The sequence below is a fragment of the Gymnodraco acuticeps genome, unplaced genomic scaffold (genome assembly GCF_902827175.1).
Source record: "Gymnodraco acuticeps unplaced genomic scaffold, fGymAcu1.1, whole genome shotgun sequence".
Classification (NCBI taxonomy): domain Eukaryota; kingdom Metazoa; phylum Chordata; class Actinopteri; order Perciformes; family Bathydraconidae; genus Gymnodraco; species Gymnodraco acuticeps.
The window spans coordinates 2324644-2447807 of record NW_022990270.1 but is presented as its reverse complement, the minus strand read 5'-3'; the positions used below and the strand labels follow the sequence as shown (position 1 = coordinate 2447807).

The following is a 123164-nucleotide window of genomic DNA, read 5'->3' as shown; positions in this document are numbered from 1 at the left end:
AAGAATGATGTGATTGGTGGTTTGCTGTGCATGCAGAGCCTGCATGTCACTCACTCAAGTACCCTGACATGAGAGCCGCGCAAGTTTTCCTTTTGTAGCAAGCAGCAAAATAATTGTAACATGACATGTTTGAGTTAATTTGCCTACTTAATATCGCACGTCTTGCGATGTGAATATCGCGCATGCGCATAACGCGATTATCGTCACGACACGATATATCGTACAACCCTACTTGAAGGTGAGTATATTTTCCTTTTTAATCAACATTTGAATAACCTATGCTTATGTTATTGTAAACCATAAGCATTGCAATCTATATAATGACTTATGTTTCAAAACATATATTTAATGCAAACCCTTAAATAAAAAGGTTTTTTTGTATTTGTTGTTCTTCTTTTACTCAAAAGGGAAGGAAGCACAATCCAAATTAATCAGAAAGACAAAAAGACTCTACAGTGAATTACTATAACTGCAATCACCAATGAAATTAGACAAAATGTACCGTATAAAAATACAATCTAGAGTTACAGAAAGCTGTGAATAAATACAACTAACCTCAAAGATAAAGCAAAACGATCTATCTTGGGTCTGGATATAAACATACAGTCAGAGAGGCCCAACCTTCAGGTATTGTGTGTATATCATAATGCATGGAAACAGAAAACAAAAACAGAATCCTAAATCTAGGCACAGTGTTCCTACCAGGCTTTCCTGTCCTTGGGAAATCAGCAAGTGTCCAGATGCCGTGATTGTCATGAACATTTCAGGTTTATCACAATTTGTATCGAACAGCTGTTGAAAAAAAGGAGAATATTAGGGCAAAATGTGTATTCCTAACTCATGATGGATCTTTCTATACATTTGAGAGGTTTTTTGTCAAGAAGAAATAAATGGTAGGCTATAAGAGACAGTTCATCAGCATTGAATTATACATTTCTATCTGCTCCTTGAGGTGTTTTATAAGATCCCGAGTGTCTAGAATAATTACTTTTATTTAATATCAGCCAGATACAATCTTGTAATCCTAGACTCACAAATTGAGTTGAACTGTATATTACATCTTGCAATGTGGTAGAGTCTTGTGGGTGGAGTGTAATGGCGCATTTCCACTGCAGGGCCTCGCAGGGCTTAGTACGGTATAGGTAGGCCTTGGTAGGCCAGGCTCACTTTATGCTGCGTTTCCATTACAGTTTAGGAACTGGGGCAGTAACTATAGTAACGCAGTGTAGGCGGAGCCGTGACGTCATCTTCAATGCGAACCACAAAACCAACATCAGCCGTTAGCTGTTAGCACACAGAGCTCACAGCTCCTCATATCTGTTCAGAAACTAGATAAAAGTTAAACGAGTCCAAACCACAGACTGCCTGTGTCATGGCGAATACAGTCGCTGGTTTATTTATGTCTGTAGGCCGTTGTTGTGAGTGTGGACGGTCGGAGCATATACTGCGTTAGCTTAGCCGATCTCCATTCAGAAAAACACGCATTTTAAAAGGTTTTTCGCCTGCCGTCTGTCTGCAGACTTGTCAAAGCATTAATTCATGGTTTTTACTAACCGGTATCAGTATGTTGTTACTTCTGCATCATTTTGAAACGTGTATTACAATTAAATCACAGTAAAATATGTTCATTTTGTTGTTGTTTGTCCAGTGATTCTCTCACTAGTTTAGCATACTCAGCCCGGTTGTTGGCCCGGAAAGAACCTCGATTTTGGAGAGCTAGAAAAACTGTGAAAAAGTACCCGCTAGCCTGAACTACCCCTAGTGGAAACGCAACCAAAAACGGGCCGGGCACGACACGACACGCTTAGACCTGTAGTGGAAATGCGCCATAAATGTACCTCAACTAATTTGGCACAAATACTTAGGAATGTTTCATATTACTGCATTTCTGTACCAAGAGTCGACATGATGTAGGCAGATATTGTTTTTCGCAGCCATCTATCTCTGTGTTCTCACCACACATATTGCTCCATTTAGAGTCAGATGCAGTCAATGAAACAAACTCCTTAAGCTACAGTTCTTACACTTGTTCAACTTTCAGCAACACAAAAACATCCCCAAATCTCTTTATTCCCAGCTCACGGCTAAAGACTCAAAACAGATGGACGGCAAGTAGAAGATGAACAACAAAGTCTTTAACACAGTAAAGTAGTTGCCAAATTAATGTGTAGGCAACAGTGAATATTATATTTTACTTTGTCATATATGTATTTTGATATATTTAGGAATGTGTAGCTGTATACTTTAGCTGTAGCTGTAATATACAGGGTTCTTACACCTTTTCCAAAGTCAAATTCAAGCACTTTTCAAGCATTTTCAAGCATCTTACAGCTGTTGTAAATTACATATTTATATACACATACTCAAATGATTATTTCACTATCTCACATTAAATCAGATGTTCTTTATGCTATAAACAACCAAATGTGTGTTTCGTGATAGCATTCTACATGAGGATGAAAAATTAAAGAAAAGAAAACTAAGTTTAATATTTAAAAATGAGTGATCTGTACGTAGATTAGGCATCCCATATAACCTGTCTGAGCCAAATAACTTTTCAATACATTATTGATTACTATTTTTGAGGTACTTTTAGGTTGGCAGTGAACATAAGTCAGAGGTAAAAGGTGTACTTTTCCTCCACTACATGTATTTAATCCCTTTAGTTACTTTACAGATGTGGATGAATGATGTGAAAGTGTTAAATCAGACTTTAGTTCCACCTGGAGTAAATCCACAAGCTACCCTGCAGTATACAAAGTCATTCAAACTAGCTGCACCTTCACCAGCTTTGAGAACACTTTCATGATCAATCATTATAAAACATATAATATTATTCTGAAATGGACCAATCTGCACAACGACTACTTTTACTGTCTTTAACTATATTTTGATGAGAATACTTTTCTACTTTCACTTGAGGAACATTTTGAATGCAGGACTTTTACTGTAACAGAGTATTCCTACACTCTGGTACTTCTACTTTTACTAAAGTACACGATCTGAGTACTTATAACTTCACTACAATATCTGAGTACTTATTCCACCTCTGGTAGCGTATTAGTCTGAATTGTAGCCCAAAATCACGCAGAGCTGCATAAAAATAGCCTCACAATGGTAACAAGTGGAAATAATATTTACAAATGTGTACAATGATTTGTAGGTAATTTTGACTACTTAAAGCAAAATGTGTTTACTTGTATAATACTTCAATTGTACATAAAAGACAGTTTGTTTTCATGTTTTCAAATAAACAAAGTATTGGCTTTCAGAATATTAAACTCGTTTCGGCAAATTCAGATGATAAATACAGCTTTGAAGCTTCGGCATAATTACAAGCGGAGAACGGACTAATGTAACATCACAGCAAGCATAACAACAGCCGGTGTTTCTTGTGAGTGTTTCCCCGGTACACACACACACACACACACACACCAGGGTTTCCGCTAGGATTTTTTCTCGCCGGTCAAATGTCCGGGCAGAATTTATTTTACCGGACACATTTGAAAATTACCGGTCATATTTCAATAATAATAATAAGAGTTGTGTAGCAGAGTTTCCGTTAGCAGGTTACCGGACTATGAGCAGATATGCTTCAGTTTAAAACTCAGTTCACGGGGCTCATTTTTATATTGCTTCAGTTTATAATCGTAACAGATCGAAAAATTCAGATTCATTTTTCAATAAATTATTCCACAAACAACAAACAACATAATTATTACATTCAAACAAACTACTTGTAGTAGATGAAGTACATTATTCAAAAGTTTACATTAACTTTGAATAATAACACGGGAGAAACGGATGCTCTCTTTTCCCCTCTCCCTCCCTCTCTCTCTGACAGCCCGTCAGTTTCTCATGCAGCTCCTGCAGCTCGCTAAACAGAGGGCGGGGCTTCAGGTGATTATTCAGAGCTGCGTGTCTCGGTCAGACTCAGCAGCTGATCTGATCTCTCTCGCGTGTCTGGTTATACTTCACTCGCGTTTATGTCCATATCGATCAGATCCAGCTCTCCTGATCGGCCTTTATATAGAGCACCGATCAAACTATTAAGAGTGAATATCGGCCGATAATGACCGGCGGCCGATCTATCGGAGCCTCCCTAATTATTACCAGACATTTTGACCGGCAGGTTTTGAATTTACCGGTTTTTAATACATTTTACCAGCTAAAAACCGGTAATTACCGGCTAACGGAAACCCTGACACACACACACTCGCGAGCTTCCCCCAGACCAGTAATACAAACGAAAATGTGTCTTCGGGTCAATGTGACTGATTTCGATAGAGCAAGTCACATTTGGTTTAGGCACGAAACATACTGCCAGTAGAAATACATTGCTTTCAAAATCGCTCTGTGTCGATCAATAGATTATATTTCCTGACTATAACACGAAATGCCGTGAGTGCTTCATCCTCTGAACACCACAGGATGGCGACTGTAACGTACATAACATAGGTACGCTCCTCTGAAATGATTGTCCCCTGCAATTATTATTAGCCCTCAATCGAGTTCGCTATTCAGTTCGCTAACGTTAGCTTAAACAAACGTAACATGCAACGTTAGCCTAATCTAAAATGCTCTACTCCGGCATACCTTTCATGTGGCTCGTCAGCGCAGACTCTCGCATCGTTATTTTTGCAAACTTTGCAGGAGGCTACTCGTGGGCTTGACCCTCGTCTTAGCCATGGCTTGTATTTGTCTTCTGCTAGCCAACGCTCGTTGACACTGCAACCTCCTGGCACACAGTCATCTATCACTCATCAGAATGCCCAGGTCACACGTAACACAAACACTTGCAGGTCGCGCGCATGTTTTATGTGGAAGCGAAGCAATTATTTTCTTTTAATCTAAAAAGCGAACTATTCAGTCAGACAGCAATTTATTGTAAAAGTAAAGCATTTACATTTTCAAGCACTTTATCTCAATTTCAAGCACCATTCCCAAAATGCAAGCACTTTCCCAACCTTGAAAACACCACGTCAAATTTCAAGCATTTTCAAGGATTTCAAGCACCCGTACGAACCCTGAATATACTTTAAATTATATTCAGCTAATGTTTTTTGCTCCAAATTGATGATCTATATTTTTTATAGGCTAACATTTACCTTTAATACATGTGAAACTTTTCATGTGGTTTGGACCAAGAGATCTGCACTTTCATAAGGAATGCAGCTAATAGAGCTGTTAACTTATAAGTATTGAACAAGTATTAATTTGTTTAATGCTAGTGAAGAAAATGTCATCAATAGTAACTATTTCAATAAAAAAAACTGCAGACATTTTTAGAACAAAACAGGTCTTGTGAAAAATAACAAGAACTAAAATCAAATGGAAATATGTGTGTCTTATCTGTCAAGGGTAATACAATATTGGTATGGATTTGGAGTCAATGGGCTTCAACATCAACGAAAGTGCCTCGATATATGCTGTATTGAACCAATAAACTAACACAAACCTAACTGTATCACTATAACTAGGGATGCTCCGATCGATCGGTCACCGATCGATATCGGCCGATACTCAGTCTCTACCGATCTGATCGGTGCTCTCTAAACATGCCGATCGCGAGAGCCGATCGCATGACGTAAATACATGACACTTTTCTCTGTGTGCGGCAAAACAAGCTCGCCAAAATGGCTTCACCTGTCTGGCATTATTTAAGGTGTCCGAAAAAGACAGTAAAATAGCGGTATGCAACGTGTGTGTGAAGCAGAAATCCTGCAGCTCCGCCCGCCGGACAGGTAAGCGCAGCGAAACACACACACAGGGAGAACCAGACCGCAGTTCATTTCCTCATATTCCAAACGAGAAATTACGGTAGCAATTCACCCGGTTCTTTACGACCAGAACTATTAACGGGATACAAACCGGAGGAACCAGGCATGGAGGGAAGTGGCAGAGACAGTGGGTGAAACTGGTAAGTTTTCGCCTGTTTGGGGAGTTTATATATATATATATTGCTCGCATAAAATCCCCGGGGTTTTTTGCTTTGTATGTCGGGGGCGGGAGATTCATGTGATTGGTTGTTGGTCGCATTGCTCGCAAAAAATCCCCAAGCTTTCAGACGCGCCCAGCTCCAAGATTTTTGAAAAGCTGTCGTGTGGACGTACCGTAAGAGTTAGACCTAACACACTTAGCTATTTATCTACCTCTGGAACAAGCTAAACTAGTTATTATAAATATATTTATTCTTCATTGTTGGGTCACACATTACTGGATCAGGAGCTGCATGAGATACTGACAGGCTGTCAGGAGAGGGAGAGAGGGGGGGAGAGAGAGAGGGAGGGAAAAGAGAGCGCTTCCGCTAATTTCTCCCCGTGTTATTATCAAAGTGAATGTAAACTTGAATAATGTACATCATTTGAATGTAATAATTAAGTTGATTGTTGTTTGTGGAAGCTCCAGTGAATGAGCCCCATTAACTGAGTTTTAAACATCATTTAAATGGAAGATTTAAAGTGATGTTTAAATCTTCCATTTAGGCCCCGCCCACCTCGATCGGATCGGCGATCGGTATCGGCCGATACTGATTCTGGCGATCGGTGATCGGCCCCGAAATTGGCGATCGGAGCATCCCTAACTATAACATGATGATGATGGTGATAAGAATGCAATCTAAGGTTCCGCTGTTATTATAATAAAATAACAGAGCATTAAAACAAACCATCATGCTCTTACTTTGAAATCATGCGGAAATGTCGTCATCAGCGGGCCATCACGTGGTTTCGAAAATAACCGAGTGACACGAGTAGATTTTAGAAGAGACCGGCGGAAAATATGTCTCAAAATTCCGTGTGTGTAAAAAATGATCCACAAGCAGAAATGTGAGATCCACGAGCAGAGATTTGAGATATATATATATATATATGTAAAGTACCATGTGTACAAACAATATAACTGATTCTCTTCTGTTGAACATGTTGGATTGTGTATTGTCCGAGTCAGGGGCCTTTTTATTTTACTGTAACTTTGGAAGTTGTGTTACCAATGCTTACTGTTTATTTGATACCCATTTGGTAATGCAATTAATAAAAACAACAAGGTTTGGGTTCGTTCTGCAGATGACTGTGACGTTAATGTGTAAGCTCAATAATGAACTCCAGCTCAACCAACCATATTGTAATATCTAAGTAATCATCTTGAAATATGACATTAATAATTGTAATATAATATAACCTCACATCTTATTGTGAGGTTGATTTCACATACACTACTTCGACATTAGCTTGTCTACATACTTGAGCATAGCCAATTTAAATTAACCTTAGATGCATACAGTTCTACCTACATAATAAAATATCTCTAAGTTACAAGGATGTAACCTTATTTTATCAACCTCAAACAGAAGCCGTTTGTTCAACAGTATTATCCCACTTAACACTTGTCTATTTCGTTTTAACCTTTATACATACAGTCTATGATTTTAACTTGGAGGCTACGATTACAATCGTTAGCACCGATGTAGCTACCACTAGCTTACATGCTAACCCAAGCCTTACCATTCATACGTACTGATTAAATCATTAACACATAAATAAAGCACTAGAATTTCACTTACCGCAAAACCGCATTCATGCACCGTCTGTTTTAACCGCAGAGCGAGTCACAATAGTCTGATATATAAGCATGAAGAACAAACAACCACGGCCGGCTACAAGATGTGTTTCCTGGATGAGCTGAGCAGGCAGAGTCCATGTAGCTTCACGGAGCAGCTAGCAGAGAGACAAGAAGCTAACAGCGGCAGGCACTTGACAGAGCCGTCACTCAATGTGACCACGCCCTAATTTATGCACAGACTTTAAGACCTAATATAAATAAAAGGGTCACGTTAGAAACAATTCACTCCAGATCCATAATCATGAAGGTGGAATCTAACTATATCGATAATAAAAATGTATGGAGGACAGGGGTAGAAACATGTTTTTTTCTGCTGTAAAGTTGGGCATTTAAACATGGGGGTCTATGGAAATTGCTCCTTTCCTGCAGCCATCGCCTATCGGCCAATATCTGAACTGCAGTGTGTGGCACTTCCGTATTGGCTTCCCGGCTCTAACCCCACAGTTGTGCCGCTTGATCTATGCCCCTAACCAACCCTCCCGATTTTCGCGGGAAACTCCCGATTTCATTGCCCTCTCCAGCTACACCATTGTTTTCTGAGAGGGTGTTCAAGATAGTCACAAAAAACAGAACAAGAATAGACAACTCTACCCTCAGCTCAATCCTTTCCGTTTACAACTACAATAAGGAGCATGTTCATGTTAATCTTTATCAACGATTTAAGCATTGAGTCTGAATTCATGTGTGCACACAATACTGTTTAATAGCAAACACTGATAGCTGCAGAATATGGTTAATTGTTGTGACTAAAAGACCAGCTAATATCGGCCTTTGAAGAGATGCTAACGTTAGCATAATCGGAAAACTAGCTAAGTAACTAACTAGTGAGCTAGCATAAATCATGTTAATAACAAGCTAACTAAAAAGCCTTACCTTCAAAGGCGTTTCCAACTCTAGATCCCGGAATATAGCGCCCATAGCGTTTTAACGTCCATATATGACTGGTGCCCATTTCAGTAGGCCTATGTTTTGCGTATTTTCTGGCTAACTGAACAACAGCACCTTGACTGCCTGGCCCTGTTCACGAAATGGCGCGCCACGCACTCCGCGCAGCGTGAGGACACCGCCCACTTTAACCAAATGCGTAACACATGTTTTACTTTGACTGACCAAAGACTGTCTTTACTCTCTATTTGTATTATTTCAGGAATGACAACACTTGTATGCAGTGGTGTAAAGTAACTAAGTAGATTTACTCAAGTACTGTAGTTAAGTACAATGTTTTTGCTGGCGTTGTACTTCTACTCCCATTACAATTCAGAGGTAAATAGTGTGGTGTAGTGCCGAAATATAGGGAGTCAGAGGCGGTGCAATGAAGGTGCAAAAGGGAACTTTATTTTGAGAGCAAGTCCTAACATGTCTAACAGAAGTTACATTCATTTCTCACTTATTCTGACAATGTACTTAACACCCAAATAAAAGAACCCATAAAAAGAGTTTGTTAAATAATAGTGAAGTCACGTTGTAATAACAATAACCTCATCTCTCTCTCGTTTTATTTTTGAGCTTTGCTAAAAGCCACGGTGTCAAGTGTCCATCTTGGGCTGCCGTCCGGAGTTGTCCAATACTCACCATTGTTGTCCATCTCGCACATGCGCACTGCAGATCGGGCAGAGCTGCAGATCGGGTAGTGACAGTGACAATGGCAAAAAAAAATCCTCGCGTCCCGTGAAGGAAGCACCAAGGGGCCGAGGCGGGGTCGCAGGTGAGCCAGCCACGGACGATTCCAAATTCCCCGCATTTCGAGAAAAAAACTTGAGTTTATTTTTGCCGTGTTCGGGTCCGTCTCGAGACGTTGTCAGGGTCACCAGTGTAGTGCCGAGAGATAGGGAGTCAGAGGCGGTGCAATGAAGGTGCAAAAGGGAACTTTATTTGAGAGCAGCTAAGGTCATGTTGTCCGGTTGCAGTCCGGGAAGAAGAGAGAGGAAGTAGTGATGTGTCGGTCGCGAACGAGCCGGCTCAAAGAGCTGGCTCTTTTAAGTGAACGACGGGAGCCGGCATCGCGCCCGCGAACGAGCCGGTTTTTTTTTGTTTTGCGGAGGGATCTAGATCGGCATGAAGGCACATTATGCAATGTGCACATTATCCCGCTTATTACAATGGCCACATTCTCAACAAATTAACGACATGACTCCCAATATTAAATTTGAAATTCTTTTATGGATTTAGAAAATGATTTATTGATTTATTGAGTTGTATGTATTAAATTGACAATGCATCCGCTAAGAAAAATAGTCCGTTGTTACTGTTGAACTAACGTAGGCAACGGCAGGAACTGCTTCGATAGTGTTTTTGAGGAGCTTTTTGTTTACAGATTTGAAAACATCGTTGCTTGCTTTAAAAGTAGCACAATTCATTATGTCAAACTTTGGAAAAGTATCTAGATATCCCTGCCCTAATGCCAAAGTAACTGCACACTGAATATGTGTCGCCAGTTTGATGTCTATGTCTGACCCGCTGCGTAAAAAGGAGGGTTTCTGCCCCATTACTTCTCTTCTTACTTCAATAAGAATAAAACACGGAGGAGGGAGATCTCTTTTCTCTCCCCCTCTTCTGACAGCCCAGCAGCTGATCTCAGAGCACGCTGCCCTCTCCTGCAGGGGGGCGTGGGTCAGCTGCAGCTCACAGAAATCATATATACTTATATAGATATGGCCCTACAATATATTGTTCAAATATAGCATGATAGGTCCACTTTAAGTAATACAAGACAGAATGATGATGATGATCTCCGCGCTACAGCTGCTCCGTGCATGCATGCAGTGACATGTAATATCCAAAGATTAGAGACAGTTGGATGCTGCTGTTTTGAGCATTGCAATATATTTATTTTCACTATGTTATTTATTTATGATTATCCTTAGGCTCAGCAATATTTGATGTCAGCTGTTGCTGTCCTTTTTTCTATAGCTAATAGTTACTGAAATAGAGCCCTGCTGTTTTGTCAGGGCCTTTTCTTTAAATATAATTTTAAAATGTCGATACAGTAGCCCCTTTTTTTAAATAGTGTTTATAGGTGTTGCTAGCTGTTTTATGTAGCGTGGTTCGACAAGCAGTCAGTGCATTCATTGGGGTGGTATCAGAGAGTTACACGGGTCTGTAAATGCAATGAAAAACATTTGGCCACAGCAAATCATTTATATTAAACATGTCATTTTTACTTTTGAATACTTCAGTACAAAGGATGTATTAAATAATTTAAGTGATTTATATGTGTACACACATATAAATCATTAGTCAAAACAGGGCTACATTTGATTTAATTAAAAGGTATAATATGTGGTAAACTGAAGAGCCGTTTGGGAGCCGAAAGAGCCGGCTCTTCTTGGTGAGCCGAGCCAAATGATCCGGCTCACCAAGAAGAGCTGGAATTCCCATCACTAGAGAGAAGACAGGAGGGCACACAATATATAGCAAACACATACATGTCCGTGGTGGGAAACAATACCCCCAACTGTAGTTCCATGTACGAATTATGTAACCCAGTGTATTAATAGGTGGTCACCACAGTAGCCTACTTTTACTCCACTACACGAATTGAATATTGAATACCTATAGTTACTTAGCATATTTGGATTAATGATGTGAAATATAATAAATAACCTACCTTTACCAGCTTTGATAACACTAATGTCATCAATATTTATAATCAAAACATATGATTTAAATGATTCTGCAATGGGCCAATCTGCATAATGAATACTTTACTTTAAGTATATATTGATGCTAATACTTTTGTGTTTTTCTTGAGTACAAGATCTGGGTACTTTTTCCACCGTCATGCTTGGATGTTCTTTCACCACCATAGTCATATAATATATATATATATAGTATATATATATATACATATGTTAGTAAGTAAGAAGTACTCAGATCCTCTCCTTGAGTAGAAGTACAAATACTATGATCTTAAAAATACTCCAGCTACAAGTAGAAAGTCCTGATTCAAAATTAAGTTAAAGTGCAAAATTACTAGATTACATTAAAATGACCTATTTTAGAATAATATAAATTAAATAAGTATTAACTGCTAAATGTACTTCAAGTATCAGAAGTGAAAGTACTTGTCATTTGTCAATGTGGGACACAATTATATAAAGTAAATAGCTGAGTGTTATACAAAATTTAGTGGAGTAATGAGTAACATTTTTGCCACTGAAATGTAGCAGAGTAAAAGTATAAAAGTAGCTTTAAATGAAATGAAGTACAAATATGTCAAAAAAGTACATAGGCCTATGCTATGCTTAGATCCACATGTATTGCTTTGTGACTCCAAAGTTGGCCAACGGGGAAAGTGTCCATGAAAACATATGATTACATATAAAAAAGAAGCACATAAAGATTTTATGTACAAACAAATCTTATTTGGGATTGATACTCTGTAGCTTTTCTACTTTTCCCGTAGACTTATATTTGTATTATGACCAAGGACTAAGTGAGTGGTACATTTGCTCTACTGTTCACAAGGTGACACGGTTTATAAAATTGCCTCACATCAGTTTTGTTGTCGAACATTGCTATATATATTCTTGTGTTTGTTATGTTCAAGCTATTTTTTGGCTTTCTCTGCTTTATTGGATAGTGATATCTTGGAGAGAGAAAAGGATGACAAGCAGCAAATGGCCCAGGCTGGACTGGACAAACAGCCTTGATACAATGGCAATATACGTAGAAGGTGAGATACGAGGATTCCTATCTGTCCTTATGATTCAGGTATATATATCCTACAATTCGTATTGTTGTAATTGGACTGATTCTATGTCAAAACATTCCGTAATGGTGTTGTTCCTGCTAATTAAAGAGCACCTTGTTATACTGTTTGATAAAGATTATTATTATATCGGCAATAAAGTTTCAGCAGTTTAAATCAGCTCAATTAGATGTCTACCTTGTCTGGCTCACAAATAGTTTGCTTGTAAACATCCAGGCTGATCCCCACTCTGTAATTTATTTTTCTTTCAATGTCCAGCTGCTAATATGACTAACAAGAGACTCAGCACAGGTAAAGGCCCTGACACACCAAGCAGTCACCAGAGGACTCGCCGACACCGACGTCGGCTGTTGCGTCTCGGTGTTCTCCTGCGTCTTGGCCATGTGTCGCACGGGAACACACCGCAAAGACTTCAGTGCGTGAGTGGCAAATAACTCTCCTTACCAGCAGGCGGCGGTAGTGTGTATTCGTCATTAAAAATAGGCAACAACCGGAAGACAGAAAAGAAGAACAGACTGCGTGATATAAACAACAACAGACTGCGTGATATAAACAACAACAAATAGCGTGTGCAAACTGCAGCCTGGTTATGATCCACTGCTGTCTGCCCGCCTTTGGTGCTCCACAACTACCCGAAGGAGCAAGTCTCCTGTACCGGGTGTACTGGGTTCGCAGAGAATCCCACTTCTTCTTCCTCAGCTCTTTCTCTGAAGCACACAAATAAACGATGTAAGCATTGGTGGCTAGTTAGCATGTCCAATTCATATCTATATGCAGTGCCAAACTGCACAGCTAGCAACAAGATAACAACAAAACACAAGGTTGAAATAACAAATTACATTTCACGTTAACGTCACTGTACGCTGGCAAACAATAAAAAGCCAACAATATCTGCTAAAGAGCTCAATTGATGAAAAAGATAATCTTACCCGAGAAACCAAGTTGCGTTTCAATCTCTCGCCAGAGTCCGGTTTTCACTACTCGGTTCGAGTACCTTTTCTCTGTGATGTCGTACAGAGCTGGCCTCTCCTGGATCAATGTGATGAGCAGGTCTACGTTTGCGTCATTCCAGATCGCCATGATGAGATGAAAATGAATATCAGTCTGTGTGTGCCTTCTTAAATCGTTTGTTTACGTCCCTCACTTCCGTTTCGCTTCTCATGCACTGATTCGCTAGCTGAACAGCCAATCAGAGTGATTGTTTGGTCCGACTGCCAGACCCGATGCATGGCCGATTCAACATGTTGAATCGGCCATGCATCGGGTCTGGCAGTCCAAATAAGGCGTGTCACGGTCGACGGTGCGGGACACACCAAATTGAGTTTGGGCAACAGGACACGCTTCGTCTCCCGACTTACGAAAACAGCCGAAATCGGCCTGGTGTGTCAGGGCCTTAAGGCGTGTCACGGTCGACGGTGCGGGACACAACCAAATTGAGTTTGGGCGACAGGACACGCTTCGTCTCCCGACTTACGAAAACAGCCGAAATCGGCCTGATGTGTCAGGGGCCTTAAGACATGGACAGAAGATGGTAAGAAAAGGGATGATGGCTCTCAAAGAATTTCAAAACAATCTGAGCAAAGTAAAGTTGTGATCACACATACTGGCCTTGATAATCCCTGATATTAAATATGATGATATGTTTCTTTTCAAAAGTGCTTTGTATAATACAGAAGTTGGGTATTTTAATTGTTTTAAGAATCTTATAGATAGTATGGCGTTAAAGGCCCTGTCACACTGTCCCGAAATTGACACCCGATGGACACACGATAAAGGAAATGTTCAAATTCGGCTGTGATCGTAGCAACATCGGGCCATTCGTGAGGGCATCTAAGCCATCGTATGACCGTCGGTGGAGTTTCTCAGGCTCCGGCAGCAACTTTGTGAGCGGCAACTTCGTAAGGCACTCGTGAGGGCATCTTGTCAAATCGTGTCATCTTCGTGTTATCATCGGTGCATTCACCCTCACTCTGATCGGGGCGAATGCCCGATGGCACCGATGATAACACGATGCCCTCACGATGGCCTTACGAAGGGCACAATTGACACACGAATTCAACACGAAAATGAACCTTCGCAAGGTCCTTCGGCTATTTTTTGGCATGCCAAAGATTTGCCACTGCTCACGAAGTTGCTGCCGGAGCCTGAGAAACTCCACCGGCGGTCAGACAAAGGCTTAAGATGCCCTCACGAATGGCCCGATGTTGCTACGATCACAGCCGAATTTGAACATTTCCTTTATCGTGTGTCCATCGGGTTGTTTTATTGCACAACAAAATCATGTAAATATATTATGTAAATAACCCAATTTGTGTTCTGTGAAACTAAAAAGGATATAATATATTATTTTGAAGGACAGTTGACAGGAAGTTGTTGTTGTTATGGAAACAACATTACGGAGAAAACTTAATATCTTCTACATATAACGACGGATAAAGTAAAGAACAAAGTCTGAAGATATCAGTACAGTATCATAGTACTGTAACATAATTGTTTTTGGTACTTTCATTGCAGTTGTACTTCTTAAATGTAATGTAAATGTTGCCTTCGTGTGTGGTTCGGGGCCATCATCGTGCGAAATTCACAATTCCATATTCGTGTGTCCATCGGGTGTCAATTTCGGGACAGTGTGACAGGGCCTTAATGAAACGTCATGTCCACCTTCCTTCTTGAACACATAACACATATTTTGAACATCCTTAGGATCCTCAGGTAAAGACAGATTCTCTCTGTCTGTACCTGTGTATTCTCATGTTCTGAATAACCCAGCTTCCCCCAAATTTCTTTTGGTGTCTATCTACGCTGGGATCCTGAGTCGTGGCTGAACCTGAGTGAGTCTTGATCTGAGTCCTGGAATTCGAGTCGTGGCTGAACCTGTCACTGTGGTCCTGTCTGACTCTCATACTTCTCTGATGGCTCCCACAGGATTGTTGACATCCTCATGGATTTGGTCTATGTTATAAATGTATTATCTCTTCGATTTACACACAGCATCTATTGCACGTCTGTCCGTCCTGGGAGAGGGATCCCTCCTCTTGCTCTCCCGGAGGTTTCTCCCATGTTCCCCTTTAAACTGTGGGGTTTTTCTCTGGAAGTTTTTCCTTGTACGATGTGAGGGTCTAAGGACAGAGGGTGTCGTATTGTGATATTCTGTGCAAACTGTGAAGTCCACTGAGACAAATGTAACATTTGTGATATTGGGCTATATAAATAAACATGAATTCATATACCTTTTATAATAATTGTATATATTATCATGTTTTACCAGAGACTCATCTTTCTAATTTAAATGTTGTGCTACAATATATGTAATTTTTTGCAAGGCAAATGATGGCCATTACAATTAATTTATGTTTATATTACACAATTGGGGTCAAATATGGCGTTATTTAAGTCGTACTTTCAGGGAAATCAAACAAACTAAATATTTGCAGGATTTATCATTGAATAGTTTTTGTGTTTGTTGAGAAGAACAATATTTAAAAATGTCTGAATATATTACTTTATATATTTTGTTGTTAAATGTTAAATAAATGTAAAAGATACTCAATGGGTTAATAAAATAACAGTTAAATGTATACATGTAGCTTTGATATACATTGCCATTTGAAAAGGGACTTGGCAGTTCTGTATGGGAGCCAGTCGATAAAACACCGTTTGCCAAATTGAGCCTATTCCAGCTCCAACTGTATTTGTGTGCGCAATTTACGCAGTGAATCAGACTGAAAATAGTGCTGGGAAAACGGGCTACTTCCAAGTGAAGTCCACAGCATGGCTGAACAATGGCTTTGCACTGCATACAGCCTTAACTTAAGAGAGCGTTTTAAAGAATGGGAAGAGCATTCCCCTTTAAACAAGGTGGGCTGAGCTTATTTGCAGTTCTCGCTCCTATGGCAACCCAATAGATCAGCATCATGAATATTCACAATTTGCCAAAAACGCACCATGACTATGGATCAGTGATGTCAGCGGTCCCTGGAATGCTCTACTGTATTTTGCATGATTGTGTCACGTTGTTTGATGTCAGCTGGAGAAAGACGTCTGGTGAAAAGAGCATCCTTCGTCGTGCATGACCTTTCCCTCGTCTCCATATCACCGTCCGTCTGCACGTCCCTCACATGTCACGCTAAGGTGACTTTCAAGCAGTTTTTTTCACTTTTGCGCACAATGTCGGAACGGCACAAAGATCGGGGACGCAGTGGCCAAGCGGACCGCCCAGGTTGTGCGTGAGGACATATGCAAACTGTCTGGTAGTCTTATTATGATAAAGTGTGTCCCTCATCTGTTTCAGTAGAGCCACGGCGGTCCATGTCATGTGTAGCAGGCTTTCAGGGATACAGATTAGCTCCAGACTGATCGCTCTCACAAACAGATAGGGAGCGCGGAGGCTGGTGGAAACAACCGTTACTATACAGCCTAACAACCTGGATTTATTTCATTTTCTCCACTTAGTCTCAATGTCATAATGGAAAGGCTGCACTCCTCCATGCGTAAAAGGCTCTATAGTTTGCCACAGCACATTGGACAAAAAGCATCTATAATGGGGGAAGGAGAAGACGCAGACAAGGACACCCGGAGGAAGAGTCTCAGGATGAAGCCTCTGCTGTCACCGTCGCCGACCTCTGGAGGAAGCTGCAAAGGCATCGGGGAGACCAAAAGTGGGGAGACTGTGATCATGGAGACGGACATAGGGAGACCGATGAAGACCAGCTCAAATGGAGATTGTCGGAGATTTCGAGGCAGCCTCTCTTCCATCACAAGTCGCCATGTGCACGACTCTGACTCGGCGGAGGAGAGGCGCCTCATCACCGAGGGGGATGTCACCCCGAGCGAGGAGAGCCCCCCCGGAGCCATCGGTGATGGGCCGCCGGATCAAGGCGCGCAAGGGGCCAGCGGTGGCGGCGGCGGTGGCGGTGGTGGTACGCAAAAAGATCCACCAGAACAGCAGTCAGGGTTTATAAAGTTGGATGGCATTGATCAAATTCTGCCGGACGACGAGAGATTATTTCAAGCAGGGTTCATGCACAGACAGTTAGGGGCAATGCTTCAACCAGGGGTCAACAAGTTCTCCCTGAGGATGTTTGGAAGTGAGAAGGCGGTGGAACGAGAACAAGAGCGGGTTAAATCCGCCGGATTTTGGATAATTCACCCATACAGTGATTTCAGGTAAAGCACATACACTCCCCAAACAACACAAGGTTTAAATTGAAGCATCACGTTAAAATCATTGTCTTTCCCACTCAAAGTATTTTTCTCACAGTGTATATCTTTTATAAAGGCAGAGCAGCCTATTCATTGTTTTATTCAGTTTCATGGCACTTTCATTACTTATTTACCCCATTTATTTTAAAAATAATTATGACATTTGACCAAAGCCATATTTATAATTCATTTGCTTTACTGCTATTTAAATATACTTACAATTTAATAAGGATATTCATAAGCAGTAAACAAATTACATTAGCTTCAGGATATGGTCCTATTATTCAGGAGGCCTGTATACAATGTGTTTTGTTAAAGAACAACACACAGAAAACACAACCTTTTCTTATTAGGCCAATTTACCTATCTGGGCAGATGCTATCCAAATGGATGCATAATTGAAGCCCGTTAGTGGTTTCTTATTTATTTGAGGAAGCTTGTGCACAGGAAACATTATTCATCATTGATTAGAGTTATCTAGGCCTCCACTTAACATTGTTTTCTCAGGCTTACATTGATTTTATTATTCTTCTTATGCATTGTATTATAATATATATCCGTTTAGCCTTAATTATGAGTAATTGTTAAAGTTTTGAGCAGTTTTGGAAAGAACAACACATTGTAAGTCTGCATTGTTGCCAACTGAAAGTCCACATGTCCTCTTTTGTTGGCATACAGATTCCTCTCTGTATGTGCCCTTGAGTTTGTTATTGGCCATATGCATTTGATTTATGGCCACATGCATGTCTCTTAACAGCGAAGCCCTTGTTTTGGCTTTAAAAATTATTACGATATGCTTTTAAACAATTGGTGAAATTCATTTTGTTTGATTAAAGTGTTCTCAGAAGATTAATTTCTAAGAAGTTCTAGTGAGCTGTTTGTGCACACCTTGCCAAACAGTAGCTTGAACTACAAAGTTTACATATACTATTACACAAGTGAGTATATAATCTTATTAGATGGGCTTCATATAATATGATTTGAATAAAAAGTGCTCACTCAATTTGCTTCCTTTAATCTATCGAATTAAATTAGGTTTGAAAAAATACATCTATTTTGTATTGTATAGGTAATGGAGCTTCTCTTTTGTTTTAATTGAACTAATTTGCTCTGGTTTAATAATTCAGGTGAAACACTTTCATTTCAAGCTGTGTCAGCCTTCGCATTTAGTTCATGCACCTCTCATATAAATCATGTTGAGACATCTGTGTTGCTGTAAAATGATATTGAGCAAGACTGTCACCGTTCCACTTACTGTACTGTATTTCTCCTTGTCTGTGACATTGAATGTTGTCTAGTCTGGTGTTTGATTGGCTAGGATGGCGTAATGGCATGTTATATAGAAACTAAATTTACACCACAGTGTGAATAACAAGATATCTGACTTTGAGAGAAATGTGAGTTTTGAGTGTGAGTTGCTTACACACTCGGCGTCAGAGAAAAAACCCAAGACTTCTAGAGTAAAAAAGAGACACATTTTTCTGCCAGTTCAGTAAAGAAAGACCTGCAGTGGCTAACATATCTTGATGTGTTATTAAGAATGTTATATTAATGGCTGATTCCTCCGTCAGATGTCATGATGTAGTTTTTCTTGTGCATTTGAGAAGAAAATGCTATTTTGGATCAAATGTAAGCCACCTTAGATCTTTGATTTAGATGGACCTCAGAATTTGACCCAGGTGGCCAACACTGTTGTTAAAGTGTTGCCAGTGGTGATTGTGATTTTGCATTTCGAAATCTAGTGTCTGCTTACGCCAAACCGTTAAACAAGGGGTTTCTTAAGCATACTGTTCTCTGGGAACTATTTACAGATTTACTATCACACTACACTGATTAAGACAGGTCATCATCAGGAAGTGAGACATGGATAAGACAGTTTGCCATTTGTGTTGTGCTCCTCCCAGCTGGTTGTGTTTCCACTGACCCCCTCTGCTCTCTTACTCACTGTGTTAAATGTCATGAGGAAGGGTGATTTGGGGCTTGGGGAGACTGTCCTGAAACTGAAAGGTCAGAGATTTGGCACCAGTCATCAGTTTTGAGCAAGATGCTGAAACAGAGGTGATATATACTAGTGAAATAGATGGACATGTGACTCTCTCTCTCTCTCTGTGAGAGTGTCCAAAATAAATAGATAAATGAAAATGCAATGAGACAGAAGTGCTCTAAAAAATGAGGTTAGCCACCCACTTGTTCGGGGTCTGAGGGTAGATACTATATCTTACCATAATTAAACATTGTGCTGGTCTGAGATCAGTTTGCGTGTTCTTCAATCACTCAGAGCTATGATTACATAATCACTCAACACTACAATTAAAACCACAGATGTGTCAATCAGCAGAGAAAAAGCTTTGTGCTTCGGCTAATTGTGTATGGAATGATGATTCTTTATCTGTGACTCACTTTGAATCACCAATGGATTAAAGGTTAATAAGTGAAGGAACATCAACCATTTCATCAGTATTGGTCTGCTTCAAATTATATTTGAAGCCCATTTACTCAGAAAAGAAGTACACCATGTCATTGAGTTAAGACGGCGTGTTGAGATGAGTTAGTGTTTTATTTTTAATGAACTCAGGAGAAACATGATAGTTGGATGCCTAATTCCGCCAATATCAGGATCAGAGACAGGACAAGATGGCTATAATTAAAGTACATGGAGATGAGGGGGACCTTTTAATGGGTCCGGAGAAGAGAAGGGTCTCTGTGACTAAAAGTTTTTTTTCCCATGTCTGCATCAAAGCCTGGCCCTATAATCTCAAATTAGAGTGTCACAAGGAATCACATAGTCATCACTGCATCCGAATTGAGCAAAATCTCCTCTTGTCAAGTGTTGTATAACGCTAAGAAGCAAGGGAGGAGCAATATCTTGCAAGGGAAAAAGATGGATTAAAAATGGCATCATAATCCAATCTACAGCCTCATTTCCAGATCCAAAACTGAACAGCCTTCTTCCACTCTGAACAAGCGACTCCCAGTGTGCAGATGTGGTCACCAGAGAGTGACATCCTCAACTGGAAAAAAAGAGACAAGTAGTCCAACAGAATCAATTATAAGAAGTATTTTAAATTAGAAAGATTGTGTAGCCCTTGAGCACATGCTGACCATAACATATCTATGGGGGTTTGAAAGGACTGTTACTGCCTCTCATCCTGCTCCTCTCTGGATGCTTCTTTTGTATATCTGCTTTGCTACCTACTTGTCACCGTCTTGAAAATGTGACTTTGTTGTTTGAATGCTGTGGTATCTTACTATGCGGAGACCTTTTGATGTTGCATGCTCTTGGTCGTAAATAGAGATTGAGATTAAAGTCATACAATGCTTATTGCCCCTTTTGAAGATAATAGAATATTCCAGTGCTTCATTGACAAAATGATACCTTTCTCACACAATGGGTCCTCTTTCTGTGCGTGATGAAAACCAGGTGATCATTTATTTTCCTAACTGTTTGCATAGGGCCCTTTTGAGTGGATTCTATCAATGCAGCAGCATTGTGCAGAGTTCTAGACAGATGATGCGGCGCAATATCACAACGCAGCCCTCTGCTCGTCAAGAGCCTTTTAATTATCTTGTGATTCAGAGCCCAGAGGACACATCTGTTTGAAGTCTTCCATATTTTCCTGGAGAGATGGAAAACAAGGTGTCGCACATGAGAACTTTTGCACTTATGGATCTAATAATCCCCCATCTTTCCCCTTTGGAACCACATTGTCAACACTATCAAAGAGAGGGGGGGGGGGTCAACTGTCCTGCAGTTTCTGTCAATCAGTTCAATCCCTTTGCAACCGTCGGGCGAATCCCTCCATCCCCTCTCCACTTTTTCAACAGACTTTTATTACTCCAGTTCTGTTTCCCAGAAGACACTTACCTAGACAGTGGCAAAAATAGATCCTCAGAAAAGACAAGTTACAACTTCAGTTATTTTTTGCAGACAATATACCAAAGAAAAGTAGAGCAGATGTAGTCACTGATGTGCACATTAAGGCTGTGATATCGTTAAAGGAAAGTACACTTTAGGCAAATTGATGACTACATGAATTTGTGCAATGTGTTTCTGAAAGTGTTTGGTGCCTATTGAAATCATTTACCAGTCTCTTACTTCCTTGCTACAGTTACTCATAGCCCTTTTAATGTCCTCCATTAGTGCAAATAGAAAAACTAAATATGACAGCTTCTCATAGTGTTGACACGTTTGCACGTATGTATGTCTCCAAAGACTTAAATGAAAAGCCCAGTGTACTTGAAAAGAACAACTAGAAGCCAATCTGGATATATATATATACTGCATACATTGTGCCATTGTATCCTTACTGCTTACTATTAAGCATTAGCAGCCATTACCATTTGTAGGCTTTGTGTTGAGTTTACAGTACTCTTACTGTACCAGAGTAAGGGCGTGTCTGGCTGTGTCTATTATGTTTGTAGCGTATTGGATCAGATTAAATAACAGCATTCTCTATTTCAGTCAGGATGATACGGTTGATTTGAGAGTATGTTTTCCTATTGATTTGTTTGGGTCTCGTGGGACCTCCAGGTTGCGTTCAGTGGATTTATTGAAAAATGAGATGGAGAAACATGCACGGCTACAATGAACGGTGATACCCGTTTTGCGGCGGTGAAAGAAGTAATGGTCTGGGTGAGAGTTGTACAAAGGTCAAGGTGAGGTTGTGGCGATGCAGCCAGCAGAGGAATGTAAAGCCTGGATATTTAGAGCCTTTCTAAACCGTTTTGACAGGCTTTCAGTGAAGATAGACCTCATGATGAAATTGCAAGATTAAAAACGTTTAACGTACGGAAGCATGAAGTGAGTTCAGACTGCCCTTATTGAGTATTGCTGTGTCTCAGTTTGGATACTGCCCTTAGTACACTGCATGTTCACTGTGAACACTTATGCATTGTTTGCATTTTGACTGTTTAAAACAACAAGTCCTCCAACTCATACGACCAAATGGGCCGATTGTTCAGGCCCTTATTACGACCAAATATGTCGTTTGTTCAAGCGCTTAATACGTCCTATAATTACGTTTGAAAGTGTTCGCCCTCTAGTGCTCCCGTTGAATGCAAACATTACAGATGGTCGTTTATTCACAAATAACCCTCTCTGTAAAATCCTAAATTGTAGGATAGTTTGGCCATTAAAACGCTTTATGATTAGATTTCTAGCGAGAAGTATATATTGTACTTTTAGAATCCACGTCCAGTCGATATGTAGGATCTATAGTTTGATAGATATTACGAAGATGATTTGAGGTATGCGGCAGCCTCCATGTAAAGTTACGGGTTGAAAACAGTATTTCCGGTCTCGACGTTTTCATAATAAAACCAATGATCAAATGATTTAACAGTGATATCTGCAGTACTCATCAACTAAAAAACATCAGTTTATCCTTGTTAATTATACGACATTTATTGGTTTAAATTGTGTACAATGCGTTTGTGTTTTTCCCATAGGTTTTTCTCTTTCGATTCTGAGAGACACCTTTCTTTTTTCAGAGGTTTTGATAGGCTAACACATCGATTGTTTTAGCCTCAATGCATGTCGGGATATGGTGTTTATGTGATATGAAATAGGAAAAACATTTTTTTTAAATAAAATAATACTTTATTCCGAGTGTTCTTGCTTTTCTCTTTGGAAGTCATCACATAACGGCATTGTAATACACGGTTCGGCTGCATTAAATATTACATATCTGCCGTAGATATTGATTTATAGAGCCCTGATCAGAAGACCTTTTGACAAACTGTAAGAAATGCCGCCAAAACTGAATACGTGACGTGGATCATAAATATATTAGCAATTAAACAACATCTTCCATTTCTTTTCACACAATACGTCTCCTTGCAGTATCAACACTAATTCGGCTGACTTTTATATTTCATCCAATTGGTAGATAGGCTATATTTACACCATAACGGTGCACAGCTGATAAAAAGGGATTTTTTTTGTAGTTTTTAAAGACATTATTTACTGAACTACCTTTCCAACTCCTCATGCAGTTGACTGTTACAGGTCTATACAGGTTCATGGTACAATGCATAAGCTTCAAATCGAGAAACTGAAACTGTATTTTCCTTTACCGTTCTGTTTTAATTTCACAATAAAGTTAATAGTCATATTATGTTTGATATTATTATGATTTTTAACTATTTATTCCCCCGTATAATTGTATGTTGTCTGTCCTATTGCCGTGTTTTTTAGTGTTATGTATTTGTTTGTATTTTTTGCACACCGGGACAGAGTTGCACTCTGAATCTCGTTATACTCTGTGTGTAATGACAATAAAAGGCTTTAACTTAACTTTAACTTTTATTAATTACACCACTGTTTTTTTAACCCGCACCGCCTAGTGGTTAAAGCACGTTATTGAATTTTGTTGTTGAATACGTTTTATTTGTTGAAAACATTTAAATATTAAGAGTAGCCTACATACAAAATTGGGGGAAAGTAGAAGGCATGATAGAAATATAGAATAGAAAATATTAAGAAGATACTGTAGTGATCTCTACAATAAAACAGTTTAGTGCAGGACGTCCAAATATATTAGCAGGAGGATGTGCAAAACAGACAAACTGATAAGGCTTTATTTAAACATTAAAGAACACTTTAAGTTAAGGTCTTCTTTTGAATAAGAAAAAAACGTTGGGGTTATCCACAGATAAATATGAAGTCTGACAAAGTACTTAACGTCCAATATTGCATAGTTTATTTTGGCACTTGACACCTTCCCTAAATTTGACTCAGGTGTAACTAAAGTCTGATTTAAGGGTTGTTTATATTTCACATCATTAATCAGAATCTGCAAAGTAACTAAAATACATGTAGTGCAGTAAAAATACCAGGTTAACCTCTGAATTGTAGTGGTGTAGAACAAAGTATGCTGCTGTAACAAAAACATTTCCCAACTTGGGATCAATAAAGTATATCTTATCTTATCTTAAGATGATCGATGGCTACTGCCATATTTGCAAAAGTTGCCTCTGAACCTTGACAAGTGCATGTTTCAGGCTTATCAAATAACAACAAGAGGGGTCACAGACATAAGACCAGCTGTTAAATAAAGCTCTTCTGACCTTAGGTGTCATGTGGGTATATTAATTCACCCATGTATTAATTATATGTTTTAAATTTGATAACACCACTGTGTTTCGTATCCCCTAAACCTCCAGGGTGTACACAGTTTAATACTGGCAACTTCTAATTGTGGGAAATACGAAAACGTGTTATAAAGAGACGTGCCATAGAACATGTTGCGAAACACACAGTAGCCAGCATGTGTAGTTCTGGGGGGGGGGGGGGGGGGGGGGGGGGGGGGGGGGGGGGGGCTGGACCCGTCCAATTCCAGTGTTGGATAGTCTGCCGTGGTTCCATTCCATTTCATAGAGCTGTTCGACGCTCAGCGTAGCCTTGTCGCACTGCTACTCCAACATCCAATCACAGGGCTTGATGACTAATCACAGGGTTTGTAAAGCAAGGCGGATGTTGTAGTCCCAAACGATAGCTGGGGATTCTAGTGTCTAAACTTAAAAGCATTGTACACAATTCAAACCAATCAATATTGTGTAATTAACAAGGGTAAACTGATGTTTTTTAGTGGATGAGTAATGCAGATATCACTGTGTAATCATTTGACAGTGAGGGGAATATATCCAGTTTTATTATGAAAACTTCGAGACCGGAAAAAATGTTTTCACCCACGCTAACTTTACATGGAAGCTGCATACACGTTATCCTGGCGAGACCTCAAATCATCTTCGTAATATCTATCAAACTATAGATCCTACACATCGACTGGACGTGGATTCTAAGAGTACAATATACACTTCTCGCCAGAAATCGAATCAAAAAGCATTTTAATGGCCAAACTATTCCACAATTTAGAATTTTCCAGAGAGGGTTATTTGTGAATAAACATCCCTCCGGAGCGTTTGCAATGAATGAGCCGGGAGCGTGTTGTTTCTTACACGACCACTAGAGCACCTCTAGTGGTCGTGTAAGAAACAACATACACTTTCAAACGTGTCTCTGGGTCGTAATAAGGGCATGAACAATCGGCCTATATGGTGGTTTTTTGTAGGAGGACAGGCTGATTCTGAAATTGTCTCTAATTGCACTTTGCTGACGATCGCCAATGTTTGTCAACTTTATAGCGCGATGTTTGCCAAAAAGATTCTAGCAACGTATTTGTGGTACGAAATTAATAGAGATGGCTCAATAAGCCTTATCATTATTAAGTCTAATGGCACGTTACATATATAGTGAAACAAATATATGCCGTTCGTTGAGTGCGAGAAATATCCCGCACTCAACTCTTTGATCATAATGAGTGCACCATCCCAGTTCTCAACATGTTGCCATGCTTTGCATCGGGACCCACTTATGCACTCAAAACAACAAGTACGTAAAGTACACCTTTTGAGACATAGCATTTGTTCTTATTATACCGCTAATATGCATGGGAAGCAGGAGAAAAAAAGCTTTTTGACACTACATAGGATGAATGACACTCTTTTCATTTCGGTCTGCATTAAATAACTCCTCCTTTAATTTAGTGAGGGTAAAACATGGGGATTACAGACGGTTTTGGCTGTGCCTGAAAGTGGGGTAATCAAAATAGGCCGCTGTGCTCACCATGAATATTAGGAGCTAAGAGATTATTACAGCACAATTTATTTAATGGAGGGAGCCGAGGGATGATGTGCGTGGCCGGTGGGTGGAAGGTGGCCTGTCGTAGTGGCAGAATGATTGAACGGTGCTGCGTGACCTCGCCAGGCACACTTGTGTGGGAGTGTGAAATCAGGACACGAGATAACAACTGTAAGAGAATGGCTTTTTTTTTTGCATGTCAGTGTTTTTCCCCCTTCCTGAAATGTCATATAATTCAGCTTTATGTATTAGGTAGAGGGCTGAGGTTAACCTTGGCAAAGTGACGGTAATCTCGAGGTGAGATTATATTGATTGATTGGACATCATATACATTTTGAAAATGGGAAAGCCTGCTGGAAGCATTTTCTGTTAAGTGCCGTCACCCTGCTGGCATGATGTATTTTAGTCACCTGACAAATGTAATGTCGCGTGTCCTTCCCGCACCACCATCCTCCGCACTGCAACATCAATTTATAATCTCTCCAGGTGGATACACAGCACTAGTCAGCCCAGAGTTTTTTTCCTCTTTTAACACATTTCAGGGTCCAATTTATATCTCTTGCCACTGGACAGATGTGATTGTTGTCCCAGTGACCAGAGATACACATGTCAGTTTCACTTATCTCAACACTTCAAGGTGTAGGATGAGCGAAGAAATGAATATATTTAAACAAATTATCACCATTAAGTAAAGTCAAGCCCTGTTTGTGACATTCAAATGACCTTTTTGTATTCTTGTTCATACATTAAGCTACTGGTAATGCTATTGCATTATTTAAGCAATGGAATAGAAAAGAGATATTGGTAAAAAAGCGCCAACTTTTTTTTCTCCATACAATGGACTGATACGTCCTTGTTGACTTCCTCTGTCTGTTTGGTTCATGCATGGGAGGAAACCGGTTACAGTTAGATGTGTGGGCATTGTGACACCTAATACACTTAATATATAAATAGTGCAAAAAGGCTTACGGCTAATTGTAACTCTGTAGAATTAAACACTGAAATTCCCTGTAATGCTTCTTGGCCTGTGGCACAGTGACAATTGCATTTCCATCCATATAGTAGCTGTGGTTATAAATCTAATTTTACATATTTAGTTTTAATTTAAATCTGACATTTGACAAGTAATCAGCGCTGGTCGAAAAGCAATCAACATCAACACAGATTATATAGGTGTAATCTACCAATGATACCCAAGAGGGCATTATTTACTCTGATTACGGGCATGATTCAGCCTTCTGCATCATAACCTCATTGAGACTAATTCATTTTAAAACTGATGTGTAATTACAAGTGTATTGATATTGCACAGAAAAAATAAAAACTTATAAGGAAGATATCATTTGGTTCACAGCCATCAAGAAAGTACAGCACATTGTATTTTATAGGAATTGTCCCCAAGTGAATAATTAAGATTGGCTTATTTGAATTTTAACAATGCAATGGGGGGCTCAAACACTCACAGTATAATAAATAGATAGATGATATATAGATAGACAGATTGATATATATATATATAGATAGACAGATGTACTGAATACACACTATACACGGTAAGAAAAGGAAGATTTCTCTATTATGTCAAACTACTAAAATCTAATATATGAAAGTCCATCCTTTTGTCCCACATGCAGGTTAAAATAAATTAAAGTATCAATTGAAAACTTCATTTTGAGCCTGATTTGTCCTTCAGATGACGAGAAGCGGTATGCTCAGAAGCTGCTTACTGTTTAATCCCCCCACCTCAAAAAATACGCTGCGTTTGTATGCATAGATTGTATAGTAGAGTAACCAAATGTAAACCTCCCTCGGGGTGACCTCTGCATGCACGCTGCAGCACCCGCCCGGTCGTTCCTCCTCACACAGTTTCTGCTATATCTAGTACATACAGGTTGACCTTTTCAGTCTGCCTGTGTCCCAGGTGCATTCCCACACCCCCTGTCTCTCTGAAATTGGATTGCTTTTTTTCCTATCAGCCTAGATAGGAAATGACCAAGATGTCAAAAGGCTGCTCCAGTGGGTGGACACAATGTGAGAAAAAACACATTAGAAATTACTTTACATTAAGATGTACTTACTATTACAAAATCAGTTTACACAGACACTTGTTATTAAATTCAGATTAGCAGAAAGTGTGAGAAACAATATTCCTTCTCAACAAAACTGTCAATAACACTTCATTCTTCTACATCTCCTATTATTATTCTATTGCTATTACCACTCTCTCCAATCATTCCTTACACAGCCTCTCCAGGTGTAAGAATGTATAGAAAGCGAAAGCACTTTTGAAACAGTGGGGTTTCCACTCAGAGAGGACCAGAGTCCAGTGCGCTGAATAAAGAACTCTGTGTGTGGCTGGCGTGATTCACAAGAAATACTTTCCTGGATCAATGTGTTTGGCCTGTCTCTGCCACATGCTGAGGGTCTAGATCAGTGGTTCCCAACCTTTTTCCCAAATGACTCCTATTGGAAGTTGCGCCCCCCCCCCCCACACACACACACACACACACACACACACACACACACACACACACACACACACACACACACACACACACACACACACACACACACACACACACACACACACACACACACACACACACACACACACACACACACACACAAGGGGGGGGGCGCAACAGTGGTTATTAAAGTTTAAAAGTCTCAAAAATGCAACAACTACTGTCACAAACTGGATGAATGTGAAGTATTTTGTTAAAGGAGGATGAAAGCGTAATTAAGGAGCACTATTGGAGTGACTTTGATGGTTATTGGACTCAGGATTAATTTATTTGGATTCCCGCTCTATGAAGAAATTAAAGGACCGCGCGGAAGTGGAAACAATTCAGAAAGGGAAACTGTTTAAAACACACGCTCAAAGTAAGCCGGATTTTGCCGATGTGTTTATGTGGATTCAAAAGTCGTAAATAATCTAAAAAATGGAGGAGACCGATCTGATCGGAGCAACTGTGACAAATAATCCAACTGAAACCGGCATGGACAATGACTATGTTTTAAAAATGCGCTTATCCAGACAAGCCCGGTTTGGACACTTTACGGGCAGAAGAAACATTTCTATTAAAGAAATAATTATACATTTCTGTCTTTTTATGCCTTTAGCTACTAACTTGAATTTGTATTCAAATTAATTAATCAATTATTTTTTATATTTGATTGTAATGTAGAGACAAGGCTTTTAGTGACAATCATGTATTGCGTTACAATTATATGTAAAAAAAAAAAAAAAGATTCTAAATGTGATATTTGGCCTCAAATCATCTGAGGCCTGGCGCCCCCCCAGGTTGGGAACCACTGGTCTAGAAGACTCAGACAAATGCCTGGAGTATGAGACATGCAGTAGTGAGAGACAGATTGTTCGGTCTTCTCTGCTAAAGCTTGGACTCCTGATTTATCTTCATCATCTCCATCGTCGATTGCATGTTCTCTTTTTCCCACACTAGTTGTGGTTGTACCAAGTTACTCAGTGTTTGATTGAATAGGGAATGCAGCCGCAAAGCTGTTGTGTATAAATCCAACCCTGACCCTGTTTATCATGTACAATCAAGAAATTATAGAGCTAACAAATACACATGATAAATCCTGCCCCGTTTGGTTTAACAGTCAGATAAGCCTCCGCGTTTGCTTACTCACGCAGACCAGCAAAAATCAGCTAAACTGCATCTCCTCTCCAATTTGATTTGATTTCATGCTCCGAGTGTCTTCTTAGTGAGGCTTTCCCATCAGCTTTTAAGCTGTATTTATGTTGGTCCTATTCACCTCTCATTTTTGTTTTAATATTGCTCTAAACAACAGTAAGGAAGGAATAATAATGACCACTGTTTCCAGAACTGACTTGGATCTCTCTACCCTGTCCTCTGTTGGTTGTCCCTGTCCTTTTGTCCATGTATTTCAGAGTCTAATTTTCTCACACTATTTCCACATTTTCTCTCCCCTTATTTTTTTTCTTCTTTGGTGACTCTTTTCTCCTTGTCACCTTTTGACCTCAGTTTGCCGTTTTGGAGATGGGTGGATAAGGCTTTCAATGTGGCTGCTCCATTTGCTGATTGCAGCAGCTGAAGTGGTGAAGATAATGGCACAGTACTAGTGCAGCTCAGAGCAAGGGCGGGAGGTGATGGTGTGCATTGTGACCAGCCCCTGGTATTATAGACATCACATTATCTTAGCTCTTCATCTATGTTAAGAGAAAGCCTGTTGCTCTCTCTCTTTCTGGCTCGTGCTAGTGGGGGGAAGGGGGGGTTTGTGTTCAGCCGAGAGGAACTGGCCGGTGTTTCCTCTGACACACTCTGTGGCTGACAGGGGACCCCTTTGACATGACCCTACGGACCTTGTGGGAGATAACACGGCATCATGATAAAACACTGATGCAATTAGTGGCAGAATGATAGTCCAGCAGATACTGGCACATAAGTTGGATAAGTGCATGCTGATGGAAGCGGCTGGAGAGCTTTGTGTCCTCCTCGTGTGATCTACATTAAGGCCCTGCTACTCACTGTCTCTCGCTGTATTCCCCACAGAGATCTTTTTTATTTTCTGACTGCAGACTACTACAGTTGTTGTTCCTCTGTGCAGATAGTGAACAGGTTGCATTCTGGAGAGGTGTGAGGGACTATGCAGGGCTGAAAGACAAGGATACTGGAAAACCACAAGGCGCCTCTTTTCATTAACATGTAAAATGTATTATCTCTTCGATTTACACACGGCATCTATTGCACGTCTGTCCGTCCTGGGAGAGGGATCCCTCCTCTGTTGCTCTCCCTGAGGTTTCTCCCATGTTCCCTTTAAACTGTGAGTTTTCTCTGGAAGTTTTTCCTTGTACGATGTGAGGGTCTAAGGACAGAGGGTGTCGTTTTTCTCATACTGATATTCTGAACAATCTGTGCTGTTGTATTTGCTGTAAAGTGTCTCTACTGTAGGCTATTTTTATTATATGTACAGCACTTTGGCTCGACCAAAAATCGTTATAAATGTGCTATATAAATAAAACTTGATTTGATTTGATTTGATGTATTTTTTTAATAACATTTTTTATATAGTTATTTTATTTTCACAGGGGAACAAAATCAAGGAGTATGATACCCTTCCCCCCCCCCACGTATCCCAAACACAGAACACATTCTCCACACATGCAATCAAATAATAATAATCATTTAATAATCATTTATAAATAAATAAATGACGTAAAAATAAATAATAAAAAAATAAGTCAAGATAAACATCTCTTTAACATTGCATTTAGCTGACGCTTTTATCCAAAGCGACTTACAATAAGTGCATTCGACCAGGAAGATACAAACTAGAAAAAATAAACAGAATCATATAAGTACATCAGGTTTCATAGAGCCAAAACATTTCAAGTGCTACTCCACTAGCTTTAGATAAGCCAGTCGTTTATTAGTATATAAGTGCTTTGTTAGTAATTCTATTGATCGAAGTGGAGTCGAAAGAGATGAGTTTTCAGTCTGCGCCGGAAGAAGCTTTCTGCTGTCCTGATGTCAATGGGGAACTCATTCCACAATTTTGGAGCCAGGATAGCAAACCCACGTGTTTTTGCTGATGGGAACTTGGGTCCCCCTCGCAGTGCGGGTGCAGCGAGCCGTTTGGCCGATGGGTGTATGGTTTAACCATGTCCTGGATGTAGGAAGGGCCAGATCCATTCGCAGCATGGTACGCTAGTAAAAAAACAAAAGTCCCACCTGTATGAAAAAGGGACAGACTTTACTTCAAAGTCTCAGTGGGCTTCCTGATTACATCATGGTCAGTTTGCAAAGTTTGGTGGTTTCATGATTTTAAATTACACGTCCAAGCTGTTCAAACATAAGAGCAGGTTTATGCTGACATAATTTAAATAGGTGGAAATTGGGCATTTCGTGGATTGTGTGGGACAGACACTGTGGCATTCGAGAGTTTTCTCAAGATGGTTAGCTTGTTCAAGACCTCTGAAAGACAAGCATTTCAGTGATGATGATACCACATAATGGTTTGAATTCCCTTCAAACTAATAATATCAATTCACCATTAAAGACATTTGCCGTATTTTTTTGCAAATAAACCCTGTGATCAAATTAGATGAAGGCAATAACAAGAACACCTGAAAGGCTTCTCAATTCTCTAATTTCCCCTCCTCGACTCCTATCCTCGTCACTTAGTCCCGCCCACAGGAGATGCGAGCGGAGGAGTCGAGGAGGGGAACCGAGGAGAGAGGGGAAGCAGCAGGCGGTTAGAGAAATGAGATGTCCTTCAACATGGCGTGCTGAAATCCATTTCCGGGTCACTACCGGAGGACCGAGGAGTCGAGGAGGGGAAATTAGAGAATTGAGAAGCCTTCCTGGTGTGGGAGACCCTGCGTCAGCAAACGCTCCAAAGCGTGTAGTCAGAAAATATGACCCTGAATACATTAAACTTGGATAAATAATCAAAGACAGTGAAGTGTGAGGGTAAGCAGGATATTTGTCTTGGTCATTACAGCTGACATCTTTACTGCCCAGTTTATTTTTATAATAGAAATAAAGGTAATGTTATATACCAAAGCCAACTGTACAGTGATCATACTGTAGCCTACACATTGTGGCATTAAATGATGAGCAATATCCAAACAATTATTGACCCACAGAGAGTGAGAACAGGAAGATTTATTTTTCTAAATGAAAGTATATATATTTTTTTTTCCAGATGACCACACATAACTAATGATCAATACATTCTGCTTTCCCTGCTGTGTTTCTATCTAATCTATAATTCGGTAGTTGTCAAGTGTTCATCTGTGAGTCAAAAGACCTGTCAATCAATTCCAGATTGATCCCAGGCTTGTGTGTTTGGGCGCCTTCTTCTGTGTCAGTGCTTACCTTTAAGGGGTCAGACCTCTATCTATTGGAAAATGTTCTACTGCAGCAGATGTGACATTGCCTTTCTCTTGGCTGTGTTGAATAACAGTCCTAGACAGAGCTTTAGAGGTGAATGAAAAAATCATATGCTTTACCCTCACCTTCATGTCCTACCATAAATCTACTTGTAATCTTATTTCTGGATCTCTTTTAGCGGCGTTAGGTAAGGTGGACTCCTTTCAGTTGATTTTACCTCTCCCCTCTGTAGGTATATGGTAAATCCCTCTGTTTCCCCTTAGCCTAAGGTTGGGAAGATTTGCCTCTTCCTCTGATGAAATCTGCCTGGGTTTGATAAAACAGCGTGACTCACCTAAATATAGCATCCTGCGACTGCACAGCCCCAGTGTCAGTGATGTGCTTGCAGTATGCCTGCTGGCTGTGCTTGGCAAAGACAGCGCCGTTATGACAATAAAAATAGGATTAACCCTTTAAAACTGTTTTTTTTGTTCTCCTAGACAGTTAAATCTAGATGTGTTTGCAACTGGCTTGTTTAAAACAATGGCCCGCTCGTATATGGTAAATACACCAGCTTTCTTTGTTGTTGTAACAGATGTTGTTGTCCTGTTAGTGTGACAGGCGTAATCATAGATAAGCCTACCTCTTCCTCTGACTAAGTGTAGCCGAAGATACATTTGTTTTCTTTCTCACAAGAGACTTTGATGCTGAATTTTGGATGATGTCCTTCTCGTTTATTCATTCAAGAATGGTGGTGGACTTTATAATGCTGTTGATCTTTCAGTTGTCATTTAGGTTTAGCTGCCATTTAGAGTAGGTTTATTTAAAATGGTGCTACTACAGCTAACTGCAGCTACTAAAGAAAGTAGCTCCAAAGAGTAAAGTGAACAGTAAAGTAAAAGAAGCTTCTGCAGCTTAAGAAACTGATTTTATAGACAAGGGGTCATCACAAAGAAAAATAAGAAGACTGCTGGGGTCATTCAAATTAGTCAATTTTAGCAATCGGTGTTGACTGAGAAGTCACTTCTTGGGGTAATGCAAAGCACAACTTTGTTTTATCGCCATCAAATAACATGATTCATCATGTCCTGTCTCCCACTAACAGTCAATGTCTTTCAAAAGAGACATCGCCCAAAATGTATTCAAGTTGGGTTGGCTGACCGAATTTGACCAAACTGGAGTTGGAAAGATCACGTTTTTGGGGGAAATCATATGGGTTTTTTCACAATTGCTAGGGAAGGCCTGATTTGTTGTTAGGTATGACAACATGTTGGTCTGTATCTGCAACTAAGCTAAAACAAAAAAAAGAAACTGTTCAAATGGCATTGCAGATATTTAAACAATGACACAGCAATATATCTGAGATCAGGCAGTTATATTAGTTGTGATGCACCACTCCAATAAAACAGACTTCACTTAACAGATTGGTTATTCGCGAATGATGATGATTGACTTTATACATTATTTCTTGATCATGACATCTGCACACAAGCCTCAAATAAGTGTTGGTGTATCAACTTTAATTCCCTGAAGTCACTTCAGTTATTAAATCCTGATAGTTTGTTAGAGAAAAAGAGAGTACTGGTGGCATTAGGGACTTGGTATAAGCCAAAAGCTTAAGTTGATGTATACAAATCCATTGTTGGGTATAAAACATGAGAACTGCATCCCAGCATGTGATGGTCAAAAATAAAATGGGGTCTTTGTGCTATTAACGTCACATGATTCTCAGGACTCATGATAATGCAACCACACAGTGAAAATGAAACCACAAACGTGTTAATAATTCTAAAGGGTAACAACTTTCTCTTGCAAAAAAAAGGCACAATCCAATCATGTCACAGGAGCAAATGACATTTAAAGTGCACACAAAGTTGGCTTGTGCCCTAATAGAAGTGCAGTGTTGGATCCCTGCTCTTCTGCTGTTCCCATTCAGTCAGTGTGCTGCATAATAAAGGGGGGCACCTTTAAATATTGTCTGCCACTTGTACCTGACATGACAGGTGATCTGTGTGCATGCAGCCGACAGATAGACATCTCAACAAGCGAAATGTGACCAAGTCTACACAAGCATGTAGGAAAAAATGCTAAGATATACCCCCTGTTAATGCCTGTCACAGTGTAGGGAGAACTGTATATGCACCTCATGTTTGTATCCTATTTACCAACTCATTTAAATATAGGCTATTCTGAAGTGTGTGTCCATCTCAGGATGTTTGTGGTGGCTCTCACAATGCCTTTCAGGTAGCCTGGCTAGCAGGGTGAGGAGAAAGAGAGAGGCTTATCGTGTAGTCCAATGCACTCTGAGGGTGACAACATGTTCCTGCTGTCCCTGGTCACCCCACCGGAGAGTGAGCTGTGGCTCTGTCCCTACAGGCAGCCAAATGTCAGGGCTCCCTTCATCAAAACACTGAACTCTCAGCACAATAACAGGTTAGGTGTGAGCTGTTCTGCTGCCTCTTCTTCTCAATGTTTCCAGTGTTTCTCTGCTGTGTTGGGCCTCGTTTCAAAGTCTACTTACTTGTGGGGAGGAAAGATGATGTTCCCCACATAATTGGACAAAATACCAAGCTTTTCTATTCCAGATATCGTGGTTATAATTGATTTGTTGTCAAATGAATTAATCTTAATAATTGTTTTTTTTCACCAAGCACTTTGTTACTTGTCTATTTTATTTGTATGCTGTTTGTTTCCAAACAAAGGCAACCAATAATATTAATGACTGTAGAAAATGTAAGATATAGTCAAGGCATCAGCGGTTCCTTTCTTTTTTGGTCAATAATTGTTATACATGGAATAAGTATTAACTGCATAGCTTTGATTAAAACAAATTGGACTTATCCCCACACATTTAGGTTTGGTTTGGTTTGACATATTATCAGTTTGGTATTTTTCGTGCATGTATCTCATACAAAGATCTATATTAAAATGAGATGTTTCTCTCTCCGCTAACACCTAGGAATATCACCTTCACATCCCCACTGCTAGGTTGCTGTCAGGCAGGTGGTATAGCACCACAAAGTGTGAGTCATTGATTTGGGAAGCACACAGAGATCCCGCACTCTCACAACTGTATTTATAGAACAATGTTCTTCCATGTCAGGGTCCCAGTGAATAATAAAACACAGTAAATGGATCCCTGCTATGTTTAGGTGACCTGACCTCCATTAGACCACAGGAGTGAAAAGGAGAAATACACACACACACACACACACACACACACACACACACACACACACACACAAACATGTGCATGTATAGCGAGTCTACACTCACACATAAAATCACTTAAAGTCTACAAGGATTCCTACACAGCTCTCTGAAATTCTGCTTACTGAGCGATTCCCTTATCGTTGCAACTTTGTTGGAGGTCACTCACAATATTTGTTTAATGGATGTGTTTAACTCGATCTGACTAATGTCAAGATGTCTTCCATCAGTAGATTGATATATTTCCACATAAAAGGACCATGCTCTGATTGCTTTTTCTCTTTTTTATGTTTGAACATGTGGACATAGCCCTCATATATAAAAAATAAAAAACGTATTTTCACAAAGAGCATACAGCAGCTGCTCTTAATCTTACCAGCAATCCCAACACTCCTAAAACAAGTGAGGGGCTTAATAAAACAGGTGGCAGTGGTAGCTGTTAGCTGTGTGTCGCTCCAGTCAGAGTGATGTACTCTTAAACAGCGTTCTGTCTTGCTATTCTTTAGGTGTTAAGGAATTCTCAAATCTTCCTTTTTCTATTTCTTTCACCCTGTTTCTCCTTCATGGTAGTGACATTTAACTGAAGCCAGATATATTTGTGTTGCCCTTCGTCTGTCTTGTTCTTTTCTGGTGACAAAAGACACCAAGTTCTTGATACCCAGTGCATTTGTTTTTATTTGCCAGGTAGTGTTGTAGCTCGATTGATGGGGGAGTGTTGGTCTAAGGACAAAGTCCATTTCTCCAAATGACTTTTAACGACATCCCCATCAGATTCAGCTGCACTTTATGTTTAGTAGTAATTAGCAAATATTAGTATTGTCCCCGTAGGAATTGATGTGATGCTGATGTTAGCATTTATCTTGAAGCACTAATAGCAGCCCTTCAGAACCAGTGTGGCTGTAGACAGTCGCGTTGTGATAATGTAACGTGTCTGCACATGTGTGCACGTGCCATCCATGAAATAAAACATACTTTTTTGATAAGGAATATTAGAGTAAAAACTCTACTTTTTTATTCCATTTTATGTTTAAGAAGCATTGTAATGGCTTTATTTGTTATTTGTTGTGGTAATGCTTTGCAATATGCAGTTGCCTCATGATTAAAGTTACAACACAATTCAAGAACAATTACAAGTCTCACTCACGTTTGGGTCATCACAGTTAAGGAAAATGGCAAAACCAAAACCGACGCAGTTACTGAAAGAAACAAATACTCTTAATTCCTCGCTGCTACCTGTCTAGTGCTGCAAGCGAATAGTAAGCTGTGTAGCTGGGGGGGATGACAACACAGGCAAAGGCTATCTAGCATTTATAATATTAGAGAACATGGCAATGTGAAGAACAAATGTCATTACCTATATTTGCATTTCTTCCTATGAAGTTGTTCTTATCCTCTTGGGCTTTCACTCTTAACATGAGCAAACACAGTGGTGGCAAGGTCTGTCTAAAAATAACTCCACTTGACAACAAGCTGGAACAGTACCCTTTTACTTTGAAGAATTCCAATTACTGTCACCGTATCTCCAGTGTGTGTGCGTGTGTGTCTCTGTGTGTGCAATAGACATGAAACTGAGATGTTTGTGTGTACACTATGTGTATGTACACACGCGTAAGTGTGAAATGCTCTTGTAAACTGTAACTCAAGCACATTACCACTCAATCGTCTGCTACTGCCAAAACGTATTTCACAGGTATTATTTATTCAGAGTGAATTGGTCCACAGATTAATGTGTTAGTGGGAATGAGATCCTTGAATTTGAATGCAACCGTGACAAACAAACATGAAGAATACAGTGCTGGCCATCATTGATGTATTTTATTTCCCCTCCATAATCCATCAATAATGCTGTTCAGAGAAAATAGAACATTGTAAGAGAAAACAAATCAAAGTGTTATTCTGCACCAATTAAACGATAGCTGTTAACAGAACAGTATAGGAAAACCCTGATTGCATCATTTACAGGCCCCGTGTCATGGACATTTCTACTGATCATATTTCCATTGTTGAGGTCTACTAGAATACATTTAAATTGTGCTATTTTCCAAAATCACATTGGTTTCTCATACAGCATATGTGTATTCACTCTCTGTCCTAAACGGCTTGTTGGAGCTCCTGCCCCCCCCCCTGTGAGCCCAGTGTGCTCTGATTGGTCGGGACGTTGCGATGCTCGTTGCTGCTCGTTGCTGCTCGCCGCTGCAACTGCTGCGAGGAGCGGACAGGTTTCCGGGTCGGCGATACAGCGAGAACAAGTGAAACTCATCCTGAGCACACACAAACACTCACAACCGAAGTAAAAACAATAAGTGTGGCTTGATATCGAGTAAGAAAGAGGTTTATAACGCTGTGAGAATGGGTCTGCGGAGAGCATTTCTTCGCGATCCCAACTCGTCTATTACCAGCGTTCAGGGAGCTCTATGCAAGTCAATGGGGACTCCCTGTTAGTTAGCCAAGGGATCCTGGTGTGCGAGGTGCTCCGCGGATTGGTCCATTTAAGCCAATCCGGTCATTTGTTGTTGATTCGGGTGTTCACACGTCACAGACCCCAGGAAGCAAACAATGGAAAATGAGGAATCTCCAACGAGGCGTTCTGGGGCAGCATAGACAGGTATTTTCTGTATTAGAGTTTTACTCGCTACAGGGTGTACTTTGAGGGTTTGTGACTCTGCAGACCGTTTACATGATGAAAAAGCTTCATAACACACAAGGGGACGGGTAATAACCGTAAAAGCAGGACATGGGACCTTTAAATTAAGTAAAGTTTAAAATCCAGTCTTACAGTAGTTTAAATTCCAAGGAAATGCTCTGATGATAAAAATGTAGGGACTCAATACTCATAGAACAATAATTGCAGAAAAATGATAATAATTTATAACTTTATTTGTACATCTTTTTAAATGATATGCATGAATAAATGATGTATGTGACCAAGTATTCACCATTTGAATTATAACGTTTATTACAGCAGTGTAGGAAAATAATCATTTCAGAAGCATTACTAGTAGTATCAAGGTGTAAGGATAAAACCACCTCAAGTTGTTCCGCTTTATCACAAACGTGTCTCAAAGGACTTTAAAGAGATAAGGCCTTTTAATATCTAACTTATCGTCAATAAAATGATCAATCGTACACATCCAGCAAAGCACACTTCAAAGAACAAGAAGATCTCATGAGAAACAAATTGGAAGACAGGTTTTGCTTTTGCTCTGCGAGGCAGACCGTACCTGTACTGATAACCACATTTTTCCTTAACTTGACGCGACATGGGCCAGAGGACGTTTTGGATCTGGCTGTGTCATCCCGCAGTGCAGCTGTTCATTGTAAAGCCGCGAGTTACTTACTTCAACAATCAAGCATGAAATCAATAGACATCAGCTGCAACAAGGACGTGAAAGAGCAGTAATTACTTGCGATAGACTTGCTAGCTTGCAGTAAAAATGCATATCCTACACTGGTTATGTTTTATGGTATCCTTTCTGCCTTCATTTTTATGGCCCTGCTCTTGAAATTGGTTTTGCGCAGAGACAGATCTTGTTGGCCCGGTCGGAGGCAGGTGGATAAATCATCCCACTCCTCCATGCAGAACCCCCTTCATGGTGCGATCTATAGAGCTACCAGGATATATCGCCCTCAACACAAAAGAGCCAATCTGGATTAAATTACCAAGCCAGCGGAGAGAACAATTTATATCCAAACTCTCCGGCCTGGAAGACAGACGCGTTCACAGTACAGTTTGTAATGAACAGTTAACCCTCTTTGACCTTTAAGTTAGGATTTACAGTAAAAACACAAATAGTTTATTATGTCAAGTTGCCGTCTGACACGCTGGGGAGGTAACATATCATGTAAAGGTTATTACATTGTTTACGGTGTATACGCTCGCTCCCAACACACATGCACAACAAGGTATCTAAGGTCAGAACAAACTCGTGATGAGTGACAGTGAGTTTCATCCCTTGTTGCTCAAGCAGAGATCTTCAGTATGTAAATGATTATTATTATTATAACAATTTGTAAACTTCTGTAAAATTGCAAAGCAGTTAAAGCATGGTGGTGTTTTGTGGTTATGGCATTTAAAACATGTTTTAATCGTGATGATATGTTAAATGTCTGTTTCCTTGTTTCTTCCCTTTACTTCTGTCCTTGTTGATGTTGCAAATGGAGCTGCTGTGATACAAGAACAGTTTCAGACTTGATCTGAGAAATTATTATCGTATCGTAATCAAATTATACATGATAATAACTTGCAGGATAATTATTTGAACATGTATATAATCCAAGTGTTAGGGAATAATTTGCTTACTGTAGGTATTCAACCTTCGACACAGTTCATAGTTTTCTCTTCTCATTGTCTCCTTTCTCATGGCATAGTTCTACGGCCTTGGGTATTGTTGCTATCTCTCTTAAGGAGGAGCAGCTTGGGCGCATTGTTGTTGCCAGTCTATGACAGAGCACAAGCCGCCATGAGGTAGTTCACTGTTCAGGGACGAAGGTTCCCTGGCGCACATTATTTCCTATGGACGAGAGCGCTAGTTAGATTCAGGGTCCATAATTGTTTAGTCTCGCTGATGAAGAATGTTGATTATTACACTCCGAACTAGTTAAAACCTCGAGCTGCAGAAGAGTTATTCAGAATTGGTTTGGCAACCGCTGTGTCAACTCGTGACACACCACCTGTCTTGTCAATTCTCCGGCCGAAGCTCCAAATAAACCGTCAGTGTTTGCCATCAAAGCTCCAGCTCTCCTCGTGCCTCTCTGAGTCCTGTTTCCAATTGCTTCAGAAGTTTCCCCCACACCAAGTACGCCAGGAATTCAACCATCCTTAATGTACTTATTACACTTTTCGTAAAGGTCAGTGTCTTCAGTAAAAAAAAAAAAACCATACTATACAGGAAATATAATATCACAATAATAAGACATTACCCTCTAATAACACTTGCAAATTAGTCTTTGGTATCTTTGACTTGTGCCATTAGTTTACTGCCTTCACTTGATAGGATTTGTTATCTTCATTCGTTGTGAGGTTAGCGGTTAGCGCAGAGCCTCCTATTGAAGGCAGCTAGGCAGTTTTGTTTCTGTAGTTACTGCCCAATTTGTTGTCTCTTCTGGCTTTGCACTTACAACTGTTTTCTTATTGGCTGCGCTGTAAGGGTCAAATTTGAAATTATTTGAGGGCAGCAATCTGTAGCAATTTCGAGCAATACGCCATGCCAAGAATAGCGTTTCCACCTTGTTTGGTGTTGCCAATCTCTCCATAGGTTAGCAATTGCACAGACAGCGCCGAGCAGTTTCACCACTTTTCATGTGAATGCATCTTAAGAGTATGAGTTATACAAAAAATAAATATCCCTACCTTTTTCAATTTGTTGGAAAGCAATGAGAGACTTATATAGTGAAGGCTTTAGACAAAGTAACTTGTATCGTTCCCGTTGCATCTTGTGTTTTATTTGTTAATAGCATTTGGAATAAGTGTTGCAATACAGTATACAATGTGTGATTCAAAGGGATGCACATACAGTGTATCATACATCATACAGTCCCTATCAAATTACTTTTTGCACAGAAGTTTAGCATTACCTAGTCGCTTACTAAACAGGATGCTGCCAATAGTGATTGGAGAATTGTACTTGGTTCTCACAGCATTTCCTCTTCTTCCAATTTCTCTCCCTCATAAGGTTTTACTGGGACTTGACCATGCTGCTGCTGATGGTGGGCAACCTCATCATCATCCCTGTGGGCATCACGTTCTTCAAAGACGAGCACACGCCACCCTGGATCGTGTTCAACGTGGTTTCCGACACCTTCTTCCTCATGGACCTGGTCCTCAACTTCCGGACGGGCATCGTCAAGGAGGACAACACAGAGATCATTCTAGATCCGCAACAGATCAAAATCAAGTACTTGCGGAGTTGGTTTGTGGTGGACTTCATCTCCTCCATTCCTGTGGACTATATCTTCCTCATCGTGGAGACGCGCATCGATTCTGATTTCTACAAGACGGCACGCGCCTTGCGGATTGTCCGATTCACAAAGATCCTCAGCTTGCTGCGGCTCCTGCGACTCTCCAGACTAATTCGCTACATCCACCAATGGGAAGAGGTAGGAAGTGCACTTCATTGTGTTTGATGTATGTGTATGGTTGTGCTGTATGTCGGGCCACTTTTTTGTTTGATAGGTTGCTATTTTGAGTTGGCTTTGACAAACTGGATTCCCTGGATGTGGATAAGTGGACTCACAGAGAGAGAGAAAGACAGAGATTCTGGGAAAATACCGGGGAAATCACAATGATTGACAATCATACACGCATACTATTTGATGAAGCCAATCAAACACATAGGGCTTCACTTCTTATATCCAATTATAATCCAAATGGTATTCCCATGCAGGGGAGTTACATCAAGCATTTTTGCACAAGCTCTGTACTTTCCCCATTCCCCCGGGTAGAAAATATGGATAGATGCTGCTTCTGATTACATCCACCCTTGAAAGGAGTGGAGAGGCTCCTTTGCTTTACCCCAGTCACCAATAAGTTGATGAGGCCGGAAGTTGATTAGCATTTTCCCACCGTGGGCCCGTTCAGCGAGCAATGGGACCACAGAGCCCGGAGAGGCGTTGCTGTGACACAAGCATGATTATAATTGCCGCAATAATTAGAAAAGTTCTCATTGCTCTCACTGGATGGATCCTGTTGTTTAGTCTCAGAGGTAAACATGCAAAACGCAGCATCAGAGTCTCAGCGTGGGATTAACAAGAAAACACAGCACTAGAAGATAATATTGGACAGTCAAGGCTGCTTTGGTCAGTCACAAAATAAATAACACACTGGGTTATTTAATAAATGCTATAGGACTGCTTCTTGGAGCCCTTGATAATAAACTGCTGTTCCACATATCCTCCCTAAAAATAATCAAGCCCCCTACAAGCTTATAGTTCTTTGAGGCGTTGGACAGTGCCGTGTGGGGGCTTTAGTTCAGGGTTTAGTTTCTCGATGTAGTATACTTTGACACAAGAAGTTGCAGATTACAATATTCAGCTTTGCGGTTGTTGATCTCAGAGATCAAAGCAACAGTAGTCACTTTGTGTAACAAATGGGTTGTGCACTTCATGCACTGTAAGTAGTCCATACATCTAATTTATTACCCAATACCACTTTCTGTACTCGGATACGTTTTCAACAATGACGAAAATACCAAGTTATTTTTGGTGTTGTTTCTTTCACTTTTTAGACAGTTTTTTCTAAATAAAACTTGTTCATTTCTGTTTACTTATAATGTCTTATTCTATCTCCGTTTTGCTAGTTATAGTATGTTATCACAAGTTATACAATATTACTACAAAACATTCAGAAAGTTCAGTTTCAGTTTGCACAAAAACTAAGCACTGTAGAACAAACCCACTCCAGGAATAGGGTACGTATTCATTTGCTTCATTTGGCTGCAGCACACCTGAAGGAAAGGACTGTTTCTTTCATTAAAATAATCACAGTCAACAAAACAATCATTTAAATTTGGGTTTAGCTATGCATGTGTCTTTGTGGCAGAACTGATTGGATGATGACCCCTTTGATTTTTTTATAGAAAGGCACACAATAGAGATCCGTTCTCTACCACATACAAGCAAAGTTAAAAATGATCATTGAACCAATGAAATACATACATACAAAATAAATTATTGCCTCGTCTGTGTGGAAGACTTTTCCCCTAATTACACATTCATATTGGCCCTTCTTACAACACTGTATTGATATCCATTAATTAGCCATTCAGTCTGTAAACTGTTGTCAAAATGCAGTGGCTGTGTCCATCACCTGAGTGTATGACCTTACATGGACAATTGTAAAGGTTGAATAGCGAGCTGATTGCCAATCAAACCACAATAACCCCAGACCTGCCCACGGCCATTTTGAACCGCTCCTGGTTTTCAAATATTGAGCTGGCTCTCTCTGTAGAACAGCGTATATAAGTGTGGCGACATTAATCATCCAATAGCTCTGTGATGCCATTTCAAAGAGAGGAAAAGTTCAAATGAATCGCTGGAAGAAAATCCCTTTGCCACCCTTTGGGCCTCCATGCATGTCTGCTGCTGTACTTCTGAGCCCAGAATGAAGGGAAGGAAGCATGCAGTGGAGGTCAGCCTGCATTTGAATAGGGAGGACACACTGACAGTGAGCGGTCACATGGTCAGCTGTGCAATGAAGCAACAATGGAAGGACGAAGAGAGTAGGAAAGGACTGAAGTAGTTACAATGAAGGAAAAGACAGAAGAAGCAGAATCAACTGCGGAACTAGCTTATGGACTTAAGCTAGTGTTTTCTTGTATTTGACAATCTCCTTTTTGAAGGAAATGAAAGAAGAAAAAGGGAGAGCAAACATTCCTATTCATTCATTAATAAACTTGCAAAGACTCTGCAGACAGTGAAGACTGTAGTAAAAACCACCAAACCAATACCTTGAAGAGAGTTTCAGCTGCCATTTAGAAGTCTTATGTCTGTGTGGGTGATGTGTGTGTTTGCATGAGTGTGTGAGGTTTCCTGATGAATGCTAGTTAGACAGTCAGAGTGAAAGGCCAGCTTTGCCTCAGCGCCAGAGTACTCCAGATGCAACCTCACAGAAATGTCATCCGTCACCGCAGAATAACTTGTCGCAGAGATCTCACCACCTGACTGACTTTTTGACTTGTTCCTATTGATAGCTACAATTCAGACAGCGTGTTTGTATCTCCTCTCCATTTGAATAGTCCTGTAACACTTTACACTGACCTAACATTGGTCTATTCATCCGCATATTCACTCTTTATGCTGTCCTACACGTTTTATTCACGTGTTCATTGATAAATACAGAGTTATTCACTGTGATGAGTTATTATTTCACCTTGGTTTCACAGAATGAGGCAGGATTCATGTGATCCATGACACTCTGCCATTTTTAGCCCCTGTATCATCACAGAATGCCACTCAGCATTACTCGCCACACTAAATATAACGGCGCGATGAGCAGCATCTCTCTGACAGGGCAGAAGCTGCATGCTGTGATGTCCTCCAAAAGACAAAGCTGATTTATTTAACTCATATTTCACAAGCAAGCTATAAATAGTCCCGCACAAATTCATTTGGAGTGTTATTGTTTGAGTTTCATTTCCTCCTCAAGAAGTCACTCAGAGGACACTTCTTCCGGGAGGGTTGCATACAGCTCAGTGAACTGCTTTGCATGGTTTAATACCTCGTAGATGGATACCGTTGGGAACAAACATTACAAATAGAATCTTTTCATATGTACTGTCTGTGGTGAATAAAGATTTTAAGGAATTAAGCACATGGGAATGGAAATACAAGGAAACACAACATTTTCAAACATTCTGAAGCGATGAAGAAGCAATGTTTACACAAACCAGGGATAAAACTGAGCTCATACGCAGATGCATTACCAGTAAAGTGCTTAAAGAATAGACAAAGACTGTCTGTTTTGAGGTTGCTCAAAAAATAAACCTTAAAATCAATAGCATCTTCAGAGGAGACCATAGAAAAAGAGTGACAAAGCTAATTGTAGGAGCCACATGTAAAGTATTTTTCTGTGTTTGTTAAGTCACATTTTTTAGTCACTATAGGTGGTGGGCGTGTCTATTGGATTTGGGCGGTGACGTTTGAGGTTATATCCGGTTGCTCTTACCTACTAATCATTTGCTTCACATCCTCACTCAAGAAATTGCACCAGTGTGACTGGTCCCTGGACCTTTACAGCAATAGGCCGGTCCAACATGTCATAACTCTGTTTCATAATCTTCTGGGGTTTGTTGACTACTTTCCCCCCGTAGTATCATCCTCTCATAACATCAGGAATCTTTAGTGAAACAGCAAGTTGCTGAAACACCTGATGCTTTCTTAGAGCGAAACTACAATTATTTTTAGAGTTCCCTTAGCTTGCAAGCTGGTTTCATAAAAAACATCGATCAGTGAAGGCATCATTATCATACGTACTACATATTAATGCTTAATTGCAAATTCAAAGATTCAAAGGTTTTATTGTCATACATGCACAAAGCTACAGTGTAGGAATGGCAATGAAATTCTTCCGACCTGAGCTTCTCCAACAATGCAACATATATAATAAAATACAAAAATACAAAATAAAAAGTAGCACAAATGTCAATAGAATATGGGATATGTACAAGAACAGAATATGAAATTAAATAATGTAAATTAAAGTGGACCTATCACGCTATATTTAAATAATATATTGTAGGGCCATACCTATATTGTCAGGGTTGAGTGAAGCAGGCAGGACCCAAATGCAGATTTCAACGAAAAATACCTTTATTCCAAGGCCAAAGCGTCAAAAACAGAACACTACCCCGTGACACAGTCAAAGACAAACAAGGAACCAACAGACAGAAAAACCAGAACTTAAATACACACAAGACTAATCACACAAACAAGACACAGGTGAGGAGGGTGGAGAAAACACAGGGGCACCAGGTGAACACAATCGGGTAATTAGGTAGGAGGGAAAACAGACAGAAAGCAACAGGCAAGACAGGGGGTGAAGACTCTTCAAAATAAAACATGAAACCAAAGACAGAAAAAGACAAAACACAACACAGACAGATCGTGACATATATGTCTGTGAAGTTTTTTTTTCAAAATACCTGATCATGCATTTTAGCCATGCCTCATTTCGCTCTATTTGCTCTTTTTTAGCCCTGTTTTTGCAAGGGCTGAATCTGTGAGAAGTCTTCTTCGCTGCGTTTGTGGCAGACTACAGCGACACCTACAGGCCTGGCATATGTACTACAGCGTCTCCAGCGCTTTCGAACGGCAATGGCCGTGGCTGTCTCCTCCTGATAGGTGGAGAGTTGCCCATATAGGCGGAGCTCCTCGTTCCTGACGTCAGAGAATTTTAAAATCTGTCTCAGTCTGAATCAGATCCGTTGCAGCCCTGTTTTTAGAGATTTGGGTATGGAGGAAAAGAGAGAGGGTTGTGTTTTCTGACACTTGGTGAGTTCCCTGACACACCGGGGACACATATTCATGTATAAAAGACGTACAAAAGTGCATTTTGCATGATAGGTCCCCTTTAAGACAAAATTAAATACGGTTTATTTCGGTGATAACTATTTATATAAATTAGTATATTGCAAGAGTGCATTCCCATCAATATACAGGTCAAATCATTGTAATAGACGGTATGGTATGTATGTCAAGTGTTTCTCCTTTGTGTGAGTGTGTGTATCCTTTCCCTGTTTATTTGACATGGACTATAATACTGTGCTTCAGCCTGGAGCTCAGACATGTTGGCACATTACACATTTTGAAGTGTCCTTGAGCGTGATGCTTGACCCCCAGACTGCTCCAGTGGTGCTTCCCAGCAGACCACAGAGGCCAGTTCAGGTCAAAGAAGAGCTACATGCTCTCATCAAAAACACAAAGCTATAATTTTTAAATATGAAGAGAACTTTACATTTGAGAAAAAAGTACTTTTAATTCCAATGTTTGAATTATGGTCTATCATTATATAAATTATACCTAGCAGTAGTACCCAAGTAGTTATTCCCCTATTGGATTAAGGTATATTGGTACTAAAGAAAATACATATTCTACATCGTGGATATCTCAAGTTATCCCCAGTTGATGTTTTATATTACTTTAATTGATTTGCCTTTAGCCTACTTTGCATTTCCAGTTGTTCTTGACTTACTCTGCAGTTTGGGATGCAACATTCACTATGTTTGAACAGTAGAAGGCTCGTTAATTAAATAATGTAAAATCTGTTGCACCAGTGTGTTTTGACAACATATTAACTCTCTTACAATTTGAGACATGCTATTAAATTAAATACTAAGCACAAATGCTCCTAGGACATTTTAGCAATTAAAGGGATGTCTGAAACTGCAATCATCATCTTTGCCTCTTACAGACTCTAATCTGAACACCACTAACACCAGCAGTATCTTTTTGCATAACTGAAGCAATGCCCCGATTCTCTACCAGCTCATAAATCTCCATCCTTCTTGTTGTTTTTTCTAATTAAAGTTCCAGTTTCCTGTCTAAACGTTCCATATTTAAGCTTATTATTTGTTACAAGCGCCATGTTGACAGAAGTTTCGGTGGTGGTGGCTATAGGCCAGTGATACAATTGCCATGAATAATGGCGGCCAACATGGCGTGCAGATATCCATCACACACACACACACACACACACACACACACACACACACACACACACACACACACACACACACACACACACACACACACACACACACACACTCACACACACACAGCAGACTGCGGGTATGGTGTCTCCCGTGTCTCCTTCTTGTCAGCTTCCTCTTGTCACTTGTCATCGGGATAAAAATACGACTGTAACCGGATATTCTCCTCATTGCAGTTGTCTCCTGTTGACGAACCAGTGACTTGAATGAGATTAGTCATCCTGTTAAATCAGATTCAATGCACTGCACTAATGACTAAGCTCTGAGGGCTTCCTCCCATCGTGACCAGTTCCTACAACATTGCCGTCTCGACTGGATGACCCAGTAAACGTTGCTTTAAGCGTGGATGGAGAACAATGTATGAGACAAGAGCTAGAGCCGTTACTGAAGGGGAATATTTGATGGTAAGGTGTGGATTCAAATGACTTGAGGTGCAAGAAGCTATGTTGCGCCACCTGTTTATTTATTAGAAGGTGTCAGGACGTCTATCTCTATTAATATTGGCATCTTGGATTGTTAAGATTAATGACTGTGTGCTCCAGTTAGCTGGAAACAAAGCGATGTGTCAGTGAAAATGGCTTTGATGGAAGTGAGCCACGTGGCTGCCCTGTGGGTCCAGAGAAGGAGTGAGACGCCTTTTCATTTCCACCCAGTAAATCTATTCAAAATATTTAAATACGGTAAATCAACTAATCAGCCCCCCACTCACTGACCCAAACCTTTGCCAAGGACTGGTCTTTCAGAGATAAGGAAAGCAGAAAGAATAGATTTAATGGGCTATTATTGAGTGCACAATGAGGCTTGCCAGCAACAGTGACAGGTCCTCAACATTTTTGAATGAGCCTGTGTGATATCAATACCCACAGTGGATTTGCCTAAAAAACTATTACACAAAAAATGTGTAATCCTGCACAAACCCAATAGCGCAGATTGGCAGGGAGCAGAGTGAGAGTGTTTTTTGTGATGGGAGCCCTCCAGGCCTGTTTAGACAGATGATGGAAGGGTGCTCCCGGCGGTCCACTCCCAGGCCTACTTCTCATTCTCCACGTGTGCTTCATCCACCCAGGACAGCATGCATGAACATGACATTTTGGTCGAGGCATTTAAAGTGAGAAATCCAACCCCTGCTCCCCAAATCTGCCATCATCGAGGATGATTAAAGATAACACTGATACATCCGTGGATTGGTTAGGCTGGGACACATTATCACTCATCATGTCCTGTTCGAAAAGGACAAAGCAGCAAGTGGCAATTGTCACAGTATATATAATGAATATAATACATATGCATCGCAGTAAAATAATTACTATTTCAAGAGAAGAGCCATTAAAATAACTAGCATATCCATTAAAACCTTTAAATCAGATCTTCAAATGAAAAAGTGAAATGTACATTTAAAAGCAACACACTGAGCTCTACTGTTCGTCACTGCCGAATATTTAAATCTCAGAAATCACTAAAATTGCATAATTTATCAGCACATTAAACGCATAAATAATAATATAATTATAAAACCATCACAAAGTTAATTAATTGGAGAGATTTCTTATTAGATTAGGTTCAATCATCATAGGAGTATAGGAACCGAGACAGTGAAATGCTTTTTAGTTATGCACAGTGTGTATACATAATAACTTAAAAAACTGATAAAATACATTTTCACTGTGTTGTTAAGTATTACATACTCGCTGTTGCTGTAGAAATGTAGCTCTTACAATATGTTTAAATAAGTTATGCAAAACCAAATGAAGTGAAACTACTTTAATAATGGTATGGGGGTTAGGTGGAGTGTTGAGTTACAGGACATTCGGTCAGCATAATGGCATCAGAAAAACAATGTGTCGGGAAGCCATCACGCCCAAACATTCATCATCATTAGCAGCGTGAGCAGCAAACACCAGATGCCCGGGTATAGTGCTACATCAAATGTGTCTGGGCAGCTACCATCAGCACCGTGGGACATATGCATCTATTCTCTCACCTGATCACGCTCTTTTCTCCATCTGTCAGAGATGACTCGGCAGCTGCCTTCGCTCATGTGCCTGTGTGGGCTCTCACAAGGAAAACGATTAGTTTCTGACTTCAGCTCGTAACTCTGTTATTTACCTCTTTCCTGTGTTCTGGTCTTTAGTTGAAACAGTGTGAATATCTTTGATTTATCTTCCCTTTTAGTAGTAGAATACATTTTCTGTGTAACGTGGTTTAGTTGAATTTATATGTAGATCTGAGTACATTAGGACCAGTGGCGGATTTAGGATTGTAGGAGATCTGGTGCTTAGCCCAGGAGTTGTTGGGGGGAGGGAAGATATTTTTTTTTATATTGAAGTTAAAAGCATCAATCTGGTGCACTTTGAGAGCAACATTAACCCTACCTTAATAATACCTTAAAGCGGACAAAAGGCACTGGAGAACACTTATTCATTAACACCCTTTAATGAAGCAAACTAATGCCTTAACTCACTCAAGTCGTTTACTTATTTCGGTGAAACGAATGTGCGTAGAGTTTTAAAGGATGCGGATAGTCTCATCTTGATTCTGGCGCATTGCTTATCGTTGTATAGATCTATTCTCATCCACCATCTTTGTTTGTGACGTAAAGAGTGTAAGAGTCACGTTTCTGAATCGGACACTCTGAGTGGATGCAGTCACAGCCAACCGGAGTCTGATTCAGAGGGTTGCCTGTCAGTTCCGTTGCTATGGTTCCGCTCTTATGTGTACTGAAACGAGAGCCGGTATAATTCCACGTGCGAAAACAAAATAAAAATTGGAATACGTTATTTTAGTGTTTTAAAAGTAGACTGAGGTATGAAGGGTTAAAGTTACATCTTAGAATAATTTGTAGTCATGTTCTGTATACATACTAACATATAAGGGTATACTTAGTGTGGTTACTCCATGTTTACTAGCTATAACATTAACGTTACATCACTCTTTTAAACTTCTTACTCAGTCAGCCAGAGTGCAGATATCACCATTAGATTAACAAACCTGAAACATCATCCATTTCTTCACTGCTGGTGATGACATTGTTGTCAGCTGCTGATACTGCTGCTGCTGTAGCTTGTGGCGCCTGCTTCGATGAAAATAACTTTCTAATACTCCTAACTTTATAGGCTATTAGCTTAAATCTCGTCAGGCACTAGGAAGGATCACTTCTTCTTCGGGGCAGGGAAGGCTACGCAGTACGCAGGCTAATGTCCTGCAGCGGCTGCCTCTCTGGTGGACTCCGGTACTGCACATTACTCAAGAGATTTATTTGTAATTTTTTTAAGTGAAACATCTGGGGCTTTTCAGAAAACATCCGGGGCTTGAGCCCAAGTAGCCACCCCCTAGTGCCGCCACTGATTAGGACACGTGTTTTTAGTATTAGTAGAGTAGTTTGACCCAGTAGGAATGTACCCATATCCCAAAATGTTTTTTGTAAACACCAAAATTGACATATCTAAGTGTCCGTTATATTCAAATATTTGTATATCAGTGTTTATGACCACAAGATAAATAAATTGTAAACAAATTGTTCACAACATAGTTTTTTCATTTGAAAAGATACATTTTAGATAACTACTTGTCTTTTACACCTCTAGTAGACAGCAATGGTACACAGCAGGGTTTAAAGTTGTAGTTATTGCAGTAGTCATAGTGCTAACATTATCACCAGGTTTCATTTCCATTTCACATGTTTCGTTAAATTAGCTTTTCCTACACGATTAATGATCAAAAAACACATCCTCCATCTCATTAGCTGCATTTACGAAACATTGCCTTTGACGGCCTATAGGTTACGTGATGTGACCCGTGTTTTTGATTAAAAAAAGCAAGTGGATTTGAGCATGGCCTCTCATATGTGGAGCCTAATGAGGGTAGTGAGAGTAACAACAAGCTGTTGTGTTGCGTCTCCATACCCTCATCAATCAAAGCTCTCCTGTTTATGCTGATGCTGATACTGCCAGGCTCACTTTGAGTCCCTATCAATTAAAAGAAAGTGGTTAGCAATCCATCATCCTCCATATAACACGCCATGTTATGGAATGCAAACAGTGCATGCATTTGTGTGTTGCTGTTACATGTTCTGCACGTGTACATTTTTTACAGAACAGTGCATGTTAAATTCGCTGAGCACTTTCGTCCTGATGTCTGTAGCTGTTTTTTTAATTCACAAGAGGCGACGGAAATAAAAGGAGAGGGGGAGATATACCGACACCTCATTTCCCTGCCTCAGCGTAATGATCCTTTAACAACCTTCTAACAGAGCCAATCTCGGGAACAATTTTTCGTAAACTGCAAAGTCTGTTCCTGCTTGGCCGGGGTGTATTTGAATTGATTACAGCTGTGGAGAGAGATAGGGGAATCACCTTCCTCTGGTGACAGCACACTTTGGGTTACAAACTGGAGATTTGCATGGCATTACCCGTGACAGTTCTCATAGGCTTTACCCTCCACACAGTGGTGAAGTGCCAGAGGCCTTTCGAGGGCAAATCTACAGACGAAATGCTACTGTTGGACAGTAGTAACCCCCACCAGATATTGTAAGGAATTGAACCTGCTTCAGAAATATCCTGACTCTGTATTGAGTCCAGTAGTATTCCGTTTATTGACAGATTCAGGGACACAAAGCAATGGGACGGACACACTGAAAACAGTCATCCCATGCTCCTAAGCAGTGTTGGGAGGGTTATTTTAAACACATTTGAATACAATTAATTATAATCTGTTAAGAAATGGTATTCAGAAACCTAATCCAAGAATCACAATAATAAAAAAATACAGTAAGTCTCCATTTTGTTCCTGTTACTTTCACATTACCACAATAAAAAGTATGCAACATAGAATGAGATTAAAATAATATTAACTTTTTTTAAACCTTTTTATTTCTTTTTTTAAAGCTGCAGTGTCTATCAGACTCAGTTCATGTTCATTCTCGGTCAAAGCAAGCGGGAAATTCAACAGAAATCTAATCCACTAAAACGTGAGAATGTGATATGTTGTATCTCCCCCTTACATCTAAATATCCCCATCTACAAAGCACCAATCATAAAGAGATCAAATGTGCAAACAGCCTGAGGATAAATGTAAAACGTCTATGCTAATTACGTCAGAATCTCACAACATATGCTTACTATCTTTGTCAGCCCTTAATGTCCCAGTAATTGCTCTATTTAAATTCACGTCTGGCTTAAGTCGTTTTTAAAGATTTAAAATCAATGTTTTTTTATAGCTTCCTTTTCCTGTCTGGAAATACGATTTCACAAAGGAAAAATATGTCAAGCTCAAAGTAGGAAGTGGAGAGGGGCGCCTCGTGATTTATTCATCAGCCACAGAGTGAATTTAACACTTTAATGTTATGGAATGCCATTAGGACTCTGGCAGGAAATTTGACGTTATAACATAAAGTATTTACCACAGTTTAAGGAAAATACACAAACATTAGCTCAGAATTGCGGTGAACAGAAATGTAGAAAATTAAGGGATTTGGTGGGTTGAGAGAGAAAAGGTGCAGCTGAGCGAATGATTCAGCTTAGGTGATGTAAAACGCCTCAGGCTAAACATTTTGAACAAAAGCCCAAAGAAGGAAGGAAAGGGACAGTGTGTTGAGTTTCAGTGTGTGTTTGTGAGGACGTTCAAAGAGTGTGTAAGGGGGGGGGTGATGTCTCCGTCCACTCCAACAGATCCCGGTTTCCCATCCCTGCACAGACACATGTTCCCGGGCATACCTCTGGTTTCATGCTGGCCTGTTGACGGAGCTAAACTGATGTGATTTGATCATGCAGCCGTACTCGCACTGTCCTGAAAAAACACCATCCTGATCCCTGCCTCCTTCTTGACACGCACAGAGAAAACACACACAGATGCATTCATGCTCACATTTGTATGCTTTCGGATAGAAACCGAACAAAATAAAACCTTTAGGAAGATTTAACTTTGGGTGAGAAATATGTAGATGTTTGTGTTCTGCATTACATCTCGCCAAACAACAAAGCAAGATTTGAAATATCGCCTCTCAGTCACAAGCGCTTAAAAGGCGCTGAGTGGATTTTAATAAGGAGCGGTTAGCAGTGCACACCGTGGTCTTCAATGGGATTAAGAGGCTTTGAATGGTTGAGGCCATTAAAAATCTACACAGGCCCACAAGTCCTGGAGCGCCTTATGAGTATATTTATCATTAGGATTAACAAACTCAGCCTGTGAACGCTTTCACCCCAGGAGCACAGCAACCTCTACCCTTGTAGCATTATTGTGTTTGTCTGAGTGGCTGATGATAAGAGCGAGTCAGCAGCAGGGGACACAAAGCTCTGCTCCCAGCCTGCCGACCATCCCCAGTGGACCGCTCTCAAATGCAACATCTGCATCCACCAGCTCATCTGTGTGCACTGTGAGAAAGCCATGGTTTCTGCATGCTACGTACATTGTTTTTTGATTCCTGAAGCGCACACGCTAAGCATGAAGTGATGAAAGAATAAACCCAGAAATCGTGCTTGTGGAGGAGGAAAATCTCCCTTGTGTGTGCTTTGTAATCTAGCAAGATTGAGGGATGTCACTGTTGAATCATCCTATCCTAACCCGTTTCCTGGTTCCTTCCTTTCCCACCCCTCAGATCTTCCACATGACCTATGACCTCGCCAGCGCCATGGTGAGGATCGTCAACCTGATCGGCATGATGCTGCTGCTGTGTCACTGGGACGGCTGCCTGCAGTTCCTGGTGCCCATGCTGCAGGACTTCCCCGCCGACTGCTGGGTGTCCAAAAATAAGATGGTGGTAAGTGTCTCTCCTGCACAGAGTCCTCCTGCCTGTTGGAATCAGATTATGTCCTGTTTTATCTCATCTGTCAGCTTCAGTAATTACTGTACTAAAACCCTTTAGCATCCTGGGAAAGATCGCATCGCATATCTGTCATTTTAAGCCGTAAATCAAATATATTTATCTGCTGCGTTTGCCCACATTTATTCAATTTGCGGATTATTTTTTATTTATTTGGAGCTCCTGACATCTGTCCATATTGTGAGGGGAGAGACACATAGGCTGTGTGGGGCACATTGATTTTCTAAGGAGGACAAATAGCCTCATTCAATATTGGTAGAATATTGACGGTTTCCAGTGAGCGCTCATGCTGTGCTTTAATTTAGCGTTATTGTTAAAACAGCTGCTGGAGTCTCTTTTAAAGCCTGACTCATAATATAGTTCTTTTTTATTTGCTTATGGAGGCGCACTGTGTCACACCTGATGTGCGACTCTGAATAACCCGCAGCTGATGGCTCTCGTGTTAAATAAGCAAGAGTGCAGCACCAAAGGAATCTGAGTTATTGTCAGGTTTTGTGGTTGGGGCCTTATTAGCGATTGATCTGACATCAGTGACTGCTTCTCTCTTCAGTTCAACCAACCAATACATCCACAGATAGTTGACCCTTAAGCAACGCCTCCGAGAACAGTTGTTCCCTAACTGATAGCTTATCAATATACTGTACGAGTCGATGGAAGTGCCAACAGGGCAGAGTTGGGCTTCAGTGAGGTCAGCAACTCATTTTGGTAAACAATTGAAAGACATCCACACGGTTGAATTGAAGCTTCCTGGATTGTATAGTTTTATTGGTGACATTTCAAACCAAGGTTTTCCTCAATGAATTGCATTTAGAGGTTCAGTGTCCATAATGATCAGATCCTACTCTGTCACAATTCTCTTTGCAGAGAAATAAACAAATTGTTTCTACAACTTAATTTGATACAGGCTTATGACTCTTTGTTCGTGATAATTTAAATCACACACAAAATACTAAATGTTTTATAAAAAAGATGACAGATTAAGTTTAGGCAGCAAAACAACAATTCAAGGATTCTGAGTTTCACACGAAGCAGCTTCTCGTCAGCTGTATGTTCAGCTCTCCGTGCCAGAACAGATGTCACATGAGTAGTTACATCGCTCAAGGTACGATGCATTTGGTTCATCATGCCTCGCTGGCTCCCTGACATGCTCACTTGTTATATTTAATCATAGGAAATGACAGATGTTGCAAACCACTGTCCCTTGAGATGTTACACCCATTAGCAACTTTTAGCTTGTTTTCCATACTTGACTTTGCAGAGAAACACAGTCAGGTGAGGTGGTCCTGCTCAGGGACAGCGTCAGGACCGGGGATAAAACCACCAGCTATCTGGATTAATATGATTACAGCTAAATGTTTACATTCAGACTTTTTAATAGCATACAATTTCCCCTTCCACTTGTTTCAACTTCACCGCTATGACAGATGCATTTTATTATTAGTTCAATATGCATAAAGCCAAGTTGCAATGGGATCATTTTAAGTATCATAAGGCTGAGTCAACATAATGTCAAATGTGACTCATCATGAAGGTATAGTACATTATGCATGGGTAAAGATAACATTTTCTATATTTGTCTGCAGCTTTGAAAACAAGGATATGATTGTGCAATGCAGGTCCCGAAAAAAACCGGAATAAAACACAAATCCACAACAAAGAAAGGAAACATATATTTATGTTTTAAACGTTTACATTTTCAGAAATGTTGCCTTTACTAGGTTTTTTAATAGCAGCTCTACTTTAAACTCTTACTGCTATTAAAACTTTAAAATTGAGTCTTCCATTACTTAAATCTTTTAATACGTACATCCACTCAGCAACTCTGGGATATGGACATGTTAATTGTCACAAGAGGATTTCATGCAGTTCTGGCCAAATTATATGGAGATTATATTAAAGGTCCCATGCCATGGCCATTTCTACTTTCTATTGTTGAGGTCTACTCAAATAAATGTATATTGTGCAATTTTCCAAACTCATATTGGTTTCTCATACAGCATCTCTGTATAGTATGTGTATTCACTCTGTCCTAAACGGCTTGTTGGAGCTCCTCCCCCCCCCCCTCCCTGTGAGCCCAGTGGCCGTCTGCGAGACACAGCCCGAACACACACACACACCCGCAGCCTGGCTGGGAGTTTGTGTGTTAGCGCCCAGGCTGAGTTCCGCGGTGTCTCGCCAACCCCACACCAGTGAGCCAGCTCACAGTGTCCCGCTCCTCGCAGCATCCCTCCGTGTGTGTGTGTGTGTGTGTGTGTGTGTGTGTGTGTGTGTGTGTGTGTGTGTGTGTGTGTGTGTGTGTGTGTGTGTGGAAGTCCGCAGATTGGTTCAAACGTAATGGCTTGACGGACGTAATGTTACGTCACTATACCCAAGAAGAAAACAATGGAAAAAGAGAAATCCCCAACGAGGCGTTCTGGGGCAGCACAGACAGGTCTTTTCTGTGTTTTACTCGCTACAGGGTGTACTTTGAGGGTTTGTGACTCTGTTTACATGTAGAAAAAGCTACATAACACACAAGGGGACGGGTAATAACCAGAAAAGCATGACATGGGACCTTTAAAGGAATGGTTTGCTCATGACACTCATTTTTAAATAATTATCATCCGATAAAACAGACCAGTCTCTGCCAGTCTTTTTTTTATTTTTTTAATCCGATGACGTTATCAGTGATTTTAAACTGATTAATTACCGAAATAACATCAACACTGTGGGCGGCGCCATTTTACCGGACGTGACGTAAACCATGCGTTTGGTTTCGAGGACACGTTGATGTTCATGTTATTTACTGTAGTTACTAGTGATGGCGAGATGAAGCCTTATGAAGCTTTCCAGCCAATTGGTTCGCAAAAGGGTTCATCTCATGAGGCTTCATTTGAACACAAACCCCCTGTTGGTCAAAGTGTGGAAAACAGGCAGATTGGACATCTCAACAGTGTGCTCCATCTCATACCGAGTTCCCAATGAGTAAATCATATATTCATGTTAACAATATTGTTTTTATTCCAGTTGAATGATTGTGATTGAAAAGCCTAAGGAGGCTGGTAAACATTGCAAAGAGGGATTTGTATGCCTTACTAATATTCATAAACGTAACCATGTTGTAGCCTGAGAAAGGCTAAACCATATCAAATAATACATTTATTAACTACATTATCTCATTTAGCTGTAGCTTTTATAAACAACAAAAAAGACGTATTGACGAGTCATTGAACCAGGAACCCTGCGATCGTGAGTCAACTGCTTTCCAGCTGAGCCACAGCACACACGCTGAATCTCCCTGAAAACACTGTAACATATTTATTCCTGTATTTATTCATTCATGTTTTTTTTCCTACATTTATTTATGCTTGTATCTATTTATACTTATGACATGTTCCGACCTCTATATAGGTGAGGTTTTGAGCTCTTTTAATTCCATCGTGTCACCAGCGGGCCCGGGTACAGGAGGGGTAATATCGTTCTTATTATACATCCATGGGTATTATGAGCGTTGTGGTTCAACGGTTCAACCGATCTGAATCGCTTCCTGAAGCAGTCACGTGGTATCGACAGGCAGCGAGGCTTCGTTTGTCATCAATGACGTCACTGGCCCAAAACGATACAAGCCTCGATACATGCTTCACAAAAAGCTTCGGGGATTACTCGACACACGCTCCGAAGCCTCGGCGCAATACGTAACATCACTAGTAGTTACTCTCTTCAAATATGCCTCATTGTATCGCGAAACATTGCCACAATTCTGATAGGAACAATCCACGGAATGCTCGGTTCCATCTGTTGCCAAAAGGTAAGAGTAGGAAGTACGTTCGGAGGCAGTGGCTAGCGAAATGTGGCCGGCCCGAACCGAAAGATCCACAGGCGCATGTATGCAGCGAACATTTCAAGTTTCCGGACGACTACTCTGAGAGTATGATAAAACATAACATGGGATTTATTGAACAACCATTACTTAATGGAGATGCAGTACCATCGGTCTTTCTGGTGGCATCACCGACCAGGACACCAGTTCGGCCAGTTGAGAAATCGCCCTCTGCAAGTGTGAAGCGACGGAGGACCAGAAGTAGTGCTCGGAGTAAGAATAAGGTATGTTATAGCGCATTTCCATTGCAGCGGGTAGCCCCGTTTAAACGTCCTTTATCGTCCAGGCCAGGCCAGTTTTTGGTGGCCTTTCCATATAGCGTAGTACCGGCTAGCGGGTACTTTCCCCCAGTTTTTCCGGGCCCATAAAATCGTGGTTCTAGGTACACCATTCAAGTACAGGTCTTCCTACTCGCCTCCCGAAATCAATTGCACGAGTAAAGGGATCGTCTCCAGCAAGATCACCGTGCTGTTCATCCTCATCGTCACTGTCCCTGGATTCCTGACGGTTCTGACTACTTGGCTCGAACCTGTATGGCTGAATTCCCCCATCCAATCTCTTCATATTGCTCAAAACGTCTTCCTCGGCTGACGAGTCCGAACTCAAATACTCCGCCATGTTTTCGTGTGTTTACAAAGTGAACGCATGGATGACGTCACGACCATCACGTGACTACTGAAAATGGCAAAAATGGCAGCGGCCTGACAGAATATACAGGTTTTGATAAAAAAGAGCTATAAAATCATTATTTACCAGGGAATATCGCTGATTTCTTCAGGGTATGGTTTAAACATAATGTTTCACTAAATACTGAAGTTTTGATTAATTATCTAATGAGTGGAGCATTCCTTTAAGGTATTTTCTACTCTTTTGTTGTTACAGCACAGAGTTGTGTTTTCCAAAACTTCCAGCGTTATAGCAGAATTATTATTAGTCTTCGTCCTCAGGTTTCTGCACCTACAAACAGTCCTTTAGGAGAGCAGAGGCCCTGAGATGTGAGCAGGAACACTCATAATGTACTTAGTTTCAATTCCCGTGTGAGAGCTGAAGCCTCTCATTACCATCAAAATGGAGTTTGTTTTGTTTCGCACAGTAAACACTGTCTAATTAATTGCATTACTAAAAGAATGGCTCTCAATGTGACAGAATAACAAATATATCTTTGTGAATTAATTCAAGCCTCGAGGGCAGGCACCTCTCTGATGGAAAGCTCCTCGTGTTTTGCTTACATTACCTGCTAGACAAAGAGTTTGTATTGACTCAGTCATGGTTGGTTTGGCTCTGATTAGAATCATTAGAGGACACGTTTTGTCTTCTTTTACAGTAGCTGTCCTATTATCTTACTGGGTCATCGCTCCTTACCTTTTCAGGAGGTCACTAATAAAATTGCTATCTCTCCCGACTTTTTACCGCTGTGGAAATGACTTTGAAAGCAATTTGGACATGTCACCCCCAGGAGAGAGTTGATATTGATTTGCCATGAACTACCACCGGGATCTAAAGGAAAATGGGCAATTTATCTACAAATGAGAAAACTTGCGGAGAAATCACATGTTTCTAAATAGCTGACCTACTTTCCGGCACGCAAGCCTCTTGTGTCTCACGCTCCATCGGCCCATTCTCAGGGCTCTGTTTCAGGCTCTCGCCCAAATGTCTGCTCGCTTCAAATGTTTGCATATTGAAAAGTATGTTTTACCCTGCCATCTGCTCTGTATTGAACCAAGGCGGTCCGAGGTGGACGTCTGCCATTTGTTTTGTCTTAAGCAATTGGATGTGTGTCGACTGTCAGGGTGCTCATTGACCTTTAATGTGCCACCACCACCCTAATGAGAGTGAGGGAGGGAGTGGGAAGGATGGAAAGATTAACGTTGCAATGTACTCACCCTAATTTACCCTCTTCTGTTTTCATCCAGAATGACACATGGGGACAGCAGTACTCCTACGCACTTTTCAAAGCTATGAGCCACATGCTGTGTATTGGGTATGGCATGTACCCCCCGGTGGGCATGACAGACGTGTGGCTGACCATCCTCAGCATGATTGTGGGAGCTACCTGCTACGCCATGTTTGTGGGACACGCCACCGCGCTGATCCAATCCATAGACTCATCTCGACGGCAGTACCAGGAGAAGGTAAGTCAAGATGTTGTGTTTCTGACGTGTGTTGCTCTACTTTACTTTCAGAGAGGACAGTGGTGGTAAGGCAGGATGCTCGCACTAATCTTAAAGCTCTATTTTGTCAATATAGCAGTCCGACCCCAATTGAATTATCTTGATGTGTGTGCAGCCATTTAATACATTGATATCTAGGTGTTGCAGTTTCATCAAGGCTAATGAACCAAAACAAATTAAATAAATAGTAGATTAAAACAAACATTACCGGTCCAATAATGCTTTGGATGATGTTAAGAGGAAGTATAATTTTGCTATGTAGGTTCTGTTTGTTTCTGTTGTACCCATGGACCGACAGACAATGATCAAAAGATCAATCAATCAGATCAGAAAGATGACTTTGTTACTAAAGTAAATACAAAATCCTTAACATTTCCAGGCAAGGAAAAGGGAAATTAAGAAGCTGTATTGCTCAATGGTTAGAACAGGCAGCCAATATCCAGTGTTGCTGTGGGTATGAGGGTTCGAATCCCAAACATGGCAGTATATTTCACACCCCACCACCAATAAAAAATACTAATAATAAATAAATAGTAAAGGGAAATTACAAAAAAACAGATTTGAATTATAGTCTGAGAAACAAAATACATTTTGACATTTTTGCAAAAGGTTTTTCCTATCATTGCCTTTCATCTCACAAAGTACTGTGTCTTTGTTTCACTTGATGTCGCTTGAAAACACTTGGAAGAAGACAGTAAGAATCTACTTTGAGATACATTTATAGGGTTTTCTTTTGACAGCAATATGGCAAGCTAAACGGGAAAGTTGGCCACATCCTCTCAGCTTCTGCAACATACTTTTTTTGTGTCTGGATGGGCTTGTTTGCGGTTGAACCATCCATATAGAGACAGGAACCCCAGCCTCCCCAGTCGAGGGGCACGGAGCCCTGCCAGCTGGCCGAAAAGGCCCGAGAGGAGCTCCACGGTGCCTTGCCCTGTGTGGGCCCAGTGTGGGCGATAATGAGCTGAGCTGCCAAGCTGCCTCATTGCCCTTCGAATGTGGTGAGGAGATGCGACAGGATGACATTGAGGGAATCAAGACAGAGGTTCCAGTAACCCCACCCAAATTCAAGAGGTAGAGTGGGAGGAAAAGAGGGCAGAGAAAAGGAACCGGAGATGAGCAAAGGAATAGATTAGATGACGTAATGGGTGAGTGATGCTACATCTTCAAAAGGAGAAAAGGGCACTGGATAAATTAACACCTCACTAATCCTGGGGTGAGTAATATAGAAACTAGTTCTCCACCAGATTCCCACCAGCTTAAAAGGTGAAAAATACTAAAAATATACCATGTGAGTAGGTACATGACAAAAAAACGTTTTTCACCAGAGTGCTGCTGTACGTAAATATGGGAAATCTGCATTCAACTGACAACCATGCATTCTAGTTCAGGTGTGTATTGTTTAAGGGGCTTAACACAATAACTAACCTGATCCCAAGCATAGGCGGATTTTGCGTGTGGCTAGTGGCTGAAATATGTTACTGCATTACTACGTCGAAAACTGTTATACAAATATTTCGTATATCAATATTTTAATAAGGTAGGACACTCGTTAATAATATTGTAGCGTGTTCAAGTAACCAAGGGATATAGTAGTTATCAAATAAGTATAAGATTTGCACAGTTATGTAATGCACTGTTGTTGGGGTGAGAGACCGCCCCTTCCATATGAGTGTGTGTACGGCGGGCATGGAAAAGTCATACTCAGTGCGGTGAGCGCTGGCTTTATTGCTACTGTATCCGTAGCACCCCACGCAATAGTTGGGACTGTGTACTGACGTCAGTAAAAAAGGTTTGCCCCCCCCAAGCGCAAATGTCAAACTCTGCATATGATCCCAAGTGTAATGATATTGTGGAATAGACCTGTTCCTTAATATAACGCAGTCAAGTGCATACCAGCTACATCACCATCTTCATAGCATCCCAGCTGCTGGCCAGTCTCCAGCCATATGTTGTACTTTATCTGGTTGTTGAGGTAGTCGTCACAGTGTTTGTTGTACATTATTTCATGTTGATGAGGGGACTACCAACTGTTTCAAAAGGCCCATTATTCCGAAAGTACGTGCTTGGTTTGAAATGGCTTTAATGCTGCCGATCTGTTTAATGAAAGGGAAGCAAACCCTCTCCCAACTCAGCACTCTCCACTCGTCTGCTGCTCCGCTTTTAGAGATGTTTCGTTGTCAAGTACCCTGAACAGCTGTCCTGTCTGAGCACCAGTCAGCATGTGGTACCGAAGCCATTTGCAGCCGCTGCTGGGATCACCCCCTAAGGCTCCTTAAGAATCCCCCAGCCTGCTAAAAAAGGCTCCCCAGCTTCCCACGGTGCGTGCCTGCTAAAAGGTTATTACGGCAGACTGCAATTAATTTTCACGAGTGCAAATTCTTTCATTTATCTTGCTTCAGTGATAAGGCGTTCTCCGAGTTCACTTTGTGCTCATCTGGCTGTGGGAGCCAGATAGTAGCCTTCCTACTATACCCACTCCTCCTCCCTTCTTATCAGGGTTAGCTTCTTCAAAGACAAAGAGCTTTTTGTCATTGGCCCTCGCATCAGTTGTGTGACAATGAGATCTGCTTCCTGGAGATTTCGCTCTGCTTTTCCGTGTTAGACTAATACCCTAATCCATGCACTCAAGAAGTGGACAATCCATTGGTCAATCCATTGGTCAATCCCTGGAGTTCTGGGAAGACAGGAGGCTGTTCTCATAGGGCCGCCATGACGGAGACAGCTGTTCCTGTCTGCTGAGCCTGGAGAGAAACCTGCTGAGACGCCACCAACACACTGCCATCATACACCGAGTTATTATACACATCTGTTTTTAGACAGAGATATTCTATGTTGTCATATTAGTTCAAGTAAAATAAAGCTGTTCCATGTGATCTACCTAAACATGCACAATGTGACAATGGTAATATGACTGAAATAAGGTCAATATAAATAGCTTATTACAAACATTGACCAACAAATCCACTATAGCATGGTAGAGGGATATATGGCACACATTGGGTAAGAATCCACAGTCTATATAAGTCTATAATTGACATATATCATTAGCTGAGGTTGTGCTGATATCTGAGATGTGTAAAACTTGATTATACTGTAAATAAATTACAATTTATAAGGCAAAACACAAAAATATACAATAACGGCAATTACCTATGTGGGTCTCTGAGGGTAAAGACAAGGCAGTAAAACAAATGTAGTCCACTGCTTTAAAATATCATTATTCATTAGATTTCTACATAATGAATAATAGTGTATCTGTTTATATTAATCTGTGCTCTCTTGTCAGGGCACTCTTATGATTGTTATCGAACTCACAGGTGTGTAATCATAGGACACTGAGAAGCTTCATCATAACCAGTGTGTTTTATCCAAAAAGGATTGGTTGTTTGTCATTTAAGTGTGTAAAGAAAATTCAAAGGGAATTACATTTTATTTCAACTCTCAAAAGTATGTTTTCCTAAATGCTCTGCCATGACAAGCATTTTCATCTCGGCCCTATTCCTGTCTTTGTTTCCAAACAACACTGCAGTGTTCAGAAGAGACACTTAACTTGGCGTGCTGACTCAACACATGCATAGCTGATGTTGCAGATTACAGACCATGAAATATGAAGATTTAGACATTTCGACTCATTAGCCAATGCTCGAGAGCCGCCGTCTTTGATTGTTGCCAAGCTCTCTGTACTTTGTTTGGAGTTTTTGTGTTGAGAAGCCAAACATGCTCCATGTTGATATTCCACAGAGGCATTCAGCAAAACTGAATAATTTGCATACAAGATCAGTCAGTGAAGAAGCATGAGTGGCTTATCTGCAGTGTAGCCACATAAATCATTGGCCTGTGTATTGATGGTCCGGCTTATTAAACAGCAATAACAAAATTCAAATGTAGATATACAATTGAACATTAGTTTACAGCAGGGGTGTCAAACTCAATTTCATCTCGGGCCACATTCGCATTATGGTTGCACTCAAAGGGCCGGTTGTAACTTTAAGACTATATAAAAATACATATTTAATATATATAAAATAATGTATTATATTACGTTATTGCCTCTGCATTGGATTATTATCGATAGGGTAATAACTTCATAATTAACTCGGTCTGAAAGCAGAAGTCTAAGGCAAATAATTGCAAGTCTCTTCAGTGAGAATGTCCCAAAATGATTTTAAAAGAAAAAAGTGACATTTGGAAAAAAAAGTCAAATCTGAGAAAAAAGTCAAATGAGAGATGCATTGTGGGACATGTAGTTTATGGGCAACGTGCTTCTGTAAATCGCCATGTAACCGTATAACAAACATATGATATTCTTTGCAAGCTCTTGTGGGGCCACATAAAATGAAGTCGCAGGCCGGATTTGGCCCCCGGGCCTTGAGTTTGACACCAGTTTACAGTGTATCACAATAGCATTGTGAATTGAATTTGCCAGCATTAACAGCTAAATGGCTACACATTTCTTTTTTAAAGGTGGATAAATGTTGAGCTTTTCAGCACTATCGCCACATGACAATTCCTCATACTGGATGTGATGATACAGGCTCTGCATTAATCCATTGTAAATTATCTTTAATGAGTACAACATGGTAGCTCCACTTCACATATAGCCACGAGACCCTCTTTACAGTTTGCCTGCAGAGGTGATGTCCAGGTAAAGGTTTACATTTTAGTTAGGAAACAAATGAGTGACCCCCCTTTGAATATGATGAAGAGAATCAGTCTATTAGGACATCTCAGAAGATTACAGATGGGAAATAGGAAACGAGGACGAAAAAAAGAAAGCTCTGCGCTTAAAGATGGTGAAATTATCATCAGAAAGCCTGGGTATAATCTTTCCTGAATAGAATTACAATGTGGCACCATGTGATAAATGCCCGGGCTGTCAGAAGCTAGCAAGCCGACTTCAATGAGCTCTTAAAAAGGAATCAGGCTGCCTGTTAACTGCTACACAAAGTAAAGAGGCCAACAATCACATTAAATACTAAGGGTTGAAGTGTGACTCCTGCTGAGATGAAAAATAGCTTTATTAGATTGATTTTCACTCGGCTAAAAATATCCTTCTGATGCCAGTTTTTTGCTGCTTCTAAACGGAGCCTTTCATACAGAATATCAAAGCTTTTTCTACCTGATTACAACTCAATTTGTTGCAGATGTATGAGTAGGTATTTCTACATTACAAAAGCCACATTATGTTATTCTGTATCAGTTAGATTTTATTATTTCATGTGTTGTCAACTATTTTCTTTAAGTCAAAAGATCAGTTTATTCATTAAATAATCAAATAAGGCAAAAACAATGTCCTGAAATGAAATGTTCACCTTGATTATTTTCACCAAATAACAAATTTAAATAATAGGAAACAGAAAATGCAGACTAATACCATCATTTAAAAAACTGAAATCATATATTATTATTGCATTGGTTGCTTGATAAGTGACTAGAACAATTGGTCAAATCAATTAAATGTTTATTCTTCAACTGTTTATATTATGTGTTCTAAAATATGAAATAAGACTTGAACTGTGATGAACAATAGTGACTTGCTTTTTCTCTTTTTTTCTATAACATCAGCGTTTTCTTGTAACCCTAGGTTGATATCTCTGACTTGAAAGTAGAAGAAGGATAAACCTGAATTACACCATAGTCGAATACTGTAATTGTTAGTATAATACTGTAGTACATAGTCCTGTATTATAATAATTCCCCAGTAATAATAGTATTCAATTATGTGTTGGTCTCTCATCCCCTCATTGAACTCCTGTAATACCTAGCGAGCAGTTCTGTGGCATTACAATCTGAAACATGGTGAGCTGGAGTGGGTTAAGCATCTGCCAAATTCCCTCAAGGATTCCTCCCTCTTGTCTCAGGCACGTTGAGAACCACTGTCACACAACGAGAATTACATGGCTCCAGATAAGGGGCACAAGATGGCGGCACGTGTGACTGTGCACAGGGTCTGCCTGCCACTCCAGATCCCTGTAAGCCGCTGCTTATCACGGCCCTCTACTGTGGAAATATACAGACATGGGGATAGGGACACCGAACAAAAGAGATTATCTCATTCATTTGTAGGTGGCTTGTGATCCATGTTGTCTTACCTACCTACTTTATATTAATAATTGTTAGGGAATCATTTGCTTAGGTATTCAACCTTCAACCAAGTTCATAATTTTCTCCTCTCACTGTCTCCTTTCTCATGGCATAGTTCTACGGCCTTGGGTATTGTTGCTATCTCTCTTAAGGAGGAGCAGCTTGGGCGCATTGTTGTTGCCAGTCTATGACAGAGCACAATCCGCCATGAGGTAGTTTACTGTTCAGGGACGTAGGTTCCCTGGCACACATTCTTTCCTATGGACGAGAGCGCTAGTTAGATTCAGGGTCCATAATTGTTTAGTCTCGCTGATGAAGAATGTTGATTATTACACTCCGAACTAGTTAAAACCTCGAGCTGCAGAAGAGTTCTTCAGAATTGGTTTGGCAACCGCTGTGTCAACTCGTGACACACCACCTGTCTTGTCAATTCTCCGGCCGAAGCTCCAAATAAACCGTCAGTGTTTGCCATCAAAGCTCCAGCTCTCCTCGTGCCTCTCTGAGTCCTGTTTCCAATTGCTTCAGAAGTTTCCCCCACAATAATAATAATAATAAAGCTTTATTTATATAGCACTTTTCATACAACACATGCAGCTCAAAGTGCTTTACAAAATGACATATCACAAGTTAAAAACAAACAACAAGAAATTCCCCTCAGATTATTTGTTAAGAACTTTAAAAGGTACATGCAGCCAAATATAACATTCTATCAGGTTAATAGGGAGGCTGTGGCGCAGTGGCTAGTGCGGTGTTCAGATCAGGGGGTTCAAACCCCCACTGCAGTCAGCATGTCGTTGTGTCCCTGGGCAAGACACTTCACCCCAAATTGCTCCTGTGGGGATTGTCCACAGTATTGAGTATGTAAGTCGCTTTGGATAAAAGCTTCTAACAAGTAACATGTAATGTGTTGTGTCTCGTCAAATGTGTTAGTTATGTTTATTTATTTTATCTGTCATTTCCTGTTTTTACATTACATTGCATTTAGCTGACGCTTTTATCCGAAGCGACTTACAATAAGTGCGTTCGACCAACAAAATACAAACTTGAAGAAAACAGAATCATATAAGTACATCAGGTTTCATAGAGCCAAACATTTCAAGTGCTACTCAACTGGCTTTAGATAAGCCAGTCATTTATTAGTATATAAGTGCTTTGTTAATAGTTCTATCGCTCGAAGTGGAGTCGAAAGAGATGAGTTTTCAGTCTGCGCCGGAAGGTGTGTAAGCTTTCTGCTGTCCTGATTTCAATGGGGAGCTCATTCCACCATTTTGGAGCCAGGATAGCAAACCCACGTGTTTTATTTTGTACTTACCTCTTGTCTTTCATTTCAGGCCCTGTTTCTTCCCCCCCTGTGTGTTTTACCGCCATCATCAGTGTCTGCCCCGCCCCTGATTGTTTCCACCTGTTCCCACTCACCTCGTGTTTAAATAGTCCTGTCTCTCCCCTGTCCTGTGTCAGTTCGTCTTGTTTGTTTCCCCGAATGGTCGTGCCAAGCCTCAGCTCAGAAAGGGTCGCTTTTACTCATGTCAGGTTTTGTTGTTTTTGTTTATTTTGTAGGCTTAAGTTTCTTTCTTAAATTCTCTTTTGTTATGCATAGTTTTGTCCTCCTTGTGAGCGCCTTTTGTTAATTCCAGTACCTACTCTGTTAAAAGGAATTACCTGATCTTTGGAATAAAAGATTAAAAAAAATTACATTCAAGACTTTGTCTCTGGGTCGTGCATTTGGGTTCATCAGTTTGTGTTGAGGTCCTGACATAATGTAATGTAATGTTAATAGACACAAGGAGGTAACATGTATACAAATAAAATAAATAATGTTTTTTCTGTAAGACACAACATAACTGAGTCAATGCAACAAAATAAAATAAAATATATAATATAAAAACCCCATAAAACAAAGTGAACATATAGGTACAACAGAAATAAAAACAAAAAGATTAAGACCTATAAAATAAATAAAACAATAAGGTAGGTAAATACCAAAAGAACATTTATACATTTATATAAGCTGTCTGATCGTCTCAGGTTTTTAAAAATATATGATAAACATTTTTCAGCGTGGGATAAGTGAGGGATGTTTGTTTGTTGGTAGTTGTGAAATCAGGGATGCCCAGGAGGGACTTGAATATGGGCGTGTTGTGGCATGCCAGTCCCAAATGGCTTTAGAAGGAAATGGCAATTGGGTTCTGCAGCCCCTCCTCTCTAAGTCTCTAATTAACACATAGCAATTAAACATGGCTCTTCGAGGAACAGTTAGTAAGAGGCCCAAAGCTGATTATTTGTGGGTGAAGAGGCTCTAGAGATCTTTTGTTCTGACACTTCAATCCCCCAATCAAGACCTTTGGAAATACAGTAAATAGTCATCAGAGGAGAAGTACATTTACATTTACAGATTTGATTTATTTCCAAGAAGGAGAGAGACATGGATTATTGCTGTAAGAGAACTAGTAGAACATGCAATTTAAGAGTTTCCTTATTGAAACTGTCACTCAAGCATGTCTGTGTTGATTGATTTTTCAAGCCCTTAAAAACCCCAGGATACGAAAAAGATGTTCATCCAACAAAAACTTTGCGGGGCTTCCAGAGGTTAAGTCATGATTTCCTCGTACAATCAACCCAAGGACACAGCTGTCAACAAGTTGAGGAGCTTACGTCTGATTCTGCCTCACAGTGAGAGCTGTTCTCATTAGTCTGGACCTGACTGAGGGCATTCATCTAAACCCTGTTACATTCCCCTTTTCTCCTTGTCTGCTACACAACTTTTACTACTGAGTCAAGGACCGTTGACAAGCCCCAGAGGTAATATAACAGTATGACCAAAACCAAATGAAGAATGCTACCAATATACTGTAGTATTTTTAGATTTGCAGTAGCAACATGGTGTGTGTTAAGAGCAAGAGAATGACCTTGCTTAAATAGGCTAGAATGCACCATAGTGACTTAAATCAATCGCACCCTTTTAACTAACTATGGCCTAATTAAATCACTAGAAAATAAAGCACTTAATGATCAATGCAGATCCCTGTTGCTTACAGATGAATTGTTCATTCTGGGTATTTCTATTAACCTTTTCATATGTATGCTTAGTGTAGTTATTTCTTAGCTGTAAATAAGGACGTGTTCTAAGGTCACTAGAAGAGTGACACTTAACTTAAGCTGCATGCGCCAAATCCAGCCCATGATAGGGTGCCATGTGACATGCTGACCATTTTAGACTTCAGAGGGCATTGGGATCAGACACTGAGCTACGCAAAGGAAACACAAATGATTCAGAAATAGTAGTAAAGCTTATCAAAATAAATGTGTTTTTTCATTAATTAAAGCTTTTTCACCTAAAGGGTAGATTCATCTTGCATAAAGGCAAAGTGTCAGTCCTTGGGTCTCGGAGTTTTCAAACAAAGAAAGATGAGTTATGGCTCGTTAAATGTTTATTATGTAATCTGATAAATATGAATGATCTTTGTTTATTTTCTGGCCCCTGGCTTCCTGACATTTCACAAGTGTCATCTGTGCAAAGGACATTGAAGATCCCTGGTGTAGTGTTTTATTCCATACTGAGAAAAGGACTATGCAGACTATATGCAATACAAATTAAGATTCTACAGCATGCTAGCAGCTGTGTGAGGCTGTACTCAGGCGCAGAGGTGCTTTAGGCTAAATGCTATGCTCACAGTGACAGTTCTTACATGCTGAGTGAATGACAACTCAATTTGGCGGAGATGTAATAAGTTGTCGCTGTCATTTTAGGACACCACCTGTCTCGTAGTGGCAGAATACTTAGTTACTACATTATATAAACGGCTCCCCATGCACGTTCCCGTGTGCAAGACTGAGCTTTCCCTCATGAAAGTATGTCACAAATAAAGCAGGTGAACAGTCTCTATAATGCGCTTTCGATACGTTCTCTTTTGCCTATTTTTCATGCATACATCTGTGGGTGCAAGCATTTCAGAATTCAGGACGTCTTGTTGTATGGCCCAGACCTTTTGACCACACAACACAAGGTTATGGAGTAGTAGACAGACAGTGAATAGTGGGGGGAAGATACATATTTAGAAAGTATAATTTAGTGGCTGACATATCTGTTGGGACATGAATTATTCATGCTGTATGTGGGAAGAATGTGCATCTGCTTGGAGAGCTGGATGAGAGAGAATGAAACTAGGGGGGAAATAAATAGCACGATAAAGCGTAGAGAGACACAAAGAAAAAGAAAAGTACGGATAACAAAAACGACCAAAGAATGGCCATGTGAAGACAGATCGGAAACTTGGAAACGGAGGGAAAGGATTTGTGAAATGAAAAAGCGGGAAGATGCAATTCGGTTTAGCTCGGGGCAGATTTTACTACTACTGTAATATTTCCAATGCTGGAAGCTATTGGGCTCACACTCAAACCTCTCTGCGGGGATATAAAAGACGGCAAGTCAAACTACGTTATTTACAGTGCAGTTTGTACAGAGACACAGTTAATAATGGAACTTTCTACTGAAACGGCCAATTGTCATTAAAAGAACAAACAATGTGATTTTGCAGAATGCATTGTGTCATTGCTTTTCATTATGGCAGAAAATGCATAGTTTTTCAAATCATCATCAATATATGGCAGTGATAAAACCTTAAAAGATGAAACTCTTTCTTTAAGGTAATTCTAAATGTATTTCCTGTCTTGCGAGTTGGATAAGAAGATTGAAACCTTGCTCCTTGTTGTTAATTACAAATCGGGAAACAACTAGCATGTTTCAGTTTGTTTTAATCTGTACAAAAACAAAGAAGAAGTACGACATGTGTTTTTATGAGTTATGTGACTATTTCTAGTTGTCACCTTGAGGAAGCCATACTTTGCAGATAGCAACAGGATATTTTGTTGCACGAGCTTTGAGGTACTTGTAGGCCCATTTTTTTGCATTTTGACAAAACCAGACTACGTGTTACCTCGTGTTTCCCCCTGTGCTAAGCTAAGAAGTTGCTAATGGTAAGTGTAGCTCTTTTCACGACACAGACACAGGTCGGTTCTTTAAAACGGGCGTTTATTTCTTGGGAGTTTTCATCCTGTAGCCTTCCCTCTTCCGTTACGCTGTGAGAACTACAACACCGAAATGACACGCATACATAGCCAAAGACATTAGCATATTGTGCTACACATATGAATGAAAACAAGAAAATGAAAACACAAAACAAATACCTCGTTGGCCGCTTGTCGTGAAAGGAGATTAATTTAGTTCCTTTTCTGCATAACTTCGTCACAGACCTCCCGTCACACTAAACTTTATCACAGACCTCAGCAGAGCTTCAAAAAGACGTCAACCCACATGGAGTTGTACAGTGTAACAGCAAAACACGCAGTACCAGCACATGAACAAACATTAGTTCCTAGGCACAAGAAACACATACGCATATCGGCCCAAGATGTAAAACAAACTGTATTAAATCATGCCATATTTAACGATTATAAATAACATGAAATAAAGTATTCATTTATCCAATTGAACTATGACATTAACATTGTTACTCCTTTTAATTAAGGCAACTTCGTTACGTCATTTACAGGTAAGCGTACAGATGTGTCGGAGGTAAGAATCTTAAATTCTGACGATTTAGCATTTTTCCCCAAACGTCAAACCAAAGCAAGAAGGATTGATAGAAAGAATCAATCCTATGCCTCTCATCAGCTCCTACATTTTGAACAGCCCACCTGCAGTCTGAGCCCCATGGCTGTCAGATTGTAGCGAGGAAGGCTGATGGTGGAATGATTACCTCTTTAATGCTGACAATGATTTGATTTAGCCAAGTAGAGCAGGGGAGCAGGGATCTTCCTGGTGGCAGCGTGATGGCGGCTGTGCAGCAATGAGATAATTTCCCATCACAGGGGGTGTTATCAGCCCAATCACAGCATCAGAAGATTGCCGTCCCCCCTGTCCCTGTCAGCTCCTCCTCTCACGCTCAGCTGTGTATTAGTAAATATGAAATGCCTTTGAGTGAGACACTGAGCTCCTGTGCAGTTCTACTCATCACAATATAAAAGCAATGAGACATTGTTGTGCGTTTGTTCACTTCACTAATGCCCTTTCATGCTAGGGGAATCAAAGTGTAACATAGGATAAATGCTTGTTTTTTTCTGAATGTAAAAAATGAAAGGTTTGAGAGGCACTCTGGAGGATAATCCACGCCTTTGAAACAGAGCATGTCTAATGCAGGAGACATAAAGACATTAGACAAGATGCAGAATGTGGGTTACACCTGTCAGCTTCACCCCGGCGTCACGCGCAGACGAGCCATCATCGCTGTGACTCTGTAGCCAATAGGACTGCAGCTGGAGATATCCGCTGTTTTTTCTATTGCTTTTCATGTCTCTTGGAGTACAAGTGCAACACTTCTTCTCTCTGCGAGGATACCATCTCATCATCAGATCAGTAAATGCTCAATTTTATGCCAAAGGGATTGTGGGGATAAAGACTCAAACCCTTACCCCGTGACAAAACTCATCCATGTCTGCACCGAGGCCGGATATGTAGAAGCTTCTCTCCACATCTTATTCTTGCTTCGTGAAATATGTAACCTTATAAATTGCCAGATATTTCCGTTGACATTCCTAAAAGGTGAAAATATATTTTATGAATATCAGATGAGGTGAAATATGTACTGTATGCATCTAATCTGATGCAGCATTTCTGGTAGAAGCCCATGTTTGCATATCCACATACAATATACTCTGATACTTTCAGGTATGGCATATGTTTACCTTGTAGTATTTATGATTACACGATGCATTACAAATCACGATTACAAGCTAGGGCATGCAGCAGTTTATAGCTAACTGGTCACAGTGGAGGGAGCTGAGTCATCTGCATGCACAGCCTGACTCCAGACTGTTGTCTTTGTCTGTGAGGGACTCTAAAGGCTCTGGTCAAACACAACTCAAATCCATCCAAATTTAGACGAGCAGAGAAAAAATAGAACATTGCAGACGTGAGCGTTTTAGAGAGTAAGAAACACAGCAGGATGTCAGAGGATTTTTGGCCTCTGATAATTCACAAGTGCTTTTATAATACAGTAGTTTATCCTGCCTGTATGTTTTGTAACACTGGATTCGTATTCGTTTCTTTCCAACTCTTGATGTTCAGAAAGCCTGACAGCTCTTCTGCTTTTCACAAACACAATTTGACTTGCATGTCCGTATTTACTGCTCTATATTTCCAGAAGATTGGTCTTTTGATGCTCTGCTGCCAGATTATTGGTGACTATGATAGTAGAGTGGGATAACAAAGAGGGAGACATCTGAGGTCAGCCATGTCGTTGAGTGGTAAGGCTGTCGGCAGCATAAAAATAGTGATCAAAGAGCACCTCCACCATCGCCCTATGAATGGTTAATTTCTTTTTTCCCTTTTACTAAGGGTCAAGGATTCTACCTGTTATTATTCCCGAGGTGCTCTCGTTGGGCTTTGATCTGCATCCCTGCGTGATACTATAGCATCAATGAAAGGCCATCCAACACATTTTAATACTTTTATTCTAATAAGCAACATAAAGACCAGATGATGCAACCACATGCTTTTTTCACTGTTAAACATACATTAAACACACTGTGTTTGAGGAGTCACTAGGCTGTGTTTGTTACTAATTGCAACAATTGAATGGCTCACTACAGCACATTATGTGTATAAGGCATTTCTGAAATTAGTATGCTTAGTATGTTAACAAAAATAAAATGTCTATTCAGTATGTAAGTGTTACCTATGATGCTTAACCAATCATTTGCATGCACACACAGAAGGACATTTAGCATATTGTCTTAAGGTTCTTCGTCTTATCTCCCGTTATTGGTTTAAATGCATGCATTTGATTTGTTATCAGATCATACGGAGTACTTTAGCCTTCAAATACATTCAACACACAACAGTACACTGCATCCAGTTATGTTATTTATACATTATTAGATACTATATGTGAATGAAAAGTATTGAAATACAATCAATAAATGTTGTATGATTTTGATAACCTAAACTTTTATTTATCCCAAGCACTGGACAACATAAAAATTGACAACCACCCTGCTCAATTTGAGTTATTACCTCATATCAGTCTTCTGAGAGAAAGACAGACTGAGAGGCAAGACATAAGACTGGAAAAGTGCTATCTTGTTGGCCGTAACCTACAAGAGGCTGCATGGCCTGTATGTATCCGTCACAATGTCCCTGTGTGTGTGACCTCAGTGCCAGCTGTTCCCTGTGTATCTGAGCTTCAGCACATTGGCCTTTGAGTAACCTGATTGTTGTGTGTCTCTGTGTCCCTGCAGTACAAACAAGTGGAGCAGTACATGTCCTTCCACAAGCTGCCAGCCGATATGAGGCAGAGAATCCACGACTACTACGAGCACCGGTACCAGGGAAAGATGTTCGACGAGGAGAGCATCCTGGGAGAGCTGAACGAGCCGCTCCGAGAGGTGGGATCACTTTTCCTGTCTCAAGAAGCTTTTACACATGATGCCTTCAGAAGCTTGTGTACTGCTTGACATTACCCTCAGTTCAACTCAGTTTTGTTATTTTCTCGAGGCCAAATCCAAACCAGAGTAAAACTGAAAGGAGCTCAGAAAAAAACTAAGACATGTCGACACAGCTGATATTTCTTGCTGTTTTAATATCCTCTTTTATCTGAAAATCGTGACAGGCCAATGCCTTTTTCTGCTGTCTCTGTGTTTTCACGCAGGAAATCATCAACTTTAACTGTCGAAAGCTGGTGGCGTGCATGCCTCTGTTTGCCAACGCCGACCCCAACTTTGTCACCTCCATGCTAACCAAGCTGAAGTTCGAGGTGTTCCAGCCGGGGGATTATATCATCAGGGAGGGCACCATCGGAAGAAAAATGTACTTCATACAGCATGGGGTCGTCGGCGTACTAACCAAAGGCAATAAAGAGACCAAGCTGTCAGATGGCTCCTACTTTGGAGGTAAGACGAGCTGGCGCTGCACCAGAAACACAAAAGGTCACATACACACACATCTTTCTGCGGGGTTTAAATCTGCTCTGTTTTAATATTAATAATGCTGTCCTTTGGTACCTAGCGTTTGGGTATTGCTGTTCTGGCTTTGATATTAGCTCGACGAGAGCATGAAGTGGTATTTTGTGCAGTGTTTGTCTGCTCACTTACAATTCTGCTTCATGGTTTATGCAAGACTTTTCTCTTAATTCACATCATGAGCTGTCTCTTAAATGTAGGGCAAACGCAAATTAAGAAAAAAGTACTTGCTGCAGTGCAAATTAAGAAATGTGCATTCAAAGGTCAAACGGGTCCGACAGCTGTGAAATGACATGCTATATGGATTGTGCAATAACCCAGAGTTGTTATGTACTCAACTCGTCTTATGTTCTTAATCAGGGTCAGATAATGCGGACCCTCTCATGGTCCCACGGAGTCTACACATGTAGGAGACAATGCTGGCATACTGCCCTCACCAAATGCCAATTAATTTACCCAGTGACAGCGTATCATTTGGACTACACTGTTAAGTAATGAGAAATGGTGGCAGAGCATTTAACAGCACATGACCTGCCTGTGGAAGTTTAATTACGCCTTGCCTGCTCAAGTCCATCTCCATGCCCTCTCTCTGAGGGGTTCCAGAGAAGTAATGAAAAGATGGCAGGCAATCTATCTCTACACATGCCAAACCTAATCAACATTTTAGACAACATGGCCCCAGCTCTCTTCAGGGCCATGTTGTCCAAAATATTTCCTCCTTGGCAAGGCAGAATTGAGACTTAAAGGGAGCTCATACATTTATTTCCAGCACAAGCTCCACGGAAATGACACAGTTTGTGTGACAGCTCAGACATTTGGCCAACAAAAGAAGCTCATCTAAGTGCATTAAGTAAATGCATCAGATTTGATTTTTTCTTTGCTTCCTTGAGTAGACAGGAGTTATTTTACTCTGCAAATGCTCTGGTTTTTGTTCAGAAACTGGCTTGCTGAATTTAATCTTAAGCCTTGGATCTGTAATTATTAGCGAGGGACAACGCTTCTGACTCCATTATCCTGTGACTATTCCTGGCTGTGCCACTCCTCTGGGGGGGTGGGGGTTAGTGAGGTAAGCCTAGAGCCACTGGGAGTTTGTTACCAAACACGAGTTAGTCATTCATGAAATTAATTGGTGCAGGATCAGCACAGGGAGTATGTGGCACATGTGAATCTCAGTGTCAACAAACAGGAAGTCTGAAATGTTTTTTACAACATGTGCAGAACACGGGGGCTCGCTGCACGTGCACGGCTATGTTCTGACTCTCCGTTGTGCTTGTGGATGTGTAAGTATGTGAAAGTAGCGCAGCAGCCTTTCTGTTGTCTTTTCTTTTGTCAAACACACTCAGCTTCAGCAGGTTCCAGTTTACAGTACAGCAGATGGCAAGCTCATCAAACTCAAGCACCCTAACTCATTGCATTCATTGACTACCTGAATTATTTACACAATTATATACTCCACAGTCTGCTCCAGTTTGTTAGCTGTTGGATTGGCTCGAGCCAGAGAGCCTAAAGTCTAAAGTGGACACGACATGTCCTGGATGGGAGCGTCGGCTGGGCACACAGCGATCTAGTAGAGAGGGGAAATGTAATGTGACTGCGGTACTAACGCCAAGGGACACATGGATCCCTGCCAAGCCCGCTCTCTGGATGCTGCTCTGGGCTCAGAAAGAAAATGTGCACCCTCCACCCCTCGCCTCCACTTCCCTCTTTCTCTCTTTATAATTCAGTATTGAAACACTTATCTGAACAGCATCTCCGCTGCCCTCTCAGTGCCCACACAGAGCAGGTTATTGTGTTGTTAGAGTTCATCCTTTGTTGCCTGCAGAACTTGATGTGATGCCAGGGCAGACTGTGCCTTTTTCTTGTATGGGGCAGAGCTCAGTGACCTTGTAGTGGCCCCACTTGCCAGTCAGGGGTGCTTATCAAATACAGCCTTAGATTGCCCCCCTAAGATGGCTCACTTTGCTTCTGAGTGAGTGACTTGTAGTGGCTCTGTGAGTGCGGGTTAAGGAGGAAAGTAATACAGAGTCAGAGAGTGGGAGTAGGGGAAATAAGTTGACTGCAATCTTTCGTGTCATCTTTTTATCCGTCATCTCCTCAAGTCCAGGGTCAGGGAAGTAAAACTCCCTTCATCTCATTTCCCCTTTTTTTTCCCATGTTCCTCTTAGAGCTCAGACATGGCTGTGCTATAGAGCTGTCAAATGGCCACCCTGACTGAGTGAGTCAGTGTGAGAGGCTGGCAGCAGCAAAGGACCAGGTAATCCTCCTGGTCCTTAACCCAGTTAACACCTCTGCTCCTCTTGTACTGAAGCAGCATCAGCTGAAGATCGAGGCACCGTGGCCGCTGACGAGTGACAGAATGGGGGATATGAAGATGTATGGAGTGGTCTTTTATAACATAATGACAGGATGATGCAGTGTTCTCCTATGATGTATGATGTGATAGGACACACTCCATTGTGAGACATGGTTTGGCTGCCTCAACCAAACAGGGTGCAATGCAGGCGCCTAGATGGGATTATATAGTGATGCCACAAAATACACTTTATATAAAGACATACAAGTATGTGTGGTGTAGTTTGAAGAATCAACACATCCTCACTCCCAGGTCGCCCTATATTGACGTTATGTCAAGGTGCCCTGTGTCGGCTTTTTCCAAGGCAAGGGGGCGGCCCTTAGCGTACATTTTCAACTCTCCGGGATGTCCATAGGCTTCTATAGAGCTCCCTAAACGTATGTTGTAGACGACTTGAGATTGCGAGCGAATGCTACCCGCAGATCCATTCTCACAGCGTTTATCAACCTTTTTCTTACTCAATATCAAGCCACACTTATTGTTTTTACTTCTTTATTTTAATTGAATAATGTAGGACTTTTGTTGCCGTCAGTTATGGGGAGAGTTCAAATCCAGTTTTGGACAGTCTGCCGTGGTTCCATCCAGTGCTTGAATTGGGCCGGTACTCACCGGTACACAGTACCGGCACTTCTCATTTTTACCCATGTGGTACCGGCACTTCTTACTGAGTACCGGCACCTTGCCGGTACTCAGTAAGAAGTGCCGGTACTCAGCATGGATGTATAATAAGAACGGTACTCAGCATGGATGTATAATAAGAACGGTACTCAGCCGCCGGCGGCACGTCATGACGCATGACAACAAATATGCCCAGCGTACCTAGATGCCGGCGGCATCTCATGACAATGCTGAGCCCCTGCTCTCCCCATAACTGACAGCAACAAAAGTCCTACATTATTCAATTAAAATAAAGAAGTAAAAACAATAAGTGTGGCTTGATATTGAGTAAGAAAAAGGTTGATAAACGCTGTGAGAATGGATCTGCGGGTAGCATTCGCTCGCAATCTCAAGTCGTCTACAACATACGTTTAGGGAGCTATACAGAGGACTATGGACATCCCGGCAAGTTGAAAATGTACGCTAAGGCGTTGGCGTTGGAAAAAGCCGACACAGGGCACCTTGACATAACGTCAACATAGGCCGACCTGGGAGTGAGGATGTGTTGGAAGAATAAGAAGTACAACGTGGGAGGATATTAAAGGTTGTCTTTTATTTTTCCAAGCTAACAGTAAAAGCTTCTAATAGCGTCCATCTAGAAGAGGGGTTATTAATACTTTTCTTTCACTGAAGTCCACATACAGACAAATATACGACTAGATACACTCACTAGAGGAGAGGTATATTGCCTCATAAGTTAAGTAATAAGTTAGCAAAATCAATCGAATGTAACTTTACATTTAGCTTGACAATGTAATATGACAAGTGTAAGTGGTGCTATTAGCATTGGCAAAAGGAGAACTAGAATACAATGAAATGCAGGAGGTTAATTCAAGTTATAATTTAGTGTTCAAAGCAATACTCAAAGTAAAACCTTTTTTTTCTGTGTCAATTAAGGATATTTGTTAGTAATGACTTGAAAAGTACAATATACCTTTGTTACTTCACGATTATTGAACAACAAAAGAGTTGATTTCCTGATTTTGCATGTTTGTATTTAGATAAACATCTTCTCGTCCTTGAAGCCTGTTTTATTGTGTCTTTGCTGCCTCACTTATACAATCAGCCTCAGTTAAGGGAGGGGAAAAGAGACAATGAAATGTGACGGGACCTTAGCATTAGCTAGAATGGATGTTTCAAATCAACTTGGCCAATTTTGCGCATGTGCTTCCTATCCCAAGACGATATCCTAACCCTAAACATTTGTCCCTCCTGACCATCTGCTCTCACATTTACCCAACAGCCACAGTGCAGAAAAAAACAAAAATCCTTTACCTTTGCATGCTAGCCAAACATAAGGTGTTGCGCAGCTATACTAATGCGGTGAGGGAGCGAGCATGGCATGTCACGGGGAATCAGGCAACCCACTGCGAATGTTTGAAAGGTTAGAGAGTGCTCCGTGGGCTGGGGGCCGTGTCAGAGAGCGAGATGAGAGCTGACAGCAGGACTCAGATTCCAGGTGAGCTTTGCCAGAGCAGGCTGCAGGACATACTTTATTACATTACATGTCACTTGTTAGACGCTTTTATCCAAAGCGACTAACATACTCAATACTGTGGACAATCCCCACAGGAGCAATTTGGGGCGAAGTGTCTTGCCCAGGGACACAACGACATGCTGACTGCAGTGGGGTTTGAACCTGTGCTCCCTTGATCCCAACACCAAGGCTCTATCCACTGCGCCACACGCCGCCTTTATCACAGACATCACTGCAGTGCTCATACTCATTCATTCCCATCCATGCACACTTTGGAGCAAAGAGGAAGATAGGTATGCGCACACAGAATCACATGCAGATACATGCACACCGAGACCTATTTAAAAAGCACATTTAAAGGCCAACATTTGCATTCCCTCAGATTCATGCAAAGGGGTATCTTCATTCACACGCGCATTTTAAAGTGGCTCTAGAAACACTCCCTTCTGGGCTAAAGATCTGTGATTATGATCTGGGTTTGGTATATTGCCAAACTGTTATAATTAATACAGTAATGTAGCTGTCTCTTCATCATACTTTTTATTTGTTCAACATATATTATTTTCAGAGTGACAAGCTCTTGTTGGAAACCAAGTCATGGATTGCTGTTTTCAGTTGTACCTTGAGCAGAATTACTATTCATAACTACATTTTAACTTTAACTTTCTTCCATAACCAGTGTGTACTTTGTAAAATCGAACGACTCATGCTTTGTCTTTCTTAGAAAATCTACTTTGGGTATTCAGGTTGTTTTTTATTTGGTCGATTTTTCCTATCCTTTTAGTTCCTTATCAACCCTTAGATGCACGAGTGACTGGACCCTACACTCTTCCATAAGTGGGTCTAAAAGGAACCGTATTAGAATAAGAAGTGTTTTTATGCAATTTTTGTTCTTTTGGTTAAGAAAACTCACTTGTATAATATTTAGTATTATATTTTGGTTCACACTAGAAATATTTTATAATTAAATGTTCACAATTTATAATTTTAGATATTTTTTTTACATTTTGAAAAAAAACGTTTTGAACATATTGTCCCAAAGATCTCCGCTATTCTGAGACCCTCACAGTATTCCAGTCCCTTTTCAAAACTCATCTCTTCTCCTCTTCTTCTCTTCCCCCCCCCCCCATCAATCCATTCCGGTTGATCAAGTTTGATTGTCCTATACCCCCCACCCTAACCTTCCCTTATATTGTAAAGCGATTTTGAGTCCTTGAAAAGCCCTATACAAATATAATGTATTATTATTATTATGTATTATACTGACAGGTATCAGATCTTGCTGTGTAAAATAATCTTCCTGAGAGGTGTCACTTGTGATGTCGTCTGTGTGGTCTACAGTGAATGTATTCCTGGTGATAAGAATCAAAGGTTCCCAGAGGATTCCATAGAAAAAGCATGCGGTTCATTTTTGACCCACTTATGGAAGCTTGGGGTAGAAATACAAAAAACTACAATTTCTTAAAATGTACATTTTAAATTTGAATGGCATGATATCCAAAACATGTTTTTTGAGGAACTGCTGGAATATAAATTGATAAAAAAATGTAATTACAAAGATACTTCAAGAAAACCACCTCACCGGGTCAAAAAATACCCACTTATCATCTAAGGGTTAAATTAATGTATGTAACAGGGACAGGGACAAGAGGCTATTTTTCATCTGTAGTCCCCAGACAACAAAGTCACCCTAAAACAAATTATAATATTTTTTTTAAAGTTAAGAAATCCTTAAAAACTTGTAACACAGGCTTACAATACAGGACATGCTATTAAGTATTATGTATTATTAATACATACATTTTGCATGAGATGTACCTCATGAATAGTTTTTTCTTTTTCCCATTGAATATCCGGTCAAGCAGAAGCTGATTAAAACTCATAGAGGGCAGAGTTCATGACCCTCTATATGTAGACGGTTACACTTTGGGCACATGGTATGCTTTCTCTCCCACACACTCTCACACACCCAGACATCTTGCATAGCACGCATTCTGCTCTCCACTTTCGAGAGCCGTTGCAGTGACTCGAGGGAAACATCTTTTCAGTAAGAGCCCAGGACACGTGGGCTGCACCATCCAACAAAAGACCAGTCATGTGTGATCCTCGCACTGAGGTCGCAGCACTTGACGTCATATCCCTCCTTTCCCTGAGCGGCATCCAATTTGAATTAGTGTCATTTAATTTTGATGAATGCATTGTCACTTAAGTGTAGAAATCATGATGATTGTGGCAGAGTAACTTAGTGCACAGACATTTCAGTCAGACAACTCTCGTGTTTCTTTATATGTTTATTAGAAGCATATAGTTTGAGTTTGGCGTCTAGGCTCGGGCCTCATCGCTCCACAGATTAACATAGAACATTGAGTGATGATGAGATACTGTAACTATCCCCCGAGCCTACAGGTGGAAGCTGGGGTGGTGGTGAGGCAGGCAAGCAGCAGCAAGTGAACGCATCAGCAATGTGACAGACCAGCAGCATTAGCGAGGCAGAGGCAGGCAGACCTGGCAGCTTAAATAGAGCGGCAAGTTTAGGAGATTGTGTTTGGTTGGTTGTAAGAGAGACGCGTCACGTGTTAATGTATCATTGGTGCTCGAGTTGACTGCCTGAACTAGCTCGCAGGCTTCACCCCATGTGTGTGTGTATTAGTGTTAGCATCAGCGCTAATCAGCCAGTCACAGTTTTGGGAACAATCATAACTAGGCCGGATGAAGTCAAAGCAGACATCATGGGGAGGACGGAAGATTTTTCATGGAGACCTTTAAAGTTCAGAATAGCATATTTTGTCTGTACTTTTTGTACTAATTATTGTCCTCCATAGTTCTCCTTTAGAATAGAAAAATTAGATTGAATTCTCAGTTTTCTTGTGTCTGTGTTATATTTTCTAATTTGAGCTGCATAAGCCCACAATTTCAGGCAGACTATGAATCATCATATTGTTGTTGAGATCCACACAAAAATGTGTTATTTTAAAAACGGCAGGCTTAGAAAAAATACAAACGCCCCTTACACAATACAGGCAGAGCAACACCAACTAAGCCTGTCCTTCAGTATAATTTCGTGCAAGATTTGGGAAGAATTGCTATGAGTCACAGGAGATGTGAGCAAGCTGTAGGAGTAAAGCATTCATAAATAAATGGAATGTAACTCAAAAACCATCTGCAAAAGCTGTCGAGAGTTGAACTGTGCAGGATTGGCTGACCTTGATGTCAACACAACTGTCATAAAAATATTATATTCCAATGGGGGTGAAGAAAAAAACAATAGGTTATGTATTTGTTGTACCAGCTGACTTTTAGATTCAATAAAAAAAGTAATGGTTTTATGGTTTTATACCATTACAATAAATAAATGTTCTTGAGAGAATAAAAACGGAGATAAATGAAGAGCTGAAATCAACTGTGTGGGTGTAGAAACCTAGTATGCCGGATCTGTAATGCATTTCCTGCAACATTGTGTTTATCTTTATGAATAATACTAAAAAATAATAAAATATATCATAAAAAGGCAGAAAAGTAAAAATGACAGTTAAAAAAAGACTTTAAAAAGGTCTATTTTAAACGTGTCAACAGAGCTTGCATATCTAATGTAGTCTGGCAGGAGTCTCGGAGCGTAGTAGCTAAAAGCAGTTTCTCTAGGAAACCTCCGAACACCAGCATCAGAGGAGCAAAGCCGGATAAGGAGTTAAATATCTAGGTTGTTTTTTTACGTTTCTTTTTTTAACATAGCTCCTAATCTACTGCTCCAGACGCGGGCCCTGCCATGGATTTTCTCTCCTCGCTTTTGTTTCTGATGGCTTCTCTTGCTTTCTGTTAGACCGTTAGAGGAGGCCAGAGGGCTCACGGCCTCATCTTGGCTTCATCCAGAAAGCCACAGGACAAGAGGATTTAATACAGAGCTGCGATGCGATGCTCCAGAGGGGATTATCAGAGCAGTGCTGGGGGAAATGGACCCCCAGCACTGCTCCATCCAAGGCACACACACACACACACACACACACACACACACACACACACACACACACACACACACACACACACACACACACACACACACACACACACACATGCACACACACTGCAGAGCATGGTATTTTTTGCTCTTTTCCATTCACACAGCTCTCTTGGCCATTGCCCATTCACCCATGCTCTCTCTGTCACATTATACACACTCCAACCCATTGCACATAACTTTATGTACAGTACATTGTGCATTCACCCCTGCTCTCTCTCAAATGCATACACGCAAACATTAACACACTGCATATGTTTTTCTGCTTCCTTAAGAGTACATATTGTTCATTCTCTGTCAAGTCAATTCATGCATTTTCCTTTAGTGGTTGCCCTATCTCATTTTTCAAACCATCACACACACACTCATAACCACTCAGTGAATAGAAAAATGTCCTGTACAATGGAATGGAATCCATTACAAGCTATGTGTAGTGAATGATACGTACTATAAGTGAACCATGTAGTGTTGACACTGATTTGTGTTTACTCAGCTCTAATGTAATGTTTGATACCCCTGGTAATGGTGTTTTTATTGAGAGGTGCTTTTGCAGTACGTTTACACTACACTCAAAATGCAAGTCATGTCAGGGATTTCTTTGTTGTATTTCCAGGTTTGTTGTTTTTGCAAAATGTGTAGTTGAACATGTATTTTCAGGAACAAATTGGGTAGTTTTTAGAAAGACGATCTACACATAATGTTCTGGTGCATAACGTTTTTAAGTAGATCAAGCAGGAGTATTTTGTATCAGTGTATGGGAAATAAACAACAGCCGTACAATACAAATATTCCCTTTGTGACACTTGTCTGCACTATTTATATATATCAGAGGACTGCGAGAACATCTCTCAATGTGATCAAGCCATTTGTCTTCAGTGTAGTACAGGTGTTTATATTTTTGTTCACAGAGGATACGTTCTAACATTTCGCTCTTTCACACTACTTTTAACACGAGGTTCAATTTCTGTCTTTATTCCCAGACATGTCACTACATGAGGTCCATGTGTGAGCGTAGAGGTGGCATTTCATGGCGCAGCGGGTTTTTTCCTTCTATGTAGCATTTTATGGTCCCTACTCCCGTGCCAGTGGGAGGAGAAGTAGGGGGAGTGTCAATGGCAATCGAGCAGCACAGTGCAATTTTAGAGTCAACATCGACAGCATTTTGTGCAATCCACCCTCTCACAGTAGGTGAACCGTGCACTGCAGCTGGCTTCCATTAAAGATCACACTTTTCCCCATGTCTTACTTTTATCTTTCTCCTACCTATACACATTTCACAGATTAGCAGAATCTTTCAGAGATGCTAGGTTAAGGGGTGACACTTAAATATCTAGTGCTTAACAGCATCTGTCACCGACAACAGCTAGCATGCTGTGGCTAATTAACTGAAAGGCTTTCCCTCTCAGTTAATTATCTCCTTAAGCAGCTGCCTGATACAGATATCCTTTATAGAAAGTTTTCATCTGCAGTTCCTAACGCGAGTGCAGTGCTTTGTCAAACTGCAAAAGACTACATGGATAAATCTTACACAAACATTAGCAGGCTGTTACACAAACTGTTGTGTAAGATGTTAAGCTATGACTGATGAAAAACATGATGTTTTGGAACAAAATCATGTCCTACGTCATGTATTAGGTCATTGTCAAGTATTATATTTAACCAAGACTACGATGTTTCCATAACCTTTGCCTTCTTTATGAATATCATGCATATAGTATGAATGTATCATCAGAAAACAACAGCAGTGTTTATAGCAGTCCACATTAATGTGTAGGTTTTATTAATGTCTTGATAAGAGCACTGCTTAGAGAAGAGCTGTCCTGATTGGTCCTGATTGCTACTAGCCCCCAACACACCCAGCTCAGTGACAGCATCATGTTTTATCACGCACCCACACACAGCTCAATGTCATCCTGCCCACATATAAAAACATTTCCCCCCTAAGAATTGGGTTAGTCCTGTTTTAGATTAAAGCCGACATTGCCCCATACTGTGCGAGGAGCCTCTTGCTGTGGCTGCAGGTCAGGCACATGTAAATACAAACCCAAAACACTAGCCTTGTTTGTGCAAAAGGGGAAATGGGACAATGGAGTTGTTATGTTCAGAGAGTCAAACTATGCATGAGATTTCTGGAGATAAGTTGGATGAAAAATTCTTTAAAAATGTGATTCGATGTATGCTTCAAGGGGGCGAGGAGCAAAATGCATTCTGCGAGGGAATTGAGAGCATGTGTGTGTGCGTAGATGACCTGGAAATGGGTTTTTCTCAGAAAGAGGGAGTGTGACAGTAAACACAGGAAGGGAGGGTAGAAGATGGGATGACAGCTTAAGAGAATAGACATTAGGGATTGTGTGTACATACGCATGGCACACATATGTACGTCAAATTCAACAAACCCCTTTTTCCATATAAATACACACACACATTTATATAAATATATAAAACATTTTGTATATAACGTTTAAATGAGATAGACTTAATGTTCATCATATTATCCCATACTGCCTTGCACTTATGAATGAAACACTGGCATGCATTAATTTGTGTACATGTTGCACACACGCAAACACTGGCACCAACATTGACGCCACCAACTTGAATGCATGTACATGGGATATCTGCATACAGTACACACACACTGTCTCTGTGCCAGAGCTCTACGGCAGTGCAGCTTGTTTAATGGAGCATTATTTTCCTGAGCGGGCATGGCAGATGAGGGCTGGCAGACCTCTAAGCTCTGAAAATAGTATGAAGTGTCTCATCAATGTATTACAGAAAAGTTATAATGCTTAACAATGTAAACAAGCCAACTCTTGAGTTCTTTTTGCTTAAAAAGTGTATTACTTTGTCCCTCAGCATAAAACAGGTCAGCCTCTGGGTTTAACTTCACTACATCACAATCTTTGTTTGCTGTTTATTTATTGCAGAGATTTGTTTGCTGACGCTGGGCAGAAGGACAGCCAGTGTCCGAGCGGACACCTACTGTCGCCTGTACTCGCTGTCTGTGGACAACTTCAACGAGGTGCTGGAGGAGTATCCCATGATGAGAAGGGCCTTTGAGACGGTTGCCGTGGACAGGCTGGACCGTATTGGTAAGAAAGTTAAATTTAAACGACAACTTCAGAGGGAAGTCTTGAATATTTGTTTTAACTTTACAAAATATGCTACAAATCGTATTTTTAAAATAAAAAGGCCTCAGTATATGTCAGAAATTAGCAACCTTGAATATACCTTCCTATGTAAAATATTTTATATTTGCAATTAAAGCTTTCAATGAATCCTCTTTAAGCCATTCAGCATATCAATGAGTGGTCTTCCCTATGTTAGCAGGCGTGATGTATCTCTTTGTATTTTCTAATGTTATTGACTCACTGACACTGATATGAACGAGACAAAGATTTCAATTTACAGCCGAAACGTTAGGACTGTAAAAACTGTCAACACTGATACTCACGAATGAAATTACTTTCAAAGTCATCTGCATATAAACATGCAGATAGCGCTCTGGTTTTGAAATCCCTGCATGACTTCTCTCACGCATACAATTGATATTCTTTCCATATCCATTGCTGTTCCCAGGCTCAGCCCGAGTAGATGAAAAATTCACAATGAAAGGCACGCCTGTATCATCACTCAGCCCTCGCAGCATGCTCTGTTTTATCCTCAGCTATGTTTAGAATGGAAGATAGAGAAACTGCTTTAGGGGGTCTCTTTGTAGAAAATGGCCGCTTTTGAGAGATGTGGTGGGCTGATAGTGATGTTTCTGTGGGATGGTCTCCGCAAACGTCCTTTCTCCTGGCCTTGATGCTTATGTACTGTACACCCTTCTTCCATAATGAAGTTACCCACACAGCAATGATCCACAAATTAATTACCGTCTTGATGGACTTTGCACAATCTGATTGGAGGTGTGCAGATGATAAAGGGTTAGGTAGTGCCAGGGTCAAGCTGAAAGGAGATACAATACCTCCATGCAACATCTCCACTAATCTTCCACCAGTGATATCAGAAAATGGAGAGATTGATCCGGGCCTAATTTCATTTACAGTATCCTCGGTTTTCAGAGCCTTTTGTTAGCACCAAATTGAAAAGTGCAGTCATGTGAATTAACCCTGTCAACGCTTTGTGCGACCATTCAAAAATGACTAATGGACTTTTGCGGTCAGAGTTGCACACATTTCTCTAGGAGTTTGGGTCGGCAGTTAGTTGCCTGTCGTAGTGACGCATCTCTTGTCTGTTTGACCTTGTGCTCAGCTCACAAGGACTTCTGAGAATACGAGTACCTAAGGTGTTATGAGGTATGCTAATCCCACGACAGCTTTTTCAGAAAAATAAGATTTCAAATGTATCCCTGATTCTTAAGATGCGCCCCATTGATATTACCTTCCAATATCAGGAAATAAATAAGATATATTTGTTGAGCCATTATCACAGTGAAGTTCACACTCTATTACCGGTTGAACCTGCGTCTTTCATGTTACCTAAAGAATCCTAGCAATAACTAGTCAAACATTCAACGCCTACACCTTCTGCTGTCATTCTGAGATTCTGTCTCTGGGTAGTTTTCATTTGCTCTTATCTCTCATAATGTGTCTATCATTCCTTCCTTTTTCCAACTTGTGATTTTCAGGTAATTTCTTTATTTATACTTTCATGGCTTTTCATTTTCTAGATTGTTCTATTGTAAAATATTGTCGGAAAATAGAGTAGTTACTCTAGTACACCCAAACGTCAACCTGGTTTCAAATAAAACATGTTGTGTTTGCTTTTACAGGCAAGAAAAACTCCATCCTGCAGCACAAGGTGCAACACGACCTCAATTCTGGTGAACTCAACTACCAGGAGACTGAGATCATCCAGCAGATAGTGCAGCATGACAGGGACATGGCCCACTGTGCCCACTTCTTCCAGAATGTCCCACCCCAGCCTCCTTCACCAACCCCTGTCATCTGGGCCCCCCTCATCCAGGCCCCTCTCCAGGCAGCAGCCACCACCACCTCAGTAGCCATTGCCCTTACTCACCATCCCAACCTCCCACAAACTTTTTTCAGGCCTCCGGTTTCTCTTCTGGGGTCCTTAAAGGATCCTCCAACCCGGTTTAAGAAGTTTCCCACTTTTGTTCCTCCATCCACAGCACCTGGGTCTGCTGGGGACTCTCCTTGTAGCACACCCTCTAAACTGCACTCTGGGTCGGACATGCCATTGCTGGCCTCTTTTCGGGCCATGCACCCGATGTCAGGTACAGGGGCAACTGGCTCTAGCCAACAGGCCTCAGGTAGCGGAGACCAGCATGGACCTATTGTTACTGGCTCTGGGTCCAGTAGAGGAGGGGCCTCTGCCTTCCCATTTGGACCAAACTTGTCCTCTGGTTCACCTTCATCTAGTATGGCCCAGCTACACCCGCAGCCACAGCATCAACAGCCGTTTCGCTCCAACACCCCACCACTCTCAAACCTCTTCCGGCAAGGATCTACAGGTGGAAGCACAGGGTCAGGAATAAGTGGAGGAGCAGTTGGACCCTGTGCTGGAGCGACAGGGTGGTCTTCAGGTGGAGCTGTTGGCGGTTCTGTAGAAGGAGCAACAGGAGGAGACACTGCTTGGGCCGGAGAGGACTTTACAACAGGGCCACTCCCAGGGGCTCACTTTGGGTTGCGGAGAACTACTGGCAGATTTGTAGTAGAGATCTCAGGGGAATCATTTGGAGGGATACCTCAAGGATCCGTGGGTGCTGCTTTTGGCAAGTCAGCAGGGACAATAGGAGATAGAAGGAGATCACTCGTAAGAGCTTCTGGGGGATCAGTAGGAGGGTCTTCTGGGGAATCACTGGAAGTAGCAACCACTGGAGGTTCCCTGCGAAGAGCTTCTGGTGAATCAATGGGAGCAATTTCTTGGGCATCCGCAGTAAGGGATACTGGGGGTGGACTTGCAGTGGTTTCAAGTGATTCAATTGGGAATCCTGCAGGGACATTGGGAAGGTCTTCTGGAGGAGCCACAAGTAGCCATATAGGAGGGGTTTTAAGTGGACCCGGGTTAGGGATGATAGGACATATTGGCCAAACAGCAGGAGGGGCATTTGGGAGCTATATAGGCGGGTCTACATCTTGTCCCATTGGAGGGACTTCTGCTGGAATAACAGCTGGACTTCATGGTTCCTCTCGTTGTCAGAGTCCGATATCTACCGGCTCGTCCAGCCCAATGTCTGGTCAGCCCCTCCAAAGCCAGCCCCCTCCCAAGCCTCCTCAGGTGGCTCCTTTGCAGCAGTTTGCAGGGGGAGGTAGGACTACGCCTGGCTTAAATATTTTCCATTCCCCCCCACATGGCTCCCCATCCTCAAGCAGAGGACAGTACACCCAGCAGCCTGTCGAGGGCCCCCCATCTTCCCATGGCCATTTTAGCTTGGCAGGCCTCCATTCTGGCCTACGTCCGCACCAGTTGTCCCTTGAGAGGTCTGCACTGGCTTCCCTTTGCCAGTATGGTTCAGCCAACGCCTCCCCCCTGCCTTACCCCTGTGGCGCCTAGCCCTACTATTCAAAGCCCAGTGGCTGGCAGAACTTTCCACTACAGCGACCCCTCAAGTGCCACAGGATCCCACAGTTCTCTACTCATGCCTCAATCTTCCCTCCCTTCACAGCCTCTAAGCCAGCCTCATGCAACGGGGAGAGATTCTCCGATGGGACGTTTTTCCGAGGACCTCAAGCTTTTATACAGTTCGCACCCGTCTCTGCCCCAGGAAGTGGCCCAGGCCCTAGGCCATGTTACTCTTCCCACTTCTGTGGAGCCTGGATATTACCCCTCACCCTTTTCCTCACCAACTCTTGTGCCCAAACCCCGTAGCTCAGTGCCAGGGCGCATGACTCCTCCAATCCAGATGTCTCCGGGGCACCCTCACCAAACTCTGTCCCCTGGGGCGTCTCCGACCTTGCCTCTACGGAGGGCCTCTGCTGCCTACTCATCAGATCTAGAACCTCAAACTGTCCGCTCTAAACTCCCGTCCAATTTGTGAGGATTGATCACACCCTCCTGGGCTCCTCCAAACTGAAACGCACACAAACTATCTCCATGTGTGGCACTTTTTTCTTTCGGTCTTCAAGACTTCACTGTGTTCCATCCTTTCATTTTGACAAGTTCTTTACAAATTACTGCGATTTAAAAGACACTTTAACTTGGAGCTATAGAATATAATATATTTATTTTATGATTTGTCCTATTTTGTATTCATACATACTGTATATAGATAGAGATATATTTGAATGATAAGTTAATCAAGGGACTAGGAGGGTGTGAAAAAGATCTCAATTTAAAGGAAAGTCATTTTGTTTATTGATATAACTATGCCAAATTCATCTGGTGATGTTAAGGGAGACAATTAAATGGACTACTCAATAATACTCTGTTTTTTTCTGCAGGAACCTATGCACTAATACCTGCATGTATAAATGCTTTTTGTGTGTTTCAAAAAAGAAAATCAATATTTTTAGCTAAGACGACATGCTTCGAGACAGACCATCTACCATCTCATACAGGATCACATATTGTTGATCCTTAAATGTATCTATTAGATTGTACTTATTTATCCTCTGTATAAACGTTTCAAAACATAATGAGGGATGAAAAAGAGATTTTTAGAAAACCCCAAAATACTTTTTCCTGTTGGATAATAATTCATCAGTCAATCCTTGTTTTAAACCATTTTATCGTAATTATAATAACTCAGTTTATGAAGCAGGAGGGAGAGGGGTTCAACGAGCTGCCCTCTATCTAAATATTAAGAACAGTATGTGAGTGACTGTCTTTCTGCAGAGTCCTTGACCATGTCCTAAGAAGCTCACTTTGTCTTCCAAAATCATGACGCTAATATGTGTCGAAAGCAAGATGTTTTCTTCCCAACTGTGAGTAACTGTTAATGTGAGTGTTTGTGAGAATGAGTTAGGGATACAGTCTGATGCAAGAAAATTATCAAAAGGATGTTTGCCTTTTTCACACAAAAACTATGACTTCCATTAACAAAAGCTTGTTTGTTACATTGTGTAGCATTCAAAAACAACATTACCCCCCAAAACTAGACTTTGCAGGTCATACAATACACAGAAAAACGTGTGGAAAGGGAAATATGCCTCTTAATTTTAATTTGTGCATTACTTCTTCCGCTGTAGCTGCTATGTGATCAACATAAACATTATTCCTCATTGAAGGCCAGTGCTGAGTTTTGATATGTTGAATGGACACTTGCTATAATGAAGTACTGTAGCTATCATGGGTGCACTCAAGGCTTTGTGCCCCAAGGCTTGAAAGACTGTTCCCCAACTAAAAAACGGTCATTGGTTTGATGCCTTTGACAGACGTTTCCATCAGCAGCAATTGCTCCTGCCAAAGTGTCCTTTAGCAAGACACGGAGGTCGGCTTCCACTTCCACTCTTTACTCCATTAAGTGCTGTACCGCTGCTGTAACTCTGAGGGAAATGAAGGTTCAAGGAAGACTCTGAAACCATTGGTTTGGGTTTTGTCACAACTAATTATTGAAAGATTTAGACTTCAGTTTTGATGGTATTGCTGCAGGTATCTGTACATTGATATAACATACTATGAGCAAATCTAGGTTTAGCTGTTTGCTAAAAACTAAAATGGGAATAAGTCCATCATATATTGATATAGAATCTGGTAGCGCTGTCAAAGGGCCTCACTGTGGTCGGAGAAACTGAACGGTGGAGGGAGGTATCAGTGAACTCCCAGAGGACAGGAGCAGTGATATGCTTCTACATGTTTGTTTGAAGCTCATCACCAGGAAAGACCCGGGTTCCACTCAGACAGATGAGTCCCTAACTCAGTCACAGCACTCAGCCACAGCAGCCTAATTTGACAAGACATGTTTGTAATCCCTTGACCCTCACAGGCTTCCATGGACTCACGCACAGAGGTGCACAGTGACCACGCTGCCCCCTCATTACAGTCCCTGTAATAAGGTAAAGCGACATGACATGACACGCTGCTGCACGTTTGCCCATTCACAGACATGCACACAACAAGAGCACACAGTAACCACTCAAGTAAAAATGAATTATAAACCCCTCTTTTTCCTATTTTATTAAATATATCTTAAAGTGAATTTGCTGTTCTTATCCCTTTTATATAATGTATGCTTTTTGTTGAAGCTGTGAATACTTACTAAAGAACCTTTGGAGTACTTGGATATTTAAATACCTTTTTTCATTTATATTATGAATACATATATAATTAATGAAATATCATTTTTGATCAAAACAAGTTGCTCAAAGCAGAAATGTGCATCACTTTACTCATCAATATCTACCCTTCATTATCATTCAACTACAACAGTCTTCCATCTAAAAGGAAATCCTATCTGCCACTGCTTTTAACACTGTTGATGTTGTTTGGATAACTGGCCAAATGTAGAAATTGTATTTATGTCAAGATTATTCCAACACAAAAAGATAACATTTGACAATAAAGCAAATTTCCAGGAAACATAAACAACTATAGTATGTCCACTTATGATCTGGTCATGTTAAAATGTAGAAGTCAGCAAGCTTTTAATTACATAACTACTATTGAATTAGAAGATATAAGTGAAATCAATTATTGATCAAAGCTTTCATTTGGATACCTGTGAGTTTTTCGTGGTCTTCATCACAGATGGATCAGGCCTTACTGATGAATTGAGCAGTATTTTTCCCAAATCTGTACACATTTTCAACATGAGAAGAAAACATATAACTGAAAGGCTGGGAAACCCTGACAATGGCTTTGCTTCTCAAGCCTGCACTAATAACAGAAAATCAAGACATTGAACTGTTCCACCTCTAAAATAGCCTAGCCTCGCGCTGCACAAAAGCAAACAGATTGCTTTGCCTCAGCACATCTGGAAAAAAGTCAATATTTTCTTCACAATGTGACATTATTAAAGCGTGGAGTTGGAGAACAGTTTGAAGCGTGTCTCCGAGTGACAGGTGAATGATGTAGTTGGACTTTTAGCCACAGGGAAGACCAGTAGACAGACACTCTATGGGGTACCTGAGTGGAAGTGGATGTTTTTCCACTGTGCTATCGAACGGACGGATATGAGGGAAAGCTTTGAGCGTTTGTGTGTGTGTGTGTGTGTGTGTGTGTGTGTGTGTGTGTGTGTGTGTGTGTGTGTGTGTGTGTGTGTGTGTGTGTGTGTGTGTGTGTGTGTGTGTGTGTGTGTGTGTGTGTGTGTGTGTGTGTGTGTGTGTGTGTGTGTGTGTGGTGTGTGTGTGTGTGTGTGTGTGTGTGTGTGTGTGTGTGTGTGTGTGTGTGTGTGTGTGTCACGCTGCCTTGCAGGGTCGATGGTTGGGGCTGAACGCTGTCGGAGGAGGGTGGGACAGGGAGGCACAAGTCATAGCTTAGGGACAGATAGACATTGGACAGCGATTGATTTGTTGTTCTGAACTTAGTCTGTTCCATTAACACATAAGTGGTTTAGGGGAGAAGGTTGGGTGCAGTGTATCAGCTGATTATGTCACTGTCAGTTACACAGCTGACACAATCTGCATGATGTCCCGTTTTATACGGGCAAACATCTTGGCAAAATCTCCCGTTTTGGACTTTTTATGCAAGAAAACTGCCAACTTTAAAACAAATTAAGCAAATCAGTTTTTGATTGATGACCATGCAGCTTTTAAATGATGTAACGTCGATGAAAAGGGGTCCCGTAGTAATTGTATCAACTCAAAGAAGACCATGTATTCCTTCACTCTCTGTGAAAACATGAAAATAACCAAAAATTGAGTAACAAGATTTTCACCTGACATCAATGTTTATTCTTCAAAGGGGATTTGCTATTTCTATCCTCCCAGACTATTTGCTGCTGCCTCATATGTAGTGTAATGTAGTGTAGAGAGAGGTTTTTTTTAAAAGAGGAATTAGATAAGGAAGCTTTGAGACGTGTCTTTTAAGATAAGCGAATAAAGAAGAACAACTGTGACTCACTCGCTCATGCTGGGAGAACTATTTTCACGACAACTCCCCGTGTCACCCATAATGTGTGGCAGAAGTTATTGGTGTTCTCCTGTCCTGTTTCTGGCCTTGCAGTGTTGTTAAGCAGACAGCAGGTTGTTTAAGTTGCTTCAGCTTTAGTACCCCCCTCCCACCCCATTGCAAAGCTTTAGATGAGCTCCACATGTTACCTCTGTCTCATTTCCAAAATCACGGTTGTTTCGGTCAAAGCAGCATTTTCAGATGTTGTTTGAAGCACTTCCAATCCCACTGCCTAATATTAGCATCCCTCTCCCCCCGGTCAATATGTGTAGGTGAATCAGCGATGCACACTAACAAAATCATTTGCTGTGATTGAGGATTAGATGTAGCAGCAGTGGAATCGAACCTGCAATTTCTCCGGGGAGAAAAAATGCACGTGTTGTTGTTTTTTCCCCCCGAGGCCCTCGTTATTCATTCATGACCACAAATCCCTCCCACCTCTCCACAAACGCTCAATTTAATTCGTACAAGATCACCAGAATCAGGTGTTCCCTGTGACAATGTACCTCAAAGTGATTGGATATGATATGAAGATTGCTATATGTGGTGAAAAGTTGTGTTTACCGTAGCGTCTAATATGACTGACCTCTTTTGCTGCTGCTTCAGTGAGATGGAATAACAGGACAGTAATGTTATTTGGACCACAAAGTGAGCTGTGTTACCTGGATATAACCCAGTTTAGGGATACCACATTAAATTCACACTAAGACTTTATCAATTAAAGATCCTTCAGGGTAACAGCACTGGACAGCTAACTGGCAGGAGCCCCTCGATCTTCGATTCATACTATTTTAAGCTTGATCACATTTCAGATTTGACAGGGTTTTGTAATCTAACAAATATACAAAATAGAGGCTTGAATTTGGTTCATTTTTAAATGTGTTCACATGTTTCTCTACTGGTTGCAGCTGGGAAAAGCCTGTGTTGAAGCCAAAGGTGATGCTGCTCTTCACTGGATGAGTTTAGCGGGACATAAAGTGCAAGTTCATTCATTTGGAAAGATGAGGGTTTACATTGAAATCATCTTCTCAAAGCCATCCTTCATATGCTGACGTGTGTATACTATTATTCCACTTAATCTGATGTTGGAACATAATGTGGACAAGTTACGTATACTTATACAGATTTATATATTTCCATAGGACCTATTTATATTTCTGTATTTATTTTAGAGTCTCTTATTAAGTGATGTCATTGCCATAACTGATATTGATAAGCAATGTTCACCAATTTGTGTGTATGTACAGAGTTCATAACATGTCCCATGATTTTTAAAGAAACATGTAATTTGCATTGTATAATCTCTCTACTTTGGTGCGGCGCAGGAGTGGTGACGTTTTCGTAACATGACACCAAGACTTTCTACCTGAAGGTTTGACATTTTTGTTTCGTGGAGACTGGTACAACACTTCTTACGACGACACGCAACCTTTTGGGGAGGACAGATTTTTGACTGCTTTGCTATTGATCAATGGATATCTATTTTTTCTGCTTTAAACACAGGAACTATGGGGAAACAAAGCAATAAGGGAACTGTACAGGTGTGGTGTGACTGGATGTGTGCCTGCAGGACATTGCACTGACTCACGACAAACCACACACACACTGTAGCTTGTGGTTTGTGTGGTGGTGAAAGGAGCGGAGCAAAAACTGCATTGTCGATAAGCACACATACTGGATGAAATAAAACGGTATAGAATAAAATATAAGGTACACATGCCTGGAGTCTTTTTTTCCCTCTGTTAACATGCAGCATGGCATAGCACGATGCAATATGTCATGTCTTTAGGGCATTCTGACATTGTTTTAATTGTGGGTTTACCTGTGTGTGCAGCTGGCAGTGGTGGAAGGAGTACTTAGCTCTTTTAATAAGGTAAATGTATTAATAAAACAGTGTAGAATACTCCTTTAGAAGTAAAAATCTGGCATTCAAACGCTCCCTAAGTAACATACAAATGATTAGCATTAGAATATACTTTAAGTACCAAAACTAAAAGTACTTATTATGCAGAATTCTTTGTAATATATATATATATATATATATATATATATATAACATTACTGGATTCTAATAATGGATCCATTAATGTAAAACACCATTTTAATTATGCAGCTTGTAAATATGAAGAAAACCTTGTGACTTTTAATACTGCAATGTTTGTATGTCATAATTAATTAGTCTGCTTATTTGTATCTTGTCAGATGAATGTAGTGAGTAAAAAGTTAAATCTGCATAAAGTGGAAATATGTACCTCAAAAATGTACTTAATTATTTTTGCAACATTCATAGAATATTTCTGGATTCTTAATGTAAAATTCAATTTGAATCAAAACCTCAGGACTTTTAATACTGCCAAGATATGTTAATATATAATAGTAAAGTCATATTTCATCAGTCTGCTTTTTTGTATTAATAATTTCAACCTGCAAAGTAGCTCATCTTGTCAGATGAATGTAATGAGTAAAAAGTCAAATCTCTGGTGGAAATACTGTAAGTAAATTAAAAGTACCTCAAAAAGGTACTTCGTTATTTTTGCACCATGGATGCATGAAATGATGAGTATTTGTCCTCCATATGAGAGGTGTCAATAAGCATTTTGCATACGTATTCCCTCCCAGATGCACACAGAGAGCGGTCCAGAGACAGGTGAGGCAGACTGTAACAAACAGGACAGTCTGCATCTGCCCCTGTGAGCACTCGGCCATCTGCTTCATTAGAATTCCCCCTTGAGGTAACCTTCCCTTCCCCAAGAGCAACTCATTGCAAGTGAAGGGCTTTGTTTTAGATTGTCTATTGTAATTACACATTATTATGCCTGCCGAGAGGAGAGCAGAGGAGCCGGCTTACTTCTGCATCCGATGGAGACAAAAGAGCACACAGGAGGTGTGTGTGTGTGTGTGTGTGTGTGTGTGTGTGTGTGTGTGTGGTGTGTGTGTGTGTGTGTGTGTGTGTGTGTGTGTGTGTGTGTGTGTGTGTGTGTGTGTGTGTGTGTGTGTGTGTGGGTGTGTGTGTGGTGTGTGTGTGTGTGTGTGTGTGGTGTGTGTGTGTGTGTGTGTGTGTGTGTGTGTGTGTGTGTGTGTGTGTGTGTGTGTGGTGTGTGTGTGTGTGTGTGTGTGTGTGTGTGTGTGTGTGTGTGTGTGTGTGTGTGTGGTGTGTGTGTGTGTGTGTGTGTGGTGTGTGTGTGTGTGTGTGTGTGTGTGTGTGTGTGTGTGTGTGTGTGTGTGTGTGTGGTGTGTGTGTGTGTGTGTGTGTGTGTGTGTGGTGTGTGTGTGTGTGTGTGTGTGTGTGTGGTGTGTGTGTGTGGTGTGTTGTGTGTGTGTGTGTGTGTGTGTGTGTGTGTGTGTGTGTGGGTGTGTGTGTGTGTGTGTGTGTGCGATTCACATGGGGGGATTGGGCACATAAGAGGGGGAACACATATAGAGAATGTGTGCGTGCGTGCGTGCAGTGGGCCATGATCAGCGAGGTCATGGTGGCATCCTTGCCGTGGATGTGTCTCTGCTGCCATACATGGACGACCAGCACTAATGCCTTCCTCTGCAGCATCTGGGATAATCTGCTCCAGTTCTCCTTGCAAGTCACACTCAACAGTAATTAATCCTACCATTACCCTGCAGGCCTCAGGGTTAAAGAACTGTAAATGCGTGTGTCTTAAGTTTTCTCCTTCCTCCAGATAGCCCCTTTCAACTTCACGCTGGAGTCTTGCGGGAGGGAGAAAGCCTCGACTGTTACATAAATTAAAATGTTGTGACATTTGAGAGGGACATGGGGATTACGGTGGATTTCAGGGAAACTTGAGTGTCCAGAAAGATCTGGATCAAAAGTAGAGTCATTATGTAAATGAAATATTTAAAAAAGACATTATCTTGTAATTGCATCCTCCTTTTCTTTCTTTTCTCTAATCTGATATATGTTTGTTTCAAGGGAAATGCCTTTACTTTTTCCACATCTTCTAACGCCTGTAGCATGCATGGCTGGCACTTTATTTTTTGGCAGCCCGGGCCCAAGAGCACTCAGAGACACACACAGCAACTACAGCACATCCGTATTAGTGCATTTTTTCCACTAAAGCCCTGCCGTCAAAGCCTTTTGACATCTGCCAGTTTGTTCACAAATATTGTCCAAATGCCAACTTGGCAATGCTCCAGCTTTTCATGTGCATAGCTGAAGTTTTATTTTTGTGTCATTGTGTATGTGTGTTTCCAAGCATGTGTGTGACCCTGTGTTCTTGTGGATAACTCTGGGGATTATGTTCATGGAAGCATACGCATGAATAACATCAGAAAGATTGCCACAGGTTTTCAACCTGATGTCCCCACTCCGCCAACCCCCCTGCCCAAAAAGCTCAGGCCCTCTGCTCGCTGCTTCACTCCCCTGCTGAAATATCATGATGGTCAGAAATGGGCCATATGTGCCCTACTTAGAGTTAGAGGAAAACACTGACCTGTGAGGGTGAGGATAAGGAACTAGAAAATGCAATCTCAAAAAGTGTAAGAAATATCAAAAATCTGAAGAATAAGTTTTATAGCTGAATGTCTTGTGACCTTTTCAAAGTTGGAATGAAGTCTCTAGCTGAAAGTATGTGGAAGGAGTAGCATTTGGTGCACAGTGTACAGTATAGAGGATTTGAAGGTTCCACCCATTGAGTTACAAAAATATAAGATATTTTGAAAAAGTTGAAAGTTTCCCATCATGTGCTGAAAATGCTGAATATTGTGATATTTGAATGGTTTCTGTAGCTGAAAGTATGCTGAAGTTATTGAGAGCCAAACAATTTGGTTGAAATAAGAAGAAGAAGCGGAAGTTGAAGAACTAGAAAATACATTTCCTGCTGAAAATGCGTGTGAATGCTGTAAACTGAACATTTGTTGCTGAAAATGCAGAAAAAGCTGAATATTTTATTAGCTGAATGGTCTAGCTGCTTTTAGCTACATAAACCAAGTAAATGTGTTGCTGAACATAGCGGAGAAATTCAGAAAAGTGAAATGATTTGAATCAAAATTGTTACAGCTCAAATGCATTGCAATGACTTTGTTGAAAACTTGAAAGTGAAATGTTAAACTGGAAGAGTAGGAAAAATAATGAAGAATATGAAATAATTTAGGACATTTAAGTCAACATGGGTGTGGAAGCATGTTCCAATGATTTGCTTTGACTGTGGCTTTGGCATACTGTCACTGTTATCATTTGGATCACTTTAATAATCCCTTTAATGGTTACTTGAATGATCCACTACTATCTCACTACTAGTAATAAGCAAAAGTAAACACCTGCTTAGGAGCCATTTTATAGGTGTTGTTGGCTTGTCAGTTTATTTAATTTATATATATAGTGCAATACTATTTTGAACACTTGGTGGTGGGGTTTAGCTGCACCGGGTGTATAAAAGGGGTCATAGGTGACCGGAAAGGACGAGGACACAGGAGGAAAGAGCATACCGATTCCACCAGCCCGGCAGATGCTCACCACAACCATTGACTGTTAAACCTTGGTATGTAAAACGTTAAATAAACATAATTCTAAACTGCAGCAAAGGACCGGAAAATCATCTGTTTGTGTCTGCGTCTGGATCACTCCAGCCCTCCTGTGAAGTAATGGCAAAAGGACATAGGACATTGAAACATTAAAACCTGGATTAAACCAAAGTCAGATGTATTTAGAAATCTTCAGGTCAGGCTTTTGAGCAGATGCAGGTACCTCTCCTTGCATGCCTTTCTCACCCTTAATCCACTAGCTAATGAGACTTTTCCCATTTTTCCTGATTTAATATCAATACCAGACTTTCCCAAGTTGACCGCTATTGAAATCAAGTCAAACTTTATTTGTATAGCCCAATATCACAAAACACGTTTGTCTCAGTGGGCTTTACAGATTAAAAACAAACAACAACATTGTTTATGATGGAGTTACAGCAAAATGAGAAGACAAGATAGTGTGTGGAATACAAATAGAAATAAAACTAAATAAAATAAGATACAACAAAAGACAATAAAAATACATAAAACATTCAAATGAATTACCATAACGATAAAATAAAAATGAATACCATAAAATGCCAGCTCTAACTGAAAAAATGTAGGTCTTCAACGCACCCTTAAAAGTTTGGACACTCTCTGCCTCTCTGATTAAAACAGGAAGTTGGTTCCAGAAAGAGGGAGCTTGGTAGCTGAACGCGCTGACTCCTGATCTTGTTTTGCAGACTCTGGGCACCACTAACAGACACCCTGGGAGCATAATGTTCTAGACGGACAGTAGTGGATTAAAATACATTTTAGGTACAAAGGTGCCTGACCATTTAGCGCTTTGTAAGTTAAAATAAGTATTTCAAAATCAATTATGTGCTTTACTGGTAGCCAGTGTAGAGCTGCTAAAATTGGAGTGATGTGGTCCATTTTCCTGGCTTTAGTTAGTATACGGGCTGCAGCATTTTGTACCAGCTGAGGATTTGTAATGATGTGGTGGGACACCCTGATATACTAGGGAGTTGCAATAATCCAGCCTAGAGGTTATAAAAGCATGTATGAGTTTTTCTGCATCGTTTTGAGTCAGGATGTGTCTGATTTTTTTGATATTGCGGAGATGGAAGAAGGCAGTCTGTGAAACGTGCTTTATGTGAGATTTGAAGGACAAATCTTCGTCAAAGACAATGCCAAGATGTTTTAATGTGGAGCTGGAGGTCAAGGTAATACCATCAATAGTAGTTATGTCAATTATGGCATCATTTCGGATTTGTTTGGGGCCAAGTAAAATTACTTCACTTTTGTCTGTGTTAAAAAATAAATAGTTGCAGGTCATCCATGCAAAAACAGCCTGGATTTGAGTTTGTCTTGCAGAGAGTCTTGAGGCGGAGTCAGCAGTTGGCCCTGACCTATTTGCTGCCCTAGGCGAGATTTTAGTTGGAATTTCTTTTTTCCTTCCTTCCCTATTTACGGCGCTCCCTATGGATGGATGCACCCTTAGCATCCGCCTATACTGCCTATGCCACGGCTGGCCCTGGGAGGCCATCTTGTAACAAATGGGGTCTCGTCTGGGATCTTAAGCCGGGACCTCTCGCATGGTGTCAGGGGTACATTCCATTACCGAGCCAGATAGCTATCCCCCCAAACACTTAGGTCGCATTCACACCTAGTCCGCTTTTCTGGTGCACACCAGACAACAGTTTGTTACATTGTTTCATTTTTCAGAAGGTTCGGTTTGCGTACACACAGGCAAAACTCAAAAGGACTATAAACCGCGTTCTTGTGACTCGTAACTACTACACTTCATGTGTTTTGGTGCGGACTATGTTCACACAAGCAATGAACCGCTCCAGAGTTCACTTGCAAGCGGTCCGAGACCACCTCTTTTAAGTAGACCAGAGTCCGGTTGTTTAGTTCACTTCAGAGGTCTCGGACTGCGTTCACATCATCCCAAACGAACCGCACCAAGGGGGTAAACGCACCAGGGTTCGATTGAACCGGACTATAGAAGGCTGGTGTGAATGCGACCTTACATGCTGTAAAGCTAATTACACAATCCGGTGTATTAGTGTAGGTATTCTGATTCTGATTCTCATTTCATTCAGTCCCATTGTCACAGGTGTATAAAATCAAGCACCTAGCCATGCAGTCTGCCTTTACAAACATTTGTGAAAGAATGGGTCGTTCTAAAGAGCTCACTGAATTTGAACGTGGTACTGGATGCCACCATTTCAACAAGTCAGTTTGTGACATTTCTTCTCTCCTGGATATTCTGGATATTATTGCAAAGTGGAAATGTTTAGAAATCACAGCAACTCAATCACGAAGCGGCAGACCACGTTAAGGTTGGATGAGTTTGGCGTGGAAGAATTTCACTGGCCCGCACTTTTCAAAATGAACAGAGCTAAATTAAATATATTCGCATGTAGTTCTACCTACAGATCAGCACCTCATCACAACCCTAAGTCATTTATATTTTTGTACTTTCATTTAATTACAATTTTAACAAATCTTTTCCTTTATTCAATACTTTATACTTATGGGTCAATTTCGACAATAACATCTGTTTTTTTCTTTTAAGTAGAACATTGCTAAGGAGGCTCTGACTATACTGAAGGACCATGTCCAGTCAATCCAATATTCAGAAAAAAGTTCTGTCAATTTAACGTCAGCTGTGGCCAAAAAAATAACATACCATACTACATCATCATGAACACCATGCAATACTTTTTGAGAATTCATGTTTATATTTGTGGACAGTACAACATTCTGGATTCATGAAGGCTGAACTGTCCGCAGGTAAAAAAGGAAAAAAAAAGAAAAAAGCCTCCTAAGGGAAGAAACGTTTTTGAAACCCATAGGACAATTCAGGTGTTAAAGCATCAAAGGAATAAGAGTGAAACACAGGTTGGTACAAAGTTCGCACAGGGATAATAAGAATAAATATAAGAGTAAACATAGAAGTAACAGTTTGATATAAATAACTATAACATGAGGTAAAACACTGGACAGCTGAATATCTGAATGTATACAGATATGAGTAAAGATATTCTAATATATACACTACCAGTCAAAAGTTGGACACACCTTCTCATTCAAAGTTTTTTATTTATTTTAATTTGTTCTAAATTGTAGATTTATACTGAAGACATCAAAACTATAAAAGAACACATATGGAATTATCTAGTAAACAAAAAAGTATTTAAAAAATCCAGAATATGATTTATATTTAGCTGGCTACTGCATAATGCTGTGGTAGCCATGCTGGTTAAATGTGCCTTGAATTCTGAATAAATCGCCAACAGTGACACCAGCAAAGCCCCCCCACACCATCACACTTCCACTTATGCATCTCACACGACACGGCGGTTGGAACCAAAAATCTCAAATTTGGACTCATAAAACCAAAGTACAGATTTCCACTGTCTAATGTCCAATCCTAGTGTTTCTTGTTCATCCTCAGTAGTGGCTTCTTTGCAGCAATTGGACCTTGAAGGCCTGATTCACGAAGTCTCCTCTGAACAGTGGATGTTGAGACTGTCTGCTACTTGAGCTCTGTGATCATTTGTGTGGGCTCTAATCTGAGGTGCTTTAATTTGCAGTTTCTGAGGCTGGTAACTCTGATGTATTTATCCTCTGCAGCAGAGGTGTCTCTTGGTCTTCCTTTCCTCATGAGAGTCATAGCGTTTGATGGTTTTTGCAACTGCACTTGAGGATACATTCAAAGTTCTTTACCTTTTCCGGATCGACTGGACTTCATTTCTTAACGTGATGATGGACGGTTATTTCTCTTCACTGAGTTGAGTCGTTCTTGCCATAATATGGATTACAACTGTATTCAAATAGGGGTTTCCACTGTGCACTAACCCTACCTCTGCACAACACAACTGATGGTCTCAAACACATTAAGAAGGCCAATTTGTAATCATAAATCTATCGATTCGATTTATGATTAGAAAATTATAAAAGTATTAGTGATCAATTGCACAGCATTCGCACTAACAAAAGGTTGCTTTGGTCCAAGCTAATAGTTCCCATCATCCGGGGAAGACATGTGAAATGTGATTAGCCCAGCGGTGAATGCACGTCTGTCACATTGGATTTCCTCATCAGTGAGTTACATTGACTTTGAGGACACTCTATATTCCAGGGTTGCAAAGTAACATGAGCAACTAGAGAATGCAATTCCTGAAGAAATTGCTAGTGGGAATGCTTTATGCTGAAAAGCTGACGCTAAACAGCTATGCTGAAATGTAATGTGTAAGAAGAAAGTGAAGAATTTAGATTGAAATTATACATGAACACTGGGGGCTTGAATGTGTGATAAGAGAAGAAAATAAAATAAAAAGGTATGGAAAAGCAGCAGAATATTGGAACTGCAAACTTTTGAACTAACTTAATGGTGAATGATCTGTCGCCATGGCAACGGCATTTGATGACACCCCATAATACGCTTAGATGCATTGATGGCTGCATCGTTACCAAACCTGTGAAGTTTTGGGCCGTTTGGAGCATTTTCACTGAAGTTATGAGAAACCGTGTTTCACGGCGAGCATTGTGTTGCCATGGCAACGGCATTTGATGAAATCTCAAAACTGTCCCGTAGATGTCTTCACGGCTGGACTGTTAGCACACATGTGAAGTTTGAGCACTTTTTGAACATTTTCATAGGAGTTATAGCAATATCGTGTTTTATTGCGAGGGATGCGTTGCCAAGGCAACAGCTTTTGAGGAAAACTCACTATTGGCACATAGACATGTTGAGGGCTGGACCATTAACCATTATCTGAAGTCTGGTGCTGTTTTGACCCTTTTCATATGCGTTACAACAACATTGTGTTTTATGGCGAGGGATGCGTTTCCATGGCAACAGCCTATGGTGAGATCTCAGATGTGGCGTAGAGCTGTTGAGGCATGGACCGGTGATATTCAAGCAAAGTTTGGGGGACGGTCGGACCGTGTCCATTGGAGTTACAGCGACATCGTGTTTTACGGCGAGGGATGCATTTCCATGGAAACGGCATATGATGACAACCCATAATTGACATATAGCCATTGAGGGCCGGAACATTAACCGTTATCTGAAGTCTGCTGCTGTTTTGACCATTTGCATAGGAATCACGACAACATCGTGTTTTTTGGCAAGGGATGCGTTTCCATGGAAATGCAAAGGGTGAGATGTCAGATTTGGCAAAGAGCTGTTGAGGCACGGACCGGTGATATACAGGTGAAGATTGGGGGACGATTGGACCATGTCCATTGGAGTTTCAGCGACATCGTGTTTTATGGCGAGGGAAGCGTTGCCATAGTAACACCAAATTACGTAACATCAGATTTGACATAGAGCTGTTCAGGGCCACAGTGTTAACCATCATGTGATGTTTTCTGGCGTTCTGAGCACATTCTCACTCCCAACTCGGCCTATGTTGACATTATGTCAGGGTCCCTGTCGTCACTTTCCAACGCAAGGGGGCCCTTTAGCGTTGAATTTCAACTTTCGGGGATGTCCATAGACTTCTATAGAGTTCCCTAAACGTATGTAGTAGACGAGTTGGAATTGCGGAGAAATGCTCTCCGCACGTGCTAGTGGAGCCTCGCAGCGGCAAAACTGTGGCGCGCTTACACTGTAGGCGCATTTGCGCTTCAGATGAGGCTCCCTTGCCAAATGAAGAACCCTCCGCAAGATCAGGCCCTCTCCGCGAGGTGAGGCCCCACGCAGTCTGCGTGATCAGCCTGTAGGGAGGGGCGGCCCTGTTCATGTCGAAGGTGCTTCCAATGTTAAGGTCAATGACTTTATGGTAAGTCGCTGCAATTTCTGTGTTTCTGTTCTTCTTACTTGATACTTGACGCTTGACTAAGGTTGTTTACATGACATATTGTTTTTTTACATTAGGATATTGGTTGCTCTGCTTAAGTGAAGAATGCATCTATACTGTATTCATATTGTGCTCAGCTGTGATATATCACATCGCAGGCACTCTTTTCTAACGCTTTCTGCACATTTCCTTGTTATCGGGGGAGTGTTATATATTGGGGAGAGACAGACTTTGATGAGATGATGTGCAGCCTTGAGCTGCGACCTCTCTGTGATATGTCAACACAAGAACCAGCAGCTCAAGTTGTCACCCTGCCATCTGCTAACAGCCCGTCCTAAATGTCCGTTTCTAAGCACAGCCAATCCCCTTCCAGATTAATCCTTGGAGGCTGATACAGTCAGCTGCCTTTTTCTGACTGGTGAGGCTTAAATCCATCACACAGTGCTCATAAAATGTTTAAATACTGTTTATTGAATCGGCCCTTGAGATTGAATTGCAATTCCAAAAAGTGATATCCGGTGTTTCCAAAATATGACCCCGACTACGCTTAACTGATTGCTAGATGAGAGGGAAATAGTGCAGTGGATATTTTAGGGTTTTAATTTAAGGGAGAGTGATGTGCAGCGCTGATTTTCTGAAATGCTAAACTGATATACTTCTCTCTCCACAACAAACAGTTTGCAAAGAAAGCAAATACATTTCAATAAATTAGCATTGCTATATCATTCAGCACCAGCGGATGATTCCTGCATATTTCATAAAACCTCTCTCTTTTCACACAATAATAGAGAAAGAAAAACCCAGAGGAACTCATTTGAAAGAGAGGAAAATACCATTTTGTTATTTTTAGCAATGATAATCCTCCATGACTGGTGATCCCTGCAATACCATCCTCCTCCTCCTCCTCCTCCTCCTCCTCCTCCTCCTCCTCCTCCTCCTCCTCCTCCTCCTCCTCCTCCTCCTCTCTTCTTTCCCAGTGAGAGTTGATAGGGAAAAAGACAAGATCTCATCCTGCTTCCCCCTTTGGCTCCAGAGATGCTACATCGCTCACGAGACACCATCGCTTGCTTCTCGCAGGGTGAGGGTAAACTGTAGTGTGCAGACCCCCCTCCCATCCCCATCCCATCCCATCCCCAGCCTGCAGCCTCTGTTCCCTGTTTATCATATTAGCCTGTGCCCTTGAGCATTTTGCAGCCAGACTCATCCTTTGAACTAAGGAGAGGAAGCAGACCAGGGCAGCCATACCATAAATCATGCGGGTTTAAATTCTGACAGTAAATGGCCTTCTACTAAACCGTCGCCAGGCTTCAGAATGGAGCGTCTTGATTGGCTGCGTCGGCAGGCTTGTGTTCCAGCATGGAGAGGAATCAAGACAACACAGCCCTGTATCATCTTCTCTTTGACCTTGACAACGAAACAAATATTAGCCCCCATTTTCTATTGTTTTACTTAGAATTATTTTGTTTATATATATGTTTGTATTCTCATTTATTTAATTTTCTTATTTTAATCCATAAGTTTACTTTAACTTCTTATGTATATTTAAAAATACATTCATATGAATTTCATTGCATAATCTTACATTATGTTCTTGTGTTTATATATACATTATTTTTTCTAATTTATTTTTCTATTGGAAATGTTTACTTTAACTTCATATGTATATATATTTTTTTATTATTATTATTATCTTATTTGTATCTTATGTTTAGATTAATATTCTTGATCTAATTGAGTTTTCTATTGCACATTGCTACTTTTATGTTAACATGTATTTTTGTATTGTATTATTGTATTGCATATTGTATTTATCTTCGTTATGTTTTTATATATATTCATATTCGTTAATAATTTTCCACATTTTTATTTAAATTCTTATGTTTATGTACATATTTATATTCTATTATATTTGATATTCTTACATTTATTTGTTCTGAATTGGAGCAACACAGAACCCAATTTCCCCCGTGATAGATAAAGTATTCGCTGAAATATGTTATGTGATAAAATCATATCGGTGTGAGAATCAGCTGTGAAGAGCTGTGGGAGTTAGGATCAAATTGTCATCCACCGTATGCATCCAGGAAGGCTTAATTACACCAGAGCAGGACTAGCCATTGTTGGGAATAATTAACACAGTTTAAGTGTAATTACTGACTCCCGTAGTTATAACTTCACAAAGGAGCCTGTCTGTTTAATCATTTTTGGAGAGGAGCACTTTTGGAGTCAGCCACACCTCCATGCTGACCTCAATGCTTCATCTCACCTGCAAATGAATACCAACAGGTAGGATGTGTGGAGGGAATGCAGAGCCCTTTCATCTACATCGATCCCAGACCCAATTTAAATGTGAATGGTACTAAAATCCAGTGCATGAAAGAGCCGGAGACCTTTTTCATTTTGAAACAAACAAACAGGCATTCCTGCGGTGGCCATCTTGTTGCATGCCCTAATGTCATGAAAACAAGGTGACCGATTGGTTGGCACATGGAGAAAGGTTCACGGCAAACAATTTGATCCTCCTCCTTATGTCAAGTGACCTGTGAAGTTATGTCATACAGCCCAGAAATCAGAATCAGCTGTGATAGTACGACCTTGGCACAATAGCAGCCTGAAAGGTCTTCCACTGAATGATTTCTTTCCCCATTGTGGAACACAGAAATTCCCTGTCGCTGACCACCTCCCGTGTGCTTAAGGGTGAGGAATAGATCTCACCATAAGGCTTAAAGGACCGTTGAACAATCAGCAGCTGCAGTGCTTTCACAAAGAGAGGGCTATGGAGGGGGGAGAGGAGGGAGCGAGGCAAAGGACACAGAAGATGAGAGGTGGGTGAAAAGGGAGACCTCGAGCAAAATGAATTAAGTTCAGGACAATGGCTATATAGTTTAAATTATGAAATACCTATAATTGAGTGATATACCTTATTGACGAGGTGATTCTCCTTTGAAATGTTTTTTGTGCTTTTGCCGGCATGACTTCAAAAAAAAATAATTATAGGTCCCCCTAATTTAAACCAGGAAGTGTTACACGTCTGTTGGTGCGGTTTGACAGGGCCCAAAGTAGGTGGACAAAAAGAAAGTGCATATATATAAAAAATGAAAGCAATTTTGGGACGCAGTGGTCCAGTGCTTTGCTTAAGGGCACCTAGGTAGTGCCCATGTCAAGGAAAGTGTTCTCTCCAGGCGGCAGTCCACACTTGATTGGTCCCTTAGGTTCCCAAGCCAAGTCCCCAATGAGAGATACTTCCTCCCCCTCTTCTCCCGCCCTGATTCCCTCGCCGATTCCAATAATCCCTGCACAGTTGTCATGATGAAGAAATGAGTTACAAACACCAAAACTGTTTTTGTTCAAAGCTAGAAACCTTTCCACTGTGTTGAAACTCGCTGGGTTTAGCACCCAAGAAACCCCATTCACATGGTCACATTGTTTTACATTGTTATTAGAGTACTATATTAATTATATCCGCTTTGAGGAAACATCTATACCACGTCGTACATTGCTTGATTTTGTAAAAAAGCATTATCTAAATAAACTTTAAGCAAAAACTAAAACCTTCAAGGGTCTAATCCTACATTTCCGCTCATCTGTGAAGACGTTAATCTCTGCCTTTTATAATAGATTACATGTTATCATTTCCCCTAAGGTTTTAGTAAAGGAAAACACTCGAGTGATATGCGGAGTGCTGCAGATATGACCTTGTTAACGTTAGGAAATGACCAGGATTGTGGTAATAACAAACCATTGTTGATTATCTGAGAAGACAGAAAGTTAAATATTTACCTGCAGTTCTATTCAACCACTGAACTCCTTTCATATAAAGGATATATTTTCACATGACTTCCTTCTTTTGTTATGTTATTATTGGAGTAGTTTCTGTCAAAAAGTGACGTAATTGAGTGGCAGGTTCCAGCTACTAAACCTCCTCTACCTGGATCACCACCATCAGCAATCTAAGCAGGTCTGACAGAGGTTGTAGAGTTTTTACATTACATGAATGAAGCTGATGCTAATTTCTGTAAAGGATGTACCTTTGATGTTTCCTCCTCAGGTGTTCCACTGGGATTCTTTTTTTTTTATATGTGTGTGTGTGTGTGTGTGTGTGTGTGTGTGTGTGTGTGTGTGTGTGTGTGTGTGTGTGTGTGTGTGTGTGTGTGTGTGTGTGTGTGTGTGTGTGTGTGTGTGTGTGTGTGTGTGTGTGTGTGTGTGTGTGTGTAACCACATAGCTCACAGCGGTGGATATAATAGACAGTTGGAGCACGGTGCCAACTTCCCCAGAGCAAAACAGAGAAAAGAACACAAAAGGGTTGAGTGGGGGAAATTGTATTGTTTGTAAATGTGTGTGTGTGGTTACTGTAAATGTGTGTGTGTGCGCTAGGAGGACACAAAAGCTGTAAGTATGTCAGCAAATGTGTGTGTTTTATGATAAGAGGGATGGAGGAGGGGGTGAAGGAGAGCAGAGATATTGTAGGAAGGAGGAGGAGGATGTGAGAGGGGGGAGGAAAAGACCTGTGAGTTGACGGGCGAGTGTGTGAGAGAGTGTGTCCGTGTCCAAGGTGAGCGTATACTGTGTGTGTGTGTGTGTGTGTGTGTGTGTGTGTGTGTGTGTGTGTGTGTGTGTGTGTGTGTGTGTGTGTGTGTGTGTGTGTGTGTGTGTGTGTGTGTGTGTGTGTGTGTGTGTGTGTGTGTGTGTGTGTGTGTGTGTGTGTGTGTGTGTGTGTGTGTGTGTGTTTCTCAAGAGTGTGAGGAAGAGAAAGAAAGGAGGGAGAGAAGAGGCAGTGTTTTTGAACATCCCGTTCTGCTGCCTTTCTAATCCTGGCACAGCCGTTGGGATTAAAGGAGGCAGTTAAACACTGAATATTTCATGGTTTTGAGTGTCGACCACAAATAAATGTAGATTTTTAAGATGATGTTATCTGCTGTGATTATACAAAGAGTCAGAAGTTATGTTTTTTAGCGGTTCCTGTTTCCTGTTGATCATTCTCACTGATAACCAGCAGGGGGAGAATCCAGTGGTGGCAAACACAAATCTAATTGTATAGAAGTGTTGATTTGATGTAATACCTCAGACACATTTTCTTTTCTAATGAGTTGCTCGTTTCAAGTATTGTTTAAAACAGCATTACATTCATTTTGTAAAGTATGTTCCCATTAGGGGAGTACATACAATGAAGTGGTATGCTTACTTAGTACTGAAATAAAAAAACGTTTCAAATTGAGTTTTAAGCTCATTTCAGCTTTTTTTCAGTGGTTGTTTTTACTTATCTCCTCCCTCTCGTGCCACTGTTCCTTACAAAATTGCAGTAGCCTACTAACTTAACCACACTCTGGTCCCAGAAATGTACAATGTACATTTGTGTACAGTGGGGCTTGGACTGTGAGCCGTAGGGTCGCCGGTTCAAGTCCCTGACCAGACCTAAAATATGGAGTTTGGACTGCTACTTGGAGAGGTCCCAGTTCACCTCCTGCCCTGCCGTGGTGCCCTTGAGCAAGGCACCGGACATCCCCCTTCCCCCATTGCTCCCCGGGCGCTGTACAATAGCTGCCCACTAGACTCCTGGGTTGCGGTCGGATAGTTTAAAAATCAGCTCGTAAATTCTAACCCTATCGTCTAATCCTTGACCTCTGAGTGAAACGTCACGGGGTTAAGGGATAGTGGATAGGAGAATTCAAAAGGACTTAGGAGAAGAGGCTGTGGTACTTTAGAGAATCCGAATGCACTTTCACTATCCGACGTGTTTATGATGCGCCAGCGGACGTCATGAATGTGCGTCTGCTGCTGTGGGGAAACTATGGAAACTACAGTTTTGTTGTGACTCGACAGATATGTTAGGTTTAGTTATGTTTTTACTCTAGTTTTGTGTTCTGATCTTGTCACTTCCTGTTTTTATTTTGAAAGTAATCTTTCCTGTCATTCCAGATCCCACATTTCCTGCCTTTGTGTGTTTCCCGCCCGTGAGATTGCTTGGCCCTGCCCTGATTGTTTTCACCTGTGCCCATCCCCCTCACCTATATATAGCCCTGGTGTTCCTTTGTCAGTTCGTTATGTTTCATGTCGTGAGCACCTAGGCCTTTTGACTCCTGATACCTACCTTGAGATTTAAACATTTTGCCAAGTGAGCTTTTGTGTTGCTGTACAAGTTAGTTTTGGCTGTTTAACTAGGCTACTTTCTATTTTTTGAAAGTACGATTTAGTTTTTGTTATTAAAGAACATTCTATTTTTGGACAACTGTCTCCGAGTCCTGCTTTTGGGTCCTGCGTCCTGCGTCTCGGTTCATAACAAGTTTTCTATACAGCGGACTACAACATGGATGTTTAATAAGAACGAGGGACTCATCTAGAGACTCTGCACCGTGCTCTGATGCTGTTGCTTTATGCTTTATGAACGTGGACAACAGAGAAACATATTCTTCATGACCAAAGTTGGAATTGAAATAAAAAAGGAAAGTGAAACTTATGCTCGTCACCCTCTCCCTCCGGTCCACATTAATACAAATGATCCCAATACGTATGATTGATGAAAAGATCTTAAAATCAATACAAATGTATTTATTATAAACGTTAGTCCTTAACATCTATCACTGTGTATATCACCATTCAAGCATCTTTTAAAAGTTGAACAACCCCACACAGCTCAGTAAAGACTGTGAAATGTTGACTTTATTTGATCATTTCAGTAAAAACTAACGTTCATATTTCTCTTTTTGATTATAATACTGATGAACGTTCAGAACAAAGCACTTTGGCAACTTACCACATACGTTTTAAAAACCTTAATACGCACCGTAACTTTCATGATATCATTTCTCGGTCATAATCGGTTGTTTCCGTGAACGGCCGAATGTTGTGTGATGGCAAATGCTGCGGCTGCAAGGCATTGTGGGGCAGCATTTTCTCCTCTCCTTTCGGTAAGGGAGGTCCAGTGGTTCCTAAGCTAAAGGAGGTTATAAAGGAAGTTTGAAACCTCCTTTCCTATCATCTAGAGCAGGGGTGGCCAACCCGCGGCTCTCGAGCCGCATGCGGCTCTTTGCCTAGTTTCATGCGGCTCTTCAGTTCATATCGAATTTTATATGTGTGAGTTTGGGGGAGAGACACTGACTCCTGACTAGTGTTGCATGGTGTACCGATACTTGAAAGGTATACCGCGATACCCTGCCGTTAAAAACGTTACGATTCCTCCGTTTCATTAGTATCGGTACTTTAAGAATGACGGGGAAAAGTACTCCGCTGAGAAAGCGCCGTTTTAATAAGAGCCGTGTGTGTTCAGCGCTCTGCTTCCACTCCCTGCACTGCAGCCGTGCCTGCAGCCCCTCCCTTCTCAAGCACGCTCGAAGTCCCTCCCCTCTCAAGCACGCTCTAAGTCCCTCCCCTCTCAAGCACGCTCTAAGTCCCTCCCCTCTCTCGTGCACGCGCTAGCTGCCAGAGCATGTGAGAAAACCAGAAGCATGGCTGCAAGTGGGAGTACAACTGCCGCTGCGCCTCGGCTTGTTGAGAAAAAAGACGCCAGAAGCGAAGTATTTTAGCTATATCTCTGACAGTGAGGGCAAGCCTACGGACACCATGAGGCCTGTCTGTGAGAAATGTATTAATTTTATTTAATACGAATTCTTGTCATTTATTTTATTTATTGTTCTCATTGTTTAAAAGTTTGTGTTATGGTTATGGTTCTGGTGTGAAATAAAGCACAATAATTACATTTAAGACTGTTTCCCTTTTTTTAAGAAAAATAATCGGAATCGCAATTCTTGACTTGGTATCGAAACCAAAATGTTGGTATCGTGACAACACTACTCCTGACAGTTAAACCTGATATTTAGTAGGTCTGTTAAGTATTGAATACTGATAATTCTGACGTAATTTGGCTGGTCAAAGTTGTTCGGGCTCGGATAAAATAGCTCCGTTACTTTCGTCCCGTGTTACTTTCGTCCCGGCTCTCCCTACGTGTGTATGTGTGGTGTCAGGTGTCAGTATGAGAGGATGACAGCGCGTCTAATTTTGATGTGGCCCAAGAGCCAATCACAATAATACCTGCAATGCAATGAACCAATCACCTTTGAGGGGGGGAAAACCTATCGTTGATTAAACACTATCCAGTGTTTCCCCTACCATTGTCTTGGAGGGGCGCTGCCCGCCAACGGAGCCCCGCGCCCCGCCAACGGAGCCCCGCGCCCCCCCTGGAATTCAAGGAGTTATATATATAATAAAAAATAAAATCTATATATATATACCACCAAATTGCAAATAATCTATAACTACTGTCACTTTTAACATTGAACATGTGCTCTTTTATTAAATAAACTAAACGCTTTCATCTTAAGTTGTGGGTTTAGTGTTTTTGACCCTAAGAAACACTGATGCATTAATCAATAACAATAATCCACAGCTCCTCTCTCTGCTCCAGAGGATTTGAAAAATATATATCCCAATGCCACAAAAATGCATCAGTGACGTGGTTGAAATCTTGTCTCCAGAAAACAAAAAACTGAAACAAGCGGTATCAGTGACTGTGTGTTTGATGTGGCTCTTTGCAATAACATAGAAAAAATGTGGCTCTTAACCTCTGACTGGTTGGCCACCCCTGATCTAGAGAATTCGAACGGCACTTATCATGGCTGCCACTGAGGGACTTCCGGGTCATTTCACTCCGTCAGAAAGGTTCCTAAGCTAAATGGACTATTGGACTTCAGCCCTGGTACTAGGATGGGTTAAAAGCAGAGAACACATTTCACTGTGTGTGCTGTGTGATCTGCCTGTGTGACCATTAAAGAGGGTTTCATCCCTCCCAATTCTTCTTCTGTTTTTTTTTTCTGTCAAATGTTAAAGGAAGAGGGAACTCTCTAAAAACGGAAACAGCCAAACCAAAAGGTTGGGCAAAAAAGGTTAATCAATCATTGATTGAAAAAACATTGTGGGGGGGTTTCCTTTGTTCTGTTGTTAAAAAAGGACATTTTCTTTTTAGCAATTGTTTAGTGGAAGTAATCTAATATTATGATAATTGAATTTTGATGTTTTATAACCTTTCTTGCAGTCTTATGCTTTCATTTTAAGGGCGCTGCACTCTCCAAAAAACATTTAATTGAAAGCTTTTTTCTTTCATCACAGAGAGCCTGGAGGTGAGTGCAATATACAATGTATTAGTTTTGTTTTTGAACTATTCCATTAATTTTCTTTCTGGATACAGCTGATCAAATCTGTAAGCAACATGTCGTGAGTTCAGGCTGCACAATTTACGCTCTCTGAAATTAGAGGTTAGCTTAGTTTACCCAGTGTAAATAACTTGTTTACTTTGTTTCAAGTACAAAGAATTTTGAGTGGGAAAGATCTGCCCCTTCTTAACATAAAATATATGCCGTATAAAGGAAAGCTCGAAAGGCAAAGCAAAAGTAATCCTGCATTCTGATTGATTTTTAACATTTGAATGGTACTACTCTAAGATAGCTAACATTGCTGTCATCTCCAAAAATGTGTAAGAGAAATTCATGATAGACCATGAAATATGGTGCATATTTATTCATTTATTTACTTAGTGTGACTGTATCCAATCAGTGTGTGGAGTGACCGCAGTGAAATGTCTTAAAGCGCATAGAGGGAGTTGCTGAACGAATTCAATAATTCCGATGAGACGGAGCTTGCACTCAAAGAAGTGAAATCCTCTTCCTAATCCGGGTGCCAAAAACTCAGCTGGAAATATAAGAGAATTGGTTTTCCCCTGGATCTCTGTTGGTCGGCTGTTATGTTCCAATGAGGATCTGTCTCTCTTTGAATCCCCCACTGACACTTCTCCTCCCTTCACCTCCCTCCAAAGCCCTAAATCACTCTGACTTTTGACAACAAGCATACAGTTAATAAACAGCCAGAAGTGAAGTGCTAGCCTCTGTGTGCATGTGTGTTTGAAAGACTAACCTGTGTACTGTATCTGTCTCAAGGCAGGACAAAGACCCATATCTGATCATGATAGCAGCTCATGCCCGGCGCCGTGGGAGGGCCAGGGAGGGCCAGGCCCTCCCATTTGACATTCCTGCCCTCCCCCAATAAACACGTTTTTTATTATTTATAAAAATTAAAAAATATATATATTTTATTATTTTAATTAGAAATAAACTGTGAACTTTTATGCTACGATGTATGTGATGTCAGAACAAAAATAAATAATCGCAGGCTACGTCAAATAAATGCATGTGTCTGTTGTGATTTGTGATTCGTCCCCATTTAGACCAATCACAGCGTCACACTCTGCCGCCTATTCTGGATTTGTTTATTGTGCATTCTGTAGACTCCAATTTCTGTTTGAATTACAAAATGGACATAAACAATTGGCTTAAAAGGTCTAAGGATTTATTAAAACGAAATAGCGATGAAAGAACTGCAGCCGATGGTGCTGCTGGCGACCCTGCACCTGCCGTTGCAGCAGCACGCCTCAATGTCACAAGCTTGACCTCGGCAAACCCCGGGGCTGAGTTAGCGATGATCTGGGGTTAATAAACTCAACCAGGTGAAGCTGGATCGTTATCCAGGGAGATTGTTTTCAGGAAAGAAACGCACTTTTGCCGCTGCATGGTACACAACAGACCATGGCTTGAAGATTTGTTAAAAGCAGACGCAGCCTTTTGTTTCCCCTGTAGACAGTTTAAAGTGAATACGTCTTCATCTGATGCGGCTTTTACTGTCAAAGGTTTTTGCGACTGAAAACACGCATTAAAGACTGATAAAGGACTGCTAATGCATGCAGCATCAAAAGAACACATTTCATGTGAGAGTTTGTGGAGATAGAGAGAGAGATACGCGAGGAAACAAATAAGGAAATGGGTACTTTGGTGCAGATCAGCTGGCACGGAGCCGTTATTACGTGTCAGCTGTCGTTGATATTATAGCTTTTTTAGCTGTCAACCAACTCCCTCTCAGAGGTGACTCGATTCACTCCACAGCATGTCCGAGTGCAGTGCATCGGAACATAAACCATGCCCAAGGCGGGCTAAACAGTTCATCGTCTCCGTCTCTACTATTTCTCTCCGAGTGCAGCGATGAGGAAGCTGCCATCCGTAACCAGTGTGCCTTGCTCGTGATTTACCAGTGTTTGTGCTGCCACGCACACAATGTTTCAAAAGTGGTTTCTATGTTGCCCTTTATTTGTGTATGTTTGCGATAAGTGTGCGTCTTTACGCAATCCTGTTGGCCTTGCTGTTTGATATATATTGTGCCGCAGGCCCGCAGCACGTGACGGTTTTGTGTGCCCTCCCATGAAAATCATATGCCCTCCCTTTAGATTTGTTCTGGCGCCGGGTCTGTAGCAGCTTGCAGTGATAAATCCATCGACAATATTTTCCAGAGCTTCTTTAAACCTCGCAAGCTCTGAAAACATCCTCCATTCGCCACAGTTGAGCATTCATGGTTTGTGGGATAATATCTCTCAGTGATAGTATTTAACAAAGTGCTGAAGACACGGCTCATTATCTGAAGCACAATGATGATGAAGCATAAAAGCCAAAGCCGAATTTAGGCACGGATGTTCTGTGCTATGTCACGGCTGGGAGGCTGGGTCACACACTTTGATATGCAGGTGCTCTGAAGCCCCGGGTTTCAGCAGGCAGGCAGCTCCCTTGTCAGAGGTGTACCGAGGCATGACACGCAAAGACACACACATACAAACACACACACGTTTCCCCTCCTGGCAGCCATCCGCCACAGGAAGGCTGATAAAAATATCACAAGTCCTATCAGGCAATTAAACAGGGAGACGCAGCAGAGTGGGTTGGCTGCTTAATGGCTTCGCCCCCCCACAGAGGAGCCAGTGTGACGGGCCAACAGGGGGGATACAGACCACTGATGGAGGGGGGAATCAAAAGGTGGGTGAAGCAGCTACATTGGACACAGTGAACAGTTTTTCCGTCACGTGAAGGAGGAAGGGTGCTCATGTACACATACCATTGAGGCAACTGTGAAACAAATTAACCTCACTATGAAAAAAAAGATTTCCCTTTTCGTCCGAACATTTTTAACGTATGTCCGTATAACTTTTCACTGAGTAATCATTTCTGAATTGTCAAATAGTGGGAAGCCTCATGTGTCAAACCATGAATGGAGGCAGCCTTTCTTTCTTTGTGCCTCTTTACATTTGCTTGTAGTAAGTTTATACGTAATAAGTATTTTCTCAATACCTTCATATTTGTAAAAAGCCATTAATAAACTGCTCTACTATATTCAAAGGGACTGCCATTGTTCCAACACCCCAAACAGTCCAAATTAGTTCCTGTTTGATGGAAAGCCCATTTGTACATTAAAACAAAAACCCATTGCCCCAAAACATGGGCAAGGAATGGCCGACCTCCTTCTGCTCATGATGCTTGTTGTCTTCATTGGTTGGATTGGTTTAGGTATGATAAGCGTGATAGGGTGATGGTAAGAATATTATGGTGTGGTAATGATAATCCATGTACTTATTTTGGTGCAAGGAAAGTGTGTATTTTTGGAGTAAGAGGCCTTCAGAATAATTGTTTTGAGTTTATTTTGGGGTAACAAACTGGCAAATGAACTCTTGTTCGGAACGGGTGTTGATGACCTTGGGAACAATGGCATGGTCTCATATCCAACACCACAGTTGGACATCCTTGGACGACCCTAAATCACTCACTACTTGAGTTTTGTTTTAGGTCCAGGAAAAACAATGTAATCTGAAATCACATGGGCTTACACTTTTGTGCATGTATACATCAGACAGTGTGTGTGTGTGTGTGTGTGTGTGTGTGTGTGTGTGTGTGTGTGTGTGTGTGTGTGTGATGTTCTGGATGTCTTGAGGTGAAGCATGATCAGGGGATCATGCTTCACCTCAAGACATCCAGAACATCATGGAGGTGATGGATACACACTCCAATATGGACATCATCAGGTGAGTGATAGAGGTTGGTATATGCCTAAGTCTTGGCTCATCACATCACATGTCCACTACTCTCACCACAGCTGATACGACGTGGCACCAGCGTGGACTTGCATAGAGACACAACAACAAGTTTTGTGTGTGTGAGTGAGTGAGTGTGTGTGTGTGTGTGTGTGTGTGTGTGTGTGTGTGTGTGTGTGTGTGTGTTGTGTGTGTGTGTGTGTGAGTGTGTGAGTGTGTGTGTGTGTGTGTGTGTGTGTGTGTGTGTGTGTGTGTGTGTGTGTGTGTGTGTGTGTGTGTGTGTGTGTGTGTGTGTGTGTGTGTGTGTGTGTGTGTGTGTGTGTGTGAGAGATACAGTATGACAAAGGAGAAGGAGAGTGACAGTGTGTTTCCCATGTTCCCTAGGCTGCAGCTAATGGAGACAGATTGTACTTACTCCAGTGGAACAAGAGCACTGATAGACTATACACCTTGTTTAGCACTCAATCTGAAATAAACATACACCACAGGGGCAAACCTCTTCTCAAATAGCTGTATTTGTTGTTCCGAAAATCTCTTTCAGCGACATTTGGAGTAAACATTACAGAAAAGAGGAGATATATTTTGGCACACTTGTAATCACTCGTCAAACTCAGAATGGTAAACCTGTTCACCTTGTACGTATACCTGCAACTTTGGTCAGTGTAATACTTATTGGTATTACCTGGTTTGTTTGTATAAAGTTTCAAGCTGATCTCACACTCTGTTTTTCCTATTGCCTATCAAAGTCATGTACTACAACTATTAAATAACCCCACAAACAAATGAAATGTAAACCACATAAGAAGGAAGTTGGGGTAAAAATACCAGAATCTTAAAGGAGAGCATTTTTAGCATTGTTTTTACAATTTTACAATCTTTTTGTCGCCCAGCGAAGTAGTTATTTTTAGTTTTTTAAACATAACCACATGCTTTAATTTCCTAAAGTTGACAAAGTCATTTGTGTTGCGCAAACAGGTTCTGCACTGCAGGGGTTTGTGAAGTTACCCTGATTGCTTGTGTTGCACAATCTTAGAAAAACACAGGAAAAATTGACAAAATAACTTTTTGTTCACATGTTATATGAGGACATGTCGAACGTGGAAGAGTAACGTCAACGTATATTTTTCTTAAAATGACCTTGGAGTGTTTGGGTTTGCAGATGTGAGGATTAAGTCACATTTTTTAGGGACGTTTGGCAGTAATGTGCACATTCGCTACCAGTAACAGCATATTTTGTGCCATTAACAATGTAAAAAATGGACCCTGAACCAGACCAAGTATCCGGGACAAAGTGCACAATGCTGACTAATGAAACTATATAATAACCAGCCTGCTGACATGTTGCCTAACGTGTTTTTCTTGTCAGTGAGTGAGTTTTCAGCCGCGTCTCACCCTGGCAAAAATGTCTATGGCTGACCAAAAAGCATGAAACCGCATGGAGAGTGGGCTGAAATGAAGTTAGGTGAATAGCTCCATGTTTGACTGTACTCTCTCTTCCTCCTGCTCACCTCCCTATCAGCACTAACATCCAAATGAATGGCTGCTCTGTCAGCTCTGGTCCAGCCTGCTCCACAGCTCAGCCTCCCAGTGTGTGTGTGTGTGTGTGTGTGTGTGGTGTGTGTGTGTGTGTGTGTGTGTGTGTGTGTGTGTGTGTGTGGTGTGTGTGTGTGTGTGTGTGGTGTGTGTGTGTGTGTGTGTGTGTGTGGTGTGTGTGTGTGTGTGTGTGTGTGTGGTGTGTGTGTGTGTGTGTGTGTGTGTGTGCGTGTGTGTGTGCGCTGCAGACTAAGATAGGACTCTCAAAGGAAAGGGCCGGCACAATGCAGGCCAGCTCAAAGGCTCCCATTCCTCCTCTCAGTCTCCCTCTATCACACTTTTTCTAATGGAAAGAAATAACCCGGCCCACACATCAGAACATGCTGTAGCATTGACAAAATGACTTATTACTCCTCGGTGCACACTTCCCTCTCCCCTCCCCGGATTCATCAAGCTCCCAACCTCCCCTCAAAATGGCTGGCACCTCCTGGCGCTTGTCTAGTCTGTCACCCTTCCTCTGCAGTGACCTTGAGACAGAGATGAAGGAGTGATGGTGCTCCTATAACTGCTGCAATACTGTTCCTCTCCCACCACAGAAGCAGGAAGACGGCTCTCACTTACACTGACAGCTGGAGGAGGGAGGGAAAAACCCTGCATATCCACATCAATCAAAATAGGATTAGGGTGCGTCTCTCTGGTCCTTTTTATTTCCCATTAAATTGAAGTTGCTGATGAAATAAGGAGCTGTTACATCGTAACTTGAGCTGCAGTATTATTAGATTGGATAACAAAGTGAGATAAAGATCAAGCAACAAGCTGGCTTCATAACAATTCTTCTAGTTTTAGAGTTTTGAATGTTTGCCTTGAAATCCTCTTTAATTCCCTTCAAAAATTAATTGTATTCGCAAGCTCATTAGCTGAATTTGAGTTCAAGGGTTTCACTGTTGCAAAGTCATTGTGAATGACAAAGGGGAGGCAGAGTCTTTTTGACAGCGAGATACACAGAATAAAATGACATGACAAAGTGTGAAACTAAACTGTCCGCTGTGATCAACCACCTTCACAGGCACAATGATCCGCCCCCTCTAAGGGAACCGTCGTGACCGGTCATGTGACCCGTCAGATGCCATTCTTCCATGTCCTGGTGGAAGAGGGACGCAGACAAGAGATGATAAATAAAGACAGTGAGAAGTGATAGGAGTGGAAGGCAATCGTCCTGGCCGTGCTGAATTAATGAGGCGCTGGCTTCCTTCAGCATGCCAGCTCTCTGAATGACTTGGCTCATCACTGTTCGCTCTCTGGATTCGTCTGTACCTTCCCTGGGCCGGGCTCAGAGACCCAGGGCCCCAAACTCCACCCTGTGAAATCCAGCCAGTCTTCATTAAACCTGAAAAAATAGTAAGATTGCAGGCATTTTCTCCTCATTACCTTGATTTTTTCAAAGATTCAAAGACTCTAGGGCTGCCAGATTAGAAAAAAACAACTATTTACACATTTTTGAATGACATTGCAATATTATTTGGTGTAATAAAGAGAAGGATCATTTAAAGTTATTGACAT

At 41.0% G+C, this 123164-nt stretch overlaps 2 protein-coding genes across 2 annotated transcripts in view; one reads left to right on the top strand and one right to left on the bottom strand.

The window, feature by feature from the left end:
* rec114 (REC114 meiotic recombination protein) overlaps nucleotides 1-8645 on the bottom strand; it is an 18804-nt gene extending 10159 nt beyond the window's left edge. Inside the window, 2 exon segments of the mRNA XM_034220843.1 lie at nucleotides 703-792; nucleotides 8494-8645. Of these exon segments, the coding sequence (XP_034076734.1) occupies nucleotides 703-792; nucleotides 8494-8538 (135 nt within the window). The 5' untranslated portion in view covers nucleotides 8539-8645.
* An 8151-nt stretch (nucleotides 8646-16796) lies between these two features.
* Nucleotides 16797-95009, top strand: LOC117549144 (potassium/sodium hyperpolarization-activated cyclic nucleotide-gated channel 1-like). The gene is given in 9 exon segments (XM_034220777.1): nucleotides 16797-17497; nucleotides 41917-42340; nucleotides 55040-55201; nucleotides 61037-61255; nucleotides 75677-75823; nucleotides 76087-76327; nucleotides 87823-87987; nucleotides 89670-91387; nucleotides 91389-95009. Coding segments are annotated over 9 exon segments (4287 nt in total). The 3' UTR covers nucleotides 91899-95009.
* Nucleotides 95010-123164: the final 28155 nt, after the last annotated feature.